General features: G+C 46.9%; 1 protein-coding gene, 1 non-coding gene and 1 pseudogene across 2 annotated transcripts; 1 reads left to right on the forward strand and 2 right to left on the reverse strand.

The window, feature by feature from the left end:
* Positions 1-15,272: 15,272 nt before the first annotated feature.
* LOC130475196 (40S ribosomal protein S17-like) lies at positions 15,273-15,742 on the forward strand (annotated as a pseudogene).
* A 4,057-nt stretch (positions 15,743-19,799) lies between these two features.
* On the reverse strand, positions 19,800-101,079 carry LDLRAP1 (low density lipoprotein receptor adaptor protein 1). The gene is made up of 10 exons (XM_056846939.1): positions 100,994-101,079; positions 65,921-66,063; positions 60,965-61,077; positions 48,878-48,992; positions 38,265-38,337; positions 34,038-34,116; positions 32,972-33,008; positions 28,217-28,354; positions 26,249-26,283; positions 19,800-20,076 (listed from the first exon to the last, which is right to left on the reverse strand). Exons 1-10 carry the CDS (start codon positions 101,076-101,078, stop codon positions 19,926-19,928), a joined length of 969 nt encoding a protein of 322 aa, XP_056702917.1. The 5' UTR covers position 101,079; the 3' UTR covers positions 19,800-19,925.
* A 24,355-nt stretch (positions 101,080-125,434) lies between these two features.
* TRNAT-AGU (transfer RNA threonine (anticodon AGU)) lies at positions 125,435-125,506 on the reverse strand. Its single transcript has one exon. It is a non-coding gene; the product is annotated as a tRNA-Thr (tRNA).
* Between the last annotated feature and the right edge of the window lie 18,673 nt (positions 125,507-144,179).

The raw sequence follows: 144,179 nt of genomic DNA on the forward strand, positions 1-144,179 counted from the left end.
TGTGACTGGCCCAAGGTCACCCAGCTGGCTTCATGTGTAAGCTAAGCGAATACTCTACACCCACCAGTCCAATGCAAGGGATAATCAGTCATGGCAGGCAAGCTGTCTTCGAGGGAAGCTGGTAGGCCATTGTTGGTCTTCTCTTTGAGGCGGCCCAGCAAAGCTTCCACAAAAATCCAGGTTTCTCTGGAACACAGTTTGAAAATCACAGCACTAGGGAAACTGAAATTACTCTTGACTTTGGGGAACAGGACAGCTCAAGATGCCCCAAGCTGCTGTAGCAACAGTCTTCTCCACACCACTCCTGGCTGGGTCTGAGCCAGGCCCTTGAGACAATACCAGCCACAACATGGGTCCATGTGCCTGCTGCCTCTCATGCTGCTAATGATCAGGAATGAGCCAAGCCCCTTTTGGCTCTGCCACACCCTCCTCCTCGTTCTGCCCCTAGCAGTCACTGGGAATGCCTGGAGGAGGCATGTTGGCCGCCCTAAACCCAAGGCTTCCTTATCACTTGTGTGTCCAGCTGTTATCCCTACTGTACCCTGGTGAGATCTTTTCCATTTGAAGAAAAAGCAGCTGTAAAATGGAGGTGTTAAGACTCATGCACAAGTTTGGGCTCACCTGGATGTAGGATTGCCAGGTCCCTCTTTGCCACCTGCCGGAGGCTTTTGGGGCAGAGCCTGAGGAGGGAGGGGTTTGGGGAGGGGAGGGACTTCAATGCCTTAGAGTCCAATGGCCAAAGTGGCCATTTTCTCCAGGTGAACTGATCTCGATCGGCTGGAGATCAGTTGTAATAGCAGGAGATCTCCAGCTACTACCTGGAGGTTGGCAGCCCTACCTGGATGGCCATCTCAGGGTGACAGCAGGAAGTCCACCCCCCCTCAGGCCAATTTCTGCATTTTCCAAAAGAACCACAAGTGACAATATGAGTTACCACAGACTGCCTGGTCCTGAACAAATACTTCTCCCTGAAACTTATTCTTAAGCATTCAGTCCATCCACTAATTCTCATCCTTGCAAGGCCCGAGAAGGGAAACAAAGATGGGGGACCCAGCTGGAAGCTGTTGGTCACCAGAGCTGTGGGGAAACGGAGGAGGGTGGGCTAACTTTTTTTTCTGACAGGAATCGCAGGGGTTTTTTTAGCCTCCCGTCAAACAACACACACCAAAATCCATCACCTTGTAGATCAAGGTGAGAGTGAAAGCCGCTCAGCGTGAGCTTTCTCGCCAGCTCCTCCGCCAGCCTGCCTAATAAAGCCCATACACCTGGAATATATAATTTTCTCAGCAATGCACGAGCGAGGGAATAATCCCGCTCATTAGCTTTATGAGCTCCGCAGCGCCGGCGAGGAGAGCGGAGAAAAGGAGCTGAAAGGAGGGCCGTGGATCGAGTCAAAAGACACCGAACCGACAGCACGATCCCATGCGAACGCGGGCCACGGTGCTACTTCAAATAGTCACCCTTCTGCGGCATAATCGCACTTCAAGAAATGCGGCTATTATATGGCATTTCTTGTTTTTGTACGGTCCCACCTCTTCTGACTCAACGCTTCTTTCAACAGGCAAGGACCCCACCTTCCCTGGGGAGAGAGCTGCCATTCATCTAATAAATAAAGAAATAATGATAATAAAAAAACCATTGGCAGCTGCCGCAAGTATTTTTCGCCCGGATTCTTACAAAGTTCCTCTCTGCTACTTACCTTGAATATGATCAGGCAGGAAGGTGACTGGTGGATCTTCCGCTGCTTTATCTGGTGTCCTGTTTTATATATATACTCAAGGACTGGTCTTTAATCTTTTGACAGGCAGCTTCTTCACATACGGGTGCGCAAACTGTGTAAACAACCTAATACCAAATGCTTCCTTGCGACCCGCTTTGAGCGACAGTCTTCAAAGCGTGACCCAAAGAAGCCCTGGCAGCTGCTGGGGGACGTCCACGCTCCTTCCAGACTGTGCCCAGATCAATTTTTTTTAAAATTTAAGTGTCGTGAAAGGGTCAGGAGGTAGAAGATCAGTTTGCTGCAAATTGTCCAGCAGGGCTGGCTCTGTCACAAAGCAGACTGAACATCCCTCCTCAGGCAGGGAACCTCGGATCAACGTTGGCGTGTGTCCAACCGCACAGTCCCATAGATCTAAGGGCCCTGAAGTCTTTGGGAGATGGATGTGGCAATTGCTGCCACTTCTGGACACCTGCTGAAGACCCCCATGTTGCTTCTTAAGTTGTTCCTGAAGGTCTGGTGAGGCAAGGAGGGAAATTTCAGAGGGCGAATGGCTGCGGTAAGAGTGGGAACGTCCTGCTCTATGGGGGCTGCAGATTGTTGAATATACAGTCCTCCATCCAGAATTCCACTCACCTGGGTCACAACATTACAGCCGCCAGTGCCTTGTGTTGGAAGAATAGGGTTGCCACTTGCCAGGTCCCTCTTGGCCACTGGTGGGAGGTTTTTGGGATGGAGCCTGAGGAGGGTGGGGTTTGGGGAGGGGAGGGACTTCAACGCCATAGTCCAATTGCCAAAGTGGCCATTTTTCTCCAGGTGAACTGATCTCTATCGGCTGGAGATCAGTTGTAATAGCGGGAGATCTCCAGCTACTACCTGGACGTTGGCAACCCTAGGGAAGAAGCACTTCCAAAATGGTGCCAGCCTTTTCCTGCAAGGTGCCTGGCCCAACAGGAGTTGTTTTCGAGCTGAGTTTTGTACAATCCTGGGGTTTCATGGAAGCTGAGTGGTGGCTTTTCCATAAAGTTTTGCTTTTATTTGCTGGATGTTGACATGAGTGTCTGGTTAGAAAGGTCCATCTGTCCATAAGTAAATAAAATTATAAAGATCATTAACGGTACATAACCCTCTGTGAAGGAGGGAAGGGCTGTGGCTCATTGGGGGAACACCTGCTTTTCACGCAGAAGGTCCCAGGTTCAATCCCAGGCATCTCCGGTAGCTCAGGTGTTGAGAGAACTTTATTTGTTGGGAACTCTCAAGGGCCACTGCCAGTAAGAATAGACAGTAGCAAGCTACATTATCCACACTTGGTATAAGGAGCTTCATATATTCACTTTGCCCACTTCTACTGATCATCCCCTGTAAAAAAAAAAAAACACCCCAAACACCGAAAACACAAAAGAGCAGCCATGAGGAAGTAGCTTGAGGGGTTTCTAGGGGGGCAGTATGTTCACAAGGGAGCAAATGATAGAGAGCGGTCCAGGAGCTAGCATAAACGTGGTAAACTATGTAAGGAGATCAGATCCTGATCACTGTCGTACATGGCAAAGGGAATAATATATGTTTATTTGACAAAAGTGGCTGCTTCCACAGTTGACCTTGTTAGGAAATTGGCTATGGTGTGTGTGGATGCCATGGTTCCCTCTGACATTTCCTGCTGCCCACTTGCTTTCCCCTCAAAAGCACCTCTTCCCTAGGCTTGACAACCTCCAGGTAGTAGCTGGAGATCTCCTGCTATTACAACTGATCTCCAGCCGAAAAGAGATCAGTTCACCTGGAGAAAATGGCCGCTTTGGCATTTGGACTCTATGGCATTGAAGTCCCTCCGCTTCCCAAACCCCGCCCTCCACAGGCTCTGCCCCAAAAACCTCCCGCCAGTGGTGAAGAAAGACCTGGCAACCCTACTCTTCCCCCAAAGGGACACTTCTGGCTTTCCTTCACTTCATTAGACCAGGAGGTGCTTCAGAAGGGCCCAGGAGGTCTGCAGGGAGCCCCCATTTGGAAATAGTTGCCTGCCTCCATCCTAGGATGCTGTTTGGCTTGGAACCTCTTGACATTTTGTGATTGCTGTCCCATGGCAGCCATTTTGTGATTGGTCCCACCCCAACATGGTACCCATTTTGTAGTAGCTCGCAGTGCCGTTTCTCAAAATTTTCCAAACTGTCCACAGGCTCAACTGGGTTGGGAATCCCTCTGTTTAGTCCCAGAACTTCTCATTGCTCAGAGAACTGGGGGGGGGGGCATATATGAATATGCTTAAGGATATTACTATGTATGGGTGTGAAAGCTGGATAGTGAAGAAAGCTGATAGGAAGAAAATCGATTCCTTTGAAATGTGGTGTTGGAGGAGAGTGTTACGGATACCGTGGACTGCCAAAAAAACAAATCAGTGGGTTATAGATCAAATCAAGCCTGAACTGACCCTAGAAGCTAAAATGACTAAACTGAGGCTGTCGTATTTTGGTCACATGAGACGACAAGAGTCACTGGAAAAGTCAGTCATGCTAGGAAAAGTTGAGGGCAGCAGGAAAAGAGGAAGACCCAACAAGAGATGAATGGACTCAATAAAGGATGCCACAGCCCTTAATTTGCAAGATCTGAGCAAGGCTGTCAAAGATAGGACATTTTGGAGGACTTTCATTCATAGGGTCGCCATGAGTCGGAAGCGACTTGATGGCACTTAACACACACACAAGGATACTGACAGGGAACATGCTGTCTACTTAAATGTTGATTTGCAAAAAGTTTTAGTCTTACCCAAAAATTGTATTTAAGATGCACGCAATGTACCTCCGGTGTGGGAGGGATCAACTTGTAATAATTTATATGTTCTTGTTGCTATGGATACATTTACAAAAAGCAAAGCCAGCCTCTATAATTTAAATTTCCAACATCAGGGAGGGAAAAAAAAGAGAGAAGGGGTGTATATTTTTAAATCAATCCAAGGAGTGCCATGGCTTTACTCCTTGCTGCCAGTTGCACTTCCAATATGACATCTTTGATAAAACTGCCTAGTTGGCAGGAAAAGAGCACTTTTTAAGCACGTTTCACCTTCACTCAACCTGGGATCCTCACCCTTTCTGTGCAAACAGCTAGATAGGCGCTCCAATATTCAGACAGATCCTTAAATCCCATGCTCCAAAAAGGGCTGGATTATCAAAGATTTCAAATCAACAATTCTCACAATTTGCATAAGTTTAATTAATATTTTGTATCACTGTTTGGATTAACAAGGTGTAAGACGGAGCCTTTCCATTTTCATGCTACGAATTACTGTAATTTGTTTCATTTCATGTTTGAAAATATATGAATAGAGCAAAAAAAAAATCAGCAGTTTTTTTGGGCATTGGTGGCACACTGGGGCATTGTCTTTGGGTTAGATGCCAGAATTGTGGAGGAGGAAGAGGAAGAAGATTTGGTTTTTATATGCCGACTTCCTCTACTACTTAAGGAAGAATCAAACAAGCTTACAATCACCTTCCCTTCCCCTCCCCATAATAGACACTCTGTGAGGTAGGTGGGGCTGAGAGAGTGTGACTAGCCCGAGGTCAGCCAGCTGGCTTCATGTGTAGGATTGGGGAAACCATTCCAGTTCCCCAGATCAGCGTCCTCCGCTCATGTGGAGGCGTGGGGAATCAAACTCGGTTCTCCAGATTAGAGTCCACTGCTCCAAACCACCGCTCTTAACCACTACACCATGCTGAACCCACAAAGATGACTTCTACAGACCCTTGGTCTGCCAGGGCCAGCCTTGTTGAGGGAGACAGGTGAACACACCAGATGTTCTGCTCATGGGGCATTGTGACTACCAGACATGGTAGAACCACTGTGGTGTAGTAGTTAGAGTGTCAGACTAACACCTGTGAGACCCAGGTCCGAATCCCCACTCTGCCATGGAAGCTCACCAGGTGACCTTGGGTCAGTCTCACACTCTCAATCTAACCTACCTCACAGGGCTGTTGTGAGGATAACATGGAGGAGAGGAGCACAATGTGAAGCTGCTTGGGGTTCCTCTTGGGGAGAAAGGCAGGGTATAAATGAAGCCACTAAATGTTGTACCTATCCAAAGTTTGTGCTGCAGAGTTCATTGCATCACTAGCTGCTACTGGAGACTCCCTGTTGGTCTCTGAGACAGTCAGGCCTGGACTGGCTGCATGCTCCTCTAGGGAAAAAGTCACTCGAAAGCAACCATGTGGACACACTTCAGGCTGATGCTGCCTCCTTCAGATAGAGGATGCCACTAACAAACCCAGTGGGCAGTGAATACCGGCAGCAGTGCCCCACTGGACAGGGGCCAGCATGGTGTAGTGGTTAAGAGCGGTGGTTTGGAATGGTGGGTCTAATCTGGAGAACCGGGTTTGATTCCCCACTCCTCCACATGAGCAGCGGAGGCCAATCTGGTGAACTGGGTTGGTTTCCCCACTCCTGCACATGAAGCCAGCTGAGTGACCTTGGGCAAGTCACAGCCTCTCTCTCAGCCTCACCTACCTCACAGTGTATCTGTTGTGGGGAAGGGAAGGTGGTTGTAAGCCGGTTTGATTCTCCCTTAAGTGGCAGAGAAAGTCGGCACATAAAAACCAACTCCTCCACCTCCTCCTCCTTCGAGTTCTAGGGCTACTACCTCACTTTGTCCTATGCAAGCTACCCCACAGAGGTATAGTGTCCAGATCATGTGAAGTGATGGTATCGCTTTACTCTGCTCTGGTTAGACCTCACCTATTGTGTTGTTTAGGGCACCACAATTTAAGAAAGATGTAGACAAGCTGGAACGTGTCCAGAGGAGGGCAACAAAGTCCTATGAGGAAAGGTTGAAGGAACTGGGTATGTTTAGCTTGAAGAGAAGACTGAGAGGGCATATGATAACCATCTTCACGAACTTGAAGGGCTGTCATATAGAGGAGGGTGCTGAGTTGTTTTCTGTTGCCCCAGAAGGTTGGACCAGAACCAATGGGTTGAAATTAAATCAAGAGAGTGTCCGTCTAGATATTAGGAAGAATTTTCGAACAGTTAGAGCAGTTCCTCTCTGCAAGGGTAGACCGATCCTTTCACTGAAAGGGAAAGTTCCTGGTGGGCTGTTGCCCTGGAGAGTCACCAGTGGCCAGGAGCAAGCTGAATCAAGCAGCACAGGCACTCAACCCCCCCCCCTCGGCAAGCTGACACCCATTGGCATCTGCGCCCCAGCCTGAGCCAAGGAGGTCCCGGCACTCTGCTTGCATCAGAAGGGCCAGTAAGCCCCACTTGCTGCAGGACTGTTTTAACAACCCGTCTGGTCCTGCACTAGGGTTGCTAATTCTATCATCTTGATAGAATTGCATGTAGGACTTTCATTTCAATTTTGTTTCATTTGCATGCAGGACTCTGTTCTACAACCTTGTACCATTTATTATGCATTAATGTTGAGCTGTATCAACTTCTGGTGTTATTATACAGAAAGATTTATGTTTAATATACAAATCTGAAAATGTTGTAAGTTTCTTTGTTGTTACTTAAAGAGCCCACGTGCTAAAATATTTGATAACCTCCAGGTGGTGGCTGGAGATCTCCGCTATTACAACTGATCTCCAGCCGACAGAGATCAGTTCACCTGGAGAAAAGGGCCGCTTTGGCAATTGGACTCCATGCCCTTGAAGTCCCTCCGGTTCCCAAACCCTGCCCTTCTCAGGCTCTGCCCCCAAAATCTCCAGGTTTTCCCCAACCTGGAACTGGCAACCCTACCCTGCACCTCTGTGGCCAGAAGGGAAGATTTGTGCATTGTATCAGAGGACCTGAGTCTGTGTGTTTAATCCTCCCATCCTGCTTTCCTGCTGGGAGGATAATTGGGATATGTCTAAATTAAGCGCCAGACTCGGAGGAATTCTTTGGTCTCGGAGAATCCAAAAGATGGTCTGGGCTGCTTGCTCCTCTCTGAAGCAGCCGCCAAATTGACGGGAAGGCTTGCTGAGAATTACAATGAAGGCCCGATCACAGATATTGGAGGAAACGTCCAGTGAATTCTCTTTGGTGCTTTTGAAATGGAAAAGCTTCTGCAGCCTTCGCTGAGAGGTGGAAAGGGGGGCTCGCATTTTTATTCAGGCTTCCCCCCCCCTTTCCATTTCTTATCATCTCCTTGGGAAACCTGTGGCTGGGATTGTTCTTCTAATTGCCCAGCCCAGCTTGAGTTGGGGGGGGGGGGGGAGAAAGCAGCATGCTTACACTATTTGATAGCTACCCCAGGCAATGTCCAGCTGTCAAAGATAGGGTTGCCAACCTCCAGGTTGAAGAGGAAATTTGTAAACAGACTTTTCCCACGGACCAAACAGCACAGCTCCTTCCTGGCTTGGTTGGCTCAGCCTGGTTGCTTTGGTGCTTTGAAGGAGTCCAGGGTAAGCGATTCCAGTGCTTAAAGAGACACTCTCTGGGCACTTTCACACATGCTGAATAATGCACTTTCCCTTCCAATGCACTTTGAAGCCGTATTGTACTGTGTGAAATGGCAAAATCCACTTGCAAACGATTGTTAAAGTGCATTGAAAGTGGATTGAAAGTGAATTATTCAGCATGTGTGAAAGTGCCCTCTGAGTCTGAGATCTCTCCTTTCCTAAATCAGTTACGTTCTGTTGATGCAGGCATGCTTTTTTGTAAAATTTGGCCTGGTGAAGAGTTTTAGTGAGCTCAAAAGTTTGTGACCTTTCAATCGGCCCTCATAAAACGTATTATGTGGATTTTACTTTCTGTTTTGCATTAAGGGAATGCCAGCAATGTAGTTGCTTCAATACATGTTCCTCCTACCCCATTGCATGGTTTTAATTTAAAAATAGAACGTCTGCCAAAAACAGAACACCTGCCCAGGAAGCCCTGTTGTCCAACAGCAAATCCCACAGAAGGCAAACTATAATATTCAAAAGTCCACTCCTGGTTTTATTATACGCATGAACACATGACACTGCTTTATACTGAATCAGACCCTTGGTTCATCCAAGTCAGTATTGTCTACTCTGACCAGCAGCGGCTCTCCAGGGTCTCAGGCGGAGGTCTTTCACATCACCTACTTGCCCAGTCCCTTCAACTGGAGATGCCAGGGATTGAACCTGGGACCTTCTTGCATGCCAAGCAGATACTCTACCACTGAGCCACAGCCCCACCCCACTTTCAACGTACAAAAATCTGCAATAGTTCCACACCAGTTTTTACTTATGGCTCTATATAAGCTGCATCGAGGCAAGCTGCTCTGAAGGCAATTGGTATGCCTCATTATTTTTCATTCCAAATAGTGTTCTACTTTGTTCATTTGAAAAGAGCCTCAGCATATTCCTGAGCAGCTGTACCTTACAGGAGCCTGTAAAAGATGGGCAGCTAGGGATGTTGCCAGGGCTCTATGGGGAAGGTTCCCAACCTCCAGGTGGTGGCTGGAGATCTCCCACTATTACAACAGATCTGCAGGTGATAGAAATCAGTTCCCTTGGAGAAAATGGCCGCTTTGGCCATTGGACTATATGGCATTGAAGTCCCTCTCTTCTCCAAACCCCGCCCTCCTCAGGCTCTGCCCCCAAAAATCTCCAGGTATTTCCCAACCCGGAGCTGGCAACCCTATCTATGGTGAGGGAGCCTCATCACAGGGGTGGAAAACATTATTTGGCGGCCTGAACACTGCCCCTCGATGGTCTGGTCTGGTGTAGTGGTTTGTGTTGGACTAGAGCTCATGTGGTGTAGTGGTTAGAGCACCGGACTATGGGTCTGGGAGACTCAGGTACAAATCCCCACTCAGCCATGGAAGCTTGCCAGGTGACCTTGCGCCAGTCACTCTGACTGAGCCTAACATACCTCAAAGGGTTGTTGTGAGGACAAAATGGAGAAGAGAACGATGTCAGCTACACTGGTACCCAGGGCCATCCTCTTTGCCCCACACCAGTCTCTTCTAAAGGTGACACAGCAGGCCATGTTCCCCCCGTTGCCATTCTCTGCTTGTGGAGATTCCTCTGCTTGTAGGGTTGCCAACCTCCAGGTGGTGGCTGGAGATCTCCTGCTATTACAACTGTTCCCCAGGCGACAGAGATCAGTTCCCCTAGAGAAAATGGCTGCTTTGGCAATTGGACTCTATGGCATTGAAGTCCCTCCCCTCCCCAAATCCCGCCCTCCTTGGGCTCCGCCCCCAAACCCTCTCGCCAGTTGCGAAGAGGGACCTGGCAACCCTATCTCCCTATGAGAAGCAGGGAGCCAGCCAAGGCTGCGTGCCATCGCTCATCCCTGGCCAGCTGTGGTGATTTATTTTTAAAGAAGCCGGTCCCTGTGGCATCAGGGGGATCTCCCCCCACCCGGCAGTTTGGTCATGCCATCTTAGCTTGCAGGCTGCTTGTAAATTGTGATCCCTGGAGTCAAACATGGGACATACTGCTTGTCTGTGCTTGAATACCTGAAAACACATAGCATTATGAAAAACAGACTGCGCATCCATGACTAGAGACTGCCTTATCTCAGTTGCTTCCTACAGTTGCTGCTTCCACCGTCTTAGCCTCCAAGAGGCACATTGTTTAAAATTTACTCCTTAGGTGGTATCTCTGCATGCCTTCTAACAGCATCACTTGATGTTTGTTAACGGCTGCAGAGCTGCCTGGATACGCACAAATTCATGCTTGTGAGTTGTCACACTGCCTCATGGGAACGGTAGTATTCCCTTCCCCACACATCTGCAAAAACCTCAAAAATACAAGATGACTAAAGAAAAAGAGAGGCTTCTCATACACTGACACATAATAATGCTTTCACTGAAAAAAAATAAAATGTAAGGAAGGCAAACTGTACTGATCAGGATAAATTCACATGTGTGTTCCCCAGGGAAATATTATCCATTTCTAGGTTAAATGATACCTCTGACTGGTGCAAAGAGACGGTGAACTGCGAGCAATTCTGTGCTTGAAAAATAGGTCATTTCAATGATCTGATTGTGACCCTGAGGGAAAATGCGCCTTCAAGGGCTGATCTGTATGCCATCTGCGTAGGGGTAAAAATGGCTGAAAACACCTAACACATAACTTACAAAGGAAGCTTGTATATCAAGGTATGACCTAGTTGTGACCCTGTAAGACAAGCAGCTCCCACACAGGTACAAAGCTGCTTGAGCATGGCATTCGAGCCGAACTTTGGGCGAGAACACCGAGGAAATTCAACGTGCAGGCTTCTCGGTAGGCGAGTTCAGTCGCAAAGTTTCGACTGGCAATCACACTACTGTTGAAGCTCTCAGAATCTCTAGTATCAATACAGTTTGATTAAAGAATATAGGGCTTTTTAGCAGCATTGTTCAGAAAACAGACCAGCTATCAAGGTAGCAAGAGTTTCCAAGCAAGACATGCATAAAAAGGGTCTAAAAAGAAAACGGCAGACTACGTACATATTTAGAGACGATCGGGTTCTCAACCACGGGCTCGGTGTGGATAACCTTGCGATCAGCTGAATCTTCACAATGACCTTGACAGGTAGTCAGTATCACCATTCTGCAGATGAGGAACTATGGCTGAGAGAAGTATCCAAGGCGACCTCGCCTTCCCAATGAAAGTAAGGTCATTTATGCATGGGTACTTGGACTCCCGTTCGCCCCGTCTGACTCGCTTGTTCCTTGGAGTTTTACATGAGTTCTCCATCCATTAGACATGACCTCGTTGCCAGCCCTCACAATGTCCAGCTCTTCCCATTCCTCTTTTAACCTGACTCTTCCCTCTCCCCTGAGCTCAGGGGAAACAGAAGTGGGGATTCTCTCACAGCCAATTACAAAGTAGCATGTAAAGAGGCGGGGATTCAAATGCTTCCTGCTTCCTGGAAGCTCTTTCTGAGCAGAAGGCTTTTTAAAACCGAGGCTTGGGTTTCTCTCTCCCCCCCCCCAACTTTCAGATTGCTCAATTTCTTGTTTTTTGTTCTTAAAATGCTTTTTTATGCAGCAATTGGGTTTTTTTGGGAGGGGAATCTTCTCTCACAGTGAGCACTGCGAAGTAAGCCAATCAAAAAGCAGCATTTAAAGGGGTGGGACTTGATTTGAGCTTGGAGACTGCTGGTGCAGAGATTCCCAACAAGAAAGTGTGGGTCCAGCCAGCAACGTACTTCAGGTAAAACTCCCATGCATAAATGACCTATGTCTCAGCTAGGGCTTGAAATTCTGGTCGTGGCCTAGTAACATGCTACCCAATGAAAACGGAAGCTTGCTGGGTGACTTTGGGCCAGCCACACACCTAACCTATCTCACAGGGTTGTTGTGAGGATAAAATGGAGGAGAGGATGATGTAAGCCACTTTGGATCCACACTGAGGAGAAAAGGAGGGTATTAATGAAGTAAATAAATACATAAAATACACCATTATACACATGCAGTGCAGTAGGTAGACTCCTGAGGTAGTGGAATGGACAATAACTAGAGCGAATTACATTGTTAAATACTCTCCGACGTAAAAAGCCTCCCACGTGAAGAAAACTAGCATGGTAGGGAACCAGCTGGACTAGAATCTTTCTCCCTTCTGTGCCAGCTTTAAAAAAAAAAAACAACTTGCAGGAATCTTAACATGGGAAGAACATTCAAAAAAGGTACCTCCCGACAGCATTCTGCAGCGCTCACCTGAGACGGTATCCCGTCACCTTATTCTGCTGCATGTATAGAGAAGACCCTACAATTTGAAGCAAAACCCTTGTATTGTAACTCAAAAGCGTAAAGAAACAAGCTTGCACAAGACGCAGATCGCAGCCCGGTGCCCTATTTTTGTCTAGCGTGGGGATGTTTGCCAAAGCTCTAATTACCTGGATATTTTTACTGCCTCTTACAAGTTCTAATTTTTGCACAATTCAGTAGAGCAGTCCATAATACTGGAAGGAGGATGACCCATTTTTTTCCCCCAGCGAGCCGCAATCAGGTGGGGGTGGGGATGTTTACCTCACTGCGTTGCATGCTTCAATTTCAGTGCGGTTTACGTGACCGAGGGCTAAATCCCAGTACCGGAAAGGGAGTTTAAATCGAGGGACGGAGATAGTAGTAGTAGAAGAGTTGTTTTTTGCATGCCAACTTTCTCTAGCACTTAAGGAAGAATCAAACCGGCTTACAACCGCCTTCCCTTCCCCTCCCCACAACAAACACCCTGTGAGGTAGGTGGGGCTGAGAGAGTGTGACTAGCTCAAGGTCACCCAGCTGGCTTCGTGTGTAGGAGTGGGGGAACAAATCCAGTTTCCCAGATTAGCCTCCGCTGCTCATGTGGAGGAGTGGGGAATCGAACCTGGTTCTCCAGATCAGACTCCACCACTCCAAACCACCGCTCCTAACCACTACGCCATGCTTTCCTTGTCTATTTTCCCACCTTGGGGCAGGTAGGTGCAAAAGAAAACAGTTCACTTCTGAACATTTCTATAGCAAGACATTCTGGCTTTCAAGACTACCTATAATGGTAAAATTTTCTGCCCAGATCTCTGACCTACACACTGTTGAAACAAGAGCCAACTGTTTTGAGAAATGGCTCCATTTCCGTGGTACAGCGCACAGCGGAGAAGCAACGTACTTCATTTTTGTCCACACTTCCTGAAAGGAGACAAAGACTGTGTTCACAGGCCTCCCCCCCACCCCATTTTACCCTCACAACCACTGCTGTATGGAAAGCTAGGCTGAGAATGACTGCTCAGGGTCACCTAGTGAGCATCATGGCTGAGCGGAGACTTCAGCTGGGGTCACCCAAGTGCTAGTCCAGCACTTTAATTGAGAGCCAGCGTGGCATAGTGGTTAACAGCGATGGTTAGGAGTGGTGGACTCTGATCTGGAGATCCGGGTTTGATCCCTCACTCCTCCACATGAGCGGTGGAGGCTAATCTGGTGAACCGGGTTGGTTTCCCCACTCCTCCGCATGAAGCCAGCTGGGTGCCCTTGGGCTAGTCACAGTACTCTTAGAGCTCTCAGCCCCACCTACCTCACAGGGTGTCTGTGGTGGGGAGGGGAAGGGAAGGTGATTGTAAACAGGTTTGATTCTTCCTCAAGTGGTAGAGAAAGTTGGCATATAAAAACCAACTCCTCCCCCTCCTCCTAATTCCCACACCACACTAGCTCTCAACTAAGCATCAGAATCATTATGTCCTAGGGTTGCCAGGTCCCTCTTCGCCACCAGTGGGAGGTTTTTGGGCGGAGCCTGAGGAGGGCGGGGTTTGGGGAGGGACTTCAATGCCATAGAGTCCAATTGCCAAAGCGGGCATTTTCTCCAGGGGAACTGATCTCTATCGGCTGGAGATCAGTTGTAATAGCAGGAGATCTCCAGCTAGTACCTGGAGGTTAAGCAACAAAAAATAGGGCACCTCCGTGCCTGTACCAATAGGTTTGGAAACTAGCACGGGATTATGGTACCATAATCCCGTGCTAAGTACCTGGAGGTTGGCAACCCTACCATGTCCCCTTTTTCCTCCGTGCCAAAATAAAAGGGGTCTTCCTTCAAGCCTACAGCCACACTATTAACTACAGCAACACGGCTCTCCCAAGTTACCTGTGAGTATTCACGATTGGAGCGTTTTGTGTAGTCAGGCCCTCACAGGGGAGTCTTAAGTAGAATTATATACTCTTTTAAATCCACCGAAGCCAACTGGCTTAAAGAGGAGCAACTCTGCCTAGGATTGCGCTGTCATGAGTCCTAGTTAGAAGGCAAAGGGGCAAACCCGCCATTTCATGTGATTCTTGCAGCATCTGGAAAATTGTCAGGTGAGGCCCTGTCGGCCGCCAGCTTTAAGCCGATTGCGACTTTCTCTCCCGGTAGGGCTTATCCATTTTAATCAGATTTTTAAATTGGATATTTTTATCTGTATGGTTTTTTAATTTGTTACCTGCCCAAGTCTTCGGGACGAGGAGAGGGAGATAAATAAAGAGATCAATAAAGAGAGAAGATTTGCACAGCCGGCAGAAAAACCGGGTGCCTAAATTTCAACTTGGAAGATGGGGGGGGGGGAGGGAGAAAAAAGGTCACGCCAGAAGTGAAAGATCAATTTGTTCCATGGCCCCGTCATCAGTTATTCATGAGGCTGGGTGGCAGACGCTTAGTATTCATAACCGGAGACACATCCTTAGACTGGAACAGCCTATTTAAATAGTAAAATTAACTTTTACGGGAATATTCTGAGCAGGTACCGCACAGGCAAAACAAGAAGGAGCAGTTGCGAACGGCCTTCCACTTAGCATTCAGCGCCGCTCAACCCGGCATGCAGAAAGAAAGTCGGCACCCTTTGAATGAGCCTTCCATTACTCCTGAAGTGGTAAAAGTCTATTTGTCAATATCCTAAAATAAATAATTTCCTGATTTTTCTCCTGCTATGCAACTTAATTGCTAACAGCACAAAAGTGTGTGTGTGTGTAAGGGGCAGAGAATGCTAGCTGGAAAACATTGTACCATTTACTTCGCCAACTGACAGAGCGGTTATGTATTCTGAGCTAAAACATGATCAATCAAAACAAAGTAGCGGCCTTATGTATCAAGAAAAACCTCGATTCTGGGGGGCTCTGTGAGCAGCAGGCCTTCGGCCCCCTCTAGCCGATGTAACATTATAGTTCTCTTCCTAGCGTCCTTTGCTCTCTCTTTGCCCAGCCGCCGCCAACATGGGACACGTGCAAACGAAGACCGTGAAAAAGGCCGCCCGGGTCATAATTGAAACGTACTACACCAGACTTGGGAATGACTTCCACACCCACATGCGCGTCTGTGAGGAGGTCGCCATCACCCCTAGCAAAAAGCTTCGGAACAAGATTGCCGGGTATGTCACCCATCTGATGAAGCGCATTCAGAGAGGACCAGTCAGAGGAACCTCTATCAAACTGCAGGAGGTAGAGAGAGAGAAGGGATAACGACGTCCCAGAGGTCTCTGCCCTGGATCAGGAGATCATCGAAGTAGATCCCAATACCAAGGGAATGTTGAAGCGACTGGACTTCGGCAGCCTGTCCAACTTGCAGGTCACGCAGCCCACTGTAGGGATGAACTTCAAAACCCCGAGAGGTGCCATCTGAAGCCGCTGCTGTACTGTCACTTTCACAATAAATATGTAGAAACAAAAGAAAAGAAAAACCTCGATTCTGCAGCTAGAAGAATTTATTCTGAAATTTAAAAAAATAAACTCTTGCATAATTTATTCTTCACGGGGAGGGGCAGGGAGCTAGGTGGTACGTGGGAAAAGGTTATTCAGTGGCTCCTCTGAGCTGGTTTCCCAGGCGTTGCCCCACAGGACTTTGAAGCATAACAGCAAGAAACTTGATTAAAAGGGGGAGATTGTTAGAAACCCAAATTTTGCATCCACTCTCACATAGAGCATTTTTGCTCTCGTGCTGCTGACAGATCAAGGAGAATAGTAAAAATGGATACTAGTCATGATGCAGACCTATTCTGTCCAGGATCAGGGGAGCATGCCTGTTATATTAGGTGCTGCGAAACACAGGCAGGATGGTGCTGCTGCAGTCGTCTTGTTTCTGGGCTTCCTAGAGGCACCTGGTTGGCCACGGTGTGAACAGGCTGCTGGACTTGATGGGCCTTGGCCTGATCCAGCACGGCTTTTCTTATGTTCTTAATGACAACCAGTTAAAAGAAATGGAACAGTGGTTGGCAAACAACCTGAAGAGCACCCCAAATTCCTCCTTCCCTGTGCTCTTACAGACCACACTCTGTAAGCACACACTTTCACACACTCCCATGTAAAAATGTGTTTTCTATGCAACTACAGGGGTCCCTCCAGGGACTAGCGCTCTGATACTGAAGAAGATTTGCTTTTTATATGCCGACTTTCTCTACCACTTAAGGGAGACTCAAACTAGCTTACAATCACCTTCCCTTCCCCTCCCCACAATAGATACCCTATGAGGTGGGTGGGGCTGAGAGAGTGTGACTGGCTCAAGGTCACCCAGCTGGATTCATGTGTAAGAGTGGGGAAACAAATCCAGTTCACCAGATTAGCCTCCGCCGCTCATGTGGAGGAAATGGGGAATCAAACTCGGTCCTCCAGATCAGAGTCCACTGCTCCAAACCACTGCTCTTAACCACTATACCACGCTGCTTCTCATTTGGAATGGTCCCAGCTCTCCCCTGCTTAATTAATAATACAACTCTGCACTAATGCACTGAAAAAAAGGTAGGCTTTTTATTTTATGACACATTGATACTTTTTACAGTATACGTTTCACTATATACACTCAGGTACATTGTGCATATTAAGTATATACTCTGAGAATCCCTAGGAAAGGAAATGGTAGATATTGACACAGAGATGAAACCTCGCGGCCCATTCTTGCAATGACGTTTGGAATGGTCCCAGCTCTCCCCTGCTCCACATACTTCGTATGCGTCACTCAAACTTAGCTTGCACAGGTGAGGAGACCGTCTGAACAAACACGTTTAAGTAGAAATCTCATTCTGGTCTTCCCCCATCAACCCCAATGCAGAAACTCTGTGCCCTCTGCAAGACCAGATGTCTCAGACACTTTCACTTGATGAGCTGAAGAAAGCTGCTTTAAATGCTCCTCCCTTCCACCCCAGAGAATCCAGAATTTATGAGAAATGGCAGAAGGCGCCAAACTTTTAGACTAGCTGGTTTCAGACCAATTTATCTGCTATCCTTTTTTTTTTTTTACTTTTCACAAAGGTTGTATTAGCAGAGTCTTTTTATTTTAAGTGAGTATTTGTGGAATTGAAATTAGCATTTCTGAAGCCAATTAGAAAACTATAAAACAGATTAGTTTAATTTCCAACAAGGCCAAAAACAGGGCAAACTGTGCCACGGAGCAGTTATTTGGGATCATTGTAAACTTAATCTCTTAATGAGCATAATCCTGATTCACTTGTTGTTCAGTTTTTCTAAATCCAGAGTCGACAAAATGAAAAATCAGAAAGAGATATTCTTTTCTAAGCGTGCAGGGGGTAGAAGGAGAAGGGAGGGTAATCTTCCAACCCTAGTCACTTAAAACACCTCTTTTTTACAGTGGAAAGCAATCAGGAATTAAGGGTTTTGTTTAATGCAATTTGGCAGCCATCTGTATTTAGAGATTTAAATGCCAGAGGGGACCACCACTGAACTAGTCAAACAGAAGTGGAAGGTGTTTAAAGGAACAATAAGCATAAATACCCATGCTGCTCTTATTTAATCGCCAGCCAAAACTCAGCAACTGAATTCTTCCTTGGCGGCAAATGTCAAGATTCAATTTTCAAAGCACCATTGATGCTCAACATCAACGCGATGGCTGCATCTTCAAAGATTTTGCTGCTGCAGAAGAGCACGGGATCAGTTTGGGGAAGAATACCCAGCTGCTGGCTTCTTTTTACGGAAAAGAAGGGCTTTTGAAAAACAGCAAGGGAAAGAGAACAGGCTACAGCTGTGCAAACCTGTTTTGACGTCTGAAACCATCCTTTTGTTTCTAAAGTGCAAATCTTTGGATACAGAAGGCTCACTCCATTCTGAAGTTGGCAGAAGAAGAATGGAATAATTTTTTTAACAGGACAGAGAGAAAGAAGCAATCCTTTGCTACCCACTGAAAAACCGAAAGGCAATTTGTCTTACTTAACTCTAAACTAAATGCAACGATTGGAACTCCAGATGCAGAAATTGAGCCTATGAAGCAACTGCAAGAATCCTAGTATGGAGCAGGGCTATGGCAGTGGGGAAGGCGGTTAATCCTCCTCCCTGCCTGATGTTGTTTTCCTGACTGCAGATGATCTCACCTACTCTGGGCTAGAAATGGGAAGGCCTGGAAAAAAAACGGAAAAATTGGGGAAAAAACAGTTTTTTCCCGGGTTCTTCCAAAGCAGTTTTTTTCCCGAAAAAATGGGGGGGGGGGGAAGTGTGTAGAATATGTTCTTTTCCAATGATAAATAATATATCTATGACATGGTATTCTGCAAAACATCTCCCTCCTGCAACATGGTGGCAAGGTCTCTGCACCACACAACCTCTAACACACTTCTTGCATCTCGCTTACTGCAGATTCCTGCATCTTCTGCTGCATGTGAAAGAATCTGGTCTATGTTTGGTAATATTCATACCAAATCTTTATTTGCTGTTGGTGCAAAGGGGCAAATCTGATTATTTTTTTATGTTGATGGTTTCTTGGGTTTTTTGTTGCTTTTGAGGGAAAGGGGGGTGGTTACCTGTTTTATTGCAAGCGTAATACTTTTATATACACTGCGTTTCACGCAATTTGTAAAACTACTCCACACTGAACTTTTTCAATTTTTCAAAAATTTCTATTTTTTCTGGAAAAAAAACATTAAAAAACCATTTTTTTCTCATGTAAAAAATTCCGTAAATTTTACATCTCTACTTTGGGCAGCTTTATACTTTGGAATACAAAAAGACAGGCACAAAACCTGACTTTCCCCCCGACAGTAAAATAGCATGGGAGGGAGGCATTATTGACTGGGTAATGGTATAGGGGCAAAGAGTTAGTCCTTCCATCCCTGTTACAATGGTCACAACATACACACACACACACACCCTGCCCCAGGTCTGCTTTTTGCTGCAAAAGTATGCATCTGGAGATCTGATCAGAGATCACGAGGATCACCCCCCAGTTCAAACCTACTTTTATCAGCTATTACAGTCCCCCCCACCCCCCGTCCCCTGTCCTTTTCAGTGTAAGGAGAAAGATGCTCAGGAAGAATCCAGTAAGATGGAAGATGCCATTTACATAAAAACAGACTTTGGCCCTCCCAAAAATATTTTTTCTTGCCATTCATAATGAAGCAGCAGATAATCTTATGGTACCCCAACCGCCCAATCCAAACCAGTCAGGCAGCCTGGCCTCTGTACCTCCCCAGGACAACTTGTAAACGCCCTTCTAGGAAAAATAAAGTATTTCAGATTACTTTGGTCTCCCGTACAAGACACAGGGGCCGTCTGCTGAGGAGATTCCAACAGGTAAAGCAACCTAATACTGTAACGTTAGTTAGGTGAAGCTACAAAATTTTCATAATATATGTAAACCAAGAAGGGTTCTTGAATAAATATATTCAAGGAACATCTTGTGTCGTAGTTAAAAGACCTAATAAAATGATATATAAAAAGACGCATAATGTTTCGGAAGCTTTGGTCTGAAGAATGGCTGGGTGTTGCCACAGAATCCATCGGAACCAGTCATACTGCTCCTCCCCTGAGGAACCCTCTCCAGTTAAATCACCCAGAATGCAGTGCATACGAAGTCCGCTTATGTTTAGTGGTTATTTAAAACCCGAAAGCTCGCCAGGAGAAAGACGGAGGACGTCAGAAGCCAAAGAGGTTGTCATCTTTCTCGGCCGCCGTCATCGAGTCGACTTTGTCCCAGTCGGTGGGCGAGAGGATTTCAGCGGTCTGAACGTCCTGGGCAGTCAAGCCAATGTCAAGGACGTGGGGGTTAGTTCGAGACTCCGCTAGTCTGAAAGTGAAAAAAATAAAAAGGATTGAGAAGTGACCTGATACAAAAAAGAAAGGAGAAATGCAGAGAGACAGATGCAAGACTGCTACTACACGCAGAAGTAGAAGAATACTAATTCTCTCCAAGCGGAGATGTGGCCTCAGTAAAAATAGGCTGCGTTGAGAAGTGCCCCAAATTCTAGAGATTGAGGGAAAAATAAGTTACCTGCTCAGAATGGTACATTTTGTCCAGAGAAGTCTCCAAAGGCACACGATGCATTTGTAGCACGTAAGCTAAAAAAGGTTTGGGCCTCAGGGGTTCCAGAGCTGAAGGTCTTCTGGGATACCCACACTAGTACTCAGAGTGTAGTCTTGTGTCGAAATTGCAGTGTTAAATGAAGCTGTTTAGCTTGGGAAGAAGGCGGTTAAGGGGAGACATGATAGAGGTCTATGAAATTATGCAAGGTATGGAGAGAGTGGACAGGGAGAAGCTTTTCTTCCTCTCTCATAATACTAGAATGCGGGGTCATCTGCTGAAGCTGGAGGGTGAGAGATTCAAAACTGATAAAAGGATTTCTTCACACGACACATAGTTAAACTGTGGAACTCCCTGCCCCAGGATGTGGTGATGACTGCCAACTTGGAAGGCTTTAAGAAGGGAGTGGACATGTTCATGGAGAAGAGGGGTATTCATGGCTACTAGTCAAAATGGATACTAGTCATGATGCAGACCTATTCTCTCAAATACTAGAGGAGCATGCCTATTCTATTAGGTGCTGTGGAACTCAGGCAGGATGGTGCTGCTGCAGTCGTCTTGTTTGTGGGCTTCCTAGAGGCACCTGGTTGGCCACTGTGTGAACAGACTGCTGGACTTGATGGACCTTGGTCTGATCCAGCAGGGCCTTTCTTATGTACACTGTTTGAGGTTTGTTTGATTTGCAGCAAACCCGAGTGAGAAAAATAAATCACGTACACCCTTCTTTAAACACCCATGCTGTGCACGTGCCTGGGAAACCCCACCAACCCAGGCTACGCTGCGTGTGTGCAGCTACGGCACAAGCACACCCACCTGATCTACTGCTTTGGGTTTCAAAGCTCTTTTCTGCGTCTCAAGGAAGCCTCCGAACCATAGGGGAGGGGGGAAGGGTTCGCCCTTGCCGCCTGCCGATATCTGAGGCCTCCTTTCCCAGGCTGTTTATCAGGGCTTTCCAGGCAGGCGACCCAGCCTGTTCGTTCTGTAATCAGTCCTTCTTTTACTGGCTGGTGGGCAAAATTCTGGCTTTTGTAAAAAAAGAAACAGCAACTGCAAAATCCTTCACACTAATGTGTGTGTCACATGCATCCTTAGCAGAGGCCTAATATCACTGCCCTGACCAAAAGAGGATTTTTTTTGGGGGGGGAGGAATGGAGTACCACATTGGAATGTGTTAATTTTCCTTGACATGGGACGACTCGGGCAGACAGGCCGCCAGGACCACTCTTCACCACTGTCTGCGTGAAATTCTGGTTGCTCATAGCAGCACACAATGTTCCCAGAGACGTCTGAGATTTAACTCTTTAGGACAGAAGTGCGGTGGCACGGGGATGAGTGATGGCAGCAGCCTTCCTAATCGCTCAGCGTCTGCCAGGATCATCCCTGGCTTCAGGAATAGCGATGGTTTTCAAGGAACTTTCTTGTGCACAGTCTTGCAAAATTCCTTTGGTGCAGCCCTGCTAACCAAACTGGAGGGAGTTTAACACTCGTGTGGCCAGCTTAGGGTCTTGTTTGAGCTGGAAGACGGGCTGCATACCGTCAATCCACTTGGCTAACGGCGGTGTTTCTTCCCAGTGCAAGAACCCCTCGTGGTGTGGTGGTTTGGAGTGGTGGAGTCTGATCTGGAGAACCGGGTTTGATTCCCCACTCCTCCACATGAGCAGCTGACGCTAATCCGGAGAACTGGATTTGTTTCCCCACTCCTACACATGAAGCCAACAGGGGTGATCTAGTCACACTCTCTCAGCCAGACCCCTTCCTCACAGGGTGTCTGTTGTGGGGAAGGGAAGGTGATTGTAAGTTGGTTTGATTCTGCCTTAAGTGGTAGAGAAAGTCAGCATATAAGGAGGCAAAGGAAGAGGAGGAGGAGGAGGAGAAAAAGAGGTTTTTATATGCCGACTTTCTATACCACTTAAGGGAGACTCAAACCAGCTTCCCTTCCCCTCCCCACAACAGACACCCTGTGGGGTAGGTGGGGCTGAGAGAGCTCCAAACCACCACCCTTAACCACTACACCACACTGGCTCTCTAGAGTTACTATAGGGGTCATTATAGAGTCACAATACGGGTGGTGGCGGTCATGGTTTGGGGGGAGGACATTATGATGGATGACCCATAGAAACCTTGCTCCCAGGGCTCATAAAACGCCTCAGCTGGTTCTGAAACTGCACACAAGCTCCCATCTAAAGCATCCTTTAAACCATTAACAGCTGCATTTTATAATATTGGAAAGGGGAATTCTGAAAGTTTAGTATCTAGTGAATTTCTGCCTGCCCTTCCAGTGGGTTTCCAGGTCCAGTTTTCAAATGCTGGTTTGTAACCTGTAAAGCCCTAACAGAGGAATGGGCCCATGATAGCCAAAGGACTACCAGCTCCTAGAGAAACCACCTACACTTCTGGTGAGAGTGACAAACCAGTGTGCAGATCTCACTCGGAGATCTCATGCGAGTGCCACTCGATCCCACTTCTGGAGGCATTGCAAGCTGAACAACCATACCTCTTGCACTGAGATATGCTTAGCCGTCTCACCCCACCCCTCGAAAGGAAGGAGCACGCCCATTGACAAGCATCCAGAAATGACAACCTTGGAGATTAACGGTATTTTTAGTGTCACTTGCGAAAATGCCCTGCAGTGAATGCACAAATGCACAGTCGTTGAGAGCCGTCACCTTACAAACAGACACCGCAACAGCCAGCCAGCCCCACCAGAAAATTCAATCGACTAAGGTAATGATTTTTTTGGGGAAAAAAGATATATCTGTACAGTTATTATTATTTTAATGCCAGCAGGGATCTTTTCAAGTTAACTATATGGCAAGGAGCACAACTGAAACACAACAGTGACAGCTTGAGTGAGAAACTGATAGATTCTCAGCACCTAAACTGGGAGTAATAAGAGGCGACAGAGAAGAGATTCCCGATTTGAAAATCACCTTAACACGGTTGACGAAAGACCCATGTAGCATTGGAGATGACAGTACCGTTTTTAAGGAACATCATTTTGGGTCTTGAGCTTGTTCAGATTCATGTTCACCTGGCCTGCCCTTTTTGTTCCTGCATGGGGTCTTTTTTCAGGTGGGCAGGGGTGTCCAACATAAAGCTCTTGACCGTCTCCAATATGGTCTACAGCAGCCCTATCACGCTGTATTACGTAGGAACATAAAAAGAGCCCTGCTGGATCAGACCAGTGGTCCATTTAGTCACACAGTGGCCAACCAGTTGTCTTAGAATCATAGAATCATAGAGTTGGAAGGGACCACCAGGGTCATCTAGTTCAACCCCCTGCACAATGCAGGAAATTAACAACTATCTCCCCCCACATCCCCAGTGACCCCAACCCTCCCCTGCCATGCAGGATCCCACAATCAAAGCACTCCCAACAGATGGCCATCTAGCCTCTGCTTAAAGACCTCCAAAGACGGGGACTCCACCCCCCCACCCCGAGGCAGCACATTCCACCGTCGAACCGCCCTCACCGTCGGAAAGTTCTTCCTAATGTTTAGGTGGAATCGCTTTTCTATTATTTTAAATCTATTACTCCATGTCCTAGTCTCTAGAGCAACAGAGAACAATCTAGTTTCCTCATCAACATGACATCCCTTCAAATATTTAAACATGGCTATCATGTCTCCCCTCAACCTTCTCTTCTCCAAACTAAACAAACCTAACTCCCTAAGTCTCTCCTCATAGGGCATGGATTCCAGACCTTCGACCATTCTGGTCGTCCTCCTCTGGACACGCTCCAACTTGTCAACATCCTTCTTAAATTGTGGAGCCCAAAACTGGACACAGTATTCCAAGTGAGGTCTTGCAGAATACAGTGGTAGTATTACTTCCCTTGACCTAGACACACTAGCTTCTTGCAAGCATCTAGTGTCTTGGAGGGTCAACAAACAGAACTCAGAGGCCAAAGTCCACCCCCTTGACCTACAGATATTAACCCCTCTCTTCTTCCATGGAGATCAGGACAGTATACTCAATTTTCTCTTCAAACTCCTCACCCTGTGAAGTGAGTTAGGCTGAGAATGCGCGAAAGACCCAGGATCATGCATTGAGCATCACGGCTAACAGACCCAATCTGATGCCCTGACCACTACTACACACTGCCTCTCACTGTTAGGGTTGCCAAGTGCCAGGTGGTGGCAGGCAAACCCCCGCCAATCCACCTGGCTGCCTGCCAACCAACTGAGGGTCGGTGGGCAACGCGTGCACGCGCGCCTGCCCGAGACGCCACGACAAGGGGCCGCTTCACAAGGGGCCGTTTACCACTCAAACTGGGAGTTTGAGTGGTAAATGGCTGCTTGCGATGTGCCGCATTGCAGGGGGGCCCTTTACCACTCAAACTGGGAGTCTGAATGGTAAAGGAAGGCCCTGTTGTGATGAAGCACTTCTGGGTGTGAACAGGAAGTGCCGCGATTGCGTAGGCGTGCACAATCTCGCAACCACCAGAAAAACCTCCTGCCGGAGCAGAGTACAGACCTGGTAAACCTTCTCACTGTTCAGTTAAAGTGCCCTACTCCGCTCAAAGTGCCCTACTCCGCTCACAACAGACCTGGCTACTGAAACAACCTCAACTTGCCAAGTACGTCACCTCAGATGCTTCCAAGAAGCTAGTGTTCGCAGCGGGGAAAGACACCCGTTGAGAAATGGATTCTGGTTCACTTATGGCTTTTCCTCACCTGTTATACCCTTTTCTCCCAGCAACCCTTGTTTCGGGATTCCCCAAGGACAGTGTCCATTCTTTCCTTGGCAAGAAGACAGACACAGTGATGTCTTCCTTACCAAGCCTGAGCATGCGCTGCAGAGTTATGAGGGGCCAGAGAGTTGAAAGGGTTGGGAGGCAGCGGGGCAACTTTGGACAAGTTGGTGCTCTCTCTGCAGGCCCTCCACCTGACCCCTTTAAGAAAGAAGGAAGCGGACTCATTGCCTTCAGGTCTTTCTCAGAGTGTGCATGATTACTGCTTGAATTTTTTGCAAAATGCCTCCCCCTGCAGGTGGGGGGACGAAAATGCAAGAGGATAGTTTCGGCCGTTCGTCTGTAATAGCATCAATTTTTAGTCCAGGTAGCGCCTCACAGGCCACCAAAATCTCCCCAGGGTATAAACTTTCATGAATCAAAGCTCACTTCATCAGATACCAAGGTACTATTTAATGAAGTGAGCTTTGACTCACGAAAGCTTACACCCTGGGAAATTTTCGTGGTCTTTAAAGAAGAAAAAGAGTTGGTTTTTATGCGCCGACTTTCTCAACCACTTAAGGGAGAATCAAACCGGCTTACAATCGCCTTCCCCTCCCCTTACCCACAACAGACACCCTGTGAGGTAGGTGGGGCTGAGAGAGCTCTAAGAGAAATGTGACTAGCCCAACGTCACCCAGCTGGCTTCATGTGGAGGAGATTAGCCTCCACCGCTCCTGTGGAGGAGCGCGGAACCAAACCAGTTCACCAGATTAGAGTCCAGCACTCCAAATCACCGTTCTTAACCACTACTGGATTCAAAAGTACTACTGGACTCAATTTTTGTTCTAAAATACAAGAGGTGATCCGAGCAAGTCACAGAATAGTGTTCCTCCCACCTGCATCTTGGCACTTCCACGCCCATGACTTGTTTCTACACACTCGACTGCTACCTGCGCCAAGGCGACACTTTCAACCGGCCTGTATCATTCGGGGAGTTTAACTCCCCACCACACACACAAAATTAGATTCTGCCCTAAGAAGTTATCAAAATATTTGACTTCTCTGGGGAGGCTGCAAATCCCACCGTTCAATTAGCCAAACAGAGCAGCGCTGACAGGGTCAGGCTACAGCGGCTGATGTAGATTAGAGGTAATTTTTCCTTAAAACACACACATACACTACAAAAGCCGTCGCTAATCAACTCAGGTTTCCTGGGCAGGCCTCTAGCGGGAAGAAACTCAGGAAACAAATGATCATAATTACCTTGAAAAGGCTTCATCCAGTCCGTCGTCCATCGGCTGTAGAACAAAAGAAGAGGGAGGGGGAAAGGAAAACCAAGAGGGAATGAACAAGTGGTTTGCATCGACAACAAAGAGGGACCCTGAGCATCAAGAGCAGGGATTTGCAAAACGGATTCCTGGGGACCTTGGAGTTGCTCAGAGGTTCTTTGGGGTGTCCCCTGAGATACGTAGCAGCATAACGTTTTCCCAGAAAAACAGCCGGCAGCTGCCAACATTCTTCTGCAATGAGCTCGGCATGGTGGGTATGTTTTAGGGCACACTTGTGCAAGGCAATGGGAAAAAAACCCAACAGGCTTAGCCAGCCATCAGCATGAGCTGAGGGTATGCTCTAGAACATCCCCCAGAATGCCTTGCAACACACGGGAATTCCTAGCAAGTAATTTGGGTTTTTTAGATGGGAAATTGGAAAGCCGCCAACATGGAAGAACACTTTGCTTCCTAACAGGATTTAAAAGCTAACTGAGAAAGTTGGAAAGTTCTTACAGCGTTTCCAAGTAACAGGGAATGGGGTCGTGAGCACCACTCAAGAAAAAATAGTAGCCACGCCATACCAACACTGCAATCAAACCCCAAAATACAAAAGCATGTGGCTCAGGGACAAAACTCATTCCAACATTATAACAACCTACATATACTGACTGAAATATATCCAAATTAACAATACACAATAATTCTACTGGCATAGAATCAAGAGTCCATATACAATCCTTGAAGCTTGTTCTTCCGTATGTTGTGGATATCTCTTCAATGATGCAACACCAGTAGATCAGTTAATAAATAAAGTTATAAATCATCTCTTCAGTATCGGTAGAAAGATGGCTATAAATAATTTCTTCAGTACGAGACGGGCTGCCAGCTCCTGATCCCCTTTTGTCAAAATCTTCATCAGAACTTCCCATCAGTCTTATTTGTCCAAAATGGTACATCATCTGACAAACTCATTCCATTTGCCATGGAATGAGAAGTTTATGTATCACTTTGGACATTATCATTATCTGTATATATAGGTAAGTTATAATACTGGTACATAATTAAATCTATGAGTATTGTCCCTTAGCCACATGCTTTTGTATTTTGGGGTTTGATTGTAGTGAGTACCAAACAAGACTCCAAAGTTAGTCAAGAGCATCCTCCATGAAACATGCCCAATGACCACAGTAAAATGCTCCTTGTGGCTGATCATACCTGTGGAACATTCCTACCCAGCTAGCATGGTGCAGTGGACGGAATGTCAGACTAGGATCCTAGGAAACCTGGATTCGAATCCCCACTCTACCATGGGAGAGGGCTGGGTATCCATGGCCCACTCTTATTCTCTCGGCCTAGCCTACCTCACAGGTTGTTGTTGTGAGACAACGGAGGAGGGGAGAACAATGTTTTAAGTTGCTGTAGGTCCCAACTGGGGAGAAAAGGATATAAATAAATAGGTATATCCAAATGCATGCACCCACTCCAGGAGGTACATCAAAGTACTCACGGCTATGCTTTTCCCACATATCTTTTAAGACTTTCAAGTCCTTTTAAGACCTTCATCTGGTTGCTCGGATTGAGGCAACAGAGAGGTTGAAAGATATGGGTACCTTGAGTCACAGCATCAGCCAGAATTTTAAACGGGTAAGCTGCCTTGTATGGAAAACATTTTAATGTGTTAGAAATATCTATATCTCGTTTTTCTCCAACTTTGTGAGACTGGAGGAGGCTAAAATATACCAACCTGTTCCAGGATTTCAGGATGCGGCAGGCTACAAGTCAATCACAATGCAGAGGTCGGTATAACAAAGGAGCAAAGTGCTCAAACTTTCTGCAGAGAACAATTTATATCCCACTTCAACAGCATGTGAGAAACAGTCATATGGAACTGGGACCATCAGCTCACCAGCATCTGGCTACATGGGACATTTTGCAAGAGATGTGTCCAGAACCCACTCACCCACACTACGTTGTTGTTTTCTGACGAAGGCACTTGGAAGATGCCGCCGTCCGAAGGCACAGAGTTTGCGTTCACAGTCAAAGGGGTTTTGGCAGCATTCTCCAGGTCTAGCAGGTTCCCAGTGGTGACCACTGTGAATGGGAGGAAGTTAGAATATTTATTGTGGCTCCTTCTGTCACTAACAGGATGCGAAGCGGCTTACAAGAAGTTAAAATCCAGTCAAATACAATAAAAGAAGTACAGTTTATAAAGGAAAAAGTCATTGAGAACCAACCTTATCTTGGGGCTAGTCTACAAACCACATGAACACATGCATCTGCCTTATACTAAATCAGACCCTTGGTCCAACGAAGTCAGTATTGTCTACTCAGACCGGCAGCGGCTCTCCAGGGTCTCAGGCAGGGGTCTTTCACATCACCTACTTGCCTAGTCCCTTTCACTGGAGATGCCGGGGATTGAACCTGGGACCTTCTGCATGCCAAGCAGATGCTCTACAAACTGAGCCACAGCCCCTCCCTATGAGCCAACGAGCCAGAGTTTTCCCCCAGCCATGCCCAATATATATACTTCCAAAGATGGGGATCAAGTTCAATGGAGTTTCAGCAGGGGTCCCCAATGTGGCCCCCACAAAACCTTTTTTGGTGCCCACCAAGTGTTTTTAGGAAGTGGGTGGGGCCAGGTAGGGCTTTTGCCCAGCAAGGCTTCTGATTGACTATTGGAGGTTTGATTGGCTGTTCAGATTGTTTTAAATGTTGCTTTGGCAGCAGCTGTTACCACCGTGCAAGGATCTGCACTGGGTTACTGAAGTCAAGCTGTGGCAATCATTTTGCGGCCGGCTTCGCCTCCTGCGGCAGCCAATTTGCAGCAGCCATTTTGTTGCTGCGCCCACCATGCCGTCTCAGAATTCCAAAAGTGCCTGGAGGCTCACAAAGATTGGGGACCCCTGTTTCAAGGGCTGCAAGAAGAGCAGTCATGGAACAGAGGGAATTTTAAGGAGATACAAGGGTACGCAGTTCAAGGCAAGGTGCTAGGCTGCATGGTTGTAGCAGGAGAGAAGGAAGCCAAGCAGCAAGGGGTTCAAAACCATGCTTGTCAGGTCACCGCTGGTAAACCCAATTTTTCAATCTGGTGAGTCCCCCACGGTGCTCTGAACAAGCTGAAACCAAATCCAGACAAGGTAAAGGAGATGCTGGTCAGCAAAGCCTCCCCGAGCATGCAGCGGGAATCACCCGAAGACTCAAGATGCCCTTCCCTCAGAGCGAGAACAGCCTGTTTCTTTGCTGCTGTCTATTGTTTTCTCATGCTGTATGCCACCTCATACAAACTTTGCGTGGAGCGATAGGGCACAAATGCCTTAAGCAAATGCACGTGGCACTGGAGTTTTGTAATTGTAAACCCTAACATATTATTTGCCCCCCAAAACAGCCAGAGGGGGCCCCAGTGTGGATTGGGCCACACTGCTGAGGAAGGGGGCAACTCTTCCCCGCCAGCCTCAAAAATACCCACTTCAGCTACTTTTACCTGGGGAAGGAGGCATATCCCCCCCCCCACATTTTGGTGCACGTAGCTTCAGCCAAAGATGTCATGACTGAAACAGAATTCATTTTTTATTTGGGGTGATGAATAAAAATTCCTAAGAGTCATTTTAGGATAACACATTTTTGCATTCAAGTCTCAAAGGCTTTTTTCCCTTTTCCCCCCCAAATAAGCATACATTTGAATTGCAGAAATCCTCAGCAACGCAAAGAAGCTGGGAGTTTTCAGAGACAAGCGGCAGGGTTTACAGAAGTGACTTTATCAGGAACAAGGGATTTTTAGATGTCCTTATGGGTGACAGAACCCTGACCTGGATAGCTCAAGCTAGCCCAATCTCTTCAGATTTCAGAAGCTAAGCAGGGCTGGCCCTGGTTAGTTAATAACATTCACAATAATGAAGAAGAGTTGGTTTTTATATGCCGACTTTCTCTATCAGTTAAGGAAGACTCAAACCAGCTTACAATCACCTTCCCTTCCCCTCCCCACAACAGACACCCTGTGAGGTAGGTGGGGCTGAGAGAGCTCTACGAGAGCTGTGACTAGCCCAAGGTCACCCAGCTGGCTTCATGTGGAGGAGCGGGGAAACAAATCCAGTTTACCAGATTAGTGACTGCCGTTTATGTGGAGGAGTGGGGAATCAAACGCAGTTCTCCAGATCAGACAGCTCCAAACCACTGCACTTAACCACTACACCATGCTAATAATATCAATAATGATGATGGTGATGATAATAATAAACAACTTTTATTTATATCCCGCCCTCCCCCAGCAACTCTGGGCTCAGGGCTGCTCACATCATAATTAAAATAAATCCAATAAAATATACAATATATATGATAAAAAATACAGTTAATGCCAGCAACGCTTAAATTTTACTCAACAGCCAATTCAAGGTGCCAAAATAATTCCCAGCAGAGAGAGATGTTTCTGCAATACATACTACTAAACTCATAACATAGGGGGAGAGATGGACTTCAAATTAATAATCTAAGATTGAACTGATCAAGGGAGGAAAGGCTTAAGGAACAGACGGCGAACAGGAAGGAGAGTTGGAAAGGGGAAGGGAGGCCAGCATCTAGATAACACCATCGCTGCCCTCCACCATAGGCCTCGTGGAACATCTCCATCTTGAAAGGCCCTGCAGAACCCTGCTAGGATGGGAGACCGCCAAGGAAGTCCAGGGTCACTATGCAGAGGCAGGCAATGGCAAACCACCTCCAAAGGTCTCCTGCCTTGAAAACCCCATGAGGGGTTGCCAAACGTTGGCCCGCTATGGAAGGCAGCCACCAGAAATGCTCTCCAGCACAAACATCAATGCATAGAACGGTAGCTCTCCCAAGCATTCCAGAGAGCCGTGTGAAAGAGAATACCCTCATGAAATATTTTGCGCTGTATTTTAATTAGTGTGTGCACGTTTGTTTGTGGGGAGAGGCATCGGGTGGGGAGGGGCCCTTTAGGCGCCAAAATATCTTTAATGACATCTGCAGGGATGTTCTCAAGGTTTGGGCAAGGACTTCTTTTTAATCTTCCAACATAAATCCAGAGAGAAAAAGTGGAGTCCCTAATCTTCAGATGGGAGACTAAAACTATGCCATAAGGCTGTGACTGACCATGGATTAGAATCTGATGTTGGAGTGAGAGCAACTCAGCATGCCTTGACATTGGAGGGGGGGGGGGTGCTAATATTCTCTAAGTTTGTAGTCTCATGAATGGGATGCTCTTCTTTGTCTGAGAGTATATGATTGACCCAAGGTCACCTAGCGAGCTTCCATGGCGGAGCGGGGATTCGAACCTGAGTCTCCTAGATCCTAGTCTGACGCTCTAACCATTACATCACACAGCTTAAAGAGGATTCCTTTGCTATTATATCTGCATGACTCAATACGACACATCCAGTTTGTACAGGACACTTATACATGGACTCACATGAACACATGAAGCTGCCTTCTACTGAACCAGACCTTTGGTCCATCAAAGTCAGTATTGTCATCTCAGACCGGCAGCAGCTCTCCAGGGTCTCAGGCAGGGATCTTTCCCACCACCTACTTGCCTAGTCCCTTTAACTGGAGATGCCGGGGATTGAACCTGGGACCTTCTGCATGCCAAGCAGATGCTCTACCACTGAGCCACGGCCCCTCCCCTGTCCTCTGTGCCATTTTCCAGGATTGAAACGGACATGATGGCAGGTCTCTCTCTTGCTCCACACCCCCTGCACCCGGTTCATTAAAGGCTACTGCACGTGCAATTATTGCAGATCGTTACTAGGAAGATACCACTTAAAACAATACTCAGATGGCATGACCTCTTCCACACTCCCGATCGTTAAAAGAATTTTAATGGGCCCCTGGAACAGGTCTTTGAGAAAGCTGCTCTCCGGGAACTTGCCGCATTTCCCCCCTTTCTTCCTCCCCCTGAGGAATAACCGGCAAATAGGTTTCATTCCAAGGGAGCCACAAAGGTCAAAAGGACAGTTAAGATCTTGATGGATTTCAATCAGGGGTCAGCAACCTCTGTATACATGACATGCTGCTGAATTTCAGTAATAAGTACCTCTCTCCCCCCAGAAAGAAGGGGCTTCAATGATTTGATAACCGAGCCTGCATCTCCCATTTTGTTTCTGCTTCTGCAGGAACTGGGGATAAATGAAGTTGTGAGGGATTCACACCCAAGCAGTCAGTATCAGAAAGGCACTGAAGAGGAGGAGGAGGAAGAGAAGGAGAAGAGTTGGTTTTTATATGCCAACTTTCTCTACCACTTAAGGAAGAATCAAACCGGCTTACAATCACCTTCCCTTCCCCTCCCCACAACAGACACCCTGGGAGGTAGGTGGGGCTGAGTGGGTGTGACTGGCCCAAGGTCACCCAGCTGGCTTCGTGTGTAGGAGCAGGGAAACAAATCCACCAGATTAGCCTCTGCCGCTCATGTGGAGTGGGGAATCAAACCTGTTTCTCCAGATCAGAGTCCACCACTCCAAACCACCGCTCTTAACCACTACACCACGCTGGCTCTCTCAAACACTGCAGTCTCTTAAGGCATGTGCTTGTAATGACACCCGGAGACAAGCTATGACTCAAGGTATGTGGGATTCTTGTGTTTTTTAAAGGAAGAGACACTTCCTTTGAGGGAAGGGGTCGCTAGATCCCCCTCATCCATTTCTTCCCCAGAGATGCATGCCATTCAATGTTGCTGCATTAGTGCATTGATTGCCATGGGTTACAAGCATGCTGGGAAGAACCTGCCTCCCCCAACTAGGGATCTGGCCTGGGCTGGTGGGGGAAGGGGTGATTTCTGATTCTCCAGGATCAGATGAGCCTGCCTGTTATATTAGGTGCTGTGGAACACAGGCAGGACAATGCTGCTGCAGTTGTCCTGTTTGTGGGCTTCCTAGAGGCACCTGATTGGCCATGGTGTGAACAGACTGCTGGACTTGATGGACCTTGGTCTGATCCTGCATGGCCTTTCCTATGTTCTTATGTGCTCACTGTACCTATACTCTCTTGTGCAGCTCTAGGATCTAAACATATTCTTTTAAAGAAGGGTGGGAAAAGGTAGGAAGCACAGGATTGTAGAATTTCACAGCCAATTCCATGCTTGAACGATAAAATTAGCCTTGCTCAAGCTATCCAACCAAGTGCCATGGTGTTCAGACCATGTTAGCCCCCTGCTGGTCCATCTAGCTGCAAGGAGGGGGCAATCTCTGAGACTTTGAACACTCCAGAATGCAATGAAAATGCTATTAGCACACATGTTGCATGCAGAAGGTCTCTGGTTCAGCCCCTGGAATTGCCGATTAAAAGGGGGTCTGGAAGAAGAGCCAGGAATGATGCCTGAGAGCCAGTGTGGTGTAGTGGTTAAGAGCAATGGTTTGGAGCAGTGGACTCTGATCTGGAGAACAGGGTTTGATTCCCCACTCCTCCACATGAGCGGCGGAGGCTAATCTGGCGAACTGGGTTTGTTTCCCCACTCCTATACATGAAGCCGGCTGGGTTATCTGAGGCTAGTCACAGTTCTCTCAGAGCACTCTCAGCCCCACCTACCTCACAGGGTGTCTGTTGTGGGGAGGGGAAGGGAAGGCGATTGTAAGCCGGTCTGTGATTCTTTCTTAAGTGGTAGAGAAAGTTGGCATATAACAACAAACTCTTCTTCTGAAAGCTGCCGTGGGCAGCCGTCACCCATTTCAGCAAGCAGAACGTGGATTCGGATGGCCAACGGTCCAACTCAGTGCAGCTGCTTCACAGATGAACCTACAAAACTCCCCTTCAACAGAACCCATGTGTTTGATCACTTACGGCCTTTCGGGGAGGCTGAGTTTGGGCTGCTGGCCCCTTCTCCTTCCAACATGGTTCTTTCCCGCTTCTCCTTTTCTGCAACCGAGAGTCAGACAAATGTTATTAGCTTCTGGACGCCAGGGGAAGTTTGTGCCAACATTCATTCCCCTGAGCCAAGGAAATGCTTCGTAGCTTCCAATGTCCCACTCAGAAATGGAAGCATTAGTTCTATGTAAATCTTGCTTCCTAGACAATTGCCTCCCAAGGTGGCTCGTGTTGATCAAGAAAGACTAGGCATAACTTTGACATATGTTGACACACACGAGATGAGTGGAGGAGAAAGGAAGGCAAAGAGGCCAGTCTGACAATATTGGTGTGGGGATCAGAGTGCCGAATCAACATCTGGGAGGCCTTGGTTTGTTTCTCCATTCCAACATGAAAACTTACTGGGTGACCCCAGATCACTCTTTCAACACAGCCTACCTCACAAGATTGTTGTTGCGAGGATAAAACGAAGGACCAGCCCACAGCAACGGAGAGCCTTTGTGCTTGCAGGGTTTAATGTTCTACCCTCAGCTGTGCTATTAGGGAGGTTTCAGAAAACCCCACACATAAATAGACTGTACTTGCAGGCTGAGATGTGTTCAATCATTACGGCACGTTTTTCTATATTGCCTGTTTTATGCTGACCCTCGAGTCAAACTCCTTAACCCACTCTTAGTTAATTGGAACGGAGCTTCGGACAAGTGCAAGGTACAAGTATTTCTTTCTGGACAAAATCCTGTCATGATAGACAAGGAACAATAACTCCAAAAAACTTAAATAAGACCCATCACTAAAAACACCTCCCTTCGACTCTTCTCTACAGCCTCCAAAAAAAGAGTGACAAAATAAGTACGCTGAGGGTCAGAGTCCTCTAAGAGGAACTGAACCTTTTGCTCCCAAGTTGCTCAAGAAAATGTGGACAATTTGTTAAAACGTGGTCTTGCCTGGAAGCTGATCTCTGCATGTGTGTGTGTGCTAAGTGCTGTCAAGTCGCTTCCGACTCATGGTGACCCTATGAATCAATGTCCTTCAAAACGTCCTATCTTTAACAGCCTTGCTCAGGTCTTGCAAACTGAGGGTCGTGGCTTTCTTTATTGAGTCAATCCATCTCTTGTTGGGTCTTCCTCTTTTCCTGCTGCCTTCAACTTTTCCTAGCATGACTGTCTTTTCCAGTGACTCGTCTTCTCATAATGTGACCAAAGTACGACAGCCTCAGTTTAGTCATTTTAGCTTCTAGGGTCAGTTCAGGCTTGATTTGATCTATAACCCACTGATTTGTTTTTGGGGCAGTCCAGGGTATCCGTAACACTCTCCAACACCACATTTAAAAGGAATCTACTTTCTTCCTATCAGCTTTCTTCATTGTCTAGATCTCCCCATAGCAAACTACAATGTTTGAAGGGTTCCAAGATTTCGCAACACCTGCACACCCAACCTCTAGCGCCTCATTTGGTCGCGTCATGCAGCTTCCTGACTACCCCATTCTGATGGCCTGAATCACAAAATGTATTCATTCCGTTTATTATTTTTTTGTTAAACCCTGCCTTTTGGTCGCTGAAAACAGGCCCTCTAACATGGCTGACAGCACTTAAAGCGCAAAATTACAACACAGTTAAAATAAATTAAAACCAGTTAAGTAGATAAACCCAGCTCAGTCCCCCATCTACCAGATGCGGGTCCCACTCCAGCCACCAAAAGCCTGCCCGAGTAACACGGCAGCTGTCCATTTCTGACCCAAGGTCTTTATGTGTCCTTGATCCTTCACCCAACACACAGGCCGTAATCTCAAGGCGGTTTGTTTCCGCCAACCTTCGGAATGGAAGTGTATATGAGGGGGCAGAGGGGAAGAGAAAGGGGGCTTCCAGACAGATCTATCCGCTCAACCTTTCACAGCTGCCGACGGCGCGGAACAGTTGTGGCAAACGGAAAAAGGGCTTTCCAGGCTGGCACGACCCCAAGACTTGCAAAGGCAATCCAATCAAGCCTACGGTCGGTTCTGGAACGCTGCCCGACCTGCTGGCTGCTGCGCCTACCAGGCCGCCGCTGACAAAAAGACAGATGGTCTCTCGCTGTCAACGTATCCTCCGTTGGCACTTCACAGCTGGCCAGGGCTGGAAGATGCCACTCGAAGCACCGGCTCTGGGATGGTGTGTGTGGGGACGACGGCACAGAGAGGGCAGGAGAAAGCACTTGGGCGGTTGCCTAGCAACCACCCACACCTTTCAAGGTGCCCCAAAGTAGGAGGGGTGGTTGCCAGGCGACTACCTGCATGCTTCTGTTGGACAGACCTCCCCTTTGTTCTACCTCCTACTGGAGGGGGGGAATTATTATTTATATAACACTATTAATGCACTTAAGAAGAAGGAAAATTGGTTTTTATATGCCGACTTTACCACTTAAAAGAGAATCAAACCGGCTTACAATCACCTTCCCCTCCCCACAATAGACACCCTGTGAGGTACGTGGGGCTGAGAGAGCTCTAAGAGAAATGTGACTAGCTCAAGGTCACCCAACTGGCTTCATGTGGAGGATTGGGGAAATAAATCCTGTTTACCAGCTTAGCCTCCACCATTCATGTGGAGGAGCGGGGAATCAAACCCGGTTCTCCAGATCAGAGTCCATCGCTCCAAACCACCACTCTTGACCACTACACCACCACTTAGAGCTTGACAGAGTCACCCGAGTAAAGATGCCAGCCCTCTGCCAAACTGGAGATTACCATTTGCTGAACTGGAGATTACCATTTAAATTTAAAAGTGTGAGGGAGACATTACAAGGCGGGGAAGCAAAGACACGGGTTGTCCTATTTATTTGCTGGTTGCTCTCCTAGAGTCACTTGCCGAATTTTGGCGCTGGAGAAGGGCCTCACAAAAAATGCTGGAAACCCCTAGGGGTGACCGCCACAGAGAGAGGACGTGGGTTGGAAAGGGGCAACCAGGGCCATGCTGCAACTGGGGGAAGGGGTTTTGTCACAAGTTTCCTCAAGATAAACGATGGCTTGGAAAAGGAGGCTGGAGGATGGCAGGCAGGCCACCAGCCAGGGACAAGAAGGTGCTGCTCAGTTCAGCCCTGACCAGTTGGCAACAGATGGAGTCGTGCTCTCCAGAGTTGCTGTGATCGGGGTGACAGCCAGGGGCTCAAACTCGGCCAGGAGTGGCATGGGAGGAAGTGACGGGAAACCTGCCTCAGCCCCAGTCCAAGCAGAGTCTTTCGAGAGCCAGCGTGGTGTAGTGGTTAAGAGCGGTGGTTTGGAGTGATGGACTCTAATCTAGAGAACTGGGTTTGATTCCCCACTCCTCCACATGAGCGGCGGAGGCTAATCTGGTGAACCAGGTTGGTTTCCCCAGTCCTACCCATGAAGCCTGCTGGGTGACCTTGGGCTAGTCACAGCTCTCTTAGAGCTCTCTCAGTCCCACCTACCTCACAGGGTGTCTGTTGTGGGGAGGGGAAGAGAAGGTGATTGTAAGCTGGTTTATTTCTTCCTTAAGCAGTAGAGAAAGTCGGCATATAAAAACCAAGTCTTCTTCTTCTTTTCCTGGTTTGTACTTGATGGATGGTAGAGATATTAGCAATCATAATGGTTGTTTGGTATATATTGGTTTATTAAAATATATGGTATGGAGGAACTGGGTAACCTTGGGCTAGTCACAGCTCTCTTAGAGCTCTCTCAACCCCATCTACCTCACAGGGTGTCTGTTGTGAGGAGGGGAAGGTTATTGTATGCCGGTTTGATTCTTCCTTAAGTGGTAGAGAAAGTCGGCATATAAAAACCAACTTGTTCTCCTCCTCCTCCTCTCTGCTAGGGTCGATTGGCTCAGCTTGTTCCTAGGTTCTTTTAATGCCCCCAATCTATTCCATTTGCCATTTCTGCCGGCAGCCCCTGGCTTCCACCAACAACGAAAAGTGACCCTGTGCATCAAACGCTAGCCCCCCACCAAAAAAAACCTACTTGGAGGGGGCAAGGGAAGAGGGGGTGGAAAATTTGCCTGGTGCTCCATCACGAACTGGCTCCATTGCCTGCTGTCAGGGCCATTAGACGCCTGCGGTTAGATTAGTAATGCAATCAGAATTTCATTCACTGTTCCTTCCATTTTTTAAAAAAGTTCTCCCTGTGGAGAACGTTAAAAAAAAAAAAGCCCACTACACCCAAATTATTTGGAAAACTGAACAGGTACCGAAAGCCAAGCTCACACACTCACCTTCTTTGGACGCCTGCCAGAATTCAAACGCTACTTTGAACGCCTGAGCAACTGTGAGGGTGACGGCTTGGGCCTGGGTGGGGGGGAGAGAGAGAAAGATACAACAGCGATTAAAAAACGAGCGTGTTCCTCGTGTAGATTTAAATCACTTGGAGGTTCTGCTCAGCTGAGATATGTTCAACCAGGAAACTCGTTCCTCTTTCTGCAGTTTGACAACGTCCCACGCTGCTGGTCTAAGGCTTAATTCAATATTCATGCCAGCTTGCGCTGGTACGGAGAGAGGCAGCTGCGGTTCTCCGAGGGTGAATTCATACGATTCATTTTGAGGGTGCCTATACTCAATCTGAAATGAATGACTCTGTGACAGAGAGGGTCATCCAAATGCTCTATTGAGTACAGGCTTACAGCTCAATGAACCATACATCTGCAGATGGCCAATTTGAAGAACTTTTCAACAACACAATAAATCAATAGTGATACATTTTGGACTAAATGACCATAGAATCATAGAGTTGGAAGGGGACATACAGGCCATCTAGTCCAACCCCATGCTTAATGCAGGATCAGCCCAGAGCATCCCTGACAAGTGCTTGTCCAGACTCTGCTTAGAGACCGCCAGTGAGGGGGGAGCTCACCACCTCCCTGGGTAGCTGATTCCACTGTCGAACAACTCTTGTCAATTTTTTTCACACCAAAGGTGGCAAATATATTGCAGGGGCTATTCAGGTTTTTAACCTGAAAATTACCCCAATTATCCTCTTTGATGTTGCCATCTGGATAAGTCATCAATGAATCTATAGATCGTCCACTGCTTCAGTTCTTACGAAAACTCCTAAATGCCCCTCGATGGGTTGCTGGCGTTACTCTTCGTTCCGAGTTTGGCCAAATGTCACTTGAAGCTAGGGCGTGGTTGGCCGCCTTTAAACTCCACCTTAAGCTGCGCTTTAGCACTGAGGGGTTCCTAGCTTCTCTGAAGCATGACCCTTTTAAATCCTCATGGCAAAAAATCTTAGATGAGAAACTGCCGTTGTTGGGCTTCTCGCAGGATATGTCATTAGATCTTGGGAAAACTGAAGTTTTTGCCAAAATTAAAAAGCGCATTAAAGAGCTCGATTATAACAGCACTACTTTTCGTGCTCGTCGCGTCTGTTCATCCCAGTTCTTCGGAATACCCCCTCCACGTGGTCTGCCTGCCTATACATATTATCTGACAACTCCTCGTCTCTGTAGAGCTTTTTGTTGGCTAGATTGAATGCTAACCCTTCTATGGTAATGCAGGGCAGAATTCTGAATCTACCATACTCAGACAGGATCTGCCCTTGCTCTTCTGGCTCTATTGACTCATTAGCCCATGCCCTTTCGGAATGCTGCTTTTACGAGGAACTTCGATCGCGCTATATTTCCCCCCTTTTAATTTACAAATCCAATGCCTCTGTGACTGACATAATGCCTTTTTTACTAAGCGATAGGGACCCCAAGGCTACATTGTCAGTGGCAAGATTTGTTTCAATCCTTATATCCCTCCAACACTAGATATATGCTGCTCCAGATCAATTGATCAAGGAGCTTCTAAGGGATAAAAGGAAAGGAAAAGGAAAGGAACAACTCTTACTGTAAAAAATGTTTTCCTAACATCCAGCTGGTACCTCTTTGATTGCCTAATCCAGCCCTGTAAGGTAGGCAAATATTATTATACCCATACTGCAGATGGGAGGGGAGGGATTGAAGCCAAGTGACATTATGTTTTCTCCCTTTTCCTAAATGTCGAAGAATCACATTCAAGTTTGCAAAAATCATCATTATCGTAAATACAAAGTTTTGCAAATTCCCAAATGAGGCATTACCCATTTTTCTCCCTTCCATAATACATCCTGCCTTTTCCAAGACTTTTTACACAAGCTTGTGCATTTTAATTTTTCATTAACTGGTCCACAGATTAAATTTCCCATAATTAAAACTATAAACCACAGTTGCCTAGCTTTTAGTCTTTAGCTATTACGCTACGCTAGCCTGATGACAAAGCCTGGTGCTTCAGCTTGGAGCTGATGCAACCAGCTGATTATGAGGCAGCAGAGGTATACAACGTTCAGGCATCTCTCTCAAACCAGCCTCAGAGGGTGGTTGTTGTGAAGCCAAGATATGGAGGAGGGGCTATTAGTAAAAATGGATACTAGTCATGATGCATACCTATTCTCTCCAGGACCAGAGGAGCATGCCTATTATATTAGGTGCTGTGGAACACAGGCAGGACGGTGCTGCTGCAGTCATCTTGTTTGGGGGCTTCCTAGAGGCACCTGGTTGGCCACTGTGTGAACAGCCTGCTGGACTTGATGGGCCTTGGTCTGATCCAGCACGGCCTTTCTTAGGTTCTTAGGTTCTTATGAGAGCCATATTACATGCACATGTTGTGGGTAACTGGAAGTTTCAAGCTTGCATTCCACACAGATGAATTTTAAACCAGTTCTTCCAATTAAAGTTTGCTTTTTAAAATCAAGGTGTTCCTCACTCTATATTTAATATCAGGAAGCATGGGGGCAGGGGCGCAGGAAGGTGACATCCCATTAACCTGATAACTACAATCCCTGCCAAGTCAGAAACTCTCCTTCGTAAGTAAATATTTTATTTGTAGGTAGCCAAAGGCCATTACAAAGTAAATTAGACTATAAAAACAAGAACATTACACAATACAAATAAAAGATAAAATACAATATGCCATATCAATTATGATAAAATGCAAAATAATTAAAATATATCGCTAACTGGTCATCAGTTCTGGCTAGTCACACTCTTTGGCGCCAGTTTAGCTCTTATCTTTTTAGCTGCTAGAGCGAAAAGCGACAGCTTAGAAGTGATAAATGAGTTGGTATCTGACAATAAAAATACTAATTTATTGGAATCAGGAAAGAAGTTTAACTCAGTTAATATTGTACGAAGGAATTTTTCCCCTTGGTATTGCACAGAGAGGACAAGTTAAAATATAATGGGATAAATCCTCTATAGCAGAATTGTGCTAATGCTACTTTATTATATCGTCTCCTTGGTAAAATCAGCCTTGCACATGAATGCAAAAAGTTACTAGTATCCCCCCACCCCACCCCAACAGACTGGACAACTTGCTCATAAGTAGCTGTGCCATTCATCTTCGGCATTGAAAGAATTATCTTCTTTCCCATTTACTTTACAGAGATTTCTTGCAGGGTAGAGGTGCAGGCAGGAGCCCCATGGTGCAGTGTAGTAAGCTGCAGTACTGCAGTTCAAGCTCTGCTCACGACCTGAGTTCGATCCCGACGGAAGTCGGTTTCAGGTAGCCGGCTCAAGGCTGACTCACCCTTCCATCCTTCCGAGGTCGGTAACAAGAGTACCCAGCTTGCTGGGGGTAAAGGGAAGATGACTGGGGAAGGCACTGGCAAACCACCCCATAAACATAGTCTGCCTAGGAAACGTCGGGATGTGACATCACCCAATGGGTCAGGAATGACCTGGTGCTTGCACAGGGACCTTTACCTTTACCTAGAGGTGCAGGCAGTTCTAATTGCTCAAAGAGAGCGGCGTTTCTTAAACCTGGACCGAACTATTCTGTGCCCATTCAACTTCACAGGGAAGGCAATCTGATAGGATCACCTGAGCTATTCCCATCTTTGGTGAAAGAATGGATGCTTTTTTTAATGGCGGGGGGGGGGACAGGACCCCCAAACACACACACACACACACACAAACGCCTGCCAGGCTTCCTTAAATATGGTAATTAAGAATGAACCTCTCCCCAGCTGCTTACAATTTCAACTGTCACATCCCAATCAAGTTTAATCGAGCACACAGATTCTGGTGCGAATTGCCCAGGCACTAAAAATATAGACTAATTATATGCTGGAGAGTGGGAGACAGACAGTCAGGGTCCACGGCCTACCCCTATGACAGTATGTGCCCCCCGCAAGTTTCTGTAATGTTAGGTTGGGATCTGTGCATTTTTGTCCCTGGATCAATAAAAAAAAATAAAAGGAAGACACACAGTTCTTTTGTGAGATAAAAGGCCATTTCAAAAAGGACAAAGAGGGCAGAAGAAGAGGAAGAGTTGGTTTTTATATGCCGACTGTCTCTACCACTTAAGGAAGAATCAAACCGGGTTACAATCACCTTCCCTTCCCCTCCCCACAACAGACACCTATGAGGTAGGTGAGGCTGAGAGAGCTCTAAGAAAGCTGTGACTAGTCCAAGGTCACCCAGCTGGCTTCATGTGGAGGAGTGGAGAAACCAACCCGGTTCACCAGATAAGCATCCGCTGCTCATGTGGAGGAGTGGGGAATCAAACCTGGTTTTCCAGATTAGAGTCCACCGCTCCTACAGGGCGCCACTTGTTTTATTTATTGCAATTAATTAATTTTAGAATTGCTATTTACTGAAGCGTTTTCATGATTATAGTCTATTATGTATAGTTTTATTGTTGATACAACTGTTATGTCTTACTGTTGTTAGCTGCCCTGAGCCCGGCTTAAGCCAGGGATGGAAGGTGGGGTAGAAATAAAATTTAAAAAAATAAATAAATAGCGTTAAAAGATCTAAGGGCACAAGAGCTGTCTCCCTCTGTGTTGAGCACCCCCCTTCCCAGGGTTAGGCCCTCCAAGCTGGTGAATGACATCTCCCCTCCCCATTCCAAGGGGCTCAGATCGTCTTTCTTGCCAGAGAGGGTGCTCCAGCAGGGCAAGGAGAATCCCTGGCAGGTCCGCAGAGGGCGCTGTCCAGCCAGGCAAGAAACCATTCAAGCCACACGCTTGCTCAAATCTCAAAGGTGCTGTCCAGCGAGGAAAGCTAGGACCAAGGGACTGGATTGAGAGCTGCCTTGGAAGAAACGTTACAGCGATGGAAGACCAGTTGAGCTGCCGAAGAGCTTTGCGGCGGACCCTGCAGTTTCATTACTTACCAGCGTGTTTGTGGAGCTGATCCTGGTCATAGTTAAATGGAGGATTCTTCCTTATCTGCACAGCCATGGGAAAAAAATGAGGCCTCACACTATGTTCTCTGTTGCCCCAGAAGGTCGGACCAGAACCAACGGGTTGAAATTAAATCAAAAGAGTTTCCGCCTAAACGTTAGGAAGAACTTTCTAACAGTTAGAGCGGTTCCTCAGTGGAACAGGCTTCCTCGGGAGGTGGTGGGCTCTTCCTCCCTGGAGGTTTTTAAGCAGAAGCTAGATGGCCATCTGTCAGCAATGCTGATTCTATGACCGTAGGCAGATCGTGAGAGGGAGGGCATCTTGGCCATCTTCTGGGCATGGAGTAGGGGTGTGTGTGTGTGTGTGGGGGAGGTAGTTGTGAATTTCCTGCACTGTGCAGGGGGTTGGACTAGATGACCCCGGTGGTTCCTTCCAACTCTATGATTCTATTAAATGTACGCTCCACCTTCCGGTACAGGCTTCAGCCTGGTCTTGCTATCTTCCCATTTTTAGGGTTCAAGGGGTGGCTGTGGAAGTCCTGAGCCCCAGCATGGAGCCCTTGGGCATGACTCCAGGACCCAGAATTCAGCATGATCCTGGCTGGTTGCTCCGGGGGCTGTTCTCCTCCTGCACCCTAACCTAGGATGAGGGTGACATGGATAAAGGGGGCCTGGCTCCTCTACTGCCGACCAGGAGGATAACCCTTCTCAGTCAGGGTCTGGGCAGTCAATGGACTAGTCACCCATCTCTGTTACACATTGAGAGTTGCAGTTTTTTAAGGTACACCAGATGATGGGTGTGAGGATCACACGTGTTTCCATAAGTTTTTTGGTGGGTTTTTTTTTAAGTTACAAAATTCAAACCTCTCATGATACGCAGAATTTGAGGGAAATGAGATAGACAGAGATCTTTTAAAATGGACTGGAGCTTGACCCCTTTGTGTCTTCTTGGACAAAGATAGCAGACGAAAGACTTTCAAGCTTACAGACTTCCTACCCAAGTTTCCCCTCAGACCTTCCTCTAGTAATGAACAAGATACTCACATATCTAGAATGTAGGGACCATTGTGAATTACGGGGGTGACGCCATAAGGAAATGTCCTCCCTCTTCCTGGGAGCAGATTACCATATCTTTCCCAGTGCTTCCAGACTATCTAAAAATCCTAACTATTTCAACCTTTTGGCCAGACATAACGCCTTGCCTCTCAACGAATTATTTGTCAGATTCTTAGACAGTCCAATCGATCATAGAGTGTGCCTGGGTGGAGAGGCAAAGACAGAAACACTTGCCCATTTTTTTTATTCAGTTGTGATTTATATTCTTCTTTAAGATCGTCTTTTATCACCCCATTGATTTCACACTTTCCTGTTTGTTCTCATGATTATCATTTAATTTACCTGCTGTCTGGCAAAGATAAGGCTATTACTCTATCTGTAGTTTATTGCTTAACAGCTGCCTTGAAGATATGCCGAAAGTTATAACCAAGTTATGCCTAAATGCTCATCTGCATGCGGGTGCTCTTTTTGCACCGGAACTAGAACTGGATAGACAGAGATGCCCATAATGTTAGAGAAGGAAAAGAACTCTAGTTTTATTTTGCTCTGAGGTCAATGTTCTTTTTCTTTTTTAAAAAATCTGCAGCAATGATGCCTTCCCATTACAGACTCAAGAGCTAATCAGTTCCCAGACATCCACGTACAGATTATACCCATTTCCCTTCCTTCTAAACCTCATCAGCAATTCCCAAATGCAGAACTTTCATCACTGTGATTCAGGTAAACATAAGGTGGGGAAAAAAGAACAGACTCTCAGGTGACAGAGAGCGTGCATGCTTACCCAGGAGTAAGCACCAATGTACATAGTGGCACTTATCTGAGTAGCCATGCCCAGGGTAATGCTTTAATAGTGTAATCCTATGCAGAGTCACTTCAATCTGAGTCCATTGGATCAGATCCCACCAAACAGTAGCAGAAGAGACGTGGCGTAGTGGTTAAGAGTGGTGGTTTGGAGTGATGGACTCTGATCTGGAGAACCGGGTTTGATTCCCCACTCCTCCACATGAAGCCAGCTCGGTGACCTTGGGCTAGTCACACTCTCTCAGCCCCACCTACCTCACAGGGTATCTGTTGTGGGGAGGGGAAGGAAAGGCGATTGTGAGCCAGTTTGGTTCTTCCTTAAGTTGTAGAGAAAGTCGGCATATAAAAACCAACTCTTTTTCTTTTTCTTTACTTAATGCAGTTCCGTTTGAACAAGACTGTGCACTACAGCTACTGTAAGACCAAATGCCAGTTTTACCTTTCCAACTGCTGCTGCTGTGTAGAAACGGCTACTTGATACAGCCCCATCTGGATGTACAGTATGATTTGATCCATGAAGGTCATTATTGGGGAGGGGGTGACTGAATTATACCTTGTGCTAAGTCTTGCACAAGTGGAAATGCAAGATGGGATACAGCCAAATGGAGGCTACGCACAATGGCTTTCTTATTTTTCTACTCAAGCAAGACTTTTTATGCAAGCAGAAATGTCTCACGGGATCCAACCCATCAATTTCAAATGGCTCAGATCAAAGTGACTCTGCCTAGAATTGCACTGCAAATAACCTATGTGTAAATGGCCAACACTTTCCCCACTTTTTTAGACTGGAGATTTGCTGCTCCAGAGGGCAGGATTCAATCAGGAAGGAACACTTAAGATGTACAGCAACAAGAAATACAAGCACAGAGTCGAGACAAAATCTGGAGGATGACCTGGAAGCATAGGGGGTCAGCTGGTTCAGCTGAAGAAAGGTGAGGGTGCAGAAGGATGCTGTGATTAGTTACAGACAGCGAGACAGGAAGTGAGCTTCGCTGTGCTTCTTCTGCCCGAGGGCCACCTCTGGACCTCCACCCACTTTCCCGTGAAACTACGATGGACAACAGATGTATGTCCCTTCCAGCTCCCTCAACGTTCACATTCAGGGAAGTGGATAGAGCCAGGGAATCCTCAGAAGCTTCTTTCTGCCTGCCATGGGCAGAAATCCATATGTGGGCCACCCTCTCACACATGAAGCTGCCTTATACTGAATCAGACCCTTGGTCCATCAAAGACAGTATTGTCTACTCTGACCGGCAGCGGCTCTCCAGGGTCTCAGGCAGGGGTCTTTTCACATCACCTACATGCCTAGTCCCTTTAACTGGAGATGCTGGGGATTGAACCTGGAACCTTCTGCATGCCAAGCAGATGCTCTGCCACTGAGCCACGGCCCCTCCCCTCTCACATGCCATGGATCTTAGACTACTTAATCCTCTGGTGGCATCAGCTTACCAGTTCAGGCTGTGGCCTGGTGGGCCAAAATCCCCATACAAATCATTAAGAAGTTAATAAACAAAAGGAGAAATAAAAACAGAAGAGGGAGTTGCTTAGTGTCTCCCCACATCTCCCTTTGCAAAAGCTCCCTTCTGAAACCAGCAGTAAACTTGGCTGGGGGGGGGGGTACATTTGCAGGAAGAACAGGTGGTAATAGCGCCCCATTTTCAGAAACGGGTTGAAATTAGATCAAAAGAGTTTCTATCTAAACATTAGGAAGAACTTTGTAACAGTTAAGAGCGGTTCCTCAGTGGAACAGGCTTCCTCGGGAGGTGGTAAGCGCTCCTTCCCTGGAGGTTTTTAAGCAGAGGCTAGATGGCCATTTGTCAGCAATGATTCTATGGCAGATCATGAGAGGGAGGGCATCTTGGCCATCTTCTGGGCATGGAGTAGGGGGTCACTGTGTGTGTGTGTGTGTGTGTAAGTAGTTGTGAATTTCCTGCATTGTGCAGGGGGTTGGACTAGATGACCCTGGTGGTCCCTTCCAACTCCATGATTCTATGAATCTCTGCTGGTAGATTCATAGACAGGTCCCTGGCCCAAGGAGCTTCCAATTACACTCAGTAATAGCGGTGTATCGCATTTGGAGGTGTACACCCTAAGGTTCTTTTTTCAGCATACACCTAGAAAGCAAGGATGCCAACAGGCATTTGAAAATATGTGCATTATAAAAAAAATGTACACAAGTCAGAGAGCCAGGATGAACTGCAGCTCCCTCTTGAGCTCCCTCTGGGAGGCAAACCCGGATTTGCAGAATGGAACGGCCTGCCGTGGCTCGCAGCTCTCGCTAGGCAAAGGTTTGGAGCTTGCTAGAATTGTCATTAGGTATCTCATTCTGGGAAGAACCCAGCGTTCAGAGTTTCAGCAGAGGGCTCTTCCAAGCAGCGTCGCACAGCTGATATGCTCCTGCGGGGGTTCATGCCCAGGCCCCTCGGCATGCTAACAAGGTGTTATCTCTACCTTTCGGTCTTACGATCCGCAAGATTATGGAACTCAATGGCACTGCCTGTTTCATCACAACATATGTCATTTCTGAGCCCAGGGCAGCCTTTCTAATTCTGCACTCTCCTTCTCGCTCCCGGGAGACAGGCCAAATTAAGCACGGTGGGGAATCCTTGAAAGGTGCTACTGATGTAATTCCAGCGCTCGCTGCTGCTCAGACAGCATCTGCTCTGAAGCTTGTGTCTGTGTGTGTGTTACAACCTAGTGTGGTTACAACCACAGAGAGATTTACTTCTATGCTCCCCCCGACAAAAAAAGGCAGCAGTGACGTTTGGAGCTTCCATATAACATTGTTGTCCAGTCGTAGAATCACAGAGTTGGAAGGGACCACCAGGGTCATCTAGTCCAACCCCCTGCACAATGAAGGAAATTCACAGCTACCTCCTCCCCCCACACCCCCAGTGACCCCTACTCCATGCCGAGATGGCCAAGATGCCCTCCCTCACATCATAGAATCATAGAGTTGGAAGGGATCACTAGGGTCATCTAGTCCAACTCCCTGCACAATGCAGGAAATTCACAACTACCTCCCCCACACACCCCCAGCGACCCCTACTCCATGCCCAGAAGATGGCCTGGGTTTTACATGGCGTTGTTGTGAATTTCCTCACACCTGAACTACATAGGGGAAGGTGTGGATTTACATACCTCCCTGCCCACATCTGGTATCATTCCTTCTACCCACCAAAGGCACCCTTTTAAAAAAGATTACCAGTATTAGATATAACATCATAGTGTTAAAACATTCTAGTAATATCCATCCTAAGCATTAAACAAAGGAACAAAATCCATTACAAAGCCTAACAGGGGTGGGAATGGCGGATGCAAAGGGAAAGACTGGAGGGCTTGCCCCATATGGGGGTTCTGTTGCCTCCTTTGCATTCAAAGTCACGGTGAGGCCAAAACGGGGAAATGGCCTAGTGTGGAAGCAACCTGCCTAATGTGCAATGTGCATTGCTCTCCCTAGCCATATTAAATGGCTGAATTCATTTTGCAACATTGGGATACGGGCACTGGGCGGATGAAACATTGCAATGGTGTCACTCTGCCTGGCCGGCTGCCCTCATGAAGCCTCTGAGCAAGCCGATGCCTGCCTTTCCATCTGTCGTCCTGAGGAACATTCTGGCAATGTAAAAGGGGGGAAAGGCAGGCACAGAGGCTGCTGCCTCCAAATCCAACACCTGAGGACACCACCTCATCTCAGCTCGTGAAAGAGCCGGCCCTTGAGCGGGTGCGTCCATCACAGCGCCCTAGTTAGACCACTGCAAACTGCGACACGCAGCTCAACCTGCAGCTTGATAACCTGGAATTAAGGAAAGTTTCTTTTCATACTGACCATTTTCCGTTTTGTGCAGAGGAAGGCGTGGCACTCCAGGTTCTCATTGAGTTGACTTTGGGCGATGTAGGCAAACACTTTGTCATGCATCTTATCGGCCGTGCAGTAGGATATCCTGTGGAAATGGGCAAAGTTCCACATTAGAGGCACAAGCAATTTAAAAAGTCTGCGGACACCAGACTAGAGCAACCAATTCACAGCTTCCCCCAACAGGGTGGGTCCTAGATATGCTGAATTAGGTAGATCTTATGCAAATCTGCTTATTTTGCATAAACTGGCCATTTGTTTCTACCTTTCATTCCAAGGCTCCAAGAAAATGGACTTTTGAATTAAAAAAAAAAAAGCATTAAGCAACTAGGGCCAACTTGATCCCCAAAATACTAGCCTTTTGGATGGAGTCTAAGTAGAAACTTTACCCCTAGCAAGTTGGGTACTCATTTTACAGACCTCGACAGGATAGAAGGCTGAGTCAACAATAAAGTGTAGACTACTGAGGAAGGCAATGGCAAACCACCCCGTAACACACAGTCTGCCTAGTAAATGTCGGGATGTGACGTCACCCCAGTATATGCTTGCACAGGGGACTACCTTTACCTTTTTACCTAAGTAGAAACTAGCTGGCTATGAGAGGAGTCTGGCTTCTCAGACTCCATGATGGCTTAACCCAGGGTTGTCAGACATAAGGCCCGAGGGCCAGATCCAGCCCCTTGAGAGCTCTTATCCGGCCCGAGAGCCAGCCAAGGCAGCCACCCCCCACCTCGATGTGGGCTGGCAAGGCATGGCCTGGACCGATCAAGTGACATTTATGTCATATTCAGCCCCCATAACTATTTATTTATTTATTTATTTATTTATTTATTTATTTATTTATTTCCACTTATTACCCCGCTCTCCCTGGCCAGGACCAAGCTTGGAGCAGCTTACAAAATCTAAATGTCCCAGTAGATCAGTAAAAACATTTTAAAACAGCCCGATCAAATCATATAAACGTTTGTCCTCATTTGCCTAAGGCATCTCTGGAGTGTAAAACACAGAACACAAATTTCAACTAGGAGAGCAGATGGAATAAATCAGATTGAACAAAAAGATACTTACCGCAGTGGGGAGGTTAGGGAGGCCAGCATTTATATACAGGAACCGTAGATGTATATTCCACCATAGGCCTGGTGGAATAGCTCCGTTTTACAGGCCCTGCGGAACTCTTTAAGGTCCCGCAGGGCCCTGGTCTCACTAGAGAGGCTATTCCACCAGGTAGGGGCCAGGGCAGAAAAAGCCCAGGCCCTGGTCAAGGCCAGCCGGACACTCCTCGGGCCAGGGACCACCAAAAGATTGTTATTATCTGAACAAAGAGTCCTCTGCAGAACATATCAGGAGAGGCGGTGCCGCAGAATTGAGTTCGACACCACTGGCTCAACCCTTTCCTCTCTGCCTGCTTTCCCCTTCAGAGTTTCCTCCTTCCCCAGCTGCATCTCACTCCATGGGGGAAAAGGATACAGATGCACATCTCTTTCCCTCTGCAGGAGTGCTCTTTTGGGAGGGAGTTATTCGGTGTGAAAATATGGCTGGAAGTGAAAGGGTTAAGCCCTCCCTGCCTTTCCCTTTATATCTCTGCAATGAAAACAGCTATAGACTTGCCCTTTTAAAATCAGAACCTGGTACACATATTGCTATACTGTTATATTGCTATAACACTATTGCTGATTTAAAAAAAAATTAACCCCCCCTCCCCATGGTGGAGGAGGAAACGGCTGTTGCAACAGCCAAGCCTTGTAGGAGCCCAGAAGCCCACAAGCCTTTCCTTTCCCTAGATTTAACGGCTAATGGCTATCCATCAACCACTTCACACTTTAAAAAGGGGAAATTAAATTAAATTTTTCCTTGACACTATAAAGAGAAAAGTTACCACATCTCATGCAATTGGCCGATCTATTTGACTGCAAATAACGCAGTATCCGCTTCTCAGAAAGTGTCTTTAGCGGTTTTATCCAGGGAGTGATATATTTATTTTGTGAAATATTATTTTGTGGACATGCTAAAACAATGCAGGCTAGGGAGTCTATTTGTTGGGTATTAGAGAGCGAGCTTTGTTACATGTCAGACAGTTAAGGGGTTAATATTGTAACTGACCAAATGGCCAGTTTGTAGTGACCATTGCAATCGTGCTTGAGGGTCACGTATACAACTATTTTGCATGTTCAACTGCTTTCGATTTCTTTGTTAGAACTGAAAGCAGTTGACCACCACCCTTTTTCTTTTTGCTTGACTGCTGAACAGGCAGGATGGAGAGAGGCTCTCCTTTTGCTAAGGGTGCCTACTCGTAAGTAAGCTTAGTGCCTTGCCAAAGGTTTTGGCAAGTATAGGAAACATAGAATGTAGACAGATATTATTTGTTTTGTATCCCAGTGACTTTTTCCCTACCCTGAGTTAGAGTAAAGATTGTTTTACTTCAAGACAAATGCGTCTTGCCTCTTTTGTGCGTGTGTGTGATCTCAATTCTCATAGTTCAAGAGGAACGATCCAATCCCTCTGATTTGGTAGCAGAAAATTAAATATCGGGGTTCCCTTTACAGGAACTGGGGCCCCGATTCCCCAATACTATTTGACCCGGACAAAAATGGGCATTTTCATTCTTCTGCGGTAATTTTATTGTATCGCCCTTGCGTCTCGGCTGAGTCTAGGGCATGACATCTCGCCAATAAGCTGTACGGCAGATTCTGCTGCCTCCATGCCAGCATAGCACGTCTCAGGCTGGCTTTCTCTCCCCCCCCCCCCATCTTGCTACCTGGATGTCAGAGCTCGTTTTAATGCCTTTTCTTCGGCTTTTCTCAGGGAGGGATTCCAGCGTTTACCTTTGGAGGCTAGGTTGTGACCTTGTAATTCTGATGTAATTGAGACAATTAACCATATTTTATTGCATTGTGAATTTTATCAGAATGTCAGAAATAGGTAGATTTTGCCCTTGTTGACCAGAGTTTTTAAACATTCGGACGATTTTTATTGTTAACTATTTACTCAAGGATAAAGATGCAAACATTTCCTACACTGTGTCAAAATTCTGGTACATTGCCACAAGAGTGCGGAGAGCTCTGGTTAGCGTAACTAAATTGTAATCCTGGCTCTGTATTGATCAATCTTAACGTTGTTTATCTGCTGGTCAAATGACCGTAAATAAATAAACTATTCAGCTACCTGGATGCATGTGTATGGGGGGGGGGTGACAAAAATTATGGACCCGAATTTTGGGGACCTAAAAAGAATCCCGACCCGGTAACAACACTTCCAAAAACTCCAGATAACAAAAACAGTGCCCTACCCAAAATCTGAATCTGAAAGTATTACAAACACTTCTGCAGCACACATCCCTATGCCTGCCTGCTTCCTGCCCTCCTTCCAAATGTCCCTACGTACATGGATTGAAATAAAACAGGGTAGAGGAGGTGATGGTATGTTATCAGAAAATAACGCACAATGGCACAGCAATCCAAGAGGCCAGTGAGCAACCTTACACCACAAACCTTAAAAATGAAAAACAAGATCCACTGAAGAGAGTAGAAAAGAACAAGAGTCCAGTAGCACTTTAAAGACTAACAAACTTCTGGGCAGGGTAGGAGCTTTCATGAGCCACAGCTCACTTCTTGGGATACAGCTAGAATGTGAATCCATCTATCCTTAAGTAGAGACGAGTGAATTAGACACACAATGGCGATGTAAGTGTAAAAAGCAAGTAAATGATATTAGCAGGTGTGATTGGATTAGGTATGATACGCAGAGGGGTTGTAGGCATGGAGAAATTAGCATTGGTAGTGAGACAGGAATCCCAGCTCTCTATTCAATCCAGGAGAATGCCTTGTCTTGAACTTCGTTATCAGTTGTAATTCAGCAGTCTCTCTCTTTGAAATTCCTTTGTAACAGTATTGCTACTCTTAAATCGGCAACAGAATGTCCTGGAAGGTTAAAATGTTCCCCCACAGATTTCTGAATGTTGTGGTTTCTGATGTCAGTGAAGAGAGGAATATCTAACTCCAGCAGGTATGGGCTACTCTGCTATCGACACAATGACCCCTCTGCTGTGAGCCTCTTTAGAAGACCATTTTTGTACAAAGACCAGAATAAAAACATATAAATAACTAGAAACTCTTCTCCACAACAAGGATGGCCTTCTTAGACGACGTCCTGCATATGAGAGAGCATGAGGATGGTCATTACCTCTTTAGGCTGTGGCTGAAGCATTGTCTTTTTCAACCCTCTCCCTGCTTGGCACGACATGCTAAATTTCTCCCTGACACTCGAGTGCCTGTGAGGAATACATTTCTAAGGATCGTTCTAAGAGGAATACGTTTCTAAGGGTTGTTCCAGAAAAAGTTCCAGAATATGTTTCTAAGGGTCGGAGAAGGAGGAGAAGATCCAAAGGACACATGAAGGAAAAACCGTCTATTTCCCTCTCACAAAGGCCAGCTTTCCTCCCCCTTTGAGCAGCCATCCCTGGGTACCTGCCTTCTTCTATGATTCTTCCTGCCTCTCCAATGCTAAACTGTGGGACGACTGCACCACTGTTTAAAACACACACACTACAAAGAGCAACAGCTGGATTTGCTATTGAGAAGATAGCAATGAAGCCAGGATTGGTTCTATCACAAGGTGAGGCGAGACATGGGACTCAGGTGGGTTTGGGGAGGTGGACACTTCTGCCTTGCCCTCACCTACCCCTTTCTCACCCCTCCAAAAGCCAGAGCCGCCAACAGTCCTCCCATCCTCATTCCCCCAGGCATCTCAGGAGAATTCAGGAAGCCTTACTGGGCATGCGGAGCTCCTTGCTGTGTTTAAAGATGTCTGGGGAGCTAGGCAGGAAGGGAAATCAGTGACCCACAGAAACTTTCTATAACTCTTTCTTCCTTTCTTCCTTCCTTCCAACCCGCCCTCCCTGGCCAAAGCCAGACTCAGGGCGGGTAACCACATTAAAACCACAAATATAACAATAAAACATTTAAAACCATGAATATCATTCCTTAATTATTACAAAAAGATGGTCGCCATATAACAGGGCCCACTGCAGTAAGAAGTGCCGAAACAAGACAACCAAATCGGCTATCCCCCCAGCATGATGTGGTGGTTTGGAGTGGTGGACTCTGATCTGGAGAACCGGGTTTGATTCCCCACTCCTCCACATGAGCGGCGGAGGCTAATCTGGTGAACTGGATTTGTTTCCCCACTCCTCCACACGAAGCCAGCTGGGTGACCTTGGGCGAGTCACACTCTCTCAGCCCCTCCTACCTCACAGGGTGTCTGTTGTGGGGAGGGTAAGTCGGTTTGATTCTTCCTTAAGTGGTAGAGAAAGTCAGCATATAAAAACCAACTCTTCTTACATCATCAGTTGTACAGAAGTTGCCAAGCCTTTTGCTCATTATTAATTGTAGAAAAACTTTCACCTGCTTATAGCAAACGTTCTTTAAATAAATGGCACCTTTCCCTCTTTAAGCATCCTGTGTGTATATAAAGTGCCTTCAAGCCGCAGCTGACTTATGGCCACGTCAGCTGCCGCTGATCATCCAGTGATGCGCTCATTTCAAAAGCAAGCTCTTGTGATGTCGTACTTTGTTTTTTAAAAGCTGTTTTGTAAAAGGGGGGGGAACAAAACAGTGCTCCAGGTGGGGTGGTGCACCCGTCGCCTCCCCCCTTTACTCCCTGGCAACAGCCCTGTCCAAAGAGCCTGTTTCTTTTATGCATGAGGGATCATTCGTCCCAGGAAAAACAGCTTGCCTGGTCCCGTCCCCCCTCCACAGTGGAGCTTCTTGACTTAAAAAGCCACATTCAAAATTCATTTACATTGCATTAGGTTCCTGCCGCGTTGCAACGTGGCCTACATCCGTCCAACGTGGAGCATCACTTTTTTAAAAAATAAAAGGCGCTGGGGTTCCCCACCCACCTTCATTTTGTATCGTTTGTTTTCTAAGCTGTTAAATGTTGGGGTTTTTTGTGTGTAACGGTAGCACAGACTCCAAAATCTAATGGGAGCCCACACTAAAAAAGTGTTCCAGAAGGACATCAAGCGACACGTCTCATCTTTATTAATCTTTAAAAGGCAATGCCATTCCCAGCAGCCTCTGAAACTAATGAGTTTTCCAACACAAGCTATGCAAGAGGTCATACGAAAGATAGCCCGAGATGTAACGCAGAACTGCTTGAAACTAATGGCTAAGGAATCTTCTCTGACCCGCAGCCAAAGAGAAGAGGATGTGAGTAAAGCATCTCAGGCAGCATTTCAAATCTGCAAAATAATAATAATAAAATAACAACAACAAAAAAAGAAGAGGAAGAGTTGGGTTTTATATGCCGACTTTCTCTACCACTTAACGGAGATTCAATCCGGCTTCCAATCACCTTCCCTTCCCCACCTCAGACACCCTGCGAGGTAGGTGGGGCTGAGAGAGCTCTAAGAGAACTGTGACTAGTCCAAGATCACCCAGCTGGCTTCGTATGTAGGAGGGGGGAAACAAATCCAGTTCGCCAGATTAGCGTACACCACTCATGTGGAGGAGCGGGGAACCACACCCGGTTCTCCAGATCAGACTCCACCGCTCCAAACCACCGCTCTTAACCACTACACCACACTGGCTCCCCAGCGTGATGAGATACAACGCTGAAGCAGTTGCTTCAACATTTTATCTCATTGATCCTCAAAAACAAAACCTTCAATCTTTTCATTTCATAGAACAGAGGAAATAGTGAAAGTAACAGGTCGCAATTGGTCCAAGAAAGGTTATGTCAGAGGCAAACATTTAAATGCGTTAAGCCAGGCCAAACCTCAATGGCCTTTTCGATATATCTGAGCAGTTGTAAGAACTTCACCAGCAGAGCTTTAACCTAGCATCGCAACAAGCTTGATGGACAAAAGACAAAATAAAATGTTCTGTTAAGTAAGCCAGTCCAAGCATGGGGAGTCTTCTGAATTCACCAGGGAAGGGTGGTGTTGCTCCGGGGTGGAGAGAAATTCATCTCGGAAGCCTGCCTCTCAAAAGCTGCAGCAGCAACAAATGACCTCCGCACCAGGTGACTGGATATAGGCTTGTGAAGTTCCATTTTCACTGCAAACGTGTATTTATTTTATTTAACAATAAATAAATTGCAAAATGCATCCCCCCCCATTTTGGCTCAGCCAAACTGAAGTGTCATCTTTAAATCTCATTTTTATACTGTGACCCCCCACCCCAATTTTAATTATGTGGTGTAGTGTGTCTGGAACACTGAAGTTCCCTTTTTCAACTATTTTTAATTTTAAAATTACAACCCCCTCCCAATTTTAACCATGTATGTTTCTAATTTTGTTTTAAAGCCATAAAAGGCAGCAAGGAACTCCCTAAGTTAATTAAATGCTGCAAGGAAGAAATCCTCCTCTGGAAAGTCACAAACCTCCTGCCAATGAGCCCTAAAGCTCCCTTCGCTCACAGCTTGTCAAGTGTGTCGTCGTCCCCCCATATTTACACAGCAACCGCTCCTGCCTGGATTCCTGCCCTTGCTAAAGCAGCCCCGGATTTTACAGGCAGGAGCAAAAAGGATAGCCGCAGATGAATCTGCAACAGCGATCACACAGATCTCCTGGATTTGCATTGCATATTTTTAGCACACCTGCAGAACTTTCCTCTGGTGCAAGAACTAGAGATGCTTCACAAGAAAGGGAAATGACAGAGGTGAACAGTTGTCAGGGATTTCAAGCGGTAACCATGGACAAATTTATTCCAGGCCACTAAACAATGATCCAGAAACTGCAGCTGGCACAAAAATGCAGCAGCCTGTTTGTTTTCTAGGACAGGCTGGTGGGGTAGGGTTGCCAGCCGTCAGGTGGGGCCTGGAGATCTGCGGGAATTACAACTGATCTCCAGGCTACACAGATCAGCTGCCCTGGAGAAAATGGCTGCTTTGGAGGGTGGACTCTAATGGCCTTATGAGGAACGGTTAAAATGCTTAGGGGTGTTTAGCTTGGAAAGAAGGCGGTTAAAGGGAGACATGATAGAGGTCTATAAAATTATGCATGGTATGGAGAGAGCGGACAGGGAGAAGCTTTTCTTCCTCTCTCATAATACCAGAACGTGGGGTCATCTGCTAAAGCTTGGGGCTGCGAGATTCGAAACAGATAAAAGGAAGTGTTTCTTCACCCAAAGCATAATTAAATTGTTGAACTCCCGGCCCCAGGATGTGGTGATGGCTGCCAACTCGGAAGGCTTTAAGAGGGGAGTGGACATGTTCATGGAGGAGAGGGCTATTCATGGCTATTAGTCAAAATGGATACTTGTCACGATGCAGACCAACTCTCGCCAGGATCAGAGGAGCATGCCTATTATATGAGGTGCTGTGGAACACAGGCAGGACAATGCTGCTGCAGTCGTCTTGTTTGTGGGCTTCCTAGAGGCACCTGGTTGGCCACTGTGTGAACAGACTGCTGGACTTGATGGACCTTGGTCTGATCCAGCGTGGCCTTTCTTAGGTTCTTAAGCATTATACCCTGGCTGAGGTCCCTCCCATGCCCAAACCCCACCCTCCCCAGGCTCCAGCCCCAAAATCTCCAGGAATTTCCCAGCCTGGAGTTGGCAACCTTATGGGGGGGCAATGTTACTTCTATTCTGAAGTCCCTTCACTGGTTGTCGATTAGTTCCGGGGTCCAATTCAAGGTGCTGGTACTTGCCTCTAATGCCCTTCGTGACTTGCCTCTAAAGTACCGCCTCTCCCGCCAAGTTTCCGTGTGGCAGCTTTGCTCTTGCCAGGAAGGACTAAAGCACACTGGGCAAAAGTATAGACTTGAGTCTTTCCACTAGCTGCCCCATCTCTCTGGAAGAACGTCCCAGAAGGGGTTATGTGGGCTCTTACCCTCCTAGCTTTGGGTCGAGGCTGCAAATTTGGAGGTGGCTGAGCCTGGGCAAAAGGGGAATGACTGCTGGTGGGTGAGCAGAAGGTATCTTTAGATTGGTTTTAATGCTGTTATAGCTGATTGTTTTATAAACTTTTACACTGCGGTTACCAGCCTTGGTAAAAGCCAAGCGCCAGCATGGTGTAGTGGTTAAGAGCGGTGGTTCGGAGTGGTGGATTCTGATCTGGAGAACCGGGTTTGATTCCCCACTCCTCCACATGAGCGGCGGAGGCTAATCTGGTGAACTGGGTTGTTTCCCCCACTCCTACACATGAAGCCAACTGGGTGACCTTGGGCTAGTCACACTCTCTCATTCCCACCTACCTCACAGGGTGTCTGTTGTGCGGAGGGGAAGGGAAGGTGATTATAAGCCAGTTTGATTCTTCCTTAAGTGGCAGAGAAAGTCAGCATATAAAAACCAACTTTTTTTCTTCTTCTTGGATCTCAAGATGCTCAGGAGAAAACGTGGGCTTATTTCATACATAAAACCAGCAAACAGGCTAGGTGACTCTGTCGAGCTCTAAGTGGTGGTGTAGTGGTTAAGAGCGATGGTTTGGAGCGATGGACTCTGATCTGGAGAACTGGGTTCGATTCCCCGCTCATGAGTGGAGGAGGCTAATCTGGTGAACTGGATTTATTTCCCCAATCCTCCACATGAAGCCAGCTGGGTGACCTTGAGCTAGTCATATTTCTCTTAGAGCTCTCTCAGCCCCACCTACCTGACAGGGTGTCTGTTGTGGGGAAGGGAAGGTGATTGTAAGCCAGTTTGAGTCTTCCTTAAGTGGCAGAGAAAGTCAGCATATAAAAACCAACTTTTTTCTTCTTCTTGGATCTCAAGATGCTCAGGAGAAAACGTGGGCTTATAAATATTTTAATTACATACATAAAACCAGCACACAGGCTGCTCCTGTGTGTGTTTGTTATTTATTACGAGACCTTGTGTGTGCCACTTCCAAATAAATGACTCACAGCAGCCAGTGGAGACTTTATGGATTATCAATCACACATCACCTTTCAAGAATGTCAAGTTGTATATTTTCAGTTATGCAAATGGGCATTCTCGGACTGGCTCTTTTGCTGATTTCTTGCGCTGCATTTTGATGTATTCCGGCTCTTTCACTGTAAAAGGTTGCCGACCCCTGCCTTAGAGGTTTCCAGCTGAACAACCTTGCGTAAAGCTCAAGAGAGAGCAGGGAGGTTGGGTCAGGAACATGTTCTAGAATACTGTGCGGAGGGTGCAATAAAATTAATGGAAGCTCTTAAGAAAAATGAAAACTTCACACCAGTATTGGTGGAAGTGCCTAAGGTTAATTACTTGGCCATGGCTTTGGTTTAGAGTGCAAAGTCTGGCCAGCAGATGTCCTCAGCCTCCCCAAGATGCATCATTTTGACTTGACTGAATGGGAGGAGGAGGATGTTTCTTTAAAAAACAAAACAAAAAAACACCCCAGATCATTGGGAAGGGAAGGTTTTGTGGGCCCTTAACAGTCCCGGCTTTCCGAAGAGCCTTTATGCTTGCTAGTCTGAATGCCGTGCCTTCAGCAGTGCTAAATGGAAGCTATGGCAATTTACCCTACTCAGAAAGACTTTGCTCATGTAACGTGAAGAAAATTGATATGCTTTCTCACATGATGCTGGAGCATCCCATTTCAAACTCCGTGACCAATGGATTACTCCTATTTTAACTAAACCACCCCCCACCGTAATAGGTGATAAAACAGTCCCCTTTTTGCTGGTGGAAAGAGATCCAAGTATAACACTTGCAGTGGCCAAGTATATTTTCCTTAAAGAAACAGAAAAAAGCTCCCTGTTAACTGCTCAAGACCAGCGCGTCATGGGAGCTGGGAAGGAAGGTTTCGTGGGCCCTCTGACGAAACCAGATCCATGGAACGGAGCAGCCTTCTCAAATTGATGTCTTTCGAAGGGGAATGTGTTAGCCAGACGCTGTCCCCTCAGCCAGCTCCTACTGAGGGAAAAACAAGGTAAGAGATCCACAACCGGGAACTCTCTTGTTTTGTTTTAAAAGATAAAAGTGGTCACAGGAGCCTGATTCTGATCAGGACCACCACATAAGCCACATCAAGACCGACAAGTAAAAGGGCTGAGCTCTCAGTCTAGATCAGGGGTCGACAAACTCATTAGTCAAAAGAGCCAAATATCAACAGTACAACGATTGAGATTTCTTTTGAGAGCCAAATTTCTTAAACTTAAACTATATAGGTAGGTACACTCTTCATTAACTTAATAAGTTTTAAGTCTTAATTAAACTATAGGTACACTGAATAAAACTTGATATCATACTTAATAGTGATCTTATTTATTGATAAAAATTAAATTGTAAGTCCCTGCCATTTCCCCCTCCCCATCCGGAGTCCTCGTCTGGAGGCCTGGTCTACCGCCATAAAAGCCTATTGGTAGACCTGGTCTCTGAAGGGGGACTTTTCCCCCTCCTTGGAGTCCAGGTCTACCGACAAGAAAGCCAGTGGGTAGACATGGCCTCTGAGGAGGGAAAAGAGTAAGTAAGGTATACATAAAATTAAATCATGACAATGACTGACAAACACTGTACATTTTCCCCATCTGCATTCTCAAAACTCTGCAGGGGGGCTTATTGTTGAGTTGTGCATCTGAGTGGCAAATCCAAGGCAAAACCTCCATTCATAAATGGCCAATAACCCCCCATGCAGAGTTTTGAGAACGTTGAACACATGAAGCTGCCTTATACTGAATCAAACCCTTGGTCCATCAAAGTCAGTATTGTCTACTCAGACTGGCAGCGGCTCTCCAGGGTCTCAAACAGAGGTCTTTCACATCACCTACTTGCCTAGTCCCTTTAAGTGGAGGTGCCAGGGGGGACTAAACCTGGGACCTTCTGCATGCCAAGCAGATGCTCTACAAACTGAGCCACAGCCTTTCCCCTTGAGCCGGCTACCTGAAACCGACTTTCGCTGGGATCGAACTCAGGTCGTGAGTGGAGCTTTTGACTGCAGTACTGCAACTTACCACTCTGCGTCACGGGGCTCCTGGCAAATGGGTAGATCAGGCCTAACACAAGGAACAGTGTACTTCAAATGCTTCAGAAATCAACACACTTCTCATTTATTAATAAGATTATAATCCTTCTAGAGAGATTCATCTGTTCATCCCAAATTCACTTTGCATCCTTAAAAACTACCAGGGTGACGCACCTGTATATTGAGATGTTCTCGATGGGCTCATTCGTTATGCTGTCACTGAGGATTATCCCTCTGGGAGACACTTTCAAGGTGATCTTCTGGAGTTTCTTACCACTGGCTTTTGCCTTAGGAAAGAGAAAAGGTAAACACGTCCAGGTGTTTAGTAAGACAGCCTGAGAAAGGCAGATTTCAGCTCAGAAAGCTACTGCCCGCTAGGCCCATGTTAGCTGAGTACATAACACAATTTACTGTACAGTATGAGAGGGTAATCATGCTCAGTGTTCACCTAACAGCGGGCCTGTGGGCGGAGCAATGGTGCTGGTTGTTGCTCACATGTGCATCAATTGTTGCCCACAACTGTATTTACTCTTGGATCTTTCTTTCTTGGCTGCTTTTGCCTGCTAAGCATAGCAGTTTGTCTACCTTGGCCTTTACAATGAAGTACATTGGTTGCCAGACGTGCAAATAGGGTTGAGATGAAGAGGGGGACTGGTTTAGTGATGGCTGAGGGCAGTCACTAAGGTTTTGTGTGCTTTTTGGGTTGGGAGCCACCTTGTGGACCCAAACTGGGTAGAAAGGGTCGATTGAAGAAGAGTTGGTTTTTATATGCCGACTTTCTCTACCACTTAAGGAAGAATCAAACTGGCTTATAATCACCTTCCCTTCCCTACAACAGACACCCTGTGAGGTAGGTGGGAATGAGAGAGTGTGACTAGCCCAAGTCACCCAGCTGGCTTTATGTGGAGAAGTGGGGAAACAAATCCAGTTCGCCAGATGAGCCTCCGCTGCTCATCTGGAGGAGTGGGGAATCAAACCCGGTTCTCCAGATCAGACTCCACCGCTGCAAACCACCGCTCTTAACCACTACACCATGCTGCATTAAAACTTTAAAAAAAAAAAACACTAGCAGAGGTTAACAATGATGTCTCCATATTCCTAGGGAGAAGGGGCATTTTCGAGGGCTCTCCTCTGGTGAAAGGTCAAGTCTCTCAAACAATATTGTGCTCCCTTCTGACAGGACCCTTCCTGACCATACTAGCAGAGCAGATGGAGAGAAGGTAAGCTGACATATTTGCTGATGAGAACCATTGTTACAGAATAGTCTTCTTCACTGGCCTTGGCCTGCAAGTGGTATCCTCTAGTTTAGAATCCAGGGCCTCTGGCTTTTCAAAAGCAGGGGGACTTCACTTCATAGCCACTTACAGAACTTTGGAAAGTCATAGCACCTAATTTAAACACAGGCTCAGGTAGCATTCAAACTCTTGGATAATTTGCATGTCCCCAACATGTGTTAATTCTGCAAATTTTCACACACACCCGAAGAAACAAGTTCCTAGCCCTCATCATGAAATCTGGACAATGAAGAAAGCTGATAGGAAGAAAGTAGATTCCTTTGAAATGTGGTATTGGAGGAGAGTGTTACGGATACCGTGGACAGCCAAAAACACAAATCAGCGGGTTGTAAACCAAATCAAGCCCGAACTGACCCTAGAAGCTAAAATGACTAAACTGAGGCTGTCGTCTTCTCATAATGTGACCAAAGTACAAGAGTTGCTGGAAAAGACAATTGTGCTAGGAAAAGTGGAAGGCAGCAGGAAAAGAGGAAGGCCCAGCAAGAGATGGATTGACTCTATGAAGGAAGACACAGCCCTCAGTTTGTAAGATCTGAGCAAGGCTGTTAAGGACAGGGCATTTTGGAGGACATTGATTCATAGGGTCACCATGAGTCAGAAGCAACTTGACGGCAGTTAACACACACACAGTCCTCATCATGATCACAGGCTAAGTTTGCCTGATAGTAAAACAACTAAAGGATTTGAAATTGGAGGCAAATAAAACATTCAGATTCATTACAGGGCAGAGTACTTATTTGACCCCGCGAAGTGAATGAAAAACAAACAGAAAATGTTATCGAACTAACATTTTTAAAGCTCCCCACCCAACCACGGATGGGGAGCTTGATGAAGACTGGGGACATACCTTTTTGCTGTCTGCACCCTGGCTCCCTTGCCATGCGAGACTGATTGAAATGTAACCTTACAGATTTTTAGGGGACATAAATGTTCTTCCATTCGAGCAAGTGTTTAGCAACCTGTTAATACCATGATCATTTTATGTTCCCTAATTTCCTATGATGGCAGATGCAGCATGTATTTTATGCAGTGCGTTCCATTTTATGAACTGATTTCTTAATGGGACTTTTATGTTACCGAAGTGAATGTTTTTTTTAGTGCTCTTGTCATGACTTACAGAGCATAGCTGGATGGCAATTAAGCGGTCAAAAGGGAGAAAATGGGCTATAAATACGATATTGGCAGTGAGCTTTCAAATTACACAGGGCTCTTCCTCGGGATTAAGTATGCAAAGCAAAAAGCCTAATAATAACGTCACTGCATGCCCACTTGATGCTAATCCGGTTGAGTGTTCTATAAAACAAAGGATGGCTAAGGTTTAAAACAGAAAATAAGTTAATTGGATCACCAAGACTTTAACCTCGGCACTGGGCTAAGAACATTAGAAAAGCCATGCTTGATCAAACCAAGGCCCATGAAGTCCAGCAGTCTGTTCACACAGTGGCCGACCGGGTGCCTCTAAGAAGCCCACAAACAAGACTACTGCAGCAGCATAATACAAGGCTATACCCGGCTCTTGAGAAACAGGGTGGCCCCAAAACCCCAATAAAATGTAAAAATAGAGCTGCAACACAAATTTGTGATGGGTGAATGCATTTGGCAGAGGTGTTCTTCTTTGGGAAGACCACAATGTCTCCCCTATCTTCCTCCAAAGCCTGCTCTTGTTCTGCACTATTCACTAGCATTCACCACGTCAATTGGCTGTTTCATGAGAGCTCTCCTCTTTTTTCCATTTTTTCTTCCACGTCATCCTTCTTTTCCTGTCCTACTAATGTGGTCTGAAGCTAACGCAGAATAAATCTCACTGGTCACATGGTAATTTCATAGCTTCTAGGAAGAGGAAACAGGTTTTCCCCCCTCCTTTAAAAATGGTACCAGTGCTGCAGCCAAATTGTGGTTGTGAAGAGATCCCCCCTGCCCCCACTGCAGGGGATGTCACTGCCAAGGCAAAATGGTTCAGCTCAGCCCTATTGTGGGTGATGAGATGTTGTGTGTGTGTTAAAGTCACTTCCAACTCAGGGCGACCCTATGAATCAATGTCCTCCAAAATGTCCTGTCTTTGACAGCCTTGCTCAGGTCTTGCAAATTGATGGTCGTGGCTTCCTTTACAGAGTCAATCCATCTCTTGTTGGGTCTTCCTTTTTTCGTGCTGCCTTCAACTTTTCCTAACATGATTGTGTTTTCCAGTGACTCTTGTCTTCTCATAATGTTACCAAAGTATGACAGCCTCAGTTTAGAGAGGTTAGTCAATGATTATTAAAGATGACTAACCCTTCCAATAGCAAATGAATGCCTTCATGTATTAAAGTGAATATTATCTTTAAAACACTCACCCACCTGTACTAAAGATTTGGTTAGAAGCACGTTTATTTAAAGCTTAAAATCAATTAAAAAGGCAGATGAAGCATCTACTAAAAGTTCTTCAATTAGCAGAGCATTTAGTCTTAATTCAAATGAATATCTGTCAAGTGTAATTACCATATTCATTCAAAAGGAAGATGACCCTGCATGTAAGACAACCTCCTTAAAAATGTCATACACACAAAAAAATGTATTACAGGATACCACTGTAACTTGTGCGTGAATGTAAAATGACCCCTTCTGTGAAAAAACCTAGCCTTGCATTTGAGTAAATACTGTATGTCACATTAATACTGAATTCATTTCCCAGACAGCCATTCCCAGAGGACTCAGTGGGACCAGCCTCCATGAAAATATTTCAGAGGGTGACCTTGGGCCAACCAAGATCTTTTTGCATGATCTACTACCAAATGGAGTTGTTGTGAGGATAAAGTAGAGGAAGGGAGAACCACATATGCTACCCTTAGCTGCTTATAAAAACAGGGGGATACAAATGTGATCGGTTTGGGCTGTGAGAACACTGCAGTAGAAAGGAGTTCCCCTATGGCTCATAGTCAGGCAGAAAGATCTCTTGGGATATCCCCTCTGCATACACTGCATTATGAGAAGACAAGGGTCACTGGAAAAAAACAATCATGCTAGGGAAAGTTGAAGGCAGCAGGAAAAGAGGAAGACCCAGCAAGAGATGGATTGACTCTATAAAGGAAGCCACGGTCCTCAGTTTGTAAGACCTGAGCAAAGCTGTTAAAGACAGGACGTTTTGGAGGACATTGATTCACAGGGTTGCTGTGAGTCGGAAGCGACTTGACGGCACTTAACACACACACACTGCAAAAGTCAGCCATGCTGGCTGATTGTGACATGACACCAATTTAGAAACAGGATCTTCCCCCCTTCAACTATTAAAAAGTCTCCGTTTGAGACGAGACGAAGCACAATGAAAAGAGGAACTGCGAGCAGCTTGTGTTTCCTATTCCAACCACAATCTTCAAAACTACCTGAGACCAGGTGGGAGATTGGGCCACAGACATAGATCCCAAAGCACCACCCTGTATTTACTTGGCAGGGCTATGGAGGCTACGCGTGTCATTCTAACAGTGGACACGGATTTCAAGCCTTCCGTTCGCAGCCCTCTTTGCCCACCACTTTAAACCAGGGCTATTGCTACGTCACTTCTGGGGAAAACACAGAAGTGACGTAGGATAACTCTAGGAATTACCAGAAACTCTACAGTAGAAATATAGAGTTTTCAGCAATTCCTAGAGCAACATCATGTCTGGGTTTCCCCACAAAGTGTCAGCGATGTCAGTGATGTTGAACGCCCCATGTCCCCACCCACAACCCTCCCATCAGTTGCTAGGCTCAGCCTGTTAACCCTACCATATAACGGTAACGGGGAGGGGACAATGAAGGATATGTTTTTCCCCCCACAGGAAGCCAGGAACTACCATCAAAAAAAGACCACAGGGCTCACCGTTGCAACGATTCTTTTTACAGCAGCGGCAGATAAGTCTTCTCCTTTGGGTTGTTCGACAAGCGTCATGCCTAGGTACTTCAGGTTGAACAGCATGCCCTCCAGTAGGGTTTCCCTGGTGTCTGTCCAGTTTTCTGGAAGTTCTATCAAATTAAGAACGCTTGTTAAGAATTTCTGGGATGGCATGCAGGAAAAAAAGCAAACAGAAATCTTCCCAGGAGACATGACACCCCATACTTTTCAGCCAGTGCTATGCACACACCAGATGTGTAAGTCGGGGCGCTGCTCACCGAGCCCTTTGCCTCTTCCTCCGCCCTGTCAACGATGCCCTCCCCTACCGGAGCCAGCCTCAGAAAGGGCAGAGACCTTGGAGACACCTTTCTCCTGTCTCAGACTGCCCAGGACATCTGCCTCCTGGTCTCTCTCTGGGTCAGGTTTCAGTCCACTCTCCTCCCCAGCATGGCTCCTTCAGCTGTCTTTTATCCCTATCTCTCCCTTCAATCCCAGCCCCCACCCCTTTCTCCCAGGTGCTTCCCTTTCCCCCTGTGCATGTGTTAACCCATGGTTGTCGGAGCCTGGGTCTGGCTCTCCCTGTCCTCCCAAGGCTCCTTGTGAGCCATCTTCCCCAGCTCTGCTGGATTTCTTTCGCACCTTCCACCTTGCCTCCCAGGTGTAGGCATTCAGCAGCTTCTCCTCCCTACTTGGCAGCCAGTGCTTTTGAAGGGTAAACAGGTGCTATGATGCAATGCATGATCTCTGCCTCAAAAAGAGAGATGACCATGAAGCAAACAGCTGCGTACCGTGAAAAAAAGTGCAATTTTGTGAACAGTCAGAGACCTCTGTAAGAAATGGCTGATATTTGCTTCCTTTCTATGCTCCAAATCATATCCTCGGAACAAAACTGGCTGAGCTTTATTTAAAAACATCTCCAAGTCTGTCAGCACAGTTTGATCTTCCTTCAAGGAGGATCCAGATGTCACGCAGGTTAACACTGCTGGACCACAGAAAGCCCTTTTCTCCAGATAGTCTGTATTGCTGGATGAGCCTATCAGTCTAAGAATAAATGGCAGGCAGATTGCCCAAGGACTTTTTCTTTTTCTTGGGGGGGATGGTAATAGATGCACAGCTGGGCCAAGAAACGGGAACACTTTAGTTGTGGATTCACCCCTTGTGAACTTACAGTTGTTTTATTCATATGAATAAATACGAGGCATACAAGCCACTGGGAAGGTTTCAGTTTTGGGGTGGTTTTTTTTAAAGGCATCTGCTTAAAGAGCACCAATGGATCTTCCTGCTGCCTTGGAACCCCCAAGGAGGGGAGGGGCTGTGGCTCAGTGGTAGAGCATCTGCTTGGCATGCAAGAGGTCCAAGGTTCAATCCCAAGCATCTCCAGTCAAAGGGACTAGGCAGGTAGGTGATGTGAAAGACCCCTGCCTGAGACCCTGGAGAGCGGCTGCCAGTCTGAGTAGACATACTAACTTTGATGGACCGAGGGTCTGACTCAGTATATGGCAGCTTCATGTGTTCAACCCACATGTCGGACCCGCATGCCTCTCAATTTGCTACCCTGGAAGAATCAACTTAAAGCAGGGTTGCCCAACGTGGTGCCTGCGGGTGCTGTGGTGTGCCTGCCAGTACATCCCTTGGCACCTGCTGAACTTTTCAGAAAGTGGGTGAGGCCACTGTAAAGCAGGGCTTATCATTTCATTAACCTTTATTGGCATACCAACCCCATTCACCAGAGTCAAGTGCTCCAAACCACCGCTCTTAACCACTATACCATGCTAGCTACTCCAAACACAACGACATGAGCCAGAAATGAAGTACTAGATATGCTTTTCAGGCTTCCCCTCTCTCCCCATCCCCTGCCACAATAAAAGAAAAAAGCTAAGATTATTGCTGGGTTGTCCTCTGCACCCTATGATGCCAAGATTCCTTTCATATAACATGAGCCCCATCTTAGGACATTAGAGGATAAAGGAGGAGAAGGAGAAAGAGAAGGAGAAGACAACGAAGAAGAGTTGGTTTTCATATGCCAACTTTCTCTCCCACTTAAGGAAGAATCAAACGGGCTTACAGTCACCTTCCCTTCCCCTCCCCACAACAGACACCCTGCGAGGTAGGTGAGGCTGAGAGCGCGTGACTAGCCCAAGGTCACCCAGCTAGCTTCGTGTGTAGGAGTGGGGGAACAAATCCAGTTCACCAGATTAGCCTCCGCCGCTCCTGTGGAGGAGTGGGGAATCTGCCGCTCATGTGGAGTGGGGAATATCTAGGCTTAGATCTGTTTCCCTCCATTAGCATTCCACAACCTTAAGGCCTAAATGGCATCCAGGGTTGCTGCTCACCTGGAATATTGCCCTCTTGGTCTACTGCCAGATTCGGAGGACGCATAGCTGGAAGGTTTCCAGCTGAGCTGTTCATGCTGCATGTGTTTACCGACGAAGCTGAGTGGTGAGAAGGCTGAATTTGTAAAATAGCTTATTCAAGGAGTCACTGCCTGCACAGACCCTCGATCCCCTCTTGTGCAATGCGGGATGATCACCTGCTGGTGATCCCTGGCCCTGAGAGCATGGGGCTATCCTAGATGAGAGCCAGGGCTTTTTCGGCCCTGGTTGCCGCCTGGTGGAATGCTCTGCCTGGTAACGTCAGGGCCCCGCGGGACCTAAGAGTCCCGCAGGGACTGTAAGGCAGAGCTTTTCCGCCAGGGCTACAGCTGCCGATAACCTCTTTATTGGCCCCCCCTCCCCTTGATCTGAATATGGGAATAATACAGATTGAAGGAGTGCCACCAGTACGATGCTTACAATATACGTGGGAATTAGTGTGCCATCATGTTGGGGGTCTTAGGAGTTTTATTGTTTGATTTTACTAATGATCTTATTATGTATTACTGAGTATTGTTCTAAGTTTTTAAATGATGTTACCCGCCCTGAGTCAGCTTGCTGGGGAGGGCTGTGATATATGGCTACCTACATAAAGCTTGCTGTGGAGGGCGGGCTACAAGTCTGAAAAATAATAAATAAATAAATAAATGTGTGGGGTCACCCTAGACAAAATGGCTAAGGTGCAGGACATCTGGTCCCACAGTATGCCCAGTCTCTGTACAGGTAAGAGAGCATGCCCTTCACACACATGCTCAGGGGTACTTTGAGGGTATTTCCTTCAAGGAAATAAAAGAAAGACCAGAGAGCAATCGCAGGCATTGTGCCTGGGATCAAAGGCACACAGCCCTAAGGAGCTGGAAGTTTTGTGTGCAAAAAGGTGTGTTCCATTGTAATCAATGTTCAACTTGATTCTCTACACATGGACCCTTACTAATCTAGGTATGGGCTTAAATACCCTCCCTCTCGTTATGTCCTTGGATAAGGGTTCAAACAAGCCATAGAAGGAACAGCCATCTGAGAAGCTTTTCACACTCCCGTAACCTGTTGCAAAACCTCTTGAAAAATATATGCTGACTGAGGAAACTCCTTGGGACATAGGAAGCCCCTTCTCAACAGGAAGTCTATACAATTGGGCTCTAAATAATTCTTCCCCTCTCCCCTACTGTAGCACAGCTATGATGGATCACAGTGACTGAAACTCCATTCTAAAGAAGGAAGGACACCGCGAGAGACAGACAAAAATAGATGCTGGTTCAGATTCTCTGGTTTGACACCAACCTGAAGCAAAGAGAGAAGATTTTGATGGGATTTTTATGCTCTTCCAAAGGCCTGGAGACACTGCACCCTTCTTCTGGCAATCTGAGTCAATAAGGAGAGCCAGCGTGGTGTAGTGGTTAAGAGCGGTGGTTTGCAGCGGTGGACTCTGATCTGGAGAACCGGGTTTGATTCCCCACTCCTCCACATGAGCGGAGGAGGCTAATCTGGTGAACTGGGTTAGTTTCCCCGCTCCTCCACATGAAGCCAGCTGGATGACCTTGGGCTAGTCACAGCTCTCTCAGCCTCACTTACCTCACAGGGTGTCAGTTGAGGGGAGGGGAGGGGAAGGTGATTGTAAGCCGGTTTGATTCTTCCTTAAGTTGGAAAGTTGGCATATGAAAACCAACTCTTCTTCAAGTAAAGAAAGAAGAGTTTGGTGGGATTTTTATTCTCTTCCAAAGGTCTAGAGACACTGCACTCCTAGAGAGAGGAGGAGGAGGAGAAGTTTCTGTAATGTTAAATTTCGTAATTAAAATAGGATTTTTAACTGAAGAATATGCTGTCCAATGGGGAGGGAGATAACATTGTTTTAAAAATTGATTCCAACAACTTTAGTACATCAAACTAAACAGATGAGTAACCAAAAATGCCCCAAGGCCCTTTTCAGAAACCATTTATTGTGATCCTGGCTGATTACTGCGAACGCTTGCCTTTTTATTAGTATACTGAAGGTAGCTTTAAAAAAATATATCAGTTCTTTAAACTGGGAAACCAATCCAAAATAGAAAAGCTTGAGGACCGGCTCTTCTTCCTGCTGCTGGAAACTGAGGAATCAAGTGGAACACATGATTTTTATCCCGCTTTTTCTCTACCTTTAGCAGTTTCAAAGGGGCTTACAATCGCCTTCCCTTCCTCTCCCCACAACACGCACCTTGTGAGGGGCCGCAGCTCAGTGGCAGAGCATCTGCTTGGCATGCAGAAGGTCCCAGGTTCAATCCCCGGCATCTCCAGTTCAAGGGACTAGGCAAGTAGGTGATGTGAAAGACCCCTGCCTGCGACCCTGGAGAGCCGCTGCCGGTCTGAATAGACAATACTGACTTTGATGGACCAAGGGTCTGATTCAGTACAAGGCAGCTTCATGTGTTTGTGTGTTCATGAACAATGTACAACAACTCTAGCAGAGAATGAAGGATTTCATAGCTACCCAGGAAAGGCCACTGACTAAGACTCTACAGCCCAGAATTCAGGCACGCAACAGCGAGAAACGCCCCTACCGCTGGATTCCAGATCAAGGTGTGGTTCTGAGGAAGAGATTATGCAGCAGCCAATTACTGTTTGCAACAGTCCCGGTGTTAAAATGAGCAAGGAAGCTCTCCCTCCCTAAACTCCACACATCCTGCATGGTAATCCTAGATGACTAAGAAGTCTGCCCAGGATGAAGAGCGCAAGGCAAACCAGAAGAACAATACACAAGATGACTAAGGAGAAAGGACTGTGTACACTGGCAGGAACGGGGCTGTTTTTACTCAGCACATAAAAAACAGGCACGTTTATTTCATCTGCATCAGTTCCTCTGGCTGCCAGACCAGAATTCCCTTGGATCCAATGTATTTTACCATGAACAAAACTGTGCCTTTGTAGCCTGCATTAAATATGGAAGGACTGAACCGGGTGGAAATCCACGACAAGCATGATGCCCTCCAAGTTAACCTGGGCTGCTTGTTTTCTACCTGACAGGGTTGTTCAGAGGATAAAATGGGGGGGGGGGGAGGTAAACCACTTATCTCCCCCCCATTCTTAGCAGGAAAGAAATTTCTAGTCCCTTGTGGTATTCTCATAACTACTAGTAATGCCTTTGTCCTATCAGCATGCATCAAAAAGGGTAAAGTCAGAAGGTCAGATCCAGCAATCCATCAGCAGAAGATGCTGGCAGATGAGGATTTCTGTTGCTCTCCCTCCTTCCCAGCACTCCTTTCTGACCCATGGAATGTCGAATCCCAGGGTTGTGGGAACCCACAGGGTCTCATGAGGGTCAGATAGCTACAGAAAACAGGGGCTAAGTTGCCCCCCCCCTTCCATCAGCACAGGTGTGCGTATGAAAGAGAAGCAGGCAATGTTACCCCCTTTCCCCATCTCACTACATTTCCCCCACACCGATCCACATGGTTGCTTGTCTATACAGTCCCCAAGACCCCCTGGAATGAACTTTCCAGAGGTCAAAAGGGACTGCAGCAAAAATCTGCACTGCCTGGGTTCGTGAATCATCAGATCCAAGCTAGTTATTCTGAAGGCCAGTTCTCACAACACATTTTTAAGATGTATATACCTAAGGTGTCCTAAAAATGTCACGTGTGGATGTCAGGCGCCTGAATTGTACAAATAAGCTAGCCAGGGAGACATATAGAATCATAGAGTTGGAAGGGACCACCAGAGTCATCTAGTCCAACCCCCTGCCAAATGCAGGAAATTCACAACTACCTCCCTCCCACACCCCCGAGACCCCTACTCCATGCCCAGAAGATGGCCAAGACACCCTCCCTCTCAAGATCTGTCTAAGGTCATAGAATCAGCATTGCTGACAGATGGCCATCTAGCCTCTGCTTAAAAACCTCCAGGGAAGGAGAGTTTACCACCTCCCAAGGAAGCCTGTCCCACTGAGGAACTGCTCTGTTAGAAAGTTCTTCCTAACACAAATAGCTACAACAGACAACAAGGAGCAAATAAATCCTCGCTGACCATTGCTGGAAAGAGACACTACTGAGTAGCCAGCCTTCCCACACTGTTTGCCACCCAGCAACTGGTATTCAGAGCTACACTGAACATGGAGGTTCAGCCCTGAACCTGGCAGGGGAACTAGAAGACATCAAGGATAGGGAATTGTACAGGGCAGGGAAAATGTAAACATAGACACGTTGCCCATACATGTTCTTCATAGGTTTGGACCTATGGCGCCACGGCCTTAAAGCATACAATGGCCATCTATTAAGAATGAGCATGAGTCTACCAGTCAGGTAAAGTTAAAGCACCGGGTCATTCCTGACCCATGGGGTGATGTCACATTCCCAACATTTACTAGGCAGACTATTTTTACACGGTGGTTTGCCAGTGCCTCCCCCAGTCGTCTACACTTTACCCCCAGCAAGCTGTGTCCTCATTTTACTGACCTCGGAAGGATGGGAGGCTGAGTCAACCTCGAGCCGGCTACCTGAAACCGACTTCCGTCGGGATCGAACTCAGGTCGTGAGCAAAGCTTGGACTGCAGTACTGCAGCTTACCACTCTGCGCCACCAGTCAGAGTAGGCCATAATACCTTTGACAGGCCAGTGGTCTGGCTCAGAAGCTAGCAGCTAGGAAGGAGCCGTGGTTCAGTGGCATAGCATCTGCTTTATATGCAAAAAAGTCCGGGGTTCAGTCCCCAGCATCTACCGTCCAAAGGATCAGGTTGTGGAAGGTGAGGAAGACCCCAGAGAGCAGCTGCCGGTGACTGTAGACAAGACTGACCTTCACAGGTAGGGTTGCCAGGTCCCTCTTCGCCACCGGCAGGAGGTTTTTGGGGTGGAGCCTGAGGAGGGCGGGGTTTGGGGAGGGACTTCAATGCCGCAGAGTCCAATGGCCAAAGGGGCCATTTTCTCCAGGTGAACTGACCTCAATGGGCTGGAGATGGGTTGTAATAGCAGGAGATCTCCAGTTAGTACCTGGAGGTTGGCAACCCTATGCATAGGCCGAGGGTCTGACTCGGTATAAGGCAGCTTCATGTGTTTAATGTTCCCAGGCATGCCTAACTCTACTACAAGAGAGTGCCCTGTTCAGGACAGAAAGCATTCCCTGGGTTGTTTTTAGCAAATCACGAAATCGCAGCGTAACCAAAATAAAGTTGCTAGCAGGGCCCAAAACGAAAGAAGGGATTAATGTACCCTGCCTTGGGCCTTTAGGATAAAAAGGAAGCTATCTAAAGCAATAAGGCGGCACACAATGTCATCTGCTATTTTCAGCATTGTTTAAACCAAGCAAAAGCTTTCCCCATACGGGCACGTGGGTAGTCCTGCTCCTAATATTTGGTCCTGACCTAGCAATGCGCTTTGCTCAGCTAGGTTACCAACTTTTTATTTTACGTAACGGGACGACGACAGCGGGAGGGGAGCAGTTGGGCGGGGGGGGGTGTTTTCATCGGGAGTCAAAGCTTCCTCGGTTTTTGTGGATGGCTCCCAGCGAGGGGGAAACAGAAGCATGCGGGAATGAGCTGTTTGTGCTCGTACGAAGAATAAAACGCTACCCAACCGCAGCAGGAAAGAAGACGCACCGGGTGACTCCAGTGAAAAATTCCTGGCTTTTGACCTTGGACAGAAGCCAAAACAATGGCCTTTAGTAGGCTGGAAAAATAACTCAAGCCGAGGGAAGCGGATTCTGTCCAAGGCTGCAAAATATTTAGAATTCCTGGGCGTCAGCAAGAAATATCTAGATACTTAGGTGACAAACCTCTGGCTTTGGACAGCTGCCACAAAGTGCCTGCCTCAGGGGAGTTCTTGCCGAGGTCGCAAACCTATATAGCCGTATCAGTCTTCACGCTGGGGGCTGAAACAATGCAAGCTTCCTCCCGAGAATAAAAGCCCTGCACAAACAAAAGTCGGACACCAACGAAAAAGACTAAAGGAGCACTCTTCCCTGAAAAGGTAGTTTTCTACGTGGAAGGAACTTTTGGTCATGTAAGCCCCATGGCGCAGAGTGGTAAGCTGCAGTACAGCAGTCAAAAGCTCTGCTCACGACCTGAGTTCGATCCTTATGGAAGTCGGTTTCAGGTAGCCGGCTCCAGGTTGACTCAGCCTTCCATCCTTCCGAGGTCGGTCAAATGAATCCCCAGCTTGCTGGGGGTAAAGGGAAGATGACTGGGGAAGGCAGTGGCAAACCACCCCATAAACATAGTCCAGCTAACATCGGGATGTGACGTCACCCCATGGGTAATTACCCAGTGCTTGCACAGGGGACTACCTTTACCTTTTAAGCCCTCACACGCAGACCAAAGTGGCAGGTCTCAGAGGCAGGTGGGAGGGTGGCGGTGGTGACAAAGAAAATTAGTCGAAATATATACTACTTTGGATGGCTCGTGGACAAGCCATGTGTGGCGTGGTGTGTCGTGTCGTGGTTAAGAGTGCAGGACTAGGGCCTGGGAGACCCAGCTTCAAATCCCAACTCTGGCATGGGAGATTCTGGGTCAGTCATACACACTCAGCCTAACCTACCTCACAGGGTTGCCGTGAAGATAAAACAGAGGAGAGGGGGACGATATAAGCTCCTTTGGGTCCCCACTGTGGAAAAAGATGGGGAAGCAAATAATAGAAAAAGCCAAAGAAGAGTAGGCTTTTATAGCCCATTTTTTCTCTACCTTTAAGGAGTCTCAAAGCGGCTTACAATTGCCTTCCCTTCCCCCTCCCTACAACAGACAACCTGTGAGGTAGGTGGGGCTGAGAGAGTTTTGAGAGAGCTGTGACTGGCCCAAGGTCACCCAGCAGGCTTCAGGTGGAAGCGCGAGGAATCAAACCCAGTTCTCCATATTAGAGTCCGCCACCCTTAACCACTACAGCTGTCTCTCATACATGATGGTCCCACAGTTAAGCAACTGGTGACTGTGACAGGCGTTTTCCCACATGTGCAGGCTTTTGTATTGCTAAATTTCCTTCCTTAGTCATTTCACACATTTTTCTTACATGGAGATGATGTCTGAACAAAGAAATTAGTGTCCACCAAGGACTGGTAAGAAATGCAGCATGGGTATTTCTGTACCCAAACGGCAATAGTCAAGAAACCTAACCCCCGCACATACACACACACAATTCACAATCAATGGATTACATTTTTCCAACATGAGGATCATGCCCATCAAGAGGCCTATAGATAACGCCCTGCTGCCAGTTGAAACACACCCCCACACAGGAAAAACCAGACTAAACCATTACTTGTGAATTGTGGTGTCCCTGTTAAAACACAGCACAAAGGGGAGGGGCCGTGGCTCAGTGGTAGGACATCTGCTTGGCGTGCAGAAGGTCCCAGGTTCAATCCCTGGCATCTCCAGTTAAAGGGACTAGGCAAGTAGGTGATGTGAAAGACCTCTGCCTGAGTCTGCTGGTCTGAGCAGACAATACTGACTTTGACGGACCGAGGGTCTGATTCAGTATAAGGCAGCTTCATGTGTTCATGTGTGTTCGTGTGATAACAGTCAGTCTGTGATAACAATGACTGCCATTTCACCACACTTTTTCCGAAGTATGGTCAAATTCTGTGGACCACCAAGTGGATTGACACGAGGAGCTGATAAGACAACCATTTTAATCACACCCTTTCATAACAACATAGGAAAGGCTGTGCTGGATCAGACCAAGGTCCATCAAGTCCTGAGTCTGCTCACACAGTGGCCAACCAGGTGCCTCTAGGAAGCCCACAACAAGACGACTGCAGCAGCACCGTCCAGCCGGTGTTCCAAAGCACCTATGCATCATGACTAGTAGCCATGAATACCCCTCTCCTCCATGAGAGAATACCCCTCCATCAGAGGTGCCCATTCTCCCTTCCACTTGATTGTCTGCAGTGTTACAGAGTTCATCATGGGGCAGGTTGGTCATGGGTAAGTAAACATTTAGTGGTCTCATTCTAAAAAGGATTACTCCTCCAGATCTTTGAAGGAGCTCTACTCTGCCCTCCTGATAGGCAATCTTTTGGACAGCTTTCACAAATAAAACATGCAGGCTGCTTCTAAGCTAAAGACACCGGTTTCATCTCTCTGCAGCGGACAACGGCCAAGCAAGAGGTCTAACGTTGAGCTGCCGTAACACCATGTTGCGAGGAGGATTCTGAACTTTTGTGAATAAAACAGCAGCTGACCTTCTGCACAGCACAAAACAGCCTTGCCATGTTCCGTCTGCACACCATAAACAGCCCTGCCATGCTTCCTCCAAGCTTCAAAAGCGCTTGACGGGCCCGGGAGGCCGCAGGGGCTACACAGAAACGAGTGCCAGAACTTGGAAGTCTGAAGCGTCTCCTTTTGATCTCGGCTTTTGATAATTACTGCAGGATCCCCAAAAGCCACTTAACCTTTGTGCCCTCTCCCACTCAACCCCTGAGTGCAAAAACATGAGTACAGAGGACCTGGACATCACAAGGGCGGTGCGGATGTTTGGTGACGAGCGTTTCCAAGTTCCCTCGACTGTGAGCCCAGCAAAGAACGCAGACCACAGAGAGCAAAGAGTCTTTTGAGCTAGCAAGCATGAATAAGGACTAAACACCCTTGGTTCCATCTGATGACAGCTGGCACAGACTGGGGGCGGGGGGAGGAGGTTCCAAGCCCACCACGAGCATCACCACTTTGGCAAGTCTCTCTTTCTCTTCCTTCTGGAAGAACAGAAACAAGAAATTACCTACTTCACTGTGAAGGCAAAAAATACGTCCCAGAGCATTATCGGTTCTCTAAGGGCAGAAGAAGCTGCCTCATACCGAGGAGGAGAAGGAGGAGGAGAAGAGTTGATTCTTATATGCCGACTTTCTCTACCACTTAAGGAAGAATCAAACCGGCTTAGAAACACCTTCCCTTCCCGTCCCCACAACAGACACCCTGTGAGGTAGGTGGGGCTGAGAGAGCTCTAAGAGAACTGTGACTAGCCCAAGGTCACCCAGCTGGCTTCAAGTGTAGGAGTGGGGGAACAAATCCAGTTCACCAGATTAGAGTCCACCGCTCATGTGGAGGAGTGGGGAATCAAACCCAGTTCTCTAGATCAGAGTCCACCGCTCCAAACCACCGCTCTTAACCACTACACCATGCTGGCTCTTACACTGCCTGCAGACTGATAGATTCTGACCTCAGCGGTTGCTGTTGTACGTGTTAACCCCATTAGACAAAACACAATCGGCCACTAACATTTATCACTGAAGTCAGCAAGTTGTCAGTGCACCAGTATTCATATTTACTGCTCTCCCATCCCTTCCTTTTATCAAAAGACGAATCAGAGGCAGGCAATCTTTCTTTGGCTTGACCGCTGGGGGTGAGGGGAGGAACAAATACCAGTGAAGATGTTTGTGTGGCGGCAAACAATAGCAGAGGGAAGAGATGGGAGTCTGATTGCTCCCAGCTTGCCTGGTCGAGATCAAGTGCCGGCAGGGCTGGCAGCGACTCAGGGGCTGCCTCACGCCCAGCTGGCAGCAGCAAATCTTGGGGGCCGAAGATGGGCATCCGCCATTCCTGTTGCCTTCTCCCAGGATGCTGGCCCTAGTGGTGCCCCCAGTAGTTCAAGGGCTCGGGTCAGTCGCTTAGATAGACATGTCACAGTAAAGTGGACAAAACAAGGGAGTAGTAGAATAATAGAGTTGGAAGGGGTCATCTAGTCCAACCCCCTGCACAATGCAGGAAATTCACAACTACCTCTCCCACACACACACCCAGTGACCCCCTGTTCCATGCCCAGAAGATGGCCAAGATGCCCTCCCTTTCCTAATCTGCCTAAGGTCATAGATCAAGGTTTCTCTATAAAAACAATCAAGTTATTTTTCATAGAATCATAGAGTTTGAAGGGACCACCAAGGTCATCTAGTCCAACCCCCTGCAAAATGCACAAAATTCACAACTACCTCCCCCCACACACACACCCCAGTGACCCCTACTCCATGCCCAGATAATGGCCATGATGCCCTCCCTCTCATGAGCTGTCTAAGGTCATAGAATCAGCATTGCTGACAAATGGCCATCTAGCCTCTGCTTACAAACCTCCAGGGAAGGAGAACTCACCACCTCCCGAGGAAGCCTGTTCCACTGAGAAACCGCTCTAACGGTTAGAAAATTCTTCCTAATGTCTAGATGGAAACACTTTTGATTTAATTTCCACCCGTTGGTTCTGGTCCAACCTAGTAACAGAGCAAAATCCAAAACAAGGAAGTCTTTGATCGTACTCCCTGTGTGGGCAGGGGCGGACATGCGTGAGCATTCAGTGTGTTCTTGCCAGCCACAAACAGAGATTTGTCCTAATATCTGAATACACCCAGTGACTTCTATCAAGTTCGCTAGGGGAGTGGGGAGATTAAATTTTGTCCTGGAGACCTCGTTCAAAACTGCTTCTATCTGCATAGCCCCAACCTGGGCTCTGTATCTTAGCCACACTATACTGCTAAACAGAATGCCTTCCGATTACGCATGCCTTTTCCGCCCGTCAGAGGTCGCCTCACTCTCCCCGCCCGTTTTGCCCGTGTTTTCCAGATGCTGTTTTAAGCCAGAATATGGGGGCAAAACCTGTAGGGAGAGCAAGGCGACCTCTGACGGGCGGAAAAGGCATGCATAATCAGAAGGAAGCCCCGAAGCGGTCGGCGGGGGGCGACTGCAGGGAAGCGTCCCTGCATAAAAGGCCCTTGATCTACAAAAACAAACAAACCAGAATCAACGCCACTAAAATACAGGTTTAAAAAAATTATAATTATTCAATACCAAGGCAGTAAACACAGCTGTGTTGGATCGAATCAAATCCTACAGCAATAAAACATTACAACGAATCAGAATTTGAAATAAACAAGTGGAACCACCAAGATAAAGCTGCCAGCAGGGACATTAAAACCACACAAACACTCTCCAGCTAATGGGAAAAGCCTGAGCAACCAGCCATTTTTTTTTAATCTGGCCCCGAAAAATCAAGGGGTTCTGTGCCAAGTAGAGGGATGGGTGTGTGTGAATTGTACAGCTCAGACAATGTTACAGAGGAGCGCCTGCCTTGTATGGTTTGCTGGTGGGATCTGTGTGATTTGTTTTTTTAAATAACGTTTTTATTGGGGTTTTTTAAATGTAGGATACAAAAATTTAAAAAGGGATATCAGGGGGAAGAGAGAGAGAAAAAACATAAACATAAGCAAGGTAAAACAACCACCTGAAGCATAATTATTTGAATCCCTGCTATATTTACTACTAGGATTATTTTCTATCAGTGTTAAAAATTATTACTAAGCAAAGATATAGATCTATGTGATAATTTATTAAGACAGAAACCAGTAAGGGCTCACACAACATGTTAACATTTTTCTGGGGGATGTCTTCTGATGAACGACATGTTAGCTTTCCATAAGGGGCAATCAGCACCCCTGGGGTTATTTGGGGTCAGGAAAATGGCACAGGGGAGGGAACTAAGCCATCTCTATCTGCGCACCACGCTCTGGATCCAAATTGGGCCCGCGCATCCCCAAGGAGTGTAGAACACGGCTCTCCACCAGAGCTGGAGATGCGCCCGAGGGAAATGTAAAGTGCCGCTAAGCCCTAAGGGAAAGCATTAAAGAGATCCCTACGACACCAGCAGCGAACTTCATGAATTTTAAAACAACGACAACAAACCAAACAGGCTCATAGCTACTTGCTGCAACCACAGCTGTTCATTTACTCAAGCTTGCAGGAGGGTCCCCAGAGATCAGTTAGCTTGCACTGCGGTAGCCCAAGCCGCACGCGACTTCACAGATGGGTCTGAGTATCCATCAGCGTTCTGTTCACCAAAACACGTTGCGATGCGACTCCCAAGCACGGGCTTTTTGGTGCAGGCGGAAAGATTAGCAGAGGGCCAACGGATGACATGTAACACAGAATATATCTGAAGGATGACAGCCCTGTCCTATGTAGGAATCAGTTATCATAAAGATAACAAGCCCCTAAATTGTTTCCATCTGTGATTTGTTTATACACTGAAGGGGTCGAGTGAGTTGGAAAAAAAAAAGAGTCAGCAACCCCTCTCTGGCAAGACCACGACCAGGTCTCCCGATCCAATCCATCTTTTCTGAATCCTGGGAAGTGATCTTTGTAAACAATAACAGGGTTGTTATCTCTTCTGGTGGTAGGAGTTTGCTGTCCTGCAGAAAGGCAATGACCTTGTGCAACCCAAGACGAGCCAGCAGAGGAGCGGAAATGAAGCACCCCGGCCTTCTTTGTTCGCCCAGAGAAAGCATAACCACCCATGAGACAAAACATCAAACCAAGATGTGAACCTTAATCTTGAATGTGCGAACAACCCCCTGAGGGTTTATCCCTTCCCCTTGCCGCTTTAAAGCAAGAAACGAAGTTCTGCAAAGGAAGTTCAGATAGATCTAAACTGGAAAATAGAGATAATCCGAGGAATTATACATTTCTAACAGAGCAATCCTAAAGGGGGGGAATGGATTTAGGGAGCCGAATGATTCTTACACCGGCGTATCTCAGAGATACACCGGCGTAAAGACCAGTTACACCAGTGCAGGACCCCAGCGCTACTGCGTGGCAACTGCATGCTGGCACAACACAGATGCGTCTGGCAGAGGGCTAGGTTGTAGGCTGTGCGGTCTGGTGGGTCGTCCTCGGGAAACGGTGGAGGAGGAAGAGGAAGAAGAAGGAAGAAGAGTTGGTTTTTATATGCTGACTTTCTCCACCACTTAAGGAAGAATCAAACTGGCTTCCTATCGCCTTCCCTTCCCCTCCCCACAACAGACACCCTGTGAGGTAGGTGGGGCTGAGAGTGTGACTAGCCAAGGTCACCCGTTTGGCTTCACAAGGAGGAATGGGGAAACTAACCTGGTTCACCAGATTAGCCTCCGCCACTCATGTGGAGGAGTGGGGAATCAAACTCGGTTCTCCAGATCAGACTCCACCGCTCCAAACCACCGCTCTTAACCACCACACTTCGTTGGGGTATCGGGATCCCTGCCTGCTATCCTGCCCCCTCCTTGCCTGACTACTGACCCAGCAGCCTTCCTTTGCTTTCTGGCCGTGTGGCCAACAGGCAGTTGGGGCCAGATGCTGCAAAAATCTGAGCATCACAGACGCTGCCTGGAAACTTGGCCACGAGGTCCGTGAAGATGCCCTGCTGCAACATTCAGGCTGTAGAAGCGATGGAGGTCTTGATACACCTGTGGCTCCTCCCGGGGTGCTACGAGGGCAATGTGGGTTCAGTCCACAACACCCACTATGTTGGGAAAGCCTGAGACTGCAGCGAACCCTCCTCGGATGGGTGCCAGCTCCATCTCTTCTGTGGGTGGGGCTACAGCTCAGTGGAAGAGCCTCTGCTTTGCAGGCAGACGGTCCCAGGTTCGATCCCCAGCATCTCCAGTTAAAAGAACCCGGCAGTAGATGATGTGAAGGACCCCTGCCTGACACCCTGGAGAGCTGCCGCCAGTCTTAGACAATACTGACTTTAACGGACCAAGGGTGTGATTCAGTATAAGGCAGCTTCATGTGTTCATGTGAAGCGCACGTGCTCCTGTAAACTGGCCAGCATGGCATCCAGGAAGCTGTGCAGACTGCAGCTCGCCAAGGACAGGAATGGCGCGAGGGGCAGACTGGCCCTGGAGAGCTGGCACGAGCTCCTTGCAGAGAACCTGGACGGCTGCCCTGCCCAGGTGGAAGCAATCCAAGCAGGTGCTGAATGACAGATGGAGGGTGCTGGTGCGTGTCCGTATCGGTGAGCATGGTGCCTTCTCCACAGTCACAGTGCCATCCAAATACAGAGCGCTGGCAGTAGGTGAATATGTTGCATGCCTAGTTGAGGCAGGAGAGGGCACCATGCCAGGACAGGCTGGCTAAGGTCTGCTTAGTTCAAAACAGCCGTATGGGTTCAGGGCCAGCGGCTGAGGGCGAGCCCATGCGGCAGGCAGACTCGATGTCTTTGGATGGCAGTAGAGTGGAGGCGACAGAGGCTGGGGAGGGGGCAGGAGCCAGAGACGAGCCACATCCTCCGGAGCTGGTTGGCACAGCCACCGGTGACCCAGGTGATACTGGGGATTCCAGCCCCTTTCCCGCAGCTGGCTCAGCCTATACCCCCACCATCTTGCCCACGTGGGCAGTGATTGAGCGGGAGAGACCGGGGAGCCACCAAGAGTGGTTGGAAGCCTTCTCCAGGGGGTCAGCGGTGGATGGAAGGGCTGGCAACATCCGCGACGGCAGCTGCCGGGCACCTAGAAGGACTGCTTGCTGTCGTAAATGGATGTAAGGTAGAGACAATTGGGCATGGAGATGCTGCTGGGGGACCTGGCAGAGGTACTTCAGCCCCCCCGATGCCCCCCGTCAGCCCCCCTCCTGCTCTGCCACCAGCAGGGATGGCACAGGGGTTAGCCATGGCTCAGTGGTGGGGCCATGGTTCAATGGTAAAGCATCTGCTTGGCACGCAGAAGGTCCCAGGTTCAATCCCTGGCATCTCCAGTTAAAGGGACTAGGCAGTTGTAATAGCAGGAGATCTCCAGTTACCACCTGGAGGTTAGCAACCCTACCTCCACCCCATTCTTCCACCCTAAAGTCACCAGCTTGAGGCACCCAATTCACTTTGGGGCTGCTTCTAGTCAGCCAGCTTTCCGTGATAGTAATACCAGACAGGCAGCTGTCTTAGCCTGTAGCAACAAATAAGACAGGGATCCGGCAGCCCCTTAAGGTCAAATAAAATTTATTCCAACACACACTTAAGATGCTGTGGTCATGCCAGATTAAATGGATGGAAAATCTGAATGAAATTATAACAATCGATGAATGGGAACAACTATTTCGCAGAAATCTCAAGTTCACTCTATGCCAAGGGATTCATGAAAACTGGTTGAAAATGTTACATAGATGGTACCTGACGCCGAGTGATATTCAAAACATGAATAGCTCGACATCTGGTCTATGTTGGAAATGTTGCAAAGCCAGGGGCACTTTTTATCATTGCTGGTGGACTTGTAAATCAGTCCAGAAATTCTGGAAGAAAATACACAAGAACATAGAAGGCATTCTCGGTTACAAAATTATATATGACCCTAAACTATACCTACTGAATAAAACTCCAGACAGCATCGACAAGGACCAACAAGACATGTTAAAATACTTAGTTACAGCTGCAAGGATAGTTCTAGCATCGCTATGGAAAACTAATAGAATTCCACAAATCGAGACATGGATTGATAAAGCATACGAATATATCACAATGGCACAATTAACTGAAACACTACAGAAAGAAACTCAAAAACAAAATAGAGATAAGTGGAAATACTTCTACGAATATATTAAAACCAAAAAATGATAACAAAACTTTATAAGACACAGCAGATTCATAATGGAGATCGAATATAACCTATCAAAAAGTTAATGTATTATTACAACCTATCAGGGGGCGGTATTAGATATGCCAACGTTGTATAACATGAATACACGTATTTATCTCTCTTTCTATATATATATCTTTTCTTTTCTTTTAATTTTATTCCCCTGCCCCTTTTTCCTTCTGTATCCCATTTTCTATTAAAAACCAATAAAAATATTTATTAAAAAAAAAAAAAGATGCTGTGGTGTGGTGGTGGAAAAAAGTGCCATAAGGCTGCAGTCGCCTTATGGAAAGAGATGTTCAGAGGTGGTTTGCCATTACCTGCCTCTGCCGAGCGATCCGGGGCTTCCTATGTGGCCTCCCACCCAAGTACTGGCCAGGGCCAACCCTGTTTAGTTACTGAGATCTGACGAGATTGGGCTAGCCCGGGCCATCCGTGAATGCATGCTTCATATATTTGATGAAGTGAGCTCTAACTCATGAATGCTCACAGTAGAACAAATGTGGTTAATCTTTAAAGTGCCAGTGGACTTCAGCTCAATTCAACTTTCCACTGCTGTTGACCAAACTCCAAAACTCACTAGAGGACTTGCATCAGGGCATTGTGCATGTGTGTGTGTGTCTGTGTGTGAAACAGGAGGAGGAGGAGGAAGAATCAAAACGGCTTACAATCTCTTACCCTTCCACTCCCCACAACAGACACCCTGTGAGGTAGGTGAGGCTGAGAGAGCTCTAAGAGAGCTGTGACTAGCCCAAGGTCACTCAGCTAGCTTCACGTGGAGGAGTGGGGAAACCAACCCGGTTCACCAGATTAGCATCCACCGCTCATGTGGAGGAGTGGAAAATCAAACCCTTTCCTCCACCACTCCACACCACCGCTTAACCACTACACCGTGCTGGCTCTTGTGGTTCTGGTTCTGAGCCCGATTCAGCCAAACCAGTGGCAAAAGATCCGTTTGCATCTGGAACGATCTGAAAGGGAAGCTTTAAGGGAGCTAAAGAATGAGCAAACATTACCAGGCCTAGCCTTAAAGGTCAGCAACCAGTTACCAGGTAATATCCCAGGGTTGTTCAGTTTTACCTCAGTGAGCCTCTTTGTTTCCATCAACAATATGCAACCTCCTTCTCAGGGTCAATGATCATAAGCTCCAAGTGGGGCAGTTTGCAAGCTTAAAATTCCTGAGAAGCCGGGACCGTTTCCAATTGGAGCACAACAAACCCCAAGTCGTTTCTTTGGGCTTTGTTTCCACAACACCAACTCCATTGTTTCTGGAGATGTTCCACAAATCACTCACAACAATTTCTGTGCTAAATTTCTGAACCGTACATCGCCTCCGGTGCTTTTCAGAGAGGGGCCACTGAAAAATACAAATAACCCCAGAATCACATGAACGCACCCGAAGCTGCCTTCTACCGAATCAGACCCTTGGTCCATCAGAGTCAGTATGGTCTACTCAGACCGGCAGCGGCTCTCCAGGGTCTCAGGCAGAGGTCTTTCACATCACCCACTTGCCTAGTCCCTTTAACTGCAGATGCCGGTGGTTGAACCTGGGACCTTCTGCATGCCAAGCAGAGGCTCTACCGTTGAGCCACAGCCCATCCTTCTGAAAGCGTGAATCAGGCCTAAGGTTACCACAGGGCCCACCTGCAAGGTCAACCTCCCATCCCTGCCAGCTCTTGGGAAATTGAGTGGTAGGAGAAAATATATGGGAGAGTAAGCATACGGACCGCCTGAACTCCCGGACTGGACATGGCAACCCGATATGCAGGCACTCGACTACTGTTCCAGCTGCGCGCCCGCCCCAAACGCTACTGAGATGGCCGCTGCGAGCTCCGTTGAAACTGACACGGCCGCTCCTGTGCGCTCCGTGCAGCCGGCAGCTAGGAAGCAGAGGCAAGGGCAACCTCCAGTGAACCTGAGAGACTCCATGTTCCCGTTCATCCCTGTTCCAGCTGCAGCCATGTCATGAAAAGCAGACAGTCACGTAGTAGGTGCCAACACCCCCCCCCTCCCATTGCAACATCAGCAGCTTAATGGGCAATCAGCAGCGATCCTGATATCAGCGATGAGTCGTTTTTCCAGCTATGCAGCCAGCGATCCCCAGAAGTTAGCAGAGATCGCGCCTTTTGTTTAAGAATGTTAATCACTTCAGCAAAGATCTCCCGGTTCCTCCCGGGTTGCAAAAGCCATTGGAATCAGAATAGATTTCTAAATTCTCACTACCCCACCCCAGCAGCCGAAGATTAATCCTTTTTTCACCTGGGAACCTAGGAGGGGTAAATCCCCTCACCCTGCCCCCAGAAAAACAGGATATCTGGGGTGCCCACAGCCCATACATTACCTTAGGGCTTCCCATTTCATACAGCCTGCCACTCTGCCGGAGTGTGCAGCCATGCTAGAATACGCTGGGGGCTACCCATGCCCCCTGTTTATTCCCCATGTCCCCCTTTTTCTGCTATCTTAGTCTTGGACAACTCCTCATCTGGAAAAAGGTGCCGTATTTCCCAATCAACGACCTCCTGCCACGTCGGCATCCATCCTTATTCTACTACCTTTTATTTCTTAGGATCTCTGTATGTTTGTGTTGCATCACTGAATGAAAGAAACGACATAAACTCTCTTAATTCGGAATCCCTTGTCTGTCTTTATTCTCAAGGTCACAGTTAATGGGCTCTGGTATAGTTGGTTGGTCTCGCTTTATAAATATCAAAGTTACCGATCTGCTCAGCTAATTCCCCAATTAAAGAGCATTTCAGGTAACAGGAGTCCCGAGGAGATGGCGATGTTATTTCTGGTTGCCACCTCCATGATGCCCTACGAATTTCCCTAATCTCTATGGATACAATAGAGATTGGAAGAGGAACACCACTGACACATTGATGCCACTTTTGGGTAATCACTCTGAAGTGACACCACTTCACCAGCACTCCGCTTCTCCATACTCTGTCCCCTGAAAATTCCCAGGGTTTGCCAGCACGGGGCTAGCAACCCTGGTTACCAACTTTTCTTTCCAGTTTGCTTCTCTTGTGTATAAGGTTGCCAGTGTTTTTCACTGACTTCTGCTCCTATCCCTTTAACAGCAACTCTCACACCGGTTAATACTTCCTGCCCTCCTGCCCCTTCCCCAATCAAACTAGCCCCTGAATTCAGGGGTTGTTGCTTTTTTAGTTCAAGAGCAGCATAGCTCTTCCAGTATAACACATGAACACATGAAGCTGCCTTATACTGAATCAGACCATCAAAGTCAGTATTGTCCACTCAGACCGGCAGCGGCTCTCCAGGGTCTCAGGCAGGAGTCTTTCACATCACCTACTTGCCTAGTCCCTTCAACTGGACATGCCAGGAATTGAACCTGGGACCTTCTGCATGCCAAGCAAATGCTCTACCACTGAGCCACAGCCCCTCCCAGTACTCACATAACATACCAGTTGGCCCCAGACAAGGAAAGACATGTATATTGCAGTGTTTTCTTAAAGACTACCGAGTTCCGCAAAATATTTTAGAACTTTCAAGAAAAGAACTCTATAATTATTATTTATTATATTCTACTTCTCTTTCCTGCCAACTGACTGTGATCCTTCCCCTCATCTAAAGCCAGAAGAATGCTGTCAGCCAAAAAGACTGTCCTGTTTTATTTTGTTTAGGCATGTGGAGATTTAATGACATTTTTATATTGTTAGAGAGGAGTAGAGCGGAAACTCAACATTTGAGAGAGGAACATTCATCTGACCAAACCAAACTGCTACTTGAAATTCCTTCTGCATGTGCTGACACCGCATTCCAGACGCAACACTACAATTTCCGAATTCAGTGTTTGGAGCCACTTAATCCTTTAAAAAACTTACACAGTTCAGTCTCAAACAAGGATTAGTCATAAGCCAAGCCTTTTGATATTACCTGCTTGGAAAAATGGGCTCCAAAAAAAATCTGAAAGGAGTGTGTGTGTGTGTGTGTTTGTGTAAAAAAGGAATGACTGGTAAAAGAGCAACCAAAAACATGCATCTCCGCATCAGATTAAAAAAAAACACTGACTTGGAATAACATATTTGGGATCCTGCTCCAGAAATCCCTTTGCACTTAATATTGCTAGTTGGACCAGATACTTTAATTCTGTGGATTTAAGAGCACCTAATCCCACTGTCCCCAGGCTTCTCTTCTCACAACAGGGCTTAAGCCAAAGTGACAGACACTTATTGAAGATGCGAGAGACATTTCTTCTTAGAACAGGAAGTTAAAGCAAGATCACGGACAGCTGACAAACGGCCCCTGGGGAGTATGCAGGACCATGACTCTGCAGATACAGGTAATCACCGACTATCAAAATTGTTTTAACTGGTGATGCCCAGAATTGAAACTGGGACCTTCCTACATGCAAAGTAGATGTGCTACCACTGAGCAACCCCCCCCCCAATCGCATCAAGCTCTCTTGACAACAGAATCAGATCAAAGTATGGTCCAGTTGGTGGTGTGGGATGCTGGCGGTCACTGGAACAGATGACCCAACGAGAACTTTACGTAAAGGCAGTCCTCTGTACAAGCACCGGGTCATCCCTGACCCATGGGGTGACATCACATCCTGACGTTTACTAGGCAGACTATGCCTTCCCCAATCATCTACACTTTAACCCCAGCAAGCTGACCTCAGAAGGATGGCAGGCTGAGTCGACCTCGAGCTGGCTACCTGAAACTGACTTCCGTTGGGTTTGAACTCAGAGATCATGAGCAGAGCTTTGACTGCGGTACTGCAGCTTACCACTCTGCGCCACGGGGCTCCATAAACAATCGACCCCCAAGGCTCCCGAAGTCGCAATAAAAGTAGTTTGTGGTTTTAGATTATGGCTGCTATAAAAAGTTTGTGAACATCGTAATACTTTCATTACCAAGCCAGGCTGTGCGAAAAGGGTGGAGTGAGGACACAGGGCCTTGTCCTGAATTGCCACTGCATAAATTTGACGAGAAAGGGGATGTGGCAGGCCTGTGCCACTAAGTCCTCACAGGTAGCCAAGGCAGTTTTGGAGGAGAAAAGACCTGTTCTGCTCCTTGCTGAAGTTCTGGAAACAATCCTCTACCTTTACCACTACTGCTGTCAGAAGAGGATGCCAGTTTTTAAGTGACACAGAATTCTTCATTGGGCAGAATGGGAGCAATGTTGTTCGTCTACACAGAGAGAACTGTCTGCTCCAGCAGTTCCCAAACTGTGCTCTGTGGGGCACTTGGTGCTCTGCGAACATCTCCTAGTGCTCCATGAAGAGATTGGAAAGAAAAATACTACCGTATATACCCGTGTATAAGCCGACCCGCGTATAAGCCGAGGTGCCTAATTTCTCCCCATAAATGGGGGAAAATTAGGCACCCGCGTATAAGCCGAGGGTCGGCTTATAACCCCTCCCCCCCCCAGCTGGCTTACCTTATCCAGAGGCAGGAGGTGGCGGCAGGGGGCCCCCAGTGGCCCGGGAGGCCCCGCAGGCCGCTCCTAGGCCGCTCCAGGCCTGGCGAAGGCTGTGCCCCCCACCCCCCCGCGGCCCAGGAGGCCTTCCCAGGCCGGTCCTGGCCGGGGGGAGCCGCGCACGCCTGGCGGGAGCGGCGGCGCGCCCCTGCAGCGGCTGCAGGAGGCCCTCCGAGGCCGGTGCCGGCCTGGAGGAGCCGGGCACGCCCGGCAGCGATCGCACCCGGCCCTGCAGGAGGCCCTCCCAGGGCGCTCCTGGCCGGGGGAAGCCGCGCTGGCCTGGCGGCGATGGCGGCGGAGGTAAGTTCCCCCCTCCCTCCTCCTCCCTCCTCCCCTACCCTACGTTATTGACCCGCGTATAAGCAGAGGCCGACTTTTTCAGCCCTTTTTTGGGGCTGAAAAACTCGGCTTATACGCGAGTATATACGGTACCTTCATTTGGTTTAGTATATAGGTGCTAGGTGAAAATTAGTGCTCCATGACAAATTTCTCTCCTGAAAAGTGCTCCATGACTCAAAAAGTTTGGGATCCTCTGGACTACTCTAAACAATTTGAGTATTTTGTCTTTTCAAAACAAACTTTGAACACATGAACACATGAAGCTGCCTTATACTGAATCAGACCCTCGGTCCGTCAAAGTCAGTATTGTCTACTCAGACCGGCAGCGGCTCTCCAGGGTCTCAAGCAGAGGTCTTTCACATCACCTACTCGCCTAGTCCCTTTAACTGGAGATGCCGGGGATTGAACCTGGGACCTTCTGCATGCCAAACAGATGCTCTACCAATGAGCCATAACTCTCCCCCTTATACCTCCTAGTTCTGCCCAAGGAAGATTCTGAATCACTCAAAGGCTATAACATAATGTAGCACAATTGGGCTGTTACATAATGGAACAGTTCAGGAGTGAGCTATTATAAGCTGGTTGCCCTGTTTTAGGATATGTTTCATCTGGCTCTTACTGCATTTTCTACCTTAAGTAATCCATTTGCTGCATTGTTTATGGCATGTCATTTGAACACACATGAAGCTGCCTTATACTGAATCAGACCCTTGGCCCGTCAAGATCAGGATTGTCTACTCAGATGGGGAGCAGCTCTCCTGGGTCTCAGGCTGAGGTCTTTCACAGTACCTACCGCCAGGTTCTTTTAACCGTAGATGCTGGGGATCGAACCTGGGACCTTCTGCGTGAAAAGCAGAGGCTCTTCCACTGAGTCACAGCCCCTCCCCAGACCTTCTTAGACTTTTTTTAAAAAAAATCATGTCATATTCTAATTTTCAGTGGGTAGCCGTGTTAGTCTGTTTGCAGTAGTCAAAAAGGGCAAGAGTCCAGTAGCGCCTTAAAGACTAACAAAAATATTTTCTGGTAGGGTATGAGCTTTCGTGAGCCACAGCTCACTTCTTCAGATACTTCTTCAGATATTCTAATTTTGTAATCCTCGTCCTATTGCATTGTTCACTGTATGTCTTAATGCCATCTAATTGCACTTATTCGGTGTTGTAACCCACCGTGAGTCTTAGCAAGGATATAAAATAAAGGCTCTAAGGGAAAAACACACTCCAGTACCAACTGAATATAAATCTCCTGGAACCAACATGGAAAAGACTATTTAAAGAAGCACACAAGAACAGCTAGCATCAAACATATAGGAAGCAAAACATCTCTCAGCCAATTATTTTTATCCCCCCTTTGCAGTCAAGAATCCCAAATTACACATACACACGAAGCTGCCTTATACTGAATCAGACCCTTGGTCCATCAAAGTCAGTATTGTCTACTCTGACTGGCAGCAGCTCTCCAGGGTCTCAGGCAGGGGTCCTTCACATCACCTACTTGCCTAGTCCCTTTAACTGGAGATGCGGGGGATTGAACCAGGGACCTTCTGCATGCCAAGCAGATGCTCTACCACTGAGCCACAGCCCCTCCCCATTCTTGGAAAGGAAGGAGACACGCACAGGGAACTACAACATGCAATGCTGTCATGGAAGGAGATTCTCAGCTGGATTTGTTTCCTGGCACACGAGAGGAATGCTTGAATACTGTCTCCTTTCCTTCCAATACAGGGCAGTGGGTAGGATGTTTGACTGGGAACACTTGGATTCAGTTCTCCATGTCTGCCCAACTTCAGTTGGCATGCCAATGATACCATTTCCAACAGAAGCCAGGTTCAACAACGGTTACCCTCACTCTGATCATTTCCAACATAAATCACAGTAACAAACTCAACACAGGGGCCATTTATGCATGGTAATTAGCACAGCGTTCCAGGCTGAATTGCCCCGCATATTTTTTAAAATTTTTCATGCTGAACCATCATTCCGGAAGTGACTGCGAAGCTGGTGCATACCTGCTTTGCATGACTTAAGAGCCCATTTAACGTGACCTTTGGTGTTTGCCTAGCAAAATAACAGCTGCTGCGTTAGCTATGCATATGCTAATGGCTATGCAAACAGGAAGGAAGGAGCAGGCGAGTGGGGGTGGTGGAATTTCTCCTTTTGCTTCGGGACCGTGAATAGGCATTTTTAAAGTTGCATTTTTAAAAAAGAGCTTTGAACGAGCATCAAAACTGACCATGCATAAATGGCCAGGGTGTATTCAGATGCTGCAAATTTCACAGTGATGTGATGTAAGACAGTCAAACGTCCCTTGTTCTTCCATGACAATCACTCGCAAGCCAATCACTGGGCCTGTCTGGGTCAGCGTGGAATTTCTCCAGTGCCTGCCAAACATCAGTTTTCCTCCCAAAACCAGGCATGAGCAAAAACGCTACTGATCCAAACAGATTGGCAGCCATTAACATCACTGAAGACTACTTAAGCGCCAAACGGTAGGAGGTGTAGCATTGATTTACGGCTGAATTATACGATCGTGACTGATTTAATTTCTATAAACAATTGCCTGCAAATGGCGACATACCAGAGACGGGGGAAGCAGGAGAACACGAGGCTGTGGGAAAAGCTGAATGCACGAAAAGCCAGCGGCACTGTCTTGCACCACCAGGAAGCAATAAGGTAAAGCAAACCTGAGGAACAGCCACAAAAAGGTCGATGAACAGTTTTTTGAAAAACTGGCCCCATTTGCAGCTGGTGAACAGGATGTGAACTGAACCAGCATGTTTCGAGCACCCCTAGCTTCAAGGGTCTCAGGCAGAGGTCCTTTCATATCATGTACCTGCCTAGTCCCTTTAACTGGAAACGCCGGGGATTGAACCTGGGACCAGGTGAATAATTTTGTGCACATACAGACACTGTGTCGATTGTGTTTAAATCTGGTTGCTTCCATTCCACCATTGATAAATACTGCATTTTGCTGGCTGCTATCTGGTATTGCATGTTCCAATTTTACGTGTTTTTAGCTTGTTTTATGTTGTTTAAATAACCTTAGAAGCTTGGTTATTTAATCTACAGTATATTTTTTTCCCAAAAGAATTCCCTGCTCAGCCAGAAAGTTTATATAGCATTCTTCATCAAGTGACGCAGACTAACCCTAATCTACTGTATTTTATTTTTTATTTTTCACATTTATAGCCCGCCCTAATTCTCAGCAAGCCAGGCTCAGAGTGGGTAACAACCATTAAAATACATAAAATCATCAAACAGCAATAAAACATCAGCAACATCAGTAAAACATCATAACAATAAACATCAAAAGGAAGACGGGTTTAAGACAGCCCTCTTAAAAAAACGTTACAGCCACAAAAATTGTTACTGGACATAACTGTACCTTATATGCAACGTAAGATGACCCCCCCTTTTGTGATAGCATACCTGGGAAAAAACCCAGACTTGCATTTGAGTAAATACTATAAATTGCAGGGTTTGCGAGGACAGAATTGGATCTCCCTCCCCCTTACTTGGGAAGTAAGGCAGGATAAAGAAACAGTGATAGGATTTTTTCAGTTCAGAGGCTGCAGCTTTGAGAAGGACGGACCCCCTGATGGGAAAGTAGCAATTTGTTGGGTTGAACAAGCCACCGTGCCAAGTAGGAAGGAAAAAAAAAACACTGCGAGTTGCAATCGGAGAGAAGAGTTTTTTTAAAAAACAAAGAAACTCGGGAGAGTCGCTCGTTCGGCATCCTAGCAAGAAAGAGACCCCAAAAGAGGGCTGGCTTTTCCCCAGCTTCCCTGGGCTTCTTGCTGTGGTCATGGGCCGCCTGGCCTCATGCGCTCTAAGCCCTGAGGCTTGCGCCTAAGCCTGTGTACTTAAATAACACATCCCATTGCTCTGACTCCAGAGCCAGCAGGGTAATGAGGCCACTCAATACACAAATCACCAAGCAATTTGCATTCCATTCTCACCTTTTAATACAGAGGGGGTGGTTTTTTAAGCCTGTTTGCAACCGGAGGAGAAAGAAAGCAACATGGCCTTACTAGCAAATCATCCAAGTGAGCAGAGGTCTCCCAGGAACTCAAAGGAGGAAGCCTTATACCAAAGTCAGACCGTGGCGGTCAAGGCCGGTCTTGTCAGATAAAAAGAAGTATTTCTTCACACAACACATAGTTAAATGGTGGAACTCCCTGCCCCAGGATGGGGTGATGGCTGCCAACTTGGAAGGCTTTAAGAGGGGAGTGGACATGTTCTTGGAGGAAAGGGGTATTCATGGCTACTAGTAAAACTGGATACTAGTCATGATGCATACCTATTCTCTCCAGGATCAGAGGAGCATGCCTATTATATTAGGTACTGTGGAACACAGGCAGGATAAATGCTGCTGCAGTCATCTTGTTTGTGGGCTTCATAGAGGCACCTGGTTAGCCACGGTGTGAACAGACTGCTGGACTTGATGGACCTTGGTCAGATCCAGCGTGACCTTTCGTTATGTCATGTTCTTATGTTGTCTGCTCTGACTGGCAGAGGCTCTCAAGGGTCTCAGGACAAGGCCTTTCATATCACCAAGTACCTTGAGCCTTATAACTGGAGATGCTGGTGACTGAACCTGGAGCCTTCCGCATGCAAATCAAATGCTCATCCACTGAGCCACGGCCCCTCAGAAAAATGTGAGTGACGACTAATCCAGAATACAACAAACCCTGGTTTAAACCACAGACCACACTTAGCAATTCATTTTCACTCTCTATTCCTTCACAGATCCCAGCGAGGGTGTTCAGCCCTTCATGGTGGTGGTGAGCTAGCAACCACCAAGTCTCCGATTCATCTCTTACCTCTGCCACAAAACATACATTTCTTCCCCACACTGATCTGTGGAAATAATGGTACTGCGTTGCCTTACAGTGCTACCTTATAACGGAGAGCCAGCATGGTAAAGTGGTTAAGTGTGGTGGTTTGGAGCAGTGGATTCTGATCTGGAGAACCGGGTTCGATTCCCCACTCCTCCACATGAGCAGCGGACGCTAATCTGGTGAACTGGGCTGGTTTCCCCACTCCTGCACATGAAGCCAGCTGGGTGACTTTGGGCTAGTCACAGCTCTCTTAGAGCTCCCTCAGCCCCACCTACCTCGCAGGGTGCCTGTTGTGGGAAGGGGAAGGGAAGGTGATTGCAAGCCGTTTTGATTCTTCCTTAAGTGGTAGAGAAAGTTGGCACATAAAAGCAAACTCTTCTTCTTTTCTTCTTCTTGTATGTGAAGCTAAATTCAGCTCTGCAATCCTTACAATTATTTATGGGATTCATGGCTGCAAGAAAAGGCGGTGGTGGCAGCCAAAGGTTTAGACGGCTTCAGAAAGGGATTAGCCACATTCATGATGATTCGATTTGTCATGATTCAGTTTATCAATAGCCGATAGCCAGGATGTCTATACAGAGCCTCCCTAATCAGAGGCAGTATACCTCTGAGCACCAGATGCAGAAGACAAAAAAAGATTGAAAGCTATGCCTTCCAGCTCCTGCTTATGAGCTTCCCCAAACACAATGGAAACAAGATGCTGGGGAAGATCGACAACTAAGCCAATATTTCTTAAGCACCCTGAACAATCCAAGTGCCCTATTTAAAGCTAAGCACTGTTCCACAGGCTATTTACAGCTGAATGCAAGACTGCAAGCAACCTCGCAGAGAATGCCATGCATCAAGGAAAGGGACAGCAGACGTATGACAATTTCTTCTTGCACACAGCAAAAGACCCCTAAGAGCCTCGTGGGTTATCTAGTGCAGAGGTTCCCAAACTGGGCTCCGAAGAGCACTTGGTGCTCCGCGAAGCATCTCCTAGTGCTCCGTGAAGAGATTGGAAAGAAAAATACTACTGTCATTCGGTTTAGTATATAGGTGCTAGGTGAAAAGTAGTGCTCCGTGACAAATTTCTCTCCTGAAAAGTGCTCCATGACTCAAAAAGTTTGAGAAACCCTGAGCTAGTGCAACTTGATGCTCAGGGCAAGAAATCCAAAGCTGGATTCCCAACAGATGGCTGCTCAGCCTTGGTGTGACGCTCCCCAGCAAGGGGTACTCAATATGGTACCCGTAGGCGCCATGGCATCCGCCAACACCTTTGCTGGTACCTACCAATTATTTTTCGAAAGTGAGAGGGGCCAGGTGGGGCTTTTGCCTCTCAAGGTGACTGACGGGCAACTGGGCTTCTGATTGGCTGTGCATAGCATTAAAAATATTTAAAATATCTTTGAATTGTTCTTGACATTTTTAACATGAAATAACCAAAACTGTATCTTATTACAAAATGGACAAGTGAGAAGGAGCTACTGATGTAGAGCTGTAAAGTATTTTGCACGATTTTATGTGATTATGCGACTATCTGTTTTTAGTTTCTGTATATATCTATGGTTGATTGTCCATTAAAAGTATTTTTAAAAGAGTTTAAAATATCCAGGCAGAAGCCTCCTGGTTCTTTTCTACCTGCGCAATAAACTGGAAGTGAGACAGAGAAACCTATGGGGGAAAAGGGGAGGGGCCGTGGTTCAGTGGTAGAGTATCTGCTTGGCACGTAGAAGGTCCCAGGTTCAATCCCTGGCATCTCCAGTTAAAGGGACTAGGAAAGTAGGTGATGGGAAAGACCTCTGCCTGAGACCCTGGAGAGCCGCTGCTAGTCTAAGTAGACAATACGGAGGAAAAGATTGCTCTTTTGGGAGCCGCAGCAGAGCAAAATGGGCACGTGGAAGCCACTTTAAAAAAAAAAGTCAGCAGCAGGTTTCTTTGGAAGCACACGAATCACTTTGGTTCTTTAACTGTTACCGCCTGCAAACTGGGGAGCTGAGCAGTTGTAAAGACACCTACAGATAGCAGGTGTTGGATGCGGAGCTTCTCCCACTCAACACTTGGTCTCGGCTGCGACAAAAACACACACCCCTGCCTTATGAAGAGCCAGACAGTCTAGGCCAGGGCTCCGACTGGCTGAAGTTACACATGAACACGTGAAGCTGCCTTCTACTGAATCAGTCCCTTGGTCCATCAAAGTCAGTATTGTCTACTCAGACCGGCAGCGGCTCTCCAGGGTCTCAGGCGGAGGTCTTTCTTATCACCTACTTGCCTAGTCCCTTTCACTGGAAATGCCGGGGATTGAACCTGGGACCTTCTGCATGCCGAGCAAGTGCTCTGCCACTGAGCCACAGCCCCTCCCCAAAAAGCCCAGGCAGTACATGAACACATGAAGCTGCCTTCTACTGAGTCAGACTCTTGGTCCATCAAAGTCAGTATTGTCTACTCAGACCGACAGCGGCTCTCCATGGTCTCAGGCGGAGGTCTTTCTTATCACCTACTTGCCTAGTCCCTTTAACTGGTGATGCCGGGGATTGAACCTGGGACCTTCTGCATGCCAAGCAGATGCTCTACCATTGAGCCAAGTTCTCCAGTGATGAAGCTGCCTTCTACTGAATCAGACCCTTGGTCCATCAAAGTCAGTATTGTCTACTCAGACCGGCAGCAGTTCTCCAGTGTCTCCGGCAGGGGTTTTTCCCATCTCCTACCTGCCTAGTCCCTTTACCTGGAGATGCTGGGAATTGAATCTGGGACCTTCTGCATGCCAAGCAGATGCTCTACCACTGAGCCACAGCCCCTCCCCTATCTCCCAGAGATGTCTCCCAGAGATCCTTTTTACTGAAGATGTCAAGGAGGGTTCTGCAAATTTTCCATGCCAAGCCTGTGCTGTACCACACCCCTGTATGGGTAATGCGGTTTCCTTTCATTGAAATTAGTGGGGCAGTAACTAATCCAAAACCAAAAATGTTCTTTGAAACAACAGCATGTGGTATAGTAGTTAAGAGCGGTGGACTCTAATCTAGACAACCAGGTTTGATTCCCCGCTCCTCCACGTGAAGCCTGCTGGGTGACCTTGGGCCAGTCACAGTTCTCTCAGAACTCTCTCAGCCCCAACTACCTCACAATGTGCCTGCTGTGTGTGTGTGGGGGGAGCGATTGTAAGCCATTTTGAGACTCCTTATGGTAGAGAAAAGGGGGTTATAAAAATCAACTCGTCTTCTTCTTAATAAGCAGGACATATTTGTTTACATATTCATTCATTCTGGTTTTCCCAGCAGCAAAACTATCCCAGGTTACTGAGCTCAGTAGCATCTTAAAAACCAACAAGATTTCCAGGGTATACGTTTTCACGAGTTAAAGCTCCTTTCATGAGATATAGTTGCATTTCTCCAACCAAGCCCAAAGACAACGACATACACCCTAGACTAGAATATGCCCCAGAATTTCCTGCCATGCAATGGGGCTCTGCTGTAGAAGAGTCACCAACAGAAAGGGTTCTCCACTAGTCCAAAATGCACTGTTCTAGCCAAGTCTCCAAGGCTGGGTCGTCCATGTCTCAACCCACACAACACAAGCCGCAGCATTATAAAGGGATTGCGGGAGAACTCCTGGTGCCTGTTAGCAAAAAACAACGCGTGACTATAAAAACCGCCCAAGCTGCAGACTCCAGGAGACCGTCAACGCGCTGGCACACACACACACACTCTTGCATCACTACCCCAAACAATTGAAGAAGAAGAGTTGGGTTTTATATGCCAATTTTCTCTACCACTTAAGGGAGAATCACACCGGCTCACAATCACCTTCCCTTCCCCTCCCCACAACAGACACCCTGTGAGGTAGATGGGACTGAGAGAGTGTGACTGGCCCAAGGTCACCCAGCTGGCTTCATGTGTAGGAGTGGGGAATCAAACTCAGTTCTCCAGATCAGACTCCACCGCTCCAAACCACCACTCTTAACCACTACACCACGCTGGCTCGAGGTAACATTCTTTCCCAACCATAGCCATGCACAAACACACCCATAAGAAGTCCTGTGCCAGTGAAGTTCCTCTAACTAGCTGTTCCTTGTGGTTCCTCCCCCATCTCCACACGATCCTCCTCAGGCCTTTCGTGAAACACTCTTGCCCAAGGAGAGAAGGAGAGCTTCCCCACAATGGCTGGAGAAATGCACAGTGCAGTATAGGGAGGGATCCTTTTTTAGGAATGATTAAGCAGTATGGGACTCTTGGGTGAGCACTCTTTCTTATTGCTCTGGATACAATCAGGTGTTCTTAAGACAAGCTGCCTTCAGCCCACTGCAGGAAAAGTTAGGATACACAAATTATAAATGAATGAATGAGGGACAGTCCCACACTGTGTATCCCTGAAAGATGTTTTAAGGGGCACTTCCACACCACGCAACACATTATGATTTCACCTCATATCTGTACGGCCTTTAATAGACTCCAACAACCCTTGCATTTGAAGCACAAGCGCACCTGACTGGGTAGAATCCCAGTATCTGTATTTCTATCTCAATACCTACTCCCTATTCAAAGCAAGGGAAGCCCGCCAAACAAAACCTTTGCAGATCATTACTTCAAAAAAAAATGCCCTGCTTGCCACATTATATGAACATGAGAAAGGTCATGCTGGATCAGACCAAGGTCCATCAAGTCCAACAGTCTGTTCACACCGTGGCCAACCAGGTGCCTCTAGGAAGCCCACAAACAAGACAACTGCAGCACCGTCCTGTCTGTTCGATAGCACCTTACAATAAGCATGCTCCTCTGATCCTGGAGACAATAGGTGCGCATCATAACTAGTATTCATTTTGACTAGTAGCCATGGATAGCCCTCTCCTCCATGAACATGTCCACTCCCCTCTTAAAGCCTTACATAAGAAAGGCCGTGCTGGATCAGACCGAGGCCCATCAAGTCCAGCAGTCTGTTCACACAGTGGCCAACCAGGTGCCTCTAGGAAGCCTACAAACAAGACGACTGCAGCAGCAGCATCCTGCCTGTGTTCAAAGCACCTAATATAATAGGCATGCTCCTCTGATCCTGGAGAGAAGGAAAGTCCTTTTTACTGGAAGGAAAGCCCTTTTCCCAACAAAACATTCCAGCATGATCACTGACAAAAAAAAAAGAAAGAAAAAAGGCCCACGCTGGAATAAAATGTGTTCGCCTTGAAGGAGCCAAAGGGCTCCCTGTTGTATTTTGCTGCTGTAGGTAACATGGCTACCCACCTGGAATGACCCTTTCCCTCTTGGAATACCCCACTTTGCGTAGAAACAGACCACCATCACCTTGAGGATGAGGCCCTGGTTCAGCAGCAGACGGCCTGTTCCAAGAGGACCCAGGACAATTAAAAGTGACAACATAAAAACAAGCTGTGAAACTTATCAAATGTAAACAATGAACAATTTATGATATTAAAGTTGAGCACCCCTGAGTTGGAGGCCCAGGCCAAAGCCGTATCTGGTAGAAGGGCTCAGTGGCAGAGCATCTGCTTGGCATGCAGAAGGTCCCAGGTTCAATCCCCAGCATCTCCAGTTAAAGGGACCGGGCAAGTAGGTGATGTGAAAGACCCCTGCCTGAGACCCTGGAGAGCCACTGCATGTCTGAGTAGACAATACTGACTTGGGGAGGGGCCGTGGCTCAGTGGTAGAGCCTCTGCTTGGCCTGCAGAAGGTCCAAGGTTCAATCCCCGGCATCTTCCGTTAAAGGGACTAGGGCAGGTAGGTGATGTGAAAGACCCCTGCCTGAGACCCTGGAGAGCAGCTGCCGGTCTGAGTAGACAATACTGACTTCGAAGGAGCAAGGGTCCGATTCAGGAGAAGGCAGCTTCATGTGTTCATGTGTACCCTGCAGGAGTCTGACTCGCTAGAAGGGAACTTGAACGCCCCGGCGAAGATTCACTCGGAAACTCTCAAGCCAGACCCTTCCATCCTCCTTCGCGTCGCTTAACAAACATAATGTGGCCCTTGACGCACGGGGAGGTTTTGCCTTGCATTTGCCTCTCTCTAGATACACACAGGGCGAAAACGCACGGTCGCTTTATCCTCCTTTGATCCCTGTTTCAGCCAGGATCGAACCCATGCGTTCCGCCTAACGTGCGTTCGATCCTGGCTAAAACAGGGATTAAAGGCGGATAAAGCGACCGTGCGTTTTCGCCCACGCATTTCCCCCATCCAAATTCTCAAAGCTCACCATTTATTCATGGAAGGTTTTGCACTGGATTTGCCACTCTTTAGATGCACTTTTAGATGCACTCTTTAGATGCAACAATAAGCCGCCATGCAGAGTTTTGAGGTTTCAGATGGGGAAAATGTGCATCTAGAGAGTGACAAATCCAATGCAAAACCTTCCAGGAATAAATGGCCCATCATTTTTGAGAATTCGGATGGGGAAAACGCGCGTCGAGAGCGCGGCAAACCCCAGGCCAAACCTCCCGTGCGTAAAGGGCCTCGAGATGGAAAGGCGCCTGCTCCTTGGGGAAGTGTGCTGACCTCGCCGTCTTCTGCACTCGCGCCGCAAGCTGCTCAACTCCGGCCGCCCTTCGCGCGCGCTCCCGCCGCCCAAACCTGCAGGGGGGGGGGCCGCCCGGGCAGGACCCTTGCGCCCCCCCCCCGCCCAGCCCCAAAGCGCGCTCCCGAAAACCCGCGGAGGGCGCAACAGCGGCTCTCCCAGCGCGCAGGGCGCAAAGGCGCCGCCAGCTCGGGAAGGGTCCCCAGATCTGATCTTCCGGGGGGGGGGCGCATCTGCTGGGGGGGGTCCTCCTCCCTCCCCTCCGCCCCACTTACTCTTATGCCTGCCGCCGCCCCAGTTCTGCTTGGCGATGCTGGGGCTCCGGATGATGGCCCGCCCGGCCGACTTGAGGGCGTCCATACCGCCCCGGCGCCGCCTCCGAAGCGCAAACCCCGCAGAGAAAACCAACTCTTGGCAAACTTTTTCTGGCCTGCCTGGGCCGGGCCGGGCCCGCCTCCCCGGCCTCCCTTCCGCCCGCCCTGCCTCCCGCTCCGAGGAAGCGGATGGCTGAGCACGGGGGTGGAAGGGGAGGGAGGGAGAGAGAGACGTCCGGCCTCCCGGAGCGCCGGCCTGCCCGTGCTGGGCGGCGCAAGGCTGGCCCGGCGCGGCGGCGCTGCGGGGGGAAACGGCTTGGGCGGCCCGAAGAGTTCTGGGCTGGAGCCACCCTTCTGGCTGCATTTCGGCTCCGATTTCTTTTCCAGTGGTTCCCAACCTTTTTTTGACCAGGGACCCCTAGGACTTTTTTGTTCGGGGCAGGGACCCCAAGGTCCAAAATAAAAATTCCGAGAATTTGAAAATAATACACTTAGAATAATATTTGACTATATATATATATTTATACTAGATATTTATATTTATACTGCACCAGTGGGTGCAGGGACACCAAGGTTCAAAATAAAAATTCCGAGAATTTGAAAATAAACTTGAATCATCACTGTTAGTGAAACATTACACTTAGAATAATATTTGACTATATATATATTTATACTAGAGAACTTTTAATTGAAAATGTTAATTTATTATTTGTTTATAACTTTGTTTCGCGGACCTTAATTTAGTTCTCGCGGACCCCTGGGGGTCCACGGACCCCTGGTTGGGAACCTGTGGGTGCAGGGACCCCAAGGTTCAAAATAAAAATTCAGAGAATTTGAAAATAAACTTGAATCATAACTGTTAGTGAAACATTAAACTTAGAATAATATTTGACTATATATATATTTATGATAGAGAACTTTTAATTGAAAATATTAATTTATTATGGGTTTAGAACTTTGTTTCGCGGACCTTAATTTAGTTCTCGCGGACCCCTGGGGGTCCACGGACCCCTGGTTGGGAACCAGTGGGTGCAGGGACCCCAAGGTTCAAAATAAAAATTCAGAGAATTTGAAAATAAACTTTAATCAAAACTGTTAGTGAAACATTAAACTTAGAATAATATTTGACTATATATATATTTATGATAGAGAACTTTTAATCGAAAATATTAATTTATTATGGGTTTAGAACTTTGTTTCGCGGACCTTAATTTAGTTCTCGCGGACCCCTGGGGGTCCACGGACCCCTGGTTGGGAACCAGTGGGTGCAGGGACCCCAAGGTTCAAAATAAAAATTCCGAGAATTTGAAAATAAACTTGAATCATAACTGTTAGTGAAACATTAAACTTAGAATAATATTTGACTATATATATATATTTATGATAGAGAACTTTTAATTGAAAATATTAATTTATTATGGGTTTAGAACTTTGTTTCGCGGACATTAATTTAGTTCTCGCGGACCCCTGGGGGTCCACGGACCCCTGGTTGGGAACCAGTGCTTTAAGTAGAAAAGGAAACAAATGCCAGGGAGGTTTTGCCTTGGATTTGCCCACTCTCTAGAGGCGCGTTTTCCCCGCCGGAATTCTGAAAACTGCATGGGGGCTTATTTTTGAGTTTTGACAATTCGGATGGGGGAAATGTGCCTCGAGAGTGGCAAAGCCAAGGCAAAACCTTCCATGAATAAATGGCCACGCGTGCTGAATAACAATACACTTTCAATCCACATTTTACTGTGTGAAATGGCAAAATCCACTTGCAAATGATTGTTGAAGTGCATTGAAAGTGAGAGACACTGTCCTTCAGTGTTGCTCCTCTGAAGATGCCTGCCACAGCTGCTGGCGAAACGTCAGGAAAGAAAAGACCAAGACCACGGTCACACAGCCCGGGTAGCCTACAAGAACCAATGCATTATTCAGCATGTGTGAAAGAGTATGGGGGCTTATTTTTGAGTTTTGAGAATTCGGATGGGGAAAATGTGCCTCTAGAGCACTGGTTCCCAACCGGGGGTCCGTGGACCCCCAGGGGTCCACGAGAACTAAATTAAGGTCCACAAAACAAAGTTATAAACCCACAATAAATTAATATTTTCAATTAACAGTTCTCTATTATAAAATATATATATTCAAATATTATTCTAAGTTTAATGTTTAACTAACAGTTATGATTAAAGTTTATTTTCAAATTCTCTGAATTTTTATTTTGAACCTTGGGGTCCCTGCACCGAACAAAAAAGTCCTAGTGGTCCCTGGTCAAAAAAAGGTTGGGAACCACTGCTCTAGAGAGTGGCAAAGCCAAGGCAAAACCTCCCATACATAAATGGCCACACATGCTGAATAACAATACACTTACAATCGCGCTGCAGCTGGATTTTACTGTGTGAAACAGCAAAATCCACCTGTGTGAAACGGCAAAATCCACTTGCAAATGATTGTTGAAGTGCATTGAAAGTGCATTATTCAGCATGTGTGAAAGAGTATGGGGGCTTATGGTTGAGCTTTGAGAATTCAGATGGGGAAAATGTGCATCTAGAGAGTGGCAAAGCCAAGGCAAAACCTCCCATACATAAATGCCCACACATGCTGAATAACAATACACTTTCAATCCACTTTCAGTCGCCCTGCAGCTGGATTTTACCGTGTGAAATGGCGAAATCCACTTGCAAATGATAGTTGAAGTGCATTGAAAGTGCATTATTCAGCATGTGTGAAAGAGTATGGGGGTTTATTTTTGAGTTTTGAGACTGGATGGGAGAAATGTGCACCTAGAGAGTGGCAAAGCCAAGGCAAAACCTCCCATACATAAATGGCCACACGTGCTGAATAATAATGCACTTTCAATCCACTTTCAATCACACTTTGCAGCTGGATTTTACTGTCAAAGGGCAAAATCCACTTGCAAATGATTGTTGAAGTGCATTGAAAGTGCATTATTCAGCATGCGTGAAAGAGTATGGGGGCCGATTTTTGAGTTTTGAGAATTTGGATAGGACAAATGTGCTTCTAGAGAGCCGCAAACCAAGGCACAACCTCCCAGGCATAAATGTGCCTTGCTGACAGTTGCTGGATTTGCAGAGTACGGTTGGGACTTTGCACTTCTTTCCCATTACAGTTGGGAAATTAGCGTTGGAAAGCTGGCAACAGTTTAGAAACCAGATTTAAGCCGCCTCCTTTGTCAGTTGCCCTGAAGTGCATTCACTGCAAGATTCCTTATTAAAGAGAAGAATGAAAGATGGTAAACAACAGGTTGGAAGGCCTCTTCGTGAGGCTTCTGTGTACAAAGCTCAAGCATTTATAAACACAATGGCCTGTATCTCAGGGCCCCTTTCTAAAGTGACAAAGTGCAAACAGCAGCAGATTTTTTTTTTTACCTTTTAAAAGAAGTTTCGACTAAGCTGCTTCCATTATAGGCAAACCTTCCACATGTGCGAGGCCAAGCATAAATACTACAATAGATCCCGTTAGGAGTCCAGTCTGTTTCATGGATCATTGTTCGTCGGTATAGGCACTGCTCTTTCCAGAAGAGACTTCTAAAAAAAAAAAAAGGACAATATGAGCTACAAAGCTATGCTGAATCATGCATAGGGTTGCCAACCTCCAGGTACTAGCTGGAGACCTCCTTCTATTACAACTGATCTCCAGCTGATAGAGATCAGTTCACCTGGAGAAAATGGCCCCTTTGGCAATTGGACTCTATGGCATTGAAGTCCCTCCCCAAACCATGACCTCTTCATTCTCCGTCCCAAAAACCACCTGCCGGTGGCAAAGAGGGACCTGGCAACTCTAATCATGCAATTGGCTTGTGCAATCTAGCTAGTGCTTCTGCTTGAGCAATACTGATTGGAGTACTAAGTTTAAATAGAGTTCATTGTTGCCAACCTCCAGATGGGGCCTGGGGATCTCCCAGAATTACAGCTGCTTTCCAGACTAGCAAGATCAGTTCCTCTGGAGAAAATAAGTTTTTTAAATTTATTTTTTTATTATCTAATATTAATAAAAACAAAACATAAAACTAATTACAAAAGGAACTGAGATTATTACAAAAGATAGAAGGACTCGTGCCAAGGTCTCCTTTAGAGATAACATAATAAACATATAATAGAAAACATCATTACTTGGGAAAAGATAAAAAACGCAACAGCAAGTACAAGAATAGGCAATATATGAGAAGATAAGTAATTAAATGATACAAATCGCCACACTATTTATATTCATCCCTGTGTGTAGATGGTTTCTCAGGTAGTTTGAGTAAATAATTATACTGTTACTTATTAATTATTGAGTCATATTTCTACTATGAGTTCAAAAATCTATTATTACTTTGCAGTGATTCAGACTGAATTAACTCCATCTTATTTGAGATAACAGAACAATAAACACAGTTTTGAAGGGTGGACACTATGACATTATACTCAGTTGAGTATAAGGTCCCCAAATCCTGCTCTCCCCAAACTCCATCCCCAAATCTTCAGGAATTTTCCAGTTAACAACCCTAGTTAAGATCCGCTGACATTTTATTTGGGATGTTGGCTACTGGTTGTGCTTTTGCACAGATACAAACAAAGCCTTTTAACCCAGTACACACCATTTCTTTTTACTGGCTACCCCAACAGAATGCTTACCAAGCTGGCAAGATTCAGTTGCATTATCTACAACTAATAGGGTTACCAACTCTGGCTTGGGAAATTTCTAGAGATTAGAGACTGTATCTAGGAAGGAATTTCCATTAGATTCTATGGTATATCATACAGGCCAAAAAGGCATGGATGTTTTGTCCGGCAAATCTCCCGGGGATCTAGCGAATTTCCAAAGTCAACACGCATGGCCTGCGTGATCAACTCACCCAATTCCGGCACTTCCCCGTGCCTTCTGATTTCTGTTTTGTTGTGACTTTAATGTAAGTTGCACAGCAACCACAAGAGCTTCCAGGAGTGTTTAGGCATCCTCGTTGAATCCCCATGGGAAGAAGCCACTGGCCGGCCTGACAGCAGCAGCAGCAGCTCCTTCTCCTCCCTGACCCCCACCCCTCTTTCCCTCTCCCCCGTTCCCACGCCCTCCTCCACCTCCCCCCAGCACCAGCCGGGGCTTTCAGCCCACCTTACAGAAGCCTGCTGCCCGGAGCCCCACTGTCCAGCCACCGCTTCCACCAAGCATGCATCCACCATCACGTGGTTTGCCTGCCTATACCTACTTTTTGACAATTCCTCTCCTCACTAGAGCCTTCTTTCTAGCTAAACGCGAATCCTTCTATGGTTTTTGTCCCTGTTCCCATGCGTTCAATTTTATGAATGCGGGATGACAAAACAAGGGATAGAACAGGGAAAAACAAATGGGAACCTGGCCATGCGTTAACGGCCACAGTCGGCCCTCCAAACCTTCAATTTTCTCCAGGGGAACTGATCTCTGTAGTCTGGAGGTCATTTGTAATTTCAGGACAACTCTAGGCCCCACCTGGAGGTTGGCAGCCCTAGGGGAGAGGTCCCTCCATTCTTACCTTGTACGCATTGTGATTATTGCATAGAGATGTCACAGGCCTTATGTTTGGGTCCCACCGTTAATTTTTGTTGTTGCTCTGAGTGCACATGCTACCTGACAACCCTTCATGCATCTAGCCAAGTGTGCCGTAGATCACGAAAGCGTATGCCTCGAGGTTCTCGTTGCTGCAATAAAAAAACCCCATAAATAGTGTGCTGTCAGGTTGCAAAACACAATCTCAAGACCGTGGGGTTTTCAAGGCAAGAGAGGAGCAGAGGTGGTTTTCCATTGCCTGCCTCTGCATAGCAACCCTGGTCTTCCAAATACAGTCGTTGGCTGACTCAGCTTCCAGGCTCTGATGAGACCAGGCTTTTGGTCCACCTAGTTCAGTATGGTATACGCCAGCTAGCTATGGCTCTCTGCGGTTTAGAGAAGGGAGGGATTTTTCCCTGTGCCTGCTGCTTAGGATCCTTTAGGTGGAGATGCTGGGAACTGAGCATTCTTCATGCAGACAGGATTCTTGCTTCAGAGTGGTACCCCAGCCCTCTGAGTCATATACAGACTTAGACCTGTGGTAGCTTAGTATTGCCAACACAGGCTGGCAGTAGTCTCTAGGCCCTCCAGCAGAGAATGGGAGTCTTTCTCAGTAAAGGCTACCAAAGATCCTATAGCTGAAACTGACAGGGATACAACCTTCTGCACACAAGGCATGTTCCTTACCAGTGTGGTGTAGTGGTTAAGAGCAGTGGTTAGGAGCCGTGGACTCCAATCTAGAGAACTGGGTTTGATTCCCCATTCCTCCACATGAGAGGGGTTTGATTCCCCATTCCTCCACATGAGAGGCATACGCTAATCTGGTGAACCGGGTTGATTTCCCCACTCCTACACATGAAGCCAGCTGGATGACCCTGGGCTAGTCACAGCTCTCTTTGAGCTCTCTCAGCCATATATAGTTTGAAAATAATTATATCACCATCATTATATTCAATCCATACATATTGTTGCAATCTACAGAAGCAGAGTTTCAAATTTAGACAGTGCGCTCTTGTACTTTTCAGTAGTGGTACAATAACAACTTGTTCCCAAAACACTGACATTTTCAGAATCTCAAAATAGCCAAGTTTCAGTTACTAAGTAAGACTCAAACAAAAAGGTGCAGACTAACCTCCAGATTCAGTGGAGTTGCAAGTTACAGTTAATTCAGTGATTACATGAATCCTTTAAAAGGTTTTTGATTAAAAATGTGCCCCCAGTTGAATGGAAAGATTTCGATTTTTAAACATTATTTTTAATACTACTGATTAGTCTCAGCAGATGCATTCCCTCCCTTGTGTGGGAGAGGAGAATGCCTCTTCCATGGGTAGCATGAACTTTTCATAGGAGGCATTCTTCTCTCTTGTTAGGTATTGGTTAATCTAGCCGTTTCTGGGTTGCTAAGTCTTTAAGTGACTGTGTTGTTTTTAAATAAAGCATATGGCAAAGTGACCTTGTTTGAAACAAGCAAGCTATCATGATCCGTGCGTACCGAGCAAGAGAGAGACTGCTTTCCAAAATGTTCAATTGGAGTTTTAATTTTTCTCCTTAGTCCCTTTACTTATCTTAAAGGTAAAGGTAAAGGTCCCCTGTGCAAGCACAGGGTCATTCCTGACCCATGGGGTGACGTCACATCCCGACGTTTACTAGGCAGACTTTGTTTTACGGGGTGGTTTGCCAGTGCCTTCCCCACTCGTCTTCCCTTTACCCCCAGCAAGCTGGGTACTCATTTTACCGACTTCGGAAGGATGGAAGGCTGAGTCAAACTTGAGCCGGCTACCTGAAACCAACTTCCGTTGGGATCGAACTCAGGTCGTGAGCAGCGCTTTTGACTGCAGTACTGCAGCTAGTAGAAATGAGACACCAAAGGCTTTTTCAAGTTAACCACTAAATAACAGAGATTTATTAAATACTGTACAAGGGATATACTTGGAGGGAAAACAGTAGGTAAGGGAGGTATAGAACTAGAGCTAGTTTATACATTTTTCTACTGAGAAGGCATAGATTTTAAATGGCTTGGTTAGTACAGAATTACAGTTATTAAATTAAGTTCCCAAATTCAGTTCACAGAACTTCCTAGAGATGTTCCTATTCAGACTCTGATGCCTAGCTAACAGGGCCATAACTCACTTCGCTTCAGCATAGCATTGCATCATGCTCCTTCGGGTGTTAAGCAGTCAGATCATAGGCTAGAACACATGTCTAGACACTTTCAGGAGTGGGTGGAGAGTAAGCCTCATGGTTACTAGGTGATTACAACATGCTACAAGAGAGCCAGTGTGGTGTAGCGGTTAAGAGCGGTGGTTTGGAGCGGTGGACTCTGATCTGGAGAACCCGGTTTGTTTCCCCACTCCTACGCATGAAGGCAGCTGGGTGACCTTGGGCTAGCCACACTCTCTCAGCCCCACCTACTTCACTTGGTGTCAGTTGTGGGGAAGGGAAGATGATTGTAAGCCAGTCTGAGTCTCCCTTACGTGGTAGAAAAAGTCGGCATATAAAAACCAACTCCTCTTCTTCTACAACCCTACTCGTCTCCCTGACATTGGTTAGGGAGGGAGTAGAGCAGTGTTTGTATATAGCAGTGTTTTGCCTCCCCAGGTGAGAAGGTGTGTGTAGGGCTGCCAGCCTCCAGGTGGGGACGTGGATATCTCCCAGAACTACAGCTCATCTCCAGACTACAGAGACCTGTTCTCCTGGAGAAAAGGGGTGCTTTGGAGGGTGGATTGTATGGCGCTATCCCCCGCTGAGATTCCTCCCCTTCCCAAATCCTACTCCACCCCCCAATCTCCAGAAATTTCCAAACCTGAAGTTGGCAACCTAGGCACATGCAGGGCAGAGATGAGAAAACAGACCCTGCCCCCTGCACCCAGCCAGTTGAGCCATGCAAGTAGGTTAAGTAGCAGCCAGGGGTGGAGCTCTTAGGGGTCCAGAATGAGAAAATCCACACAAGACCTTTTGTTAAGGCCAACCAAAATGACACAACACATTGTGCAAGCTTTCCAGTTCATCCAAACTCCTCCCCAGGCTAGATGTTATCAAAAATTATAAAGCAAGGAGGGAAAAAGCTGATTTCCGAGTTCACGATTCTTAAGACCTTCTCTTGACAGCCTTCAGTGTCAGATACTGGAAGACGAAGACGAAGAAGAAGAGGAGGAGTAGGAGTTGGTTTTTATATGCCGATTTTCTCTACCACTTAAGAAACAATCAAACCGGCTTACAATCATCTTCCCTTCCTCTCCCCACAACAGAAACCCTGTGAAATAGATGGGGCTGAGAGAACTCTAAGAGAGCTGCAACTAGCCCAAGGTCACCCAGCTGGGTTTGTATGGAGGAGTGGGGAAACCAACCTGGTTCACTAGATTAGCGTCCGCCGCTCATGTGGAGGAGTGGGGAATCAAACCCGGTTCTCCAGATCAGAGTCCAAACAATGGAGGGTCGTCTGACTTGGGGGGAAAATGCAGTCTGGCAAGTTCCAAAAGTAACTGAAAATCCCACACAAGATGCACGGTTCTCTTTGCAGGCTGAGAGCAGATGGAAGCCTTTGGTAGACTGTATTTTAACAACGGTTGAGATAAATTTGTGATGGTTCACAAGGTACATGACCACGCCCACCATGCCAGAACCAGGGTGCAATTCGAGGCTGTCCCAGCGCAGCGCAGCCAACTCTCCATGCTGGTCGAATGACCCAGGTCTCTTATGCATGGCTGTTTCACTCACCGTCACCCCTCTGGTGACTTTTTGCTGCGTTTTCAATTCGAGATAAAACTGGTCCCTGGACACAGGGAAACGCAGCGGGGACAGCGAGGCGACCTCTGACGGTCAGAAATGGAAGACAAAACACAAAAGGGGGAAGGAAAGACCCAACCTAAAACCAAAGCTGGGTACCCAAAGGTTGGGTGGGAAAAGATTCAGTTATGTATAGAAATATATTTATTTTAAGACGCTGATATCTATATTAAAAACACTTAAAATTATATTAAAAGAAAGCTGAAATGGCAACTAATACAGGTTGATAAACTAAAACCACAATCCAAACGCGTTTCGGTCCCCTGGCCTTCATCAGTGGTCTAATAACATCACTTATAACACACACCAATACATAATACAACACATATGACAGTATTATAGCAGAATTATGACAACCCAGGTATGTACCGGTATGTAGGGATGTATTCCAATCTGACTCTGTGCCCAATATATTCTATAAAATTAAAGAGCCCATTGCTGTGGAATACTTTCTGCTTGTTCTTTTCTGGGCTGTGTTAGTCTTCCATACAAGGTGTGCATACCAGTATCAACCAGATAAACCAGTACCAACCAGACCGTTTATTCATGTGCTTTCTTTTAATATAATTTTAATGTTTTTAATATAGGTATCAGTGCCTTAAAATAAATATATTTCTATACATTTGAGTCTTTTCCCACCCAACCGTTGGGTACCCAGGTTGGAAACAGAACGCATAATCAAAACAAAGGGCCGAAGTCATCGGAGGGGTGACGGCGAGTGAAATGGCCATGCGTAAAAGACCCCAGAATCCTTTGGAATGCCAAGGGGGTTCCTGAAGCACACTCTTGGCTGTTTCTGGTATGAGTTGGAATTGGCCCCTCTCCTGCCTGGAGTTTTGCCTTGGAGCATAATGACTAAAAAGGCAGCCCACACTCGAGAGCAGCAAACATTTCTCATTACTTTTCAAAACACCCTCATAGAATAACATCTGGCAAGCCACGCACCTGCTCTCTTGAAACCCAATTGATTCAGGCTCGCTGCTTGTATAGGTCACAAAATTGGCTGCCTTAAGATTCGGTGTATTGGATTTTCTGAGCCGAGGTGGGGAGGGAACACACCAAAGGATCGTTCCTTGGACATTTCATGGTTGCCGACAGACAGACCAGACAAATCCAGAGACTGGCTTTCTCATCCTTTGGCAAACAGCAACTGCTCCTGTTTATGAAGAACAATTCCTATTTCCGGGTCCCCGATAAACCAATTTTTTGCTTTTTGGAGACACCTTGTTAAAACTGTGTTCTAGTGAGTCCCCATCACTATCATTCTTCAGAACTCACGTTCCTCCTCTGAGTATCTGTGTGTGTAAAGTGCCGTCAAGTCGCAGCCGACTTATGGCAACCCCTTTTTGGGGTTTTCATGGCAAGAGACTAACAGAGGTGGTTTGCCTGCCAGTGCCTTCCTCTGGACAGCAACCCTGGACTTCCTTGGTGGTCTCCCATCCAAATACTAACCAGGGCTGACCCTGCTTAGCTTCTGAGATCTGATGAGATCAGGCTAGCCTGGGCCATCCAGGTCAGGACCCTCTGAGTATCAAGAAGTTTAAATAAACTGGAGTCTAGTGGAACCTTTCAAACTGATAAGATTTTATTCCAAGGCAAGCTTTTGTGGACTAGAGTCTAAAAAGGTTTCTGTTGAAATAAAATCTCGCTACTCTCTTTAAGGTTCTACAAGATTGTCGGTCTGTCTGTCTGTCTATCTTTTTGCTACAGCAGACCAAAACAGCAATCCATCTGGAATTATGATGTAGATGTTTATGTTGCTGAGTAGGAGTGGATTAATCTCATCTCTAGTGTACTCCTATGTCAATGTAATACGTCGATTCTATTCTTCTGTATATGACTGGCTATGTGCCTTATTAATAAATGACTGACTGACAATCTAATACGCATGAACACTAAGGTGCCACCCAGTCTGCCTTTTCTTGACCCAGAACCTACTAAACTACATTTTGAACAGTCAATGCTCTATTTGTAGGAAAACTATGTTTTCCTAGTACATCTTTACCTAAAATCTTCCTTTAAACTGACAGAGGTGAGGCTGTTGCAGGATAAATTCATACAGCATACCGAGGGTGGAGTAGAAGCTTCAGCAGTTTGTCACCAGGGTTGGGCTGTAATCCATGGAGAGAGGATGGGGGCGTACACGCGCGCATGCCCCGCTTTTGACCTGCGAAATGTTGGAGGGCCTGAAACACCCGTGTTAAATCTCCACACTGCAGTCATTTTGCTCATTTGTGATTTATGTTCCCCACCACCTTACATCCCACCCCCACTCTTACATGCGCTGCTTTGTTAGCTAAATATAGCACCACACTGTTTACTTTGGGCAGCAGGTGGTTCCGTTCTTTCCTGCAGTTTCCTCTCTCCGCTTCTTGCTTTCTGTCTCCTTCTCCCACCTCCCCCCCCCCGTAAAACTTCAGACAAACTGATTGGAATACCAAACAAGGTGGCAAAGTTTCTCCTCCCAACCTGGCACACATGAACCCCCACCCAACACCTGCTGAAGCATCTAAACCTCTCTTCAGTGCCCTTCCTGCCAACAAAGCCATGACCTTAGCTTGGCTTAAAGTATGCCACATGTATGCTCTGGAGTGATTTCCCTCCCTAGGGAATGAACCTCAGGGTCACTATTTTTCTTTCCTTCTCACCCTCCTCCTGTGACACAAGAACAGTCTGTGTAAAGATGCGGGGGTAGATGGTGAGAAGTCTGGAGACCAAGTCCTATGAAGAAAGGTTGAAGGAGCTGGGTATGTTTAGCTTGGAGAGGAGAAGACTGAGAGGGGATATGAGAACCATCTTCAAGTACTTGAAGGGCTGCCATAGAGAGGAGGGTACCGAGTTGTTTTCTGCTGCCTCAGAAGGTTGGACCAGAACCAACGGGTTGAAATTAAATCAAAAGAGTTTCCGTCTCTAGACATTAGGAAGAACTTTCTAACAGTTAGCACAATTCCTCAGTGGAACAGGCTTCCTCGGGAGGTGGTAAGCTTTCCTTCCCTGGAGGTTTTTAAGGCTCCTTTAAGCTTTCCTTCCCAGGAGGCTAGATGGCCATCTGTCAGCAATGCTGGTTCTATGACCTTAGGCAGATCTTGAGAGGGAGAGCATCTTGGCCATCTTCTGGACATGGAGCAGGGGTCACTGGAGGTGTGGGCTGAGGTAATCATCAATTTCCTGCATTGTGCAGGGGGTTGGACTAGATGACCCTGGTGGTCCCTTCCAACTCCATGATTCTATTATTTATTCCAGGATCCAAAACATACACAAAGTTTGAATATACCTGAAGTAAAAAAGAAACAGGTCCTATGACCTTCCTGCAGATTAGGGTTGCCAGGTCCCTCTTCGCCACCGGTGGGAGGTTTTTGGGGCGGACCCTGAGGAGGGCGGAGTTTGGGGAGGGAAGGGACTTCAATGCCATAGAGTCCAATTGCCAAAGCGGCCATTTCCTCCAGGTGAACTGGTCTCTGTTGGCTGGAGATCAGTTGTCATAGCAGGAGATCTCCAGCTAGTACCTGGAGGTTGGCAACCCTACTGAAGATTGGAAAGGGATGCACAAATGGAATGGAGAGGAATGTGGAAAGTCACCCTGTTCCTTCCAGGCCCACGGGCTTATTGCTTGAATACACTCCGTTGACCACTTATAGCTTGAAATTATTGGCAGGCAAACCCTTGCCAGTGCTTCCCATCTCCCCTGCCCTTGCACTGAGTGATGCTCTAGGAATTCCCCAATTGGGGAAATTCCTCGAGTGTCACTTCATGTCGTGACACCACTTACATATCTTCACTCAAAAGTGATACCAACACATACCACATCATTGCTTTCCCCATGCCCTGCTCCCGAAACCCCTGGCCTGGTAACCTTACCCGAAAGGTTTTGAGCTATCTTTCGGAACTTGGGATAAATAACTTTCGGCACCCTCGTGTAGACTGCTCTTATTCTGTACTCCTTGTGGGAGCTACCCTCTTGCCAGACGATTATTACTTCTCCCCAGGCCACGTGCACAATGCCAGCTCTGTGTGGGCGTCACAGAGCATATTTTTTCAAAGCGTCATAGCAGATTGAAGTTGGGAGACTGTGACAAGGCAGAAATGAGCTGGGAGAAAGGAGGAATCAATCAAGGCCAATACCTCCCCCTCCACACTCGCCTCTTCTCACAAGTAAGAATTAGCGTTTAAAAGAGAAACCACGCTAATACATGGCAGACATACCCGAGGGCTGGAGAAAAAAAAAGATGCACAATACAGGTTAGCCTGGAACTAGTCATTTCCCTAAATGCATGGCTGCCACTGAAAATGGCATCTCTGTCCACATCCTGTCTTGTCAGAAGGACCGCCTTCTCCCATGTGAACCTCCTGGTCATCTTGGGAGGCCCTGCATCAGGTGCCCCGCCAGCTAGATGGGCGGCAACCTGAGAACGAGCGTTCTTGGTCATGGTGCCAACTTGGGAACTCCCTTCCCAGTGACATTTGTCTATCTCCCTCAATTGTTGTCTTCTACCAGTGGGCGAAGACTTTTGTTCTATCTAGCATAACCCCTATAACTGTTGTTGGCCATCCTCCCTGGTTTTTAGTGTCATGAAGAAGAAGAAGAAGAAGAAGAAGAAGAAGAAGAAGAAGAAGAAGGAGGAGGAGGAGGAGGAGGAGGAGGAGGAGGAGGAGGAGGAGGAGGAGGAGGAGGAGGAGGAGGAGTTGGTTTTTCTATGACGACTTTCTCTACCACTTAAGGAAGAATCAAGCCGGCTTATAATCACCTTCCCTTCCCCTCCCCACAACAGACACCCTGTGAGGTAGGTGGGGTTGAGAGAGTGTGGCTAGCCCAAGGTCACCCAGCTGGCTTCATGCGTAGGAGTGGGGAAACAAATCCAGTTCACCAGATTAGCCTCCACCACTCATGTGGAAGAGTGGGGAATCAAACCTCTAGATCAGAGTCCACCACCCTTATTGGATTATTGTATATATATACCGTATTTTTTGCTCCATAAGACGCACTTTTTTCCTCCTCAAAAGTGAGGGGAAATGTCTGTGTGTCTTATGGAGCGAATGTGTGCACAGAGCCTGCTGGGCGCGCTGGAATGACGCGAGCCGGCTCTGTGCACCCCGTTCCAGCGCGCCCAGCCGGCTCTGTGCGCCCTGCCCGCCTCCCAGCTGGCCGTTAGACGGGGCGCACAGAGCCGGCTGGGTGTGCTGGAACGACGCAAGCCGGCTCTGTGCACCCCAGCCGGCTCTGTGTGCCCTGCCCGCCTCCCAGCTGGCTGTTGGGGCGGGGAACGCTGGCTCGCGCCGTCCCGACGCACACGCGCCCAGCCAGCATTCGCTCCATAAGACAAGTTTTTAGAGGAGGAAAACAAGATTTTTTCTTGTTTTCCTCCTCTAAAAACTAGGTGCATCTTATGGAGCAGTGTGTCCTATGGAGCGAAAAATACGGTATATAAGAGATTTCTATGCTGTCTCAGGGTGTTGCTTGAAGTTGCTTATAATTACAATATATTATGTAGAGGGCAGGACTAGAGATATAGAATGAACTGTGTTGTTTTGTTTGACCTGAAACAAGCTCTATGCATACAGCAGAATGAGGCAGATGTGAGTAGGGTTGCCAGCTTCAGCCTGGGGAAAACAGAGCTTGGGGGAAGAAGGGAACTCAGCGGGGATGTGATTAGGGTTGTCCACCTCCAGGTACTAGCTGGAGATCTCCTATTACAACTGATCTCCAGCCGATCGAGATCAGTTCACCTGGAGAAAATGGCCGCTTTGGCCATTGGACTCTATGGCATTGAAGTCCCTCCCCTTCCCAAACCCCGCCCTCCTCAGGCTCCGTCTCCGAAAACCTCCCGCCGGGGGCGAAGAGGGATCTGGCAACCCTAGATGTGATGTCACTCCACCATTTCTCCTAGAATCTGGTATACCACACAGTCTGCCCTCCGAAGCTGTCATTTCCTCCAGGAGAGATGATCTCTGTAGTCTGGAGATCAGTCGTAATTCTGGGAGAACTCCAGGCCCCACATGAAGCTGGTAATCCTAAGTATGGCATAATAGCGTTCTGAAGTGGTAGGGTGAAGAGTATTATTTGGGATGCTACCTTATGTGAAATGATCTTTGCAACAGGAAAACAAGCACAACGGGGACCAAGCTGGACTAGAAACCTGAGGTGCTAGTTTTTTGTTGTTGTTGTTTTTTACTTGCAGGGAATTCTTTTTAAACATAGGGGAGCAGTTAAAAATATGACCTCCACCTCCAGTCTATTCCACTGTGTCATCATCCTGCCACTTCATTCTGCTGTATTTGCAGACCACGCCTGAGCCAGCGGGTCATGAGTGATGGCTTTAGGGTGGTTTTAGACACGAGGCTTGAACTGGTTTAAAACAGCAATGGAAAATCTGCATTGATTAGAAAGTACATTCAAAAGCTTCTCTTCAGCATTCTGTCTCACATGAAGGACATTCACACAGGGTGCCAAAATAGCACACGAGAGACTGAAATGTAGTTTTGCATCATGTTTAGGAACACAGACCTTTTCCCCCCTGTACATATATTGGCAGAAAGGTTAGAACTGGAAAGGGGGTTTGGCCATATGCTTTAAATAGGGCTGAATTTCTAACAAGAGACAGGGATTTCTCCTCATGGACTCCAATTGTCCCTGTTTACCAGGGACAATTGTACCTGTTACCTGTAAATCAAATGCCCTATTTTGCAGCTTTTTTGAGGAAGACTTGTTAAAATTTTGCTACTGCTATTACCAGTCATTTCTGATGGGATAATAATGGGTGCATCTTGTCTCTTGTGTGTGTATGTATGTATGTATGTATGTATGTATGTAAGCATGTATGTGTATTTGTATGTATATTTGTATGTATATATGTATTTCTATATATATTTGTATGTATATATATATTTACAGCTTTTGCCAGAACATAGTAAACAATTACTATGGAGGAGTGGAGCATCAAGCCCAGTTCTCCAGATTAGAGTCTGCCGCTCCAAACCACCACTCTTAACCACTACACCATGCTGGCTCTCTAATTACTACAGCCAATTACAAAGCAGAGTTTTAAGGGGTGGGGACTCAAATGCCTCCTGATTTGAGCTTGGAGACTGCTGGTGCATAAATCCACAACAGGATAATGTGGGTCCAGAGAGCAACAAACCTCAGGTAAACCTCCTATGCATAAATGACCACAGTCTTTCTTATGTCTCTAGGCTTGGCACCCTCTCCTTGTGGGCACACAGGAAGAAAGTTGTCCCCTTTCTTTGGAAACTGATGCCAAACAGCACCTCTTCCTCAAAGCAAAGAGCCAATCCTGACTTTCCTTTACATCCACAACGCAGGAGATGCATCAGAGAAGCACAGGAGGCTTCGCCTTGGGGCCTCCAGGGAGTGCCCATTTGGAAATGGCTGCCTCCATGTTAGGGGGACACTTGCAAACTCCCTGCATTTTTTGGAAATTCCTGACGCTTTGTGATGGGCCATTTTGTGGTGGTTCCCACTACACTCCTTTGAAATGCCAGAATGCTAAAGCATATTGACATGCTTAACAATTCAAAAGGAACATTAACTTAGCCACATGAGGAGTGGAAGGCTGAGCCCTCTACGGAGCTCAGCGTTCATGCACATTGCCTTGATATGCATGTGCAGTACAGAATAGACAAATCTGCTCCTCCCTCATCATACCAGGATTTAGATTCTAAAGACCATGAAGAAGAGGTTGAAACTCCAGGAGTGGCAACTATAGCGTACATCTTTGCATAAGAGCATGCTTCAAAAGCGTCTCCTAAAGAGAACTCAAATGTAAAATATTGGCAGAGTGATTTGTCAGGAACGGAGGCAGTTCTAGTAAGTAGGGACAATAAATCACACACTAGAAGGCACAAGCAGTAAGGAGTGCACTTCACATTTTATTATAGTCTGGCCACCATCTCTAGCTGTTCGTTCTCATTTCGATAGCTTAGTTGCTTTATGGTTGCCAAGTGGCCAGTTCCCCCCCCCTTTCTGACCAGTTGCCCAAGTATTTTTTGTATATGATAGAGAAGATAGGGGAGAGGCTGGTTTTTGCCTTTTAAAGCAAAGGAATGTATGATGCTGCACCTTTGAGACCTTCATAGCCCTAGGCTTGCAGCTGATTTTTACTTACGGGCTGCTGAGGTTTCTCTATGCCTTGAAAGCAGCTTTTCTAAATGCTGCAGCTGTCTTTCGCTGCATTTTCTGCTGCATTTTCCCTCCCCCTATCTTTAAGCAGATAGCACTGCACACCTTAGATAAATATTTCCGTTTGCTGAGTGATATATTGACTCTGACCTCACTGAGCTCCAGCCCGACCTCAATTGTCCACCCCCATGGGTGGGCTCTGGACCAACCTCTGCCCTGGGATGAGGCCTGCCCAGGGCTGCCACCTTATGCCTGGCCATCCTAGGAGGTTCGGAAAGGCAGGGTATGGGGAGTGTCACTTGATACAGCAACGTCACTTCCAGGTGGCATCACTGCAGGCTTCGCCGCCTGAGTTTCTTAATTGGTTCTGGCCTCATACTGCTTTGGTGTACCCCCTGATTTCCGCATGCAGTTTTGTGCCTTTAGTTTTCTCTTCTTTTATTGTTGTTGTTTCCCTGCTTATTTCTTTCTGGTTCTTTTGGGACCACTTTTACCCCAATCTGTTTCTGGAAGCTGCTTTTGAACCGCCCTTCTCTTCGTGTGTAATGTTTCTGTCAGTTTGCTTGGTCCTACCGACTCTTACCCACCTCCAGCTCACATTTTGATAACCGGACTGTCATCATTGTCAAACCACTCCCTCTCCCCCCCCCCTCTGAAGAAAAGTGGTTTCATTTTTTTAAGCCAGTAAAATACTTATATATTGATGTACCATGGTGATGATAGGTTAAGCAGGTTCTCTGAACTCCCAACTTTTATTTTTTAGAAAAGGTAAGTCTCTTTTCCCTTCCCTTGTGGAGATATACCTTTTACGTATCAAGTGGCGCTATCTCCCTCCCCATTTTTGTTTCCACATCGAGCAGTGGCAGGGGGCAAGAGGGTTGCCCACCATAGTTTCTTGGTTTGTCTTGGCTGACTGGCACACGGTTTTACTAAAGAACATGCATCTCAAAGCCATTTATTCACATCTGTTTCAAACCGGAGTTGGGTTTTAAAAAGGAGGAAATACTCCCCCGATAACTTGATGTCTCCCTCCTATTCTTTTAACTACCGTACCTTTTGCAACCAAATAGAAAATCCAGCTTTATAAACCTGCCATATGTATTAGTTGACCCACCTGGGTTCAGAAAGCCAGCGGTAGGTTTGTATTTGCTGTCGCTACACAAGAGCTCGCAATTGAATTTCTTCCTCATCTTTTTCATATTTTTTGCCCACCAGGGTGCATTTGCCTCAGGAGAAGGAACATCTTTGAGCTTTTAGTGCTCTAGTAAGCTGCTCTGTCTGGGTATTCTTGAGCTGAGCCACATAAAGCAGATTCCAGCCCGAGTTCAATTGGATGCTAGGGCAGCAAAGAGGCCAGGAGAACAGCTTTGACAAAGGGTATAATGGGGTCTGTAATGGCCCCACATCTCTGATTGCAGCTTTCTCCGAGGAAGAGAAATGGAAAGTTGCTTCTTTTCCAGAGGAAACATTATGCAGAAGCTCAATCACATACCCCTTTGCTCTCTCACAACGGCACCACTCAGATACTCTACTCCTCTTGAAAAAAAACATGTAGATTTCCTTCCTCTTTCAGCACACCAGCCTTGCACACTCAACTCACACCAAAACAATGTCTCCTAAATCTTAAATACTTGGGGCATATTTTTTCCCCAGCAATTAAAATTGAAAGAGCCCTGATCGCAGAACATGCACAGCCAAATGAGGTGGTACAATATATCTGAACAATCCCTCAAATTAAAAAGAGCACCCCCAGCAAGTAGAAAACTAGCCCAGCAGGGAGTAGACTGGATGAAAGGTCTGCCCTGCACTGAGGTGGTGCTTATCAAACCATTCCCTTTCAACCCCTGCCTCTAGTAGAGGGATGATAACAGCAAGGCATATCTTGCCATGGTCGAACAAATCCATTCCACTTGCTCTGAAGGGTTGGACCTGTTCTCCGATACCTGCTGTTGTGGGAAGAGGAGTGGGCCCAGAGTGAGGTTTGCTGAGGATGGGGGTCCCTTACAAGGATCCCTCCAGCCCCCATACAGCTTCTGCCCCCTTCAGCTCTGGATAGGGTCTCCAGGTCCCTCTTTGCCACCGGCGGGAGGTTTTGGGGGCGGAGCCTGAGGAGGGCACGGTTTGGGGAGGGGAAGGACCTCAATGCCATAGAGTCCAATCGCCAAAGCGGCCATTTTCTCCAGGGGAACTGATCTCTATCAGCTGGCGATCAGCTGTAATAGCAGGAGATCTCCAGCTAGTACCTGGAGGTTGGCAACCCTAGGTGGGGATCACAGGCAAAGGGCAGGAGGTCTCCTGCCACAGCGGAAGACCTGGTAAGCCTAGTGAAGGACCCAGGCAGAGTGAATAGAAAAACTAATTTGTTTACCAAGTACACTATAACAGTTAAGTAAGTAAGAGACGTTATATAGAGCAGAAGTAATACAAGCTACACTACGCCCACACAAGGCAGGACAAAACGCATATGGAAAAGAAGCCAGCTGGAAAACGAAGTCCCCTAACACGACTGTCTTGCTTGTTTCTTAACTCTATTTCCATTTATGCAGGTTAGATTCACCCCCCTTCGGTGAGGGATGGGCTCCCTCCAAAGGCAGCCTCACTACCTCCCAGCCCTCTTCCCTATGCAGGATTTTATCTGCTTTCTTGCTCGAGGGTCCTCTTCCTTTACAGTGACTGGCTCCTATTTTTTCCTCCATTTCTCTCCACTCTGGAGGCTTGGAAGGCTCTTAGGAAATGTAGCCTTCAAGAGGATTGGCAGCAAAGTCTGAGGCCTGTGTGTGAGGGAAAGGCTGTCTTGAGCCTAGATGCTGCTCTACTCCTAGGGTTGCCAACCTCCAGGTACTAGCTGGAGATCTCCTGCTATTACAACTGCTCTCCAGCCGACAGAGATCAGTTCACCTGGAGACAAATGGCCACATTGGCAATTGGACTCTATGGCATTGAAGTCCCTCCCCTCCCCACACCTCGCCCTCCTCAGGCTCCGCCCCAAAAACCTCCCGCCGGTGGCAAAGAGGGACCTGGCAACCCTATCTACTCCTGAGCATTGCCAGCATAAGGCTCATCACTATACGTGGACACTCACCACTAGAAGAAGACTCACCACTAGACGGGGGGCTCAACAGAGACATAACCATAAAGTTTGGGCTGAAAGCTAGAACATTTGCAGTGACTAGGGTTGCCAGGTCCCTCTTCGCCACCAGCAGGAGGTTTTTGGGGCGGAGCCTGAGGAGGGCGGGGTTTGGGGAGGGATTTCAATGCCATAGGGTCCAATTGCCAAAGCGGCTATTTTCTCCAGGTGAACTGATCTCTATAGGCTGGAGATCAGTTGTAATAGCAGGAGATCTCCAGTTACCACCTGGAGGTTGGCAACCCTAGCTTTGGTACAGACAGGTCCCATGATCTCCAGCACAGCCTTTTTTGTGGTAATTGGGGACACCTCACTTTCTCACCAGCAGGACAACTGATTGGATCCAACCCACTGCCTCCTTTTGCTCTTCCGCTCCACAAAATGACTTACGTCTCCCTTTACCAACACATTCTCAGTCAAAATGGAAAAGGTCCGTTTCAGAGGATATTCTCCTCGTAGCTTAATAGTCTTGGGTTATCCCAAAGCTAAATCTGAAATTAAGCAAAGGATATGCGACATCGAACTTCAACTCCGTTGAAGTTCTGCCGCAAAATACCATCACTTCAGGACAAAGAACAGGATAAAATAAATAAATAACTCACAGTTAGAACAGGATAAAAAAAAAATAACTCACAGTTTTCACACCCGTTTTCACACAGTTTTAACATCAGCAGCAAAAAGACAGTGAAAGAGGCTCTATATGCAGTAGTGTGGGGAAAAAAGCCTGGAAATATTTGTTTTTAATCACTCAGTGTCCAAGCTCAATGATCCCGTAACTGGGAGTTCTATAAATGAGGGGCTGCAACAGAGAAAGCCGTGTCCTCTCACCTTGGGTGGGAGGACAAAGAACAGTTCATCTGAATCCATGGACCAGCTCTGCTGAGAAAGCAGGTTCTGTGCCGGGGTAGAGTTGCCAGGTCCCTCTTCGCCACCGGTGGGAGGTTTTGGGGACGGAGCCTGAGGAGGGCAGGGTCCGGGAGGGAGGGACCTCAGTGCCATAGAGTCCAATGGCCAAAGCGGCCATTTTCTCCAGGTGAGCTGATCTCTATCAGCTGGAGATCAGTTGTAATAGCAGGAGATCTCCAGCTAGCACCTGGAGGTTGGCAACCTTAGCCAGGGACTACCTGACTTTATCATGCACAACCTTTTAAAACTCAGAACGTTGAAGAACAGAGGCTAGATGGCCATCTGTCAGCAATGCTGATTCTATGACCTTAGGCAGTTAATGAGAGGGAGGGCATCTTGGCCATTTTCTGGGCACGGAGTAGGGGTCACTGGGGGTGTGTGGGGGAGGGAGTTGTGAATTTCCTGCATTGTGCAGGGGGTTGGGCTAGATGACCCTGGTGATCCCTCCCAACTCCATGATTCTATGAAGTGCTTGGTTTCTTCAAGACCTCTCTGCCTTGCAAGTATGGAATCTAGACATTTGCAATATTGGTCCCATTTTGCCGTTCTCAGAATCACAACGTTCACTTGCGGGGTGGGGAGAATGCATAACAGATGGAATTAATTTTGAGCGTATATCAAGCCACCTAATATCATTCAATTCAGGTACATTTTTAAAGACAGATGTTTTCCATAGCAGCAAAGGTGCCTTCCTTGCATCTACCTTTTGTAGCTGCATCCACCTTTTCTAAGTGTCTCCTTCCTTCCTTGTGTTCAGCGGTTGCTGCATTAGATCGCCCCCACCTTACACAACCACCTGCCAGTCCTGGCTATTTCAGACTAATGTGCTTGACAGAGCCCGCACTGTGCAAATCGTTCTGGTTTCGTTTTAATGTCCCAGGTTGTGGCATAACATTAGATTTCATGCACAGCTGGCATGCACTCAACCTTTGAGGCTACATGCATGTGAAGCAACAGATGGACGTCGACCGGCTGTTCTAGTCGGGGAGACTTTCAAGCTAATAATAATTGTAAGCATCCCTTTTCATCTTCTTTTAATCCTCATAATCTCCTTTCCTTGGCATCCTGGATTGTTTTTGGCTTTGCATGCTGGGATCCCCCCTTCCATCATGACCATGCCAGGCCCACGTTAATTTTGGAGATCTGCTTCATCATCCACTAAAGAGGGCCGAGGTGCTGCTGTGAGTCTTACACTTTTTTATTCACATTTTTGCTCAATGCGCCATAGAATTTATATTTTGGATTTTAAAAACAAAAAAGCACGTTTCTAGGCCTTATGGCTATGGAGACATTTCTGAACATGCAGAGTCTGAAACAGAGGCCAGAGTCAAGTTTGTTCTGACTCTGATGACAGGTATTAGGGTTGCCAACCTCCAGGTGGTGGCTGGAGATCTCCTGCTATTACAACTGATCTCCAGCCGACAGAGATCAGTTCCCCTGGAGAAGATGGCCACTTTGGCAATTGGTCTCTATGGCACTGAAGTCGTGCCCCTCTCAAAACCCCGCCCTTCTCAGGACCCGCCCCCAAAATCACCAGGTATTTCCCAACCTGGAGCTGGCAACCCTACCAGGTATGCTTGTGTTCAGTTCAACAGGGCCTGCGCAGGAGATATTCCTGATGGATTATGCCACACATTGATCGTGAAGAAGGGGGTGCCATTTTGGATTTTCTGCCGCAAACACCAACGTGCCTTATGTTTGGAGCTGCATGTGTGGCTCTGGGTTGCATCATTTATTTTGCATTTATTTTATTTCAGACCAGATGCTTGAAAGACCAGGTCCAGCTCTAATAACTGGTCTGCCTTCTGAGATTCGGGGAAAGACATTTGCTGGGATTGTTTGCTGTTTAAGGAACTCCCAGAGTCTGTGCTGGATTCTCTTCCCTTTTAGTCAAAACCTGTTCCTGTTTTTAAGCTGCTCTTCAGTTTTGTATGGTTATTGGTAAGCACTGAATGGACTTTAATGTATTGTTTTAATATTTTGTTCTTATCAATTATTGGCAAGAAGCCACCCATGATCTCATGTTGGGAGCAAGATGTTACAGACATTCTGAAACGAACTCAGAATTAAGGTATTCTTGATGCCGATTTCACAAGGGGCTTATTTTTCTTGCTACTGAGGATGAAAAAAATTGGGTCTCATTCTCACTGAAGTGGGAAGCTTGAGTCCGAGCTGTACCACTTGAAACTGCAGGTGGGGATTACGTGACCCAATATTCCTCCATCCCAATAAACTCCAAACAAATAAAGATGCGTGGAGCTGCCTTGATCTTTCAACATTAAAAGAATCTACTCTGCCTGGCTCTCCGGGGCTCTCCGGCTGAGGGCTTTCATATCGCCTCCTATCTGATCCTTTTGATAGGGATTGATCCTGGGACCTTCAGCGTGCAAAGCAGATGCTCTACCGATGAACGGTGGCCCCTTCTCCCGGTTACGCTGCCTGCTCCTGAGTCAGACTGTTGCATTGCAATGATGTCACTTCCTTTTTTCTTGCTGAATTTGCAAGCTGATTAAGAGACTACACACTTGTTGCTTAGAACTGCCTTTATCTTAGACAGTTAGTTGTAACAGTTTCAGAAAAATACTAGATTAACTGCTTTTTAGGAATTGTGACTGACCTTCTTATCTTGCTGTATCAGATGATGGAATCATGGAATCATAGAGTTGGAATCTCACACGCACTTGTTGATTGGCTATTTGTACTTATGTTGCCCATCTCTTATTTAATGGTAACCAATCAGATATCTAGAAATAACCACGTGATCTTGATAAATCAAACTTGCAGAAAGATAAGGTTAATATTTTTGAACACATGAAGCTGTCTTATACTGAGTCAGACCCCTGGTCCATCAAAGTCAGTATTGTCTACTCAGACCGGTAGCGGCACTCCAGGGTCTCAGGCAGGGGTCTTTCACATCACCTATTTGCCTGGTCCCTTTAACTGGAGATGCCGGGGATTGAACCTGGGACCTTCTGCATACTAAGCAGATGCTCTACCACTGAGCCATGGCCCCTCACCCTTGTTTTCTATAAATAAGCATTCCTGCAACAAGCAAATCAGATTGCTCTGGCTGGGAGTCTCAGAGGACTAGGAGGTGAGATCTCTTGGTGAGATTGTGGGTATCTTGGGCTTGTTTGATAATCCCCGAAAGCGGTGAGACAAAAGCTGGAACCTGATTTGTTTCAAAACTATCACTAGCTATAATACGGTTTAGCAATGCTAGTAACATCGATGGGGGTTAATTCTTTTTTGCCTTTATTTTTTTCTGTCTCACTCAATAAAAAAGTATCTTTTCTTTGTTCAATAAAAGATACAAGTTTATGCAAGTACCTGGTTTGCTACTAGTTCAAGAGAAAAGAACAGACTCATTCCCAACATTTGTTGCATTATTAGCGTTCGAGGCAGAGAAGTTTCTCTAACATGATAAACCCTGAAGAGCTCTGTGGCTAATCTGTTTTTACCCAGGCAACGCCTTGAAACTGTCTAGTGCAGTCTCTCCATTAGGAGCAACTGCCTAAGCAGTTAAAACGCTTAGGGCTGTTTTGCTTGGAAAGAAGGCGGCTGAGGGGAGACATGATAGAGGTCTATAAAATTATGAATGGTACGGAGAGAGTCGACAGGGAGAAGCTTTTCTCCTTTCCCATAATACCAGAATGCGGGGTCATCTGCTGAAGCTGGAGGGTGAGAGATTCAAAACAGATAAAAGGGAGTATTTTTTCACACAATGCATACTTAAATTGTGGAACTCCCTGCCCCAAAATGTGGTGATGGCTGCCAACTTGGAAGGCTTTAAGAGGGGAGTGGACAAGTTCATGGAGGAAAGGGGTATTCATGGCTACTAGTTAAAATTGATACTACTCATGATGCATACCTATTCTCTCCAGGATCAGAGGAGCAGACCTATTATCTTAGGTGCTGTGGAACACAGGCAGGATGGTGCTGCTGCAGTCGTCTTGTTTGTGGGCTTCCTCGAGGCTCCTGGTTGGCCACTGTGTGAACAGACTGCTGGACTTGATGTGCCTTGGTCTGATCCAGCAGGGCTTTTCTTATGTTCTTATGGCTGCGGGGGATAATCCCACGCTGGAAGACCATGGGTTGCTCAAGGTCAGTCTTGTCTGCTCTGACTGGCAATGGCTCTCCGAGGTATCAGGCTGAGGTCTTTCACACCATCCCCTACCTGATCCTTTTAACTGGAGACACTGGGGACTGAACCTGGGACCTTCTGCACGCGTAGCTGACTCTCTACCACTGAGCCACAGCGCCTCACAGCTTCTGGCCTCAACACACTAGTTCTCTATGGGACAGTGAAGGAAATGAAGCGTCGCAGCACAAATTAAACGAGCCGCTGGGGCTTTCTTCAGGTGAGCACAGCAGGAGTGAGTGTCCTCCACTCTTACATTTTAGAAGGAATATTTGAGTCAATTTGCCACTGGTGAATTGGTCCAGCAAACTGTTTCTCTGCAGTCTCTCAGGAAACCAGAACCAGGAGGCTCAGGATGAACCTTGTGATTAGCAGAAGAAGGAGCTGAAGAGCCAGCATGTTGCAGTGGTTAAGAGCGGCAGTTTGGAGCGGTGGACTCTGGAGAACCGGGTTTGATTCCCCACTCCTCCACATGAGCGGTGGACACTAATCTGGCGAACCGGGTTGGTTTCCCCACTCCTCCACATGAAGCCAGCTAGGTGCCCTTAGGCTAGTCACAGCTCTCTCAGCCCCATCTACCTCACAGGGTGTCTGTTGTGGGGAGGGGAAGGTGATTGTAAGCCGGTTTGATTCTCCCTTAAGTGGTAGAGAAAGTCAGCATAAAAAAAACAATTCTTCTCCTCCTCCTCTTCCTTCTTCTTCTGTAGTTAATACCCCTTTCCCCAGTTGCAAATTGCAATCTGGGAGTTCCAGTCATGGAATCCAAGCATCACGTGTTTAGCTTAAGGAAGAGAAAACTGTGACAAAGACTGAAGAACTGCTGAGGGGAGGAATCGCTTCTTGGTTTGAAGTATCTCTGGCCATAGGCACCCCTGCAATCCATAACAAGTGTGAAGCCGTGCAGCATTGGCAGTATGGTTAGCTACTTTCTCTTTCCACGGTATCTGTCACCCCTGCGCTGTTTCTGCCAAATTAATCCAGCCCTTTGGAAATTTATCTGCTCGAAACCCTCCAAGGGAACCTAATGACCCAAGATTGAGAGGATATTGATAGCCCTGCCAAATAAGAGACAACTGCCCTTGAACAAACGTTTGGATGCAGAAGGAACTCCTGCTCTCTGCCTTTGGAAAGGGGCCTACCTTAATAAATGCCAGGTACGTAACACAAACTTTATAAGAGCAAATACTTTTTTGAAACTGTGGGAATTGTGTGTGTGTGGGGGAGGATAAATGGTTTGGAGGGGGCAATTTGGAGAGGGGGAAACAGTCTTGGAAGTAGGGTTGCCATCCTCCAGGTATTGCTGAAGAGAACAGCACTACGACCCCAAGTCATATAAACAAATCACGCAAGGTACTGGATGCTAAACCAATATACTGTGAAGCCAAAATGTGTGTGTGTGTAAAGTGCCTTCAAGTCGCAGCCGACTTATGGCAACCCATTTTGGGGTTTTCATGGCAAGAGACTAACAGAGGTGGTTTGCCAGTGCTTTCCTCTGCACAGCAACCCTGGACTTCCTTGGTGGTCTCCCATCCAAATACTAACGGGGGCTGACCCTGCTTAGCTTCTGAGATCTGACGAGATCAGGCTAGCCTGGGCCATCCAGGTCAGGGCGAAGCCAAAACACCACTCTAAAAAATACACTATACTACTACTAAACTATCTATAACCTATCACAACTATGAAACTATAACAACATACATATATAATATGATCAGGACATTATTATATGCATAAGACTGGAACATAGAAATTGGGACTCCACTTGGCACATTTACAATGACAGTTCACAATATATTTGGCTTTACAATATATTGGTTTAACATCCAGTACCTTGTGTGATTTATTTATATGACTTGCGGTCATAGTGCTGTTCTCTTCAGCTATACTTGCTTACACAGCACGATCGCATTTTTCAGTTCACCTGGAGAAAATGGCAGCTTTGGCAATTGGACTCGATGGCATTGAATTCCCTCCCCTCCCCAAACCCCGCCCTCCTCAGACTCCACCCCCCAAAAAACTTTCTGCCAGTAGCAAAGAGGGACCTGGCAACCCTACTTGGAAGGGTAAGCACTGTGCCACGCCCCCTGTTCCAATTGACCTTTCAGAACCAGGCTTTCTTGTGTTTCCAAGGTTCCTCAATGTGTCTGTTGGATTCCCACGAGGCCACAGAAAGGCAAAAGATCTGCTTTGATGTGAAGATGCCAGAGATGGAGTGTTCTCTCAGCGATCACATTTTGTTGGTGATTGGCACCTGGAACCACAGCATCCATTCCACACAAACAATGTGGCAGAAAAATTAGTACAAGATGTTTTCTAGATGGAGTATCACCCCAAATGACATTGAGAATATGGACAAGAATTGCAAAGGGAAATGTTGGAAATGTAAAAATATAGACGGTATAGTGTAGTGGTGTAGTGGCTAAGAGTGGTGGCTTAGAATGGGGGAGTCTGATCTGGAGAACCAGGTTTGTTTTCCCACTCCTCCACATGAGTGGTGGAGGCTAATCTGGTGAACTGGATTTGTTTCCCCACTCCTCCACACACAGCCAGCTGGGTGACCTTGGGCAAGTTACAGCTCTCTTAAAGCTCTCTCAGCCCCACGTACCTCATAGGGTGTCTGTTGTGGGGAGGGGAAGGTGATTGTAAGATGGCTTGATTCTTCCTTAAGTGGTAGAGAAAGTCGGCATATAAAAACCAACTCTTCTTCTTCTACTACTACCATATATGGTGAACCTGTAAAAGAACAAAGAAAAGAAATACATGCTGAAATGCAGAAAATTTTAAAGACTACATTTCCTATGGAAGCAAAAAGTATGCTACTGGGTATCATACCAGAAAATATACCAAAAATTGTGGAAGAATTTTTTAGACACATGATAACGGCAGCCAGAGTTAAAACAGCAACGAAATCTAAAGCAGAAGAAAGCCCTACCATAGCAGAATGGGTGAGCAAACTAGCTGAATATGCCTCTATGGAAAATCTCACAAACTATCCGTGAAGAAGGAGGAGGAGGAGGAGGAGGAGGAGGAGTTGGGTTTTATATGCCACTTAAGGAAGAATCAAACCGGCTTACAATCACCTTCCCTTCCCCTCCCCACAACAGACATCCTGTGAGGTAGGTGGGGCGGAGAGAGCTCTAAGAGAGCTGTGACTAGCCCAAGGTCACTCAGCTGGCTTCATGTAGAGGAATGGGGAAACCAACCCGGTACACCAGATCAGTCTCCGCCGCTCATGTGGAGGAGAGGGGAATCAAACCCGGTTCTCCAGATTAGACTCCACCGCTCCAACCCACCGCTCTTAACCACTACACCACGCTGGAAACCCTCTAAAGAATTTCAGGAAAAATGGAAATCATATTATTTGCATTCCTCCTAAAAATACTATTAAAATAAGTATATCTTGATGAAGTATTATTTGTGGGGGAAATCTCATAAATATAAAACAAGTTTTATTTTAAATATTAAATAATCAGATTTAATTGTAACCCGGTTCTATTAAAATGTTTAATTTTTAAATGGCATTTTATAAGTATCATGTAGAAGATACATGTTTTACAATGTTATGATTATTGGTGAACTATCAGCGTTTTCATTAATAGGTAATGTTGTGTTATTGTGTATTGCAAAGAAGAATATTGTCTGTCATCTCTTGTTTTTTGATCCATACTATCTGTTGTTATCTAGATGTAATGATTGCAACGATTGAAAGATCAGACTTTTCAAATCCTTTTTTGTATTCTATATATAAATATAAAAAAAATGATCTTTTAAAAAAACCATGCAGCAGAAAGTGGGGCGATCCTTACTCTGATCTCTGCTTATTCATGCAGTTCAGCTGGATCGGCATGGGAGAAGAGCTCCCTGCAGTGAAATCTGAAAGCAGGCACAACTATCACAGCTGGGCACTGAAACAGAAATTGCCAATGCAGAGAAACTGTCAGGATCTCAGCTCTGTCTGGAATCCCATATTAGGTAGAATTATTTAGGCAGGGAATCTAGAATCCAGGTGTGTGCGCATTTTTAATCCCTATGAATTCAGCATGATAGAACCCTTCCTTTCCTTTTTAATTAAGGTTTATGGCCTGCTCCACCCCTGGGACATTGGAGCAGTCTTAAACTAGAAAGAAGCCCGCCAGCGTCTGAATTCTGCAGTACATCCAGGTCAAGTTGGGCATTTTCAAATATGCAAATGAGAGAGAGAGGATTGGTCAACTGGCTGCTAATGTCACAGCTTATGATGTGGCTCAGTGGTAGCGCGTCTGCTTGGCATGCAGAAGGTCCAAGGTTCAATCCCCAGCATCTCCTGTTAAAGGGACTAGGCAAGTGGGTGATGGAAAAGACCTCTGCCTGAGACCCTGGAGAGCCGCTGCCGGTCAGAGTAGAGGATACTGACTTTGATGGACCAAGGGTCTGATTCAGTAGAAGGCAGCTTCATGTGTTCGTGTCACAAAACCCCTTCTCATTGAGATATCTCTTTCTTTACTGTTGGCCCTGGAAGCATTTATGCAACAGCTGACAGTTTTGATACCCCTCAATTTTTTGATCTCCCCACTCATGTTAGAGAAGTGGGTCAAAAGCAAGAATGGTTAACAGAATCACAGACATCTGGAACATTATTTATTCATAGTCCGTCTTCTTCATTGAGACTCAGGGCAGATTACACAATTAGAAAACACAGCAATGCAAACAATATAATTAGTTTTGCCATCCTCTAGGTGGGACCTGGAGATCTCCCAGAATTGCAACGAATCTCCACCACTCAGTTCCCCTGTGGGGGGGTGACTCTATGGCATTGGGAGGGGCTATGACTCAGTGGCAGAGCATCTGGTTGGCGTGCAGAAGTTCACAGGTTCAATTCTCGGCATCTCCAGTTAAAGGGTCTAGGCAAGTAGGTGATACGAAAAGACCTCCGCCTGAGACCCTGGAGAGCCGCTGCCGGTCTGAGTAGACAATACTGACTTTGATGGACCGAGGCCCTGAGTCAGTATAAGGCAGCTTCATGTGTTCATGTACCCTCCTGAGGTCTCTCCCATCCCAAATTCCACCCTACCCAGGCTCCACCTCCAAATATCCAGGAATTTCTCAACCTGGAGTTGGCAACCCTACATAAAATAAACAAGGTAATGTGGGTGTTTGATCATTTATTAATTGTTAACTACTTTTATGTTGTTTTATTAGGTTTTACTTTTCAAGTTTCCTCAGGCAGATTCTCTGGAGAGGCAGCCTGCAAATGTTCTAAATAAAATAAAATAAAATAAATGGGGGGAGGGCTGTCTGAAATTGTCAGGTTTTTATGACAGGCACATGGAATGATTCCTAGCTCATCATAAGAGTTTCAGGTGAATTCCAATATGTTAAATCAACTCCTCATGTAAAAGCAGGGCCGATTCATATAAGAAATACACACGGGGGAAAGTAACTAAAATTTATTACCAGTACTGTCTTTCTCCCAGGGTGCTCAAAACAGAAGACAGGAGGTACCACACTGGTCACTTTCTTACTGGTTACTCTGTTAAGGTTGCCAGCCTCCAGGTAATAGCTGGAGATCTCCTGCTATTACAACTGATCTCCAGCCGACAGAGATCAGTACATCTGGAGAAAATGGCCGCTTTGGCAACTGGACTCTTTGGCATTGAAGTCCCTCCCCTCCCCACACCCCATCCCCCTCAGGCTCTGCCCCAAAACCTCCAGATGGTGGTGAAGAGGGACCTGGCAAACCTATACCCTGTAGTGGCCTGTACCGTTGGAGAACAGTTCCATTCCTCTTTATCAAAGCCTCTTTATCATTCCTCTTTATCAAAGTTAAGGAGGTCTTATGACTGCTCTTAAATTTCATCAAGCTTTGGGAGGAAAGTCCCTCCATGCAGGAGGCAGCTTCTCTGCCCACGTGAAACTTTCCCTTCTACTCAAATGAAGACTGCATACTAGGGTTGCCAGATCCCTCTTCGCCACCGGTGGGAGGATTTTGGGGCGGAGCCTGAGGAGGGCGGGGTTTGGGGAGGGGAGGGACTTTAATGCCGTAGAGTCCAATTGCCAAAGTGGCCATTTTCTCCAGGGGAACTGATCTCTATTGGCAGGAGATAAGTTGTAGTAGCAGGAGATCTCCAGCTAGTATCTGGAGGTTGACAACCCTAACCCTAGGCTCTGGGTACGAGTCCAGGATGGGGTCTCAGAATCACTGCCCTCCCAGCCAAGGCCAAGTAAGGGCAGCCCCTTCCCCGTGTGAGGCAGAAGGAAGGGGTCAGCAGTGGGAGCTTGCTAGTTTTCTTCTCCCCCCTTCCATCAGCAGTGGGTAGGGCCATGGGCAATCAGAGCCCCACACAGCATGGGACTTGGGGCAGCTGCCCCTGTTTCCCATTGGCTAAGACCTCCCCTGAGGTCAGGATCTAAATTAGGGTTGCCAGGTTCCTCTTCACTACCGGCAGGAGGTTTTTGTGGTGGAGCCTGAGGAGGGCAGGGTTTGGAGAGGGGAGGGACTTCAATGCCATAGAGTCCAATTGCCAAAGCAGCCACTTTCTCCAGGTGAACTGATCTCTATTGGCTGGGGATTAGTTGTAACAGCAGGAGATCACCAGCTAGAACCTGGAGCTTGGCAACCCTGCTGCATGCACAGGAGTTACTGGATGGGTGAGGATCTGTATTACCAGGTGTTCAGTGCTAAGAGACAGTAATGGGAAGGAGCTGTTAGCATTCTGGGTTTCAATTGTCAATCTTATCTGTGTTCTTGCCTTGACTATCTGGATACCCTTGGCAAGCCACAACATTCAGTCTAACTTTCCAGCTAAGGTTGCCAGCCTCCAGGTGGAGATCTCCTGGGATTACAACTGATCTCCAAGCAACAAGGATCAGTTCACCTGGAGAAAATGGCTGCTTTGAAAGATGGACTCTACGGCATTATACCCCATTGAAGTCAATCCCCTCCCCAAACTCTGCCTTCCTGATGCTCCACCCCCAAATCTCCAGGTAGTTCCCAATCTGGAGCTGGTAACCTTATCACCAACTGTTTGAGGCAAGGCCTGGGTGTTCCATAGAGTTGCCAACCTCCAGGTAGTAGCTGGAGATCTCCTGCCATTACAACTGATCTCCAGCCGATAGAGATCAGTTCTCCTGGAGAAAACGGCCGCTTTGGCAATTGGACTCTATGGTGTTGAAGTCCCTCGCCTCCCCAAACCCTGCCCTCCTCAGTCTCTGCCCCAACAACCTCCCACCAATGGCAAAGAGTGACCTGGCAACCCTATTGCCAACTGTTTGGGGGCAAGGCCTGTGTGTTCCAAGAGCCATCCATATTTATGATGCTGCAGAAGCAATGACTCATAATAATAATCCCATCTGGCTAAATACGCAGCAGCAAATGCAAATGTATTTTTGATCTGTGCCATTCGTTAGGGATTGGCCAGTTCCAGAGGTGGGCTGGGGTGGCTGGTAAATCTTGCTGCCCCATAACTGGAGCAGACCACCAGGAACTGGTCTGAGAATTGAGGGCCTACGCCTCTCCACGCCCCATTAAATCCAAACCTCCGCAGGAGTGTCATCTCCAGGATCAGCCACCCCTGAGCGCATCCCAGCCGCATTGTCTGAGAGCTTCCTAATCTGCTGAAAGCAGATTATTTCTCTTGCGCTGTCTGTGGGAGCCAGCGGTGTATTTATAAAAAGCCATTATTTCTGCCAGTAGCTTCATTTCCTGTTCCTCTCACAGTCTCCCCCCCACTCCCAATCCCTCCTCGGTACCTGCAATTACTAGAACAAAGGAAGGTTAATAAAAAAAAGGCCTGCTTCAAAGGGCAGACTCTCAGTAGTGGGAGGTTTTAATTAATCAGATGTAAAATGGGATATGTCTTAATGAAAGGAACTAACGCAGCCGTGCTGCTGAAAACATACAAGAAAGTGTATTTCTTGTACTGGTAGGGATTTGTTAAGGGCCCAATTATACATTTTAGGAGCGCTGTGGTGCAGAGTGGTAAACTGCAGTACTGCAGTCAGAGCTCTGCTCAGGACCTTGAGTTCGATTCCAACGGAAGTCGGTTTCAGGTATCCGGCACAAGGTCGACTCAGCGCCTTCCATCCTTCCAAGGTTGGTAAAATGAGTACCCGGCTTGCAGGGGGTAAAGGGAAGATGACTGGGGAAGGCACTGGCAAACCACCCCGTAAACAAAAGCTGCCTAGTAAAAGCCGGGATGTGACGTCACCTTATGGGTCAGGAATGGCCTGGTGCTTGCACAAGAGACTACCTTTACCTTTTTAAACTACACATTTTGCTGGAGTCCTGTGGCAGGAATCTTAGATGTGTACATGAGCTCTAAAATGCAGCTGTCCCTTAGGGTTACCAACCTCCAGGTGGTGGCTGGAAATCTCCCACTCTTACAACTGATCTCCAGCCGATAGAGATCAGTTCCCCTGGAGAATATGGCCGCTTGGGCAACTGGACTCTATGGCACTGAAGTCCTTCCCCTCTCCAAACCCTGCCCTCCTCAGGCTCCGCTCCCAAAATCTCCAGGTATTTCCCAACCCGGAGCTGGCAACCCTACTCTCCTTCCACTATGGATTGGGACCATGGTGCTGGGGAGAGGGGGGCAGTTACTGTCTGCTTCTCAGGACATTCATTGAATCTGTCCCTCAACTGAGGGGTCCAAGTACACCGGACACCGTTTATGGCCCACTTAAGGTTTCCAACTACTCTAGAACCTACTTCTTTTTTGTAAAAATTGGGATAAGAAGAGAGCCAGGTGGATCACACCCATTCTGACAAAGTATAATCTTCCTCTAGAACTCTGGATCATCCCTTTTCTCTTATCAGATCTAGAGGTGTATACTGAGAAAATTTATCAGGTGGCAAAATACTTAACTCAAGTAATGGCTTTAAAACTGTCCTACTAAATGATACAGGTATTTCACTCCAAGAGGTATGGTTGAACTTGTATAATTTTATTATATGTATTTTATGCATCTAGAGATGGGTGGACTCAATAAAGGAAGCGACAGCCCTCAATTTGCAAGATCCGAGCAAGGCTGTCAAAGATAGGACATTTTGGAGGACTTTCATTCATAGGATCGCCATGAGTCGGAAGCGACGGCACTTAACACACACACACTTTATGTATTTATGAATTTTGGGTATTTTATAAGTCTATACATATTTGCTTGTGTATTTGTTTATGGCTTTGTTAACAAGCAATAAACCAAAATTTTGAAACTACCCTGAAGAAAAAAAATGACTTGCCCCCTTAACAGAGGCTTAATGGGATGTTAATTACTTAATGGGATGTTACTTACCTCCATAGGGTTGAAAGTTTCAGAGGCCCAGTACTGCACATTAAGTCTCTATTCAAGGGACAGGATATTTTTCTCCAGGCCTGTTGGCAACCCTGAAATAGAATAGACAGCAGAGTCAGGAGATCTGGTGGAGTAATTCTCAAGTAGGAAGGAAGAGGGTCAGAACTCCGCGGGACAGCTTTGCACACAGTATGCCCCAGGTGTGTTTGTTTAGAAGGTTTCTGTCCCTTCTCTCCAAAAATCTTGCCCGCGGCAGCAATTCCTGGGACCGCGGGTAGCAGGTGTTTGGGACAGAACTTTCTCTGCTGGCCTCCTTGGAGACCCACCGCATTAAGCCAGAAGGACCGCTGGGCTGAGTTGGTATAAACAGCTTTCTAATTATATTTCAGAGGCTTAACAAAAAAAAGATAGCAATCCAGAAATCTGTCTTCATTCCTTCCTCCTGTGTGGATGACTAGGTGCCCCCCCAATGTCTCATGCCTTTGTGAAGCCAAGACAAGAGCTGACATATGAAGTCAGCTGCAGGGTGCGAGTAAGCAAAGTTAGAGGCAAAGTACCAATCAGGTAACTGATGCCAAAGAATGATCCACAGCATAGCATTTGCAGATGGGGTTAATTCACATGTTGGCTGCACTTTGAACCCAACTTGACTTACACCTGGCTATTAGGGTTGCCAACCTCCAGGTGGTGTAGGGTTACCAGGTCTCTCTTCGCCACCAGTGGGAGCTTTTGGGGCGGAGTCTAAGGAGGGCAGGGTTTGGGGAGGGGACTTCAATGCCATAGAGTCCAATTGCCAAAGCGGCCATTTTCTCCAGGGGAACTGATCTCTGTCTGCTGGAGATCAGTTGTAATAGCAGGAGATCTCCAGCCCCCGCATGGAGGTTGGCAACCTTAAAGTGGTGGCTGGAGCTCTCCCGCTATTACAACTGATCTCCAGGTGACAGAGATCAGTTCACCTGGAGAAAATGGCAGCTTTTGCCATTGAATTCTATGGCATTGTAGTCGCTCCCCTTTCCAACCCCCCCTCCTCAGGCTCCACCCCCAAAATCTCCAGGTAATTCCCAACCTGGAGCTGCCAACCCTACTGGCTATCTATCGCATGGTATAACCCTGCCCTTCCTTGGAGGAACTTAGGGGACATATCAGCTTCCCCCTACTTCTGTTTCATCCTCACAACAACCCTGTGAGGTAGGTTAGGCTGAGAGTACAAAAAATTCCACAGGTCATGCAGGGAGTTTAACACCTGTCTCCCCATTCCTAACCTGGCACTCTAACCTAAAGGTTACATACTGGCTCTCTGGTATGTCTCAGACCCCTGATTCTGCCCCCCTGGTGTCTGATGAGCAATTTGGAAGTCAGTGGGAAAAGAAAGCCAAGGGTGTAGTTTGGACACCGAATTTGCCTCTCAGGCCCTCTAACACAAATGCAAACAGAACATTTCTCTAATTAGAGTTGCCAACTGATCAGGGGAAAACCAAGCCAAGATGCTTTCTGTTTAATTTTGTTAACCTTTGGGCCAGTGGCCAGAATTTTCTTGTAGAAAAGCCAGGACTTGGGGCTGGTTGCCAGAAATAGAAAATGCTGCTGCTGCTTTTTTCTATCCATCCACCCCATCCAGTTTTACTCTCAAAATTCTGGCAGCTGTCCCAAATTCCTGCCCCCCCCCCACAAAAATCAGACAGCTGGCCCAGCAGCTTTTTTTTTTCAAGGCCAAAGGATTTCCCCCCCCTCCCTGGTTAGTTAGCAACCCTAAACTAGAGTTCTTACTTTGGCCTTCCCTTCGCCTCTTTCTGTGCTTTTAATGGCTTCCTGACACTTTATCAGTTATATCCAGCTTTACCTGCTGACCTCCTGTATATTGGGTAGGGTTGCCAGGTCCCTCTTTGCCACCAGTGGGAGGTTTTGGGGGCGGAGCCTGAGGAAGGCAGGGTTTAGGGAGGGGGGAGGGGGGAGGGGGGAGGGACTTCAATGTCATATTGGGTTGCCCCATTTAGGACATTTGTTGTTCCGTTCATTTGAGGTGTTTGTAGATTACCATTGATTTATGACGTTGTGATTTTCTGCTATGGCATGAATTAATGCCTTGGTATTATTACATACTCATTTGTGATTCTCCAGTGTGGTGGTGTTGTATTATTGAGCCCTCGTGCCGCCAACTTCCAGGTACTAGCTGGAGATCTCCTGCTATTATGACTGATCTCCAGCTGATAGAGATCAGTTCACCTGGAGAAAATGGCTGCTTTGCCAATTGGGCTCTATGGCATTGAAGTCCCTCCCCTACCCAAACCCTGCCCTCCTCAGGCTCTGCCCCAAAAACCTCCCGCCATTGGTAAAGAGGGACCTGGCAACCCTAATGCCATAGGGTCCAAGTGCCAGAGCAGCCATTTTCTCCAGGGGAACTGATCTCTATTGGCTGGAGATCAGTTGTAATAGCAGGAGATCTCCAGCTGGTACCTGGAGGTTGGCAACCCTGTTTAAATGGCGCACACTGTGCAAACAGGATGCTCCAGATGAGCGCATCTGATCCCCAGAACTTCCCTTGATCCTCTTGGTTTTTAAAAAAATTGCCTTGCAAGGGAAATGGTCTACATACCAACAGGAGAGAACCGGGACTTCTCAACACCCTGTAAGACGTCTGAGGTGCCAGAACAGCTTCAAGGAGGAGGGATAGCGGGGGAGGCGAGGGCTGGCACTACAAAGGAGATCTTGGGAAAGGGAGACAATTTGAACAGGCGACTCTTCGACAGCACGCAGCTAACTTCCCTCTCTCATCTTCCCAGCACAGTGGTTCACAAAGCCTCAGAACCGCCTCCGGTGCCTGCAAACTCCAGCGATCCTTTCTTTATTTGCAAACACTCAGCTGCATGACAAGCCCCCCCCAACCCCAACTGAGCTGTGAATGCTTATGGTTTTTTGTTACCAGCAAAAGACGCTTTGGAAGCATGAGATATACAGGGCTGGGCAGAGACTTTTCAGCGCCGGAGGCAGAAAACTCAAACCGGGTGCAGCTCAGGGAGGGAAGTGCATGGGTTACCCATTAAATGAACAGCAGTACAAGTGCTTCTGGAAGGGGGGTTCCTAGAAAGTCACCCCAATAGTCAATGTCTAGATTGAGACCGCTTTGTCTAGACTGAGACAGTGTAAGAATCTAATGTCATTAAAGCATTTTCTGGAACCGGATCCATCCAGGTTACTCAAGTTACTAAGGTTGTACTTTCAAGTTACTAAGGATGTACTGCATGGGTACTTTCACTCACGTTCACCTTCCCCCCTCCGTCTGTCTCAGTTGTTCCTTGGAGTTATGCATGAGTTTTCCCTCCATTAGAGATGACCTTGCGGCCAGCCCTCACAAATCCTAGACCTTCCCGTTCCTCTGTTAACCAGATTCTTCCGTCTCCCCCAAGCTCAGCCCGGGTAAAATCCCCGTGCATAAGGCAAAGTGTGGGACCCGCAAGCTTAGTTTTGCTTACAGCCAATTACAAAGCAGCATGTTCAGAAGCGGGGATTCAAATGCTTCCTGCTTCCTTGGAGCTCTTTCTGAGCAAAAGAAAGACTTTTTAAAACCAAGGCTTGATTTCTCCCCACCCCTTCTTTTCAGATTGTTCCGGGGGTTTTTTGTGTGTTGTTCTTAAAATGCTTTTTAATGCGGCAATTGGGTTTGTGGGGGGAAGGGAACTTCTCTGTCACTACAGCCAATTACGAAGCAGCATTTCAAGGGGCGGGGATTCAAATACTTCCTGATTTGAGCTTGGAGACTGCTGGTGCATAGACTCCCAACAGGAAACTGTGGGTCAAGCGAGCAACAAACCTCAGGTAAAACTCCCATGCTTAAACGACCTAAGTCAAGTAGCATATTGGAAGGACAAAATTAAAAACAGAGCAAAAGGCAAAACCAGGGTCACACCACTGGTTAGGGGCCCTTATTTTAAAGTGATGGTAGTTACACACACACAACCATGTGAAACTCATATGTGCCAGTGGTCTCTATTTACAACAAGAATCAGACGCATTCTCTAGTTCATTCCCAGGACATTATTGAATTTTCAGTGGTCAAACAAGCCAATGTCAACCCTGGGGCCTGAGAAGAAGGGGGTGGGGAGCTTAACAAACCTTATTCAAGGCTTCCTGCCTTATTTTAGTATGATGCAATGGGAGAGGCTTTTCTCCCATGGTTAGTAGGGATGCCAGTAGGGTTGCCAACCTCCAGATGGAGGTTCTCTTGCCAATTGCCATTACAACTGATCTCCAGCTGATAGAGATCAGATTACCTGGAGAAAATGGCTGCTTTGACCTCCAGAGTGACAATCTAGGAATCCCCCCCATCTCTCTAGGCTTTACCATAGAGGCTGGGGAAAATTCCTAGACCATCACTTGGAAGTTGGTCTAGGAAGTTTGTTACCCATCCCCAATAAATCCCTGTCCCTCTAGTGTCCTTATTTGTACTATTTGAGGATGCTGCCTTAAAATAGGTCTTAGTATAAACTGCTAACACTGCCTAGAGTAGCGAGCTGAACCTAGAAAGTAGACGGTGCTGTCAACATAGAGGTCTCCAGAAGTGGGGCTCCTGTCTCAGGGTTGCACACAGTTTGCCTCTTGGCGCCCATGTGAAGCAGGGTAACCAGCAAGAACGTTAAGGCTGCATTTAGATGTCATGACAAACTCTAATCAAATACAGGCTCATTAAGATATGATCACAAACCAGGCTTCTAACCTGGGATTTAACAAAGGTTTAGAATCATGCCTGCCAAAAATTACCGCTTCCCTCAGCAGTTTTTACTTTTTCCCACCAGGAAATATTAAATACATGTAAATTTCTCCCCTCAAGATTTAAAGCAAGGAGCCCCGTGGCGCAGAGTGGTAAGCTGCAGTGCTGCAGTCAAAAGCTCTGCTCACGACCTGCGTTCGATCCAGACGGACGTCGGTTTCAGGTAGCTGGCTCGAGGTTGACTCAGCCTTCCAACCTTCCAAGATCGGTAAAATGAGTACCCAGCTTGCTGGGGGTAAAGTGTAGACGACTGGGGAAGGCAATGGCAAACCACCCCGTAAACACAGTCTGCCTAGTAAACGTTGGGATGTGACATCACCCCATGGGTCAGGAATGACCTGGTGCTTGCACAGGGGACTACCTTTACCTTTACCTAAGATTTAAAGGAGTTTAGGGGCAGCACTTTTCGATTGGGACTGGGAAATGGAGCAAGAGGAAAGTGTTGAAGAGCCCTGCTTTTCCTGTGCCGACCTCTCCCTTGAAACTGCAGGCTGCGTTCTATTAAAAATAGTGTGTGTGTGTGTGTGTATGGGGGGGGGGTAATTAGAATTTATACCCAACCCTCAGAGGGATATTTAAATCCATTATGTGTATGGACCAAAACACCGAATGTTTTTAAAAATCTGTATGCGAAATTGTGCTGTTTTGTCACAACCGTATCGTGCTGTTTTCACCTGGTACACCTGGCAAGGTCCATTTGCAACGGCTGGCAATACAGCAAGCTGCTTTTTTTTAAAGTATATCATTGGCAGTGCATCATTGGGTAGGTAAGTAAAGATGCTGCGGAGACACAAAAGTGTCCTTCTCTTTATCTGGGAAATTCTGGAAGGCAGGGAACGGGAGGGACTGCTGTACCCACCTGGGAAATGCCAGCAAAATTTGGCCCAAGCCAGAGGAGGAAGGAGCGGTGTTCCATCTTGGCCCCTAGCTGGCATGTCACACTGGCAAATGGAGGCCGGGCATAAGCCAGGAAGCTTTTCACATCTGGAACTCTATGGAGGGTGTTTAAAAAAAAAAAAAACAAATCTCATTATTAAAAAAGAAATCCATCAAAAATGTACCAGGAAATCTGTATTGCCCGCTGTTCAGTTAAGTGCTTCACAACTTGTGATTAACTGCTCCAAGTCAGTTTATCAGGGAAATGCTGCATCTGCGGAGCAATTGCTTTCATGTTAGCATCCCCTGGGTTTCCAGCCAGAAAGCTGTACACTTTGTCGGTTTCTGGCCATCTGTGTGGCTTTCTTCTTTTTCTTCTCCCCTCCCTCTCTCACCTTTTCTTTTTTTCTCCCTCTCTTCTTCTTCTTCTGATGAGCCTGTGGCCTGCTGCCCCTTAATGGCAGTTGCCCCCTCCCCGGAGCATCACACTTGGACAGAAATGAGGTGGGGATGAAGCGGTGGATCCCTGAGAGGACAGAACAGACTGCACCACTTGAGATCACAGGTGGAGGATTCCAGCTTTGGTGGTGGTGGTGGTGGTGGTGGTGGTGGTTGTTTTTGGGTGTGAAAAAAAATCTGTGTAGATAGAAAAACAGCACAACAGGGACAAATGTCCCTTTTGCTTGCTGTGCTAGTTTTCAATTTGCAGGGAACTTGTAAACTAAAGGAATATTTTCCCGCTTAAGTCCAAAATGGTGCGGTCCATCGAACCACCTTAGCATTCCAGTGCCTCCTTTGCTGTCCAAGGGCTATTGGGCTGAGAACTGACTATATAACATACTACTACTCATCTTTAATAAACATATAACAATTTTATTAACAAAGAACAGAGCTCCCTGGCCCAATCAGATGCGCCCCTGTGAAGGGGGGGAAGGGGCGATACCGGGAGAGCGAAGCAACTCTGCCGCTCTCTGCCCCCGCCCCGGACACCAAAGCTGGCTCCAGGTGAGTCTGGAACCTTTGCTTCTGCCTCCCGTGTGAACCAGGCCACCACAGTCTGTATTCCATAGAATCGTAGAGTTGGAAGGGACCACCAGGGTCTTCTAGTCCAACCCCCTGCACAATGCAGGAAATTCACAACTACCTGCCCCCCACATCCCCAGTGACTAGGGTTGCCAGGTCCATCTTCGCCACCGGCAGGAGATTTTTGGGGCGGAGCCTGAGGAGGGCGGGGTTTGGGGAGGGGAGGGACTTCAATGCCATAGAGTTCAATTGCCAAAGAGGCCATTTTTCTCCAGGTGATCTGATATCTATTGGCTGGAGAGCAGTTGAATTAGCAGGAGATCTCCTGCTACTACCTGGCAGTTGGCAACCCTACCAGTGACCCCTACTCCATGCCCAGAAGATGGCCAAGGTGCCCTCCCTCTCATGATCTGCCTAAGGTCATAGAATCAGCATTGCTGACAGATGGCCATCTGGCCTCTGCTTAAAAACCTCCAGGGAAGGAAAGCTTACCACCTCCCGAGGAAGCCTGTTCCCCTGAGGAACCACTCCAACTGTTAGAAAGTTCTTCCTAATGTCTAGACGGAAACTCTTTTGATTTAATTTCAACCTGTATGTTCTGGTCTGACCTTTTGGGGCAACAGAAAACAACTTGGCACCATTCTCTACATCAAAGCTTCTTAAACTGTGGGTCACAACCCCATATGGAGTCGTGTAACTGAATGCGGGGGTCGCGAAAAATTTGGCAACAGTAAATGATAAAATTATATGTATAACAAAGAATTGTTTTAAAATAAATTTCTTTTTGATTTATTATCAGTAAATGCTTGATTTGTATACCTATTTTATATACCTATATACCCAGAGTCATGTAAAAATTTCTCAGGCAGAAAGGGGTCACGAGTGGGAAAAGTTTAAGAAGCCCTGCTCTATATGACAACCCTTCAAGTACTTGAAGTTGGTTATCATATCCCCTCTCAGTCTTCTCCTCTTCAGGCTAAACATACCCAGCTCCTTCAACCTTTCCTCATAGGTCTTGGTCTCCAGACCCCTCACTATCTTTGTTGCCCTCCTCTGGACACGCTCCAGCTTGTCTACATCCTTCTTAAATTGCGGTGCCCAAAAACTGAACACAGTACTCTAGGTGAGGTCTAACCAGAGCAGAGTAAAGCGATACCATCAATTTGTGTGATCTGGACACTATACTTCTGTTGATACAGCCCAAGATTGCATTTGCCTTTTTAGCTACCACATCACACTGCTGACTCATGTTCAGTGTTTGGTCTACTAAGACCCCAAGATCCTTTTCGCCCACACTACTGCTAAGACAAATCTCCCCCATTCTATAATTATGCATTTGATTTTTCCTACCTAAATGCAGAACTTTACATTTATCTCTGTTGAAATGCATTTTATTAGTTTTAGCCCAAATTCTCCAGCCTGTCAAGATCATCTCTGTCTTCGACCATATTTGCTACCCTTCCCAATTTAGTATCACCTGCAAATTTAATAAGCATCCCCTCTATTCCTTCATCCAAATCATTTATAAAGATGTTTAACACAGGGCCCAGGACAGATCCCTAAGGCACTCCACTAGTCACTCCTCTCCAAGTGGATGAGGAACCATTAACA

Source organism: Euleptes europaea, chromosome 3 (assembly GCF_029931775.1).
Source record: "Euleptes europaea isolate rEulEur1 chromosome 3, rEulEur1.hap1, whole genome shotgun sequence".
Taxonomy (NCBI): domain Eukaryota; kingdom Metazoa; phylum Chordata; class Lepidosauria; order Squamata; family Sphaerodactylidae; genus Euleptes; species Euleptes europaea.

Excerpts from the sequence above, each read along its gene's own strand:
- LDLRAP1 (XM_056846939.1), bottom strand. The coding sequence starts at position 101,078 with ATGGACGCCCTCAAGTCGGCCGGGCGGGCCATCATCCGGAGCCCCAGC. Across the intron at positions 33,009-34,037 it reads GCCTCCCCGAAAGGCCGTAA|ATCCCTAGTTGGGGGAGGCA; the intron begins GTGATCAAACAC and ends AGCCCAGGCCAG. Across the intron at positions 20,077-26,248 it reads CTGGATGAAGCCTTTTCAAG|ACTAGCGGAGTCTCGAACTA; the intron begins GTAATTATGATC and ends TTTCACTTTCAG.